The sequence below is a fragment of the Chelonia mydas genome, chromosome 3 (assembly GCF_015237465.2).
Source record: "Chelonia mydas isolate rCheMyd1 chromosome 3, rCheMyd1.pri.v2, whole genome shotgun sequence".
NCBI classification, from domain to species: Eukaryota; Metazoa; Chordata; order Testudines; family Cheloniidae; genus Chelonia; species Chelonia mydas.
The window spans coordinates 125,588,637-125,710,532 of NC_057851.1; the positions used below are offsets into that span (position 1 = coordinate 125,588,637).

General features: G+C 42.3%; 5 protein-coding genes and 3 long non-coding RNA genes across 15 annotated transcripts; 3 read left to right on the forward strand and 5 right to left on the reverse strand.

Annotated features, from left to right (window-relative positions):
- Positions 1-13,345: 13,345 nt before the first annotated feature.
- On the reverse strand, positions 13,346-19,746 carry PSMB1 (proteasome 20S subunit beta 1). The gene is made up of 6 exons (XM_037895206.2): positions 19,563-19,746; positions 17,710-17,817; positions 16,302-16,383; positions 15,523-15,652; positions 14,350-14,456; positions 13,346-13,641 (listed from the first exon to the last, which is right to left on the reverse strand). Exons 1-6 carry the CDS (start codon positions 19,661-19,663, stop codon positions 13,456-13,458), a joined length of 714 nt encoding a protein of 237 aa, XP_037751134.1. The 5' UTR covers positions 19,664-19,746; the 3' UTR covers positions 13,346-13,455.
- A 155-nt stretch (positions 19,747-19,901) lies between these two features.
- Positions 19,902-52,376, forward strand: LOC102946593 (TATA-box binding protein). 4 transcript variants are annotated; one of them, XR_006289683.1, is made up of 9 exons: positions 27,278-27,422; positions 30,165-30,406; positions 32,969-33,294; positions 34,491-34,578; positions 40,657-40,748; positions 43,154-43,321; positions 43,671-43,765; positions 44,347-46,275; positions 52,243-52,376. XR_006289683.1 is itself a non-coding variant. In XM_043543271.1 (8 exons), the coding sequence occupies exons 2-8, from the start codon at positions 30,353-30,355 to the stop codon at positions 44,424-44,426; spliced, it is 903 nt and encodes a 300-aa protein (XP_043399206.1). In that variant the 5' UTR covers positions 19,902-20,039; positions 30,165-30,352; the 3' UTR covers positions 44,427-45,201. The 4 variants fall into 4 exon arrangements, 3 of the variants coding, with proteins under 3 accessions (XP_043399206.1, XP_037751133.1, XP_037751132.1); XM_043543271.1 differs by lacking the exons at positions 27,278-27,422; positions 52,243-52,376 and adding an exon at positions 19,902-20,039 and having other exon boundaries at positions 44,347-45,201; XM_037895204.2 differs by lacking the exons at positions 27,278-27,422; positions 52,243-52,376 and adding an exon at positions 27,552-27,812 and having other exon boundaries at positions 44,347-45,201.
- LOC119565810 lies at positions 25,134-27,304 on the reverse strand. 2 transcript variants are annotated; one of them, XR_005224780.2, is made up of 2 exons: positions 26,844-27,304; positions 25,134-25,452 (listed from the first exon to the last, which is right to left on the reverse strand). It is a non-coding gene; the product is annotated as an uncharacterized LOC119565810 (long non-coding RNA). The 2 variants fall into 2 exon arrangements; XR_005224781.1 differs by lacking the exon at positions 26,844-27,304 and adding an exon at positions 26,315-26,376.
- On the reverse strand, positions 38,292-47,428 carry LOC119565809. The gene is made up of 3 exons (XR_005224779.2): positions 46,761-47,428; positions 43,118-46,644; positions 38,292-38,919 (listed from the first exon to the last, which is right to left on the reverse strand). It is a non-coding gene; the product is annotated as an uncharacterized LOC119565809 (long non-coding RNA).
- On the reverse strand, positions 51,707-66,646 carry PDCD2 (programmed cell death 2). Of its 3 annotated transcripts, none has more exons than XM_043543270.1 (6): positions 66,246-66,646; positions 65,631-65,866; positions 62,483-62,644; positions 55,926-56,035; positions 54,783-54,899; positions 51,707-52,055 (listed from the first exon to the last, which is right to left on the reverse strand). In XM_043543270.1, the coding sequence occupies exons 1-6, from the start codon at positions 66,629-66,631 to the stop codon at positions 51,894-51,896; spliced, it is 1,173 nt and encodes a 390-aa protein (XP_043399205.1). In that variant the 5' UTR covers positions 66,632-66,646; the 3' UTR covers positions 51,707-51,893. The 3 variants fall into 3 exon arrangements, with proteins under 3 accessions (XP_043399205.1, XP_043399204.1, XP_007071182.2); XM_043543269.1 differs by having other exon boundaries at positions 55,926-56,041; XM_007071120.4 differs by having other exon boundaries at positions 55,926-56,041; positions 65,631-65,873; positions 66,246-66,550.
- Positions 66,647-67,837: 1,191 nt separating this feature from the next.
- On the reverse strand, positions 67,838-106,721 carry GNPAT (glyceronephosphate O-acyltransferase). Of its 2 annotated transcripts, none has more exons than XM_037895207.2 (16): positions 106,590-106,721; positions 96,893-97,084; positions 92,673-92,849; positions 90,984-91,113; positions 88,252-88,379; positions 87,884-87,959; positions 86,917-87,068; positions 86,694-86,824; positions 84,433-84,656; positions 77,624-77,869; positions 76,471-76,550; positions 73,771-73,911; positions 71,138-71,237; positions 70,938-71,031; positions 69,204-69,265; positions 67,838-68,937 (listed from the first exon to the last, which is right to left on the reverse strand). In XM_037895207.2, exons 1-16 carry the CDS (start codon positions 106,632-106,634, stop codon positions 68,894-68,896), a joined length of 2,022 nt encoding a protein of 673 aa, XP_037751135.1. In that variant the 5' UTR covers positions 106,635-106,721; the 3' UTR covers positions 67,838-68,893. The 2 variants fall into 2 exon arrangements, with proteins under 2 accessions (XP_037751135.1, XP_037751136.1); XM_037895208.2 differs by having other exon boundaries at positions 96,893-97,081; positions 106,590-106,715.
- Positions 68,936-71,255, forward strand: LOC122465112. The gene is made up of 3 exons (XR_006289684.1): positions 68,936-69,478; positions 69,669-69,968; positions 70,964-71,255. It is a non-coding gene; the product is annotated as an uncharacterized LOC122465112 (long non-coding RNA).
- A 57-nt stretch (positions 106,722-106,778) lies between the features above and the next one.
- On the forward strand, positions 106,779-121,384 carry C3H1orf131 (chromosome 3 C1orf131 homolog). Its single transcript, XM_037895209.2, has 7 exons — positions 106,779-106,986; positions 108,109-108,455; positions 116,160-116,216; positions 116,841-116,936; positions 117,528-117,614; positions 119,938-119,990; positions 120,986-121,384. Exons 1-7 carry the CDS (start codon positions 106,779-106,781, stop codon positions 121,113-121,115), a joined length of 978 nt encoding a protein of 325 aa, XP_037751137.1. The 3' UTR covers positions 121,116-121,384.
- Positions 121,385-121,896: the final 512 nt, after the last annotated feature.

Sequence of the window (121,896 nt, forward strand, 5' to 3'; positions counted from 1 at the left end):
AAATTGACTTTTGTTTAGATCTGGGGGAAATGTGACTTTCATTTTGCAGGGGTTTGTTCTGCATTGGTTCTTGCCCCCTCAGTTTTAGGTGTAAACAAACCCCAGATCTCAAAGGTCAAACTGAGTTGCCCCCACTGAATTTCCCTGGCTTGGTGACCGTTGAGCTTCTGAAACCTTTTGATAAATTTGGGGATTTCAAGTTTGTAACTCACCTGGTAGCAGGTTGTTTCATCCAGTTTCAGTGGGAATGTTTCAAACAGCTTTACTTTTAATAACATTTGACAATTTCTGAGCATCTAATTAATCCCAGGAAATCATAACAGAATGGAAGCAGTCCACTCATATGTCCCTGTCCCACAGCAGCTACAGCATGGGCACAGGCACTGATTCGGGTAACTGTAGAAGAAAAGGAAAAACAAATATGGGGACTGCTTAGTATTGTTCTCACCTTAAAAAATAAACACCTCAAAATTCATCCCAGGAAAATCTTGGTCTTTGTTAAAATAATTAGATCAGCTGCATGGTGTTGTCTTTTCAAAGGATAAGGCAGAGAAAGATCTGTTGCGGGGGGTGGGGTGGGGGGTGTGTGTAAATAGGACATACATATAGAGGTCTCAATCCTGCAAGGTCACCTCTCACAATTTCAACCCCACAGTATGCAAAGTATACAGTGTTTCCCAAATGCCTGTTCAAATCAGTCAAGTCTGTTTGTAATGAAAATTTTATAGTAAACAAACATAGTCTTTGGGCCTTGAGGCTGATCTCACACAGATATTTATCAGTTGCTGCTGTACAAGCTATGCAGCAATATGCACCCATATGTCTGAGATCAAAATAAGGCCTTCAAAATTAGTAAGGCAAAGCCTATCACAGTAGGGAAGCCAGTAAAATACTCAATGGCTATTTTTACACACACAATATAATTGTTTCGAAGCCTGTGATGGCAACTAAATATTGCCATCTGATGGTTCGTCTTAGCACTGCCCCAGATACAACCAGTTCAACTCCATCTCCGAGAGCAGCTTCCCAAAACACATCTCTGCAATTTGCAGGCTCTGAGCAATGTGGCTAGAACCTGGGGGGCTGCTGGAAGTATTTGGACCCAGCAGAGTGATCAGCTCAAAGAGCACTCACTATCCAAAAACTAAAAGCACATACCTTAAAAATAAATAAAAGTTGTTCCAGTCTTTCTGCAGGAAGGAAGGCCTAGGTAAAACAGGAATTCTGCAAGATGGGGAGGAAACAAATTTCCCCCTCTATTCATTTTGGTAGATAAATCTAATCCCCCGGCTCAAGTAGATAAATCTAATGCAGTCCTCTGCTACCAGCAAGAACTAGCCATATTCTGGTGCTTGATATGTCTTATCTTATTGTTACTCCTTTGAGTACTTGTATTGCAATAGTGCCCCTCAGCCTCCATTGCCTCCGTAATTCAAGGTGCTAGTCAAAGCACTTTATAAACATTAAATGCTTAACCAACACCACCATTATGTAGCTGACAAGTATCATCCCTTTTCTTGTAGACTGAGGGAGGCCACAGAGAGCCATGTCAGGGCCAGAGCTGCTACTAGAACTCAGGAGGTACCTACCTTCTAGCCCTGTGCTCAGACCATGGTTTTGTGTTTTGTTTTTTTATTGTAGATACTTGGAGCACGACTGTCATATAAAGGCCCCAGGGAGGATTGGAGAGCCAGTGTGTTGGGATGGTACATAAACAAAAGCCTGTCCTGGGAGATGTAAAATCTAAAGATAACTGTGTAACCTTATGAACAAATTTGTTTTATTCAGCAATAAAAAGTGTGTGGGGTGGCTGGGGTGTGTGTGTGTTGGAAAACATACTTCATAACTGTGAGGAAATCGCTCCAGTGTTTATCTATCCTAGGATGAGTGTTTAAATACAAGCAATTCAGACAATATAGCTGTTTATCAACCAGCTTTGTTTAAAAAGCAAAGTAAGCTGGTGCAGTAGCTAGCCCCTTTAAGGGATTTATGATGAGGGGATTATATATTGTAAATTCTTCTCTTGCTTTAGTGTGTGCTTACTTGTGCAGTACACATGCAATCTAAAAACACCATAAAAATAATTGTAATCCAACAAGGTAACCAGCTCACTTTTCTGGCTGAAGAGTAACCTATGCAGTCCTTTCATTTACTTTTTCCTGGCAAACCTGTAAAGGCTTGAGCATGAGTGGTGATGTCATCAGGGCAGGGCTTGAACAGGGAAGCCTGGCTTGGTAATGTGATAAGGCCTTTCTAGGTACTGGATCAAATACTTCCTGTAGTGGGAACAAATGCAATGTTAAGGTTTCCTGGCTGCTCAGTAAGTGGCATATGTGAAATGAGTTTGGTCGTCTCAGTCCAGTTACCAGTGAATAAGCATCCACCATAACTGGTATCAATTGGTCCTTGGATTGGGCATTCTCAGGAGACTGGCTAAGGATTGAATGTGCATAGTTATTTCTAGAGATGAAGGAAATTAGATGTTCCCTGCTGGTGGCAGCGGAATACAGTGAAGCTTGTATTACCACTATCTCTTATTGTATCTCTTCTGACTATAAGCAGAACTTTAGGCCTTCTTTAGATCAGCTGTTCTCAACCACGGGTCCGAACCCCACTGGTGGGCTGCAAGCAGGTTTCAGCGGGTCTGCCAAGCAGGGCTGGTATTAGCTCCCTGGGGCCCAGGGCAGAAAGCTAAAGCCCCACCTCCCTGAGCCCTGCCACCCAGGCCTGTAGCCAAAGCCTGAGTTTCTTAGCTACATGGGCCCCCTGTGGCGTGGGGCCCTGGGCAATTGCCCTGCTTGCTACCCCTAATGCAGGCCCTGGTTTTTATATGCAGAAAAACCGTTGTGGCACAGGTGGGCCATGGCATTTTTATGGATTGTTGCCTGGGGGGGGCTCAGAAAGAAAAAGGTTGAGAACCCCATGTCTAGATGACAAAGTTGCACTGATATAATTTACGGTGCAAACTTAAATGTTTGTGCCAGTTTCCCTATATCAGTTTATTTTAGTGTGAGTGCCTTATTGCAGTTCTGCTTAAGTCTATTGCATACAAGTTTTAAATTAATCCAGAATAAAAGTGTAAACAGAGTGGTTGCACAGATTTTAATATATTAATTTACAAACCCATTTCAGTTAAACCAGTGCAACTTTCCCAGGTAGACAAGGTCTTAGTCCCCAAGGCTGACAATTGGACATCTTTAATGTTCACTAAGTTCATTAATATATCATTTAAACAAAGGGAAACGTTCCTTTCCTTCTGTCCTCACCTGCTTTTATTAAATTATTTCAATATCTTAACCAAGGAAACAGACTTCTAGGTTACTAGTCATAGCAGTGTGTGACCCTTTCAACATGAAACCCAGGTGCATATGAAACTCACCTGGTTTTGTTACAAACCGAGGATCCATCCAGCCCAAAATCATCAGTGTTCACTAAACTTTAAGTGAATCTTTCGTGATTTATGGTTTCATGTGAAAATTACTCAACTCACAGTTGCAAATGGATTAATATGAAACCACATAATGCTCAGCTGCTTCAATTGAATTGCACATGGGTCTTGTAGTTTGAACTTGAAACTCGGGAGGGTCAAAAAAACCACACTAATGATTGGTGCAAAACCCTGCAAACAAATTGTCACAGCTCTGTCCTACCCAGCTGCACACATCAAAAATTATTGCAGTAACTTTAAATATGTATCAAATCCTTTCAGATGACTTTATCAGAATTAACTTTAAGAACCCTATTAACTTGCTTTATCAAAAGCTAAACACTATGTTCCAATGAATAAATATTGAAAGAATGTTTCTAATTCTGTGTCCATCAGTCCCCCCCCAAAACACATATTTGGTTGTGGTAACATCAAGTGACCTCTAATCTCTAGTATATTAGTCAGGTTGGTTCTCCTCCAGCCGCAATATCCATGGATGTGAAATTTCTGCTGCTTACAAGGAACAAGAGTGGCACCCAGTGGTCAAGTGTTTTAATGAACTCCTTGAAAGATCACCCTATTAGTCAGACTTTGCCATTCACTAGACCAGGGGTCGGCAACCTTTCAGAAGTGGTGTGCCAAGTCTTCATGTATTCACAGGTTTCAGAGTAACAGCCATGTTAATCTGTATTCGCAAAAAGAAAAGGAGGACTTGTGGCACCTTAGAGACTAACCAATTTATTTGAGCATAAGCTTTCGTGAGCTACAGCTCACTTCATCGGAGGCATACAGAGATCACCCCAACTCAACAAGGTCTCTGGTAGAAGTCAGTCCTTCAAACCCCATACAAGGGTTTTTTCTACAGTTACAAATTCATAACGTCATTTGGTTCTTGTACTGAGCAAAGTTATATATATATATTTATTGTGTATATATATATATATATATACAAACTAAACTATTGTATGTAAAGTAAAGGTTTTTAAAATGTTTAAAAAGCTTCATTTAAAATTAAATTAAAACGCAGATCTTTTCAGTTTAGTGTGATCCTTGCCCTTGCTTTTCCTTGCTGAGTTTTACAATGTCTGGCATGTATTTGGATACTTTAAGATGTACACAGGCTTCTGAGTGATCAGTTAACTGGTTCCAAGAGGGACAGAGGACAGATTTCATGTGTGAAAATACCTGTTCACACAGGTATGTGGAACCAAATGCTGAAAGCATTGCAAACGCAATTTTCTTCAAACAGTTAAATTTCACTGGCAGGGATGTCCAGCAGGTCAGAATAGAGGCCCCACGATCTCTCGGTAGCTTCAAGTGCACTCCGCAGATCTCCAAACGTTGATGCCCACAATTTTGAGCTTTTTAACTGAATGAGCTTCATTCTGAAATCTTCAACACCCATCAACTGAAATACAGACAAATCCAAGTCGCTTACGTTGAACTTTTCAGGTTTAATTAGGAAGGAGAGCATTGGGCCAAATCGCTGGAAATCTTGAAATCTGTCAGAAAATTCTGATTCCAGTTCTTGCATGTTCCTTCCAGTCTCATCATGTCGATAGCTTTTTTTATGTGTTGGAAGTAGCGGAAAGTCGAAGTTTGAATATCCCAAGGGAAAAACTGCTAGTTTTACAACAAATGCCTTCGAGGCTTCATAAAGATCCAGAACCGTTTGTCCTGCACCCTGGAGACAGAGGTTGAGTTCGTTTAGGTGAGCGGTGATGTCAGTTAGAAACATGAGCTTGAACAGCCATTTGTCATCATCCAGTTCGGGGTAGTTGTATTGGTTTTCATAACCATTTGTCCCCATAATGAGTGGCACTGGTGGTGATACTGGGAAACTGGGGTGTCTAAGGGAATTGCTTGTGTGACTTGTGGTTAGCCAGTGGGGTAAAACCAAAGTCTTCTCTATTCGGCTGGTTTGGTTTGCCTTCGTGTGCACAGAAACACCAGCCTCGGGCTGTAACTGCCCTGCTTTAAGCAATTTGTCCTGAATTGGCACTCAGTTGGATCCTGCCAGAACTAGCATCGTCACAGTGGCGTAGTCGAGCAGGATCTGTGCACAGCTGCTTGCTTTGAGATACTGGTAGTGATTTTAAGCGGGTCTTAAGTGTGGTGGCTGGAGAACAGACAAAGTGGTTACTGGTTTGTTATTTTCTGTTTGCTTATTTCGGGTAAGGGAAGTAGGGACAGAAAAGGAAGCAAAATAAGTAAGAGGGAAGATCAGAAGAAGCTACAACTGCACGGGTTGCAAATTGCACAGAAAGGCTGAACGCTGGGCACTGGGAAAGTCTCTGTTAACTAAGGTTTCAGAGTAGCAGCCGTGTTAGTCTGTATTCGCAGAAGAAAAGGAGTACTTGTGGCACCTTAGAGACTAACCAATTTATTTGAGCATAAGCTTTCGTGAGCTCACTTCATCGGATGCATTCATGAAACAATGGGTGTTACCATACACACTGTAACGAGAGTGATTAGGTAAGGTGAGCTATTACCAGCAGGAGAGGAAAAAAAACTTTTTGTAGTGATAATCAAGGTGGGCCATTCCCAGCAATTGACAAGAATGTGTGAGGAACAGTAGGGGGGAAAAATAAACATGGGGAAATAGTTTTACTTTGTGTCATGACACATCCACTCCCAGTCTCTATTCAATCTCTCTGGTCACTCGATTACAGACCTAAAAGTGGCAATATTACAACAAAAAAACTTCAAAAACAGACTCCAACAAGAGACTGCTGAATTGGAATTAATTTGCAAACTGGACACCATTAACTTAGGCTTGAATAAAGACTGGGAGTGGATGGGTCATTACATAAAGTAAAACTATTTCCCCATGTTTATTCCCCCCCACCCACACACACACTCTGTTCCTCACACGTTCTTGTCAACTTATGGAAATGGCCCACCTTGATTATCACTACAAAAAGTTTTTTTTCCTCTCCTGCTGGTAATAGCTCATCTTACCTAATCACTCTCGTTACAGTGTGTATGGTAACACCCATTGTTTCATGTTTTCTGTGTATATAAAATCTCCCCACTGTATTTTCCACTGCAGGCATCTGATGAAGTGAGCTGTAGCTCACGAAAGCTTATGCTCAAATAAATGTGTTAGTCTCTAAGGTGCCACAAGTACTCCTGTTATTCACACTCTATATATAGAGTGTGAATATAATGTAACTGGAATATGCTTCATGCAAAAGGTATCATCTAAGGTATCATTACAAAGTTTATAATCTACTGAGTGTGGTCATCCTATTTGTAAAAATGTATCACTCTTGTACCTGAAACTAGAAATATGAAATAACCCTGAGAGCCTATTGTAGTTATGCAAAGTGTGGGCCATTAATGGTGGTTTGGAATCTTGATGGTTCCCATCAACCAGGACAACTGACTGTGGACGGCTCTGTTTGCAGGCAGGCCTTCCTGTGAGTCAGTCTGGGAGGAATGAAGGCTTGGAGTCTCACAGGACATGTGATCATGTCACCTGAACTGGAATCCATCTTTAACCTGGTGTTTTTCCACTGAGAAGGAGGGGTAGGAACCCAGAGGGACAAAGGATTCCCACCTTATGCAAAAGATATATAAGTGGGTGGAACAGAACAAGGAGGGAGCCATCATGAGAAATCCCCAACTACCACCTGAGCTGGAACAAGAGCTGTACCAGGGGAAAGGATTGTGTCCAGACTAGGAAGGCATCCACTCTGTGAAAGAAACTTATTGAAACATCTCCAAGGGTGAGATTTTATCTGTATTCAGCTTCTTACTGTATTAGCATAGATTTGCGGGTTTTATTTTGTTTCGATTGGTAATTCACATTGTTCTGTCTGTACTTGGAACTACTTAAATCCTACTTTCTATATTTAATAAAATCACTTTTTACTTATTAATTAACCTAAAGTATGTATTAATAGTTGGGGGTGCAAAAAGCTGTGCATATCTCTCTATCAGTGTTTATAGAGGGCAAACAATTTATGAGTTTACCTTGTATAAGCTTTATGCAGGGTAAAACAGATTTATTTAGGGTTTGGACCCTATTGGGAGTTGGGCATCTGAGTGTTAAAGACAGGCACACTTCTGTAAGCTGCTTTCAGTTAAGCCTACAGCTGTTAGGGGACGTGGTTCAGACCTGGGTCTGGGTTTGCAGCAGGCTAGCGGGTCTGGCTCAAACCAGGCAGGGCACTGAAGTCCTAAGCTGTCTAGGCAGGAAAGCAGGGGCAGAAGTACTTTTGGCACATCAGGTGGCAGCTCCCAGGGGGGTTCTGTAATCCAACCCGTCACAGTAGTTTTGTGCTTTTTCCAACAAAAGCCTTAATTGCATCAAAACAATTTACAAAACACACCAAAACCTTGCCATGACATAGCCACCGAATGTTGCTGTGAAGTGGAATGTCATTATAAGCACTGTCCATCTTTTCTAGCAGTGCTTGAAACTTTCTGTGAGTCAAAGCAGATCGAGCAACAACGAAATTCACAATTTGCACCACTGTATTCATCACATTATTAAGCTCTGAATTAGAAATTTTAGCACACAGGTTTTCTTGATGGATGAAAGTGAAATTTGACTGTCGGGCGGCCAATTTGATCTTCAAGTAACTTTACAAATCCTTTCTGTTTTCCGACCATGGCAGGAGCACCATTTGTTGTCTCTCAAAATATTTTTCTGATGTCAACTCCTCGTTCTTCAAAATGGTTTACAAAACTTTCCACTATATCTTCCCTCTTTGTTGTGCCATGCAGGGGTTTTTTGGTAACAAAGTTCCTCTTGGATTTCATCGGAAGCACAATATCTTGCAGCAACTGCCAAATGTGGAACGTTGTTTATATCCACGCTCACATCAACTGCAACGCTAAACACTGCTGTGTCTTTTAATGCAGTCGTCTGCTTTTCGTTAATGTTTTCTACCATTTCACTCACTCTCAACTGTTCTGGCAGAGACAGGCAGTTCTTTAATTCTGGATACGATCATATCTTTATTTGGCAAATCATTGAACAAAATCTCCAAACCGCTGAGAAACTTCTTTTAAATTCCCCATCTGTAGACACCTTTCCATTTTTTGCAGTGCACTGTGCAGTCTTGTAACTTCCTTCTGTAGCTTGATTTTTACTTACACTTAAGCATTTAAAAACTCTGCTTTGCTTCTCATATCCTGCTACTGCGTTTTTGATCGATTCAGTCTTGTCTGCTCATCAAAGGTTTTCTCGTGCTTCGTTTCAAAATGTCGTTGAACGCTTGATGTGCGACAAACAACACTTTCACAACAGAAAGCACAAACAGCACGGTTCTTCTTTTGAATAAATCCAAATGCCTGTCCAAAAAGGCTGAAATGAATGGACATCTAACTTTGCTTTCGTAGGAGCTGACATTTTGTCAAATGTACCCCTCAACTCAGTGGGGGAAAAAAATCGCTACAGACAGCATGCATGTCAAACGCTGTGCGCTGTTCCATGTGGCGTGGTATAAGCAGCAAATCAGGACTTAAAAATATCCCAGTGGCGCTGGAACAATTTTTAAGGTGGGGGTGCTGAGTTGCTCCCCTATCTGAACCCCTCACTGCCTCAGGCTGGGGCCAGTGGGCCAAAGCTAGGGGCAGCTGCAGAGCACCAGGCCGAGGCCAGGAGCAGAGCCCTGGACCAGTGGCCAGTACCCCAGGCCGGCAACGGGCTGAGCAGGGCCAACGGCCGGGACCCCGGCTGGCAGATGGAACCCCAGACCGGCAGCAGAGTGCCACTGAAAATCGGCTCACTTGCTACCTTTGGTACCCATGCCATAGGTTGCTGACCCCTGCATTAGACTTTACTATATAGCATGGCCGTGTAACAATTGAGGCTGTGGGACAAGCCCAACATTCAGACTGTGACTTGAGGAGGCTGATAATGGAAACGGGTAAAATGAGTTTCAACGAACAGGAGTGAGTCAACATCCAGAGCAGGTAGACTGGGAGAACCGAGGTGTTTTTCTCTGGAAGGGCAGAGATGTGCTGGCACTGCGTATATTGGACAGAGCACAGCAGTGGGAAGAAATGAGAATGGCTAGAGAGAGGGCAGAAAGCAGAGAAGTGTCATTGCTTTAGTGTTATTACTTTGGGTGGTTGTTTACCGTTCATGGAAATGTCATAGCAGTGATATGAAGGCTGAGAAGAAACAAACTAATTAAAACTTAAATACTCAAGGCACTCACTTGAAAATCATTAATTTTGTATAAAAATGGCCATGTCAGAGAAAGGAAAGTCAGGCTCTAGCTTAATGCGATGTAGCTTTCTGTAGGAATGTGATATAGTACCCATGCATTCTTTTTTTTACAATCATTCACCTGTATTTGTCTGTCTAGTACTTCACAAAAAAGCCAAAAGAATTGTGGAACTGCTCCCTGCTGGGGTGATGTGACAATCTGATCCTAGTAGTGCTAGTCTCACTTCATGGCGGGGAAGAGTACAGCTGATAGTCAGTCCTGCTACATTTGGCAAGAAACCTCCATTTTTAATTTAGAGGCAAGACATATGCAAAAAAGTGAGACTGGTCTCCGCATATCTCCATAAAAGCACAGTCCATGGCCTGGAAAAGCTGGAAGACGTGTTTGCAAAGGCACAAGTTTTCATATTAAGCTAGTCTGAAATTACTGCTTTGCTGACTCATATAATTCACATCTGCTATTGTTTACCTAAGACCTAGCAGCAGGTAAATGAAGAAACACATTTATACCTGAAATGAAATGCTTCAGGCCAAACTACTGCACTGAATGTGTTGATGTAAAGCATGTATGGATTGTGAAAGCATCTAAGAACATACATAGTACACCAGGCTATATTTTGCCACTAAATATGCAACCTTCCACTGGAGGACAGAAGATTGAACTGCTCAGCCTTCAAACCAAATCATACAATTCCAGCGAAGGTTTTTGTCCCAGTAGTCATTCCTAGGGGCTTTCACTTGCTTGAAAGTATTAGTGAGATCACATCTGTCTTGAACTGCTGATTCATGGAGTCAGGAATGCAACAATCCTTCCTTAACCTACATCTACACTTGGAGCTAGGGGTATGATTCCCAGCTCATTAAGAAACACGCTAGCACAGTGAACTAAAATTGGTGGTGTAGCCACAGTAGCATGGACAGCAGCGAGTGGCAGCACAGGCTAACCACCCTGAGCATGTGCCCACAGGGTCCAAGCAGGTTTGTACTTGGGGCAGCTAGCCTGGGCCACCGTTGCCTGCGCTTATTGAGCTAGCGTATGTCTCTGCAAGCTGCAAATCACATCCCTAGCTCCAAGTGCAGATGCAGTCTTCGTTTCAATCCCTATACTGGATTGACCACAGAAGAGAGGTTATACTATGAGACTCTGCTGTACAAATTATTGCAATTTTAAATACTTTTCTGAAAAGACTGAAAAACTGGAGCATGAGCTTCCAAGTAGGTAAATGTTTACAACAAATTTTTTTTTACATTGCACTAGCTTTCACAATACTACTCAAACACTCTCTATTTACTGAATGTTTGTAGTTAGTCTGAGGAACCAAGCATGGCACCTCCACTCATTTAACCCAGTAAGGTTTCATGAGGTGGAACACAATTTATATGTTCAAACTTATTGAAAACAAGAACACTGACTCCTGCATACTGGAATATTGATGTTTGTCTAGTGCAGTGGTTCTAAACCTTTCCAGACTACTGTACCCCTTTGCAGGAGTCTGATTGGTCTTGCATCCCCACAAGTTTCACCTCACAAACTACTTGCTTACAAAATCAGACATAAAAATACAAAGGTGGCACAGCACACTATTACTGAAAAACTGCTTCCGTTCTCATTTTGTCTGTATGAAATTTTAGTTTGTACTGACTTTGCTAGTGGTTTTTATGTGGCCTGTTGTAAAACTAGGCAAATATCTAGATGAGCTGATATACCCCCCCCGGAAAACCTCTGCATACCCCTTGTTGAGAATTGCTGGTCTAGTGAAGCCACTTGATTGGAAAGACTAATGCTGATCAAACCTATATCTATCTCACTTGTGTATTCTTTGAAAATACATTTGGAAACCAAAGTTGTAGCTAAAATTTTTTTTAATTATAGCATGCAATAATAAATATTTATTATGGACCCAGACCAACATCCATAGAACTCAACTGACAAATTCCTATTAACTAAAATTAGCGTTGGGTTGGGTTACCATAGGTGAGTTTGGAAATGAATAATCATTTTAAACATATATGGATGCTGATCTAGCTATAAAATGTTCTTAACCTTAACAAGGAGAACACTTCAATCTCTTTGGTCACTCGATTCACAGACCTAAAAGAAGCAATTCAACAAAAAAAACTTCAAAAACAGACTCCAAGGAGAGACTGCTGAATTGGAATTAATTTGCAAACTGGATACAATTAACTTAGGCTTGAATAAAGACTGGGAGTGGATGTGTCATTACACAAAGTAAAACTATTTCTCCATGTTTATTTCCACCCCCGCCCCCCGACGTTCTTGTCAACTGCTGGAAATGGCCCACCTTGATTATCACTACAAAAGGTTCCCCCCTCCCTGCTCTCCTGCTGCTAATAGCTCACCTTACCTGATCACTCTGGTTACAGTGTGTATGGTCACACCCATTGTTTCATGTTCTCTGTGTATATAAATCTCCCCACTGTATTTTTCACTGTATGCATCCGATGACATGAGCTGTAGCTCATGAAAGCTTATGTTCAAATAAATTTGTTAGTCTCTAAGGTGCCACAAGTACTCCTTTTCTTTTTTTTAAGTGAGATGGTAATTCTTAATTTATGCTTTCTAGTTTATATAGAAATATTCTAAATTATACCAATCACGTAGTAAATTAACAATTTACTTTAAAGCACTACTAAAATATCTGATTTTGTGACTACAGAGACACAAATCTTGAAAAATCCACTCACTCCTGAAAAGTAGGATTCTTTCCCAGGCTAGTGCCATCAACATCTTTAGAATCTAGTTTTTGTTTCCATTTCCAGGCCGTAGCAGCTGTGAAGAGAACCTTCCAAACATGGACTTATTGTAAAAAAATACAGTGCCATCTTCCAAATTCTGCAGACAGTTGAAGTGCCTCTACTGATGCTCAGAGTTTCCCAAGCTGCTGCAGAGTGAACACTAAACAGCTCCCCTGATGCTATTCAGCAGGTAAGTCAGTTGCTCCTTGGGAAAGCTCTGAGCAGCAGTAGCTGGCAAATGGAGCTACTTATGAGATAGAAGAGCTTAGGACATATGTATGGTTGTGGAGACATTCCCAACACAGCAGCCACATGATATTGTGGTGGTCATTGGTGGGCTTCACATTTGAATACTAACTAGTTGGCAGCAGATGTGAAAGATGAGCCCCTGAGCAGGGTTCAAGGAAAACACTGTTAGGAAACCCTGCACCCTTCTGTTTCCAAGCAGAACTGGCTTCTCACTCAAAACTGTCTTCTGGCTAACAAGTTTACTCCTCTAGCTATCAGGTAAGGTTTCTAAGCCCTATATGGTTGAGGATGGGCAGGAGAGATAAATTAGAAGAGTAGCACAGATTTTGGAGAAAGCGCAAGTTATATGGGCTACAAAGAGAAGGGGAACACTGAAACCAGTCCAACAAAGAATGTCATGATAGAACAGAGGAGGAAGAAAGTGGATTGATTTTTTTTCTTCATCCTGAGTGGTACGCTTACTACTCTTACACACAAGTGCAAAGTTAGCTCACAAAGAGTAAAACTGGCAGCTGTAAACTGAAGGGTAATTCAATCTATCATGTGCTGTCAGTCAAACATTGGTTGATCTACTATGCAGCATTCTTTCTGGTTTTTCCATTTATCAAAACAAACCCATATCCCAACCAGTGAATGAATGGGTTGCCCCAATTTAATCAGGAAACACCATCACTTTTCAAACCCCATCAGTAATGTCTGAAGATAGCAAACGTTCAACATTTTGATAACTTTTGTTAAATTCTTTTAATAAGACAAATGTCACCACATAACAAGTAAATCAGACTGGTTACAAATTAGATTACATAATGCAGATTTAACTGACAAGTATTCTGAATTAGTCTTTCCGTAATTGAAGTGTCTCCTCCTTAATACCATCTTTTGTGACAATGGAGATCTTAAGTGCATCTCCAGTGTATACATCTCTCTCAGCTGCAGAAATAAAGACATCTTTAACTAGTTGCATAGCCTTTTCCAGGGACAAAGGTATGTGCTCCACATTTTGCATATTCTTGAAGCCAACCTAGGAAAGAAAGTGACACTGGATTACGTTTTGTTTCACAGGTTTTTAAAAATTCAAGTAAAGAGAAACTAAAATTAGTTTAGTCAGACATCAAAATTGCTAGGCTTAAGTGTGAACAGAAATTCTAAAACATAGATCAATCTCTTCTGAACACCAAACACTTGCAAAGGGATTTGGTTCAACAATTTAAACTGATGTAAGACTGCTCAAAAGCTGGTGCATAAAGGGAGGTGTGCTAGTAATTCTATTATACCTACTGAGTAGAGAGAGCAGGAAATTGGGCTCCGGATAAGGCAAGTATGGTTTTTCTCCTCTCCAATATATATAGAGTAGTTTTATATTAAAAACCACAATCAACATTCAAACTGAACCAGTTCATACAGAAGCTTCCCATTCTAGCATTGCTCGAGAGCTACCACACTCAGCATTATGCCAGATCATCCAGTAGAGCACAATCTGTTTACACATTGCTTTGCAGTACTCTAAGAACATTAAGAATTTGCACATTCAAGTTTCTAAAGATTGTCCAAGACTTTCACTCACGTTTGCCCTTAACAGAATGGTGCAGGGACAGAACCACCGTTCCACAGCCTAACTATGTTACAGCCCTATTATGCATGAGCCATGGTAAAATTGTTCGGAAAGAATGAAACACACAGGTTACCAAGATGTAAAATATTTTTGACACAAAAATCAAGACTACTTTACCTGGTTGTCAAGTAGGGGCTGTAGCATGGCACTTGCTGAACCACCAGCTTTAAAGGCATCTCTCTGGTATGAACCTACTGGGTCAAAGCTGTACACTGCTCCCTTCCCTTGAAAAGAAAAATGTATATTAAATCTACATGCCAGAAAGCTATTTTCTTAATGATATACAAGATCTACTTCAAAAACACTACATATACTAGTTTCCAAGCCATCCTGAGACAAGATTAATAACTTGACCTCTGAAGAAAAGGTGATTGGAGGTTTGAGGATAAAGACCAACTCTGATTCTTGGTCAAAGCCATAGAATAGAGGATCCTAATGGTATTCTGGCTGGAGCTCAACTAAATAATTGGAAAAGCTTAAAAGCCAGAGATAAGAACATGCTTCTGAGGTGCTAAAAGTGATAGTTACTTTCCAAATTTTATTCAACTACAGCTTTTATATAATCCATATCTCCAAAAGTTTTGATTTGAAACAGTATATTTGTTAATTTCACAGGCCATTCAGAAAAGGAATATGCTGCTGGAACAGCCCTGCCTACCAATAAAAATAAAGGATCTGAAGGTAAAGTTAGCATTAAGATGGGAGTTGGTAAAACATTTCATCTTTAAACTAGATGTATATGCTTGATCCCCAATACAGGCAAAGTCCTGTGAACAGAACACTGGCAACCCATGCCACTGGCATTCCAGTGTTCTGTACGGTTTCTTTTCCAAACAGCTTGAAAGACAAGCAGTGTATTCCAATCCACCTTTAAAAAATAAAACATGAAAAGATAGAAAGGAAGTGTTTTCAGCAAAGATGTTATTTCAGCTGTAAGTCATTTGAAAAAATAGGATTTAGCCATCTTTAGATTTTGGAGTTCATACAGACTCTTCAGAGACTGACAGTAGTAATATATCGAGATGTTGGTGAAAACTATAAGATTGGTCATATAAACTATGCATTAGTTTACCTACTTAAAGGGACTGTAATACTTACCAAAGCTATTATAAAGTGCTTTGAGAGCCTCAAACAAATGTAAGCGAAGAGCAACATTGCACGTAAGAGAAGCAAGCATATAAGCTTCTTCAAACTGCACCACCAGTCTGCTTCTGCTGAAATGATTGCCCTTCACCTGTAGAAATCAGCCACCGCTCCCTTTGCTCTCCACAAGAAAGTCTAAGTCTTTACCTTCTTCATCAAGCCCACCAATGATGTTGTAAACGTAGTAAGGAAAGAAGCGTCGAGAATACAGGATTGTCGACAGCATTGCTGCAATAGCCCCAGTAGTCATGGTCTTGTTATTGGAATGCTTGTACATCTGTGGTGCAGCACACACAAAGGTGGGGTAAACAGTAATATTAGAATAGTAAGGTTTCAGAGTAACAGCCGTGTTAGTCTGTATTCGCAAAAAGAAATTGGTTAGTCTCTAAGGTGCCACAAGTACTCCTTTTCTTATTAGAATAGTAAGTGGACATAACCACTATTTTTATAACAAGTAAATTTCAAACTACACCTCACCAAGAAGAAGACTGCATAGCAGGAGTATAATTCAAATACATTTAATGATATGAAAATTCAATTAGTAATCTAAAAAATTATCATGATTAAATGTTGGTGTACACACTGGGTTTCTTAAAGTAGTTTAAGCACAAAATTTAGGTTTCATACAGAAGTTTTCATAAAAACACTGATATTATTCATCACAATTTGTGTTCTAATTGCCTTTGCATTTTACTCAGTAAATACATGTAAGTACACTTTCACTTTCTAGTTCTTTCACTAGCAGTGCTACAATGTTTGGGGTATAAATATTTCAGGGGAATGTTTGAAACAAAACAGCCAACTTCACTTTGTTACATTTTTATTTCAGCTTCTTCACCTGATCTAATCATTGCTCACTTCTCTAATATTTTAATAAGGTTTTTATTACTTTCATTTATACATAAAAATATCAAACATCTAGCTACCTTTAGTCTTGCTTCGATAATTTTAGTCAGTGTAAGGCAGTCTCCGTGAAAACCACTGCATCCAATGACTGTTTGATCCGTTCTGTAAAATGCAAAATTTGATATTTCAGTAAGCACTAAAAACATGAACCATCAACTCCACCAGTTTCTTACATTGATGAGCAACACTAGGAAAGCACTGAACATATTCTTAGCATTTTTTTAATGCAATGCATCAGCTGGTAACAATGATCAGCTAATTCTCTATAGACTATTAGGAAGGGATTTGCAAATCAATATGGCTCTGTATACCAGTTTGGGAACCACTTATCTAGTGGTTAAGTGCAAGACTGTGAGAAAGGAGAAACAGATTCTATTCCCAGTCCCGTCAGCTAAATTTTGTAATACCACGGGTATGTGATTTAACCTCTGTGCCTCAAACTGCCAATCGAAGATTGGAACAGAATTTACATACCTTATAGGGCTATTTAATTAACATTTTATAAAGTGTGATCAGAGTGAAGGAGCTATAGAAATGCAAATCATCAAAATATTAAACTTTTATTTAAAAATTAATGAGGGTCGATAGTCATTTCAAGCTTAACTATTTACAAACTGTGCCATCTAAAAATTGACAATATATTTTATATAAAGCTGTTAAATTTGTTATTAACTTTAACAGCCTAAAGTGACAGGTTTTTCTCTTACTATAAGGCTTCATCAATGACAGGCAGCCACCACATTTCAGCAGACTGAAATGGTACCAAGATAACTCACCACTGGACACTACCAAGAAGTTACTGATATGCTAAGGAGTTAGCTGGGAGAAACTTGAACTCATGTGAACAGTCAAAGACGACAGAGGGTTTGCATCTGTAGCTGGTGGCAGTTGGGAGTGTGAGTGAGGCATTTGCCACATTTAAAAGCATGTAATTATAAACTTTTTAAAGGGGACACTATCCACGTGCGCTGAAGGAAGTACAGGAGAAACATGAAAGAAGATTGAAAAAGGAATTGCTGACAGGTTCACTGCTGATCTCTGCTAGGGAGCTATTGGAAGTGCCACATGATCTACTGTAATAATGGACTACTGATGTACCTACTGGGTGTCAGGAACAGGCAAAGCTATTCACAACAGCAACTCTAAATGCTGCTACAATTAGCTGAGCACTCTTAGGGGTGCCCATCAAAAAAAGTAGATATACTTACCTTGTGTTTAGGAAATCAAAAACCATCAGGTCTCAGTGAAATTCAAGCAGCAAAACACAAACTAAGAAACTTGATCTCATTTACAGCATCACAAGACAGCCCAAATTAAACCCTTACAAATTTGCTTCCTGTCTTACTGGAATATTTTTTCTGGGACAGCAAATGAAAATGCTGGTCATTCAATCTCCCCAAGATGCCATACTACAAGATTAAAACTTACAGTTTATAGCATTTTGGACTGTCCCGGCTGTGAATTGCATAACCTTCACTCAGTCGCGTGTCTGAGGCAACAATAGAAAAGTCTTCTCCAGCAATTGCCAGCACCGTCCTTAAAGAAAACAAAGACTAATGTATAATCATGATTTCTAACAAATACTCACTTAGGTGATAGGGAAATGTAACTACTGCATGGTTCTCAAACTGATCTGAGAAGCTTTGTCACAATGATGGAGCTTTTTAGTTTTTAAGCAGTTATGCTTCCTGCTAGATGTCATGCTGTCCAGTACTCAAGATTTCCAGAAGGGTTTAAAAAAAAATTCATACATTCACCATAAGTGGCTGCTTCATGTTTACATACTTTGGGTGGCAGTTTATCTGTGTAAATTCAGTCACAATCAAATTTATAGACAACATGAAGAAGAGCAATACACAGGTAGGATGGTAAAAACTTTATTGTGGCCTGTGCAAAGGGGCTGAGGATGAGTGGAGAATCAGTCCTCATAAAGGTAAAGTCTTAGACAAAGTGAAAACTGCTCAGACACATATGATGGGAAGATACAACTAAGCACCAATACCTTCACATTTGAGAGTTTCATTTTCATCTTGTCTTAATACTATCCTAGTTTTTTCAAATAACCAACTGCAATAGTTGCCACAAGTAAGTTACAGAATCAGAAGACTGGGATAGGTGGTGGGACACCCAACGATCTGTTTTTAGAAGTGGTCCAACATTATGAAAAATTTTGTGAACCAACAAACTAGTGTATCTGTGTGCCCAGATCCCAGTCACCTCAGAAAAGTGTATTAATAAAATGTCTAATCCACTGGTAACAGTTATCCCCAGGTAGCTTTCAACACAGCAATTACAACTTTTATAGGACGATGTTGCCATTGGGCTTTCTGAACAATTAAAGGTGGTTTACCTTACGAATATTGAGGATAACAGAGTCTAAGATGCATACGTTCTAGAAAGAAAGTGATAAAAATCTGCCAGGATAATTTGCCATTACAATTTCAGAGAAGGGGATGAGATCACAAACACAAACCAGGAGATCACTACACCTTGCTTTAGATTTAAATTAGACCCTTTTGTTGGATGCTCCCTTCTAAGTGTAATGGTGCTTCTAAAAGCTGGACGCAACACAGGGATTCTTCATCAGACTAAAACCTGCCTTTCAACGTCCCTCTGCCATGAAAGCTGCTGCACGGCCCAGCTTCAATATAGAAAAGCGGTTTCCAAACCTCCTTTCCTCCAGTCTTTCAAACAACATTCAGCTGCACAGACGGCATTCGTACGCCCTAGCATTGTGTGCGGCACCTAGAGATCGGGGCAGGTGCTCAACTACTAGTGAAAACAGTAAGCTACTCGCTGCCACTGAGACATTACAGCCACGGGTCCTCTTTACATGAGGGTCTTTTCATCACGTTGTTCGCCTCCCTTCTCTGCAGGCAGATGGGGGTCCCTCCAGTGTAGAGGAGCAAGAGGTGAGGCAAAACCCCACACTGAGCAGCTCGGAGCGGGGAAGCTGCTGCGGGGCTCCGAAGGCACCAGGGTTTCTGTGACTTCCCCCTCGGGGTGGTTCGCGGCCAGGCTGCGGGCGGGCAGCGGGAGCCGTGGCTGTGACCCGGGCGTGGCCCCCGCGCCCTGGTCCCCGAGCCCGGCCCCCGCGCTCGCCGGCCTGGGGGGGGGGGGCGGGGGGGACATAGCGGGGGGCGCCGGCCGGGTTCGGGGATCTACCGGGAACAGAAAGTGAAAGCGCCGGGTCCCGCAGCGCCACGAGCGCCCGGGGAGGGCTGGGGGGGCGACGAGATCGCGAGGCTGCGGGTCCCAGCGGCGAGGGCCCGGCTCTTTACCCTCCGTTGAAGGTGTAGGGGGAGAACCGGTGCTGCACGGGGGCGCCGAGCTGATGCCCCATCCCGGGCCTGGGCTCCGCGTAGCCGGCTGTCGACAACATCCTGGCGCGGGTTGGGATCCGGTGCGCGGCTGCTGTCTCACGGCAAAATGGCGGTGCCGGAAACGGAACTCCTTCCTTTACCAGCGGCGTCCGCTCTAGGCTCACGCTGGCCTGATCTCTTCTGCTCCGCGTTCTCCCAGCGCCGGCAGCGCCGCCTGCAGGCGGGAGGAGTGAACGCCGCGCGCCTGCCTGCAAGGTTCGGCCTCAGCAATGAGTGCTCCCCAGTAGGGGCGAGGCGGGGGCGTCCACAGGGAGGCGCGCTGCCTGCACCGACCCGGGGGTCTCCTCACACCCACCAGAGTCTCAGCATGACACAGGCCGAGGCCGAAAGAAAATGAACTGGCACAACTTGAAGAGCGGCTGCAGAGACATTCAGGTCAGCCAGCCCCAGCGCTGCCCTCTAAGGCCCTCGCCCTTTCACTGAGCTGGCTTGGTTGGGGGAGAGTTTGTCTGGGCAACAGCCCCTCAGTCAGGTGGCACGCTGGAGTTAAAGGGTCCATGGCTGCTGAGAGTGAATGTTGGTCAGATATGGGACAGCTGAGGAGAACCCCCTGCTCCTCCCCCCCACCCAAAAAAACACCCCCCAAACAAACCCACCCTTGTATTTGGGAAAGTAAAAGCTTTCAGGGTTATGATGTGATTTCACACTGCTCATACCATGCTTTTAAGCAGGACAACTGCATGTAGGTGATATTGCTGCCTGTCTGTATATTTGATACAATCTCTTCTCAAAACCCTACCACACCCCAATGAAGTAAACAAGCATCTCATCAGTCACTCTCTCCCCCTGCACAGAGCACACAGCCACTAAAGTCACTAGAATCAAATTATCCTTTTCTTATTGGGTGCTATGATAGTGTTTGCCACTCTTTTAAAGGATTCATCAACAGCAGACAAATATATTTTACATATATTTCTAATTTGCCAATTGCCACCATGTCTGGATGCATTCTCTAAGGCCCCAGTCTTGCAAAAATTTACAAATGTGCTTAAGTGTAGGCTGTATGTAGTCTCATTGACTTCAATAGGAGTACTCACCAAGCATAAAGTTATTAAATTAAGCATTCGCAAGCTTTATGTGTCTAATCTGATTTTCTCTCTTTATGGTATTGCCAGGACACTCTGCAATAGGTTACAGTGGTGTTAGTGATATGGAATAAATAAAAATTTTGATAGCAGCCTTGGTTTGATTTGGGCTGCCCCAAGATGATTAACAAAAGGTAATCTTTAACAGTTGCTTTCTGCATTACTGTGACAACAAAACCAAACTGCACTGGCTGTTGGCTGACACCTCAATTAGAAAAGACAACATTGTTAGCTGTGTAGTTAGGTAAAACAACTTCAACATTTTTTGCAAGGAAGTTTAGTTGACTATCAGGCCTTGCTGGATAAATTTGGCATGGTGACCACTGTGGTGCACCCCAGCAAAACGGTAACAGAACACATTTCAAGACCAAATTGCTCCCAGTAGTGCACAGACTATCACAAGTCTATTTTAAGCAGACTTGTTCCAAACAAACCATCTCCTGGAGGGACACCATGAGGCGGAAAATATGGACAAAACTAATGTTGTTAAAAATAAATTTAATCTAACCTTGGACCACAAACACCAGAACACCCTAATCATAGTTGTACAGCTATTGTATGACATCAGAGTTGAGGACTAAGTGCCCTAACTCTGCATTCCACTACCATAATTTGTTAGTCTCTAAGGTGTCACAAGTACTCCTTTTCTTTTTGCGGATACAGACTAACACGGCTGCTCTGTGAAACCTGTCATAATATATATAGATTTCTTTTAAATTTAAACAACTCTGAATTTCCTGGGTTTGTAGTGCTTGCTCTTTGGATAATTACAACATCCTGGTAATGTTTTTTACTCTTAATTTTTACTTCATTTATGTACTTTATTTCTTAATTTTATCTTTACTTAGCTTTTGTCTGGAGATTTATGAATTGGCATGTGTGAATAAGACTACTGAACATTAGTTTCTAGCTTTAATAACATAAAAATTACTCTATAAATCCATCATTATTTTCTCCCTTCCTCCTGAAATTTGTATTTGCTTGAAAAAAGACTAGGGACTGTGTGGTGGGGAGGCAGAAAGTTAATGAAGCTAAAGGGGGATAAACATGGGATTATATATCTATTTCAGAGGGGAAAGGCCTGTCTAGGTGGAGATGAAAGGCCAACTGGATAAAAGCCATCAGGAAGCATAGCTTTAGCTAGGTGCGGTAAAGGATATCTAACCAAAGTTTTTAAGACAGTGACACTGAATCATGGCCAGTCTGTGGATTAGAGGAAAAGCAACCACTCAAAGCAGCATCAGTTGGATCAGTTTACACTCAGGGTGAAACCTGTATTTACATGATCCTTAAATTGAAAACAAAAATAATCTCGAGTGTTGAGTTTCCAACACTCCAGCTCCAGCTTTTTTGCCGCCCCAAGCGGCGAAGGAAACAAAAAACAAAAAAACCAAGCCTGGTTGAGCTGCCGCCGAAGAGGAAGAGAGGGACTGCAGGGCCCGCCGCCGAAGACCCGGATGTGCCACCCTGATGACGGACGGAGTGCCACCCCTTTCTATTGACTGCCACACGCACTTGCTTCCTTCACTGGTGCCTGGAGCCGGCCCTGGTTTCCACAGTAAGGCACTGCTCCTGAAAATTGCTCAGCGCATGCAGTAACTGGAGTCTGCCTGGAGTGCAGGTAATTTTGAAAAGGAGCATAAAAGTGAAATCTTCAGTAAGCTTAAACACAAAACGGAAGCTTACAAGAAGTGGAAACTCGGACAGATAACTAGGGAAGAGTATAAAAATATTGCTCGAGCGCGCAGGGGTGTAATCAGGAAGGCCAAAACACAACTGGAGTTGCAGCTAGCAAGGGATGTGAAGGGTAACAAGAAGGGTTTCTACAGGTATGTTAGCAACAAGAAAAAGGTCAGGGAAAGTGTGAGACCCTTAATGACTGGGGGAGACAACCTAGTGACATGATGTGGAAAAAGCTGAAGTACTCAATGCTTTTTTTGTCTCGGTCTTCACAGACAAGGTCAGCTCCCACACTGCTGTCCTGGGCAACACAGTATGGGGAGGAGGTGAGCAGCCCTCAGTGATGAAAGAACAGGTTAAGTACTATTTAGAGAAGCTGGACATGCACACGTCCATGGGTCCAGATCTAATGCATCTGAGGGTGCTGAGGGAATTGGTTGATGTGATTGCAGAGCCATTGGCCTGTTATACCAATAAAATAAAAACCAGCAGGATCTTATTAAAGGGGAAAAGGCAAAATGCCACATTTATTGTGAATAGAGAAAGAATCATAGTAAGCAGTTAGTTATAGCTATAACATTCCATTCAATTTCATATTTATTCACATATTCATTCATATACACACAGGTTCTGCAAGGTTGTTATCATAGTTACCAGCCTTAGAGTTGCTCATGCCAAGCCACTGGCCAGGTGGCCTGGACATGAGGAGGGAGCAGGGCCTCGTCAGATGCACATCTGATGTTCCTGGAAGTTGGTTTGCAGAATCAGACCCCAAAGTTCTCACTTTCTAGAGTCCATTTTTATAGGAATTTCTTCCTATGCCAGTCTATGGGAATTGCTTCATCATGCTGTTGCTGAATCAATCAGCAGATGGCACATTCCTGATGGCTCCGTGCTGCCAGATGTTATCTTGTTCTTTGGTTCTCCCATTCTTGAGCCTGTTGGATGGATTCCAGTCTGCCCTCCGGGGATCCTCTGGTTATTTCCACTTGACACCTTCTTCAGCCGATGGACACTGAATTCTTAGGCCGGCACCTCCCTGATCATTCAGTTATTATCCACACCAAGCATCCATCCACATACATCCTCTATCTCTATTTTAATCACAACTGTTAACAAAGCAAGATGAATACAACAAAAGGGTGGGGAGTCTCTGGGTGCTGTTTCTATTGTTACAGAGTATTGCTTTGAGTCCCGTCCCCCCCCAGACCTTCTTGTTAAACCCTGGATTTGTGCTGGAAATGGCCCACCTTGATTATCATACACATTGTAAGGAGAGTGATCACTTTAGATAAGCTATTACCAGCAGGAGAGTGGGGTGGGGGGAGAGAAAACCTTTTGTAGTGGTAAACACCCATTTTCTCATGCTTTGTGTGTATAAAAAGGTCTTCTATACTTTCCACAGTATGCATCCGATGAAGTGAACTGTAGCTCACGAAAGCTTATGCTCAAATAAATTGGTTAGTCTCTAAGGTGCCACAAGTACTCCTTTTCTTTTTGCTTTGAGTCTCTCTCTGTGTGAGTAGTTGTTGTTACAAAGAATTGCTTTGAGAACAGACTCTGTCTTAGAATGTACTAACATAATTAGCAGCTTGCAAGTTTCACACAGAGGGAGAGAAACAGTACCAAAAACCAAGAGACCTCTTAATTAGTAATACCCTGGAATTTAAACTGTGGGGTGTTAGGATATAGATACTCAGGCCTGTCGGTAAAGGCCTGTACTCGAAGAATTTAGGTGTATTCTTATCACTTGGGTAGTTATAGAGGTATAAAAGAAAGAATCAAAATCACTGTCTGCCGGTGTAAGGTCCTTCTCTTACTGTGACAGTCTGAGGCCTGTTCTTAGGCTAAGGCCTTTGGCTAAGCAGCAGAGGCAGCCATAAGCTGGGAAGCCAACGGTCACATCCTTACATTCCAAACTAGTCACATTGAAATAAGGTGCTATTGGGCTGTTAGGAATACAATCCTGTCCTGATAGTGCCTGTCACCTCCAGAGAAAGGGAAGTGCCTAGAAAATGTAAAAGGAAACTTAGTTTGATAGCATCCTGTCTGGCAAGAACTCGCTTATCAATAGCTGGGATGTGAAATCCTCACTTCTGTATTGTTTTGTCATTATAGTCCCCACTTTGCTATTGTTTGTCTGTATAATCTCTGTCTGGTTCTGTGATTGTTCCTGTCTGCTGTATAATTAATTTTGCCGGGTGTAAACTAATTAAGGTGGTGGGATATAATTGGTTATATAATCATGTTACAATATGTTAGGATTGGTTAGTTAAATTTCAGGAAAATGATTGGTTAAGGTATAGCTAAGCAGAACTCAAGTTTTACTATATAGTCTGCAGTCAATCAGGAAGTGAGGGGGTGGGGGAGATGGGAATGGGGGTAAGGAAATTGGAATCATGTTTTGCTAAAGGGGGAAATGGGAACAGGGAATGGGGGTAAGGAAATTGGAATCATGTTTGGCTAAGGGCAGGAATGGGAACAGGGACACAGGTGTAAGGCTCTGTGGTGTCAGAGCTGGGAAGGGGGACACTAAGGAAGGAAACTGGAATCATGCTTGCTGGAAGTTCACCCCAATAAACATTGAATTGTTTGCACCTTTGGACTTCAGGTATTGTTGCTCTCTGTTCATGCGAGAAGGACCAGGGAAGTAAGTGCGTGAAGAAATAAGCCCCCTAACATGGGGAATCAAACTCATTTGTGATTTTAATACAGAACTACTTTAATATGATCCAACAGGCCACTATCTTTGAAAACATGTGGTGATCAGGGGAGGTCCCGGACGATTGGAAAAAGGCAAATTAGTGCCCATCTATTAAAAGGCGAAGAAGGAGAACCCGGGGAACTACAGACTAGTCAGCCTCATCTCAGTCCCTGGAAAAATCATGGAGCAGGTCCTCACGGAAACCATTTTGAAGCTCTTGGAGGAGAGGAAGGTGATCAGGAACAGTCAACATGGATTCACCAAGGGCAAGTCACGCCAGACCAACCAGATTGCCTTCTACGTTGAGATAACTGTGGCTCTGTGGATATGGAGAAAGCAGTGGACGTGATATATCTTGACTTTAGCAAAGCTTTCAATACAGTCTCCCACAGTATTCTTGCTAGCGAGTTAAAAAAGTATGGATTGGATGAATGGACGATAAGCTGGCTAGAAAGCTAGCTAGATTGTCTGGCTCAACGGGTAGTGAACAACAGCTCAATGTCTAGTTGGCAGGCGGTATCAAGCGGAGTACCCCAGGAGTCGGTCCTGGGGCCGGTTTTGTTCAACATCTTTATTAATGATCTGGATGATGGGATGGATTGCACCCTCAGCAAATTTGCAGATGACACTAAGCTGGGGGAGAGGTAGATATGCTGGAGGGCAGGGATAGAGTCCAGAGTGACCTAGACAAATTGGAGGATTGGGCCAAAAGAAATCTGATGAGGTTCAACAAGGACAAGTGCAGAGTCCTGAACTTAGGATAGAAGAATCCCATGCACCGCTACAAGCTGGGGACCGACTGGCTAAGCAGCAGTTCTGCAGAAAAGGACCTGGGGATTACAGTGGATGAGAAGCGGGATATGAGTCAGCAGTGTGCCCTTGTTGCCAAGAAAGCTAATAGCATATTGGGCTGCATTAGTAGGAGCATTGGCAACAGATGAAGAGAAGTGATTATTCTCCTCCATTTGGCACTGGTGAGGCCACATCTGGAGTATTGCACCCAGTTTTGGGCCGCCCACTACAGAAAGGATATGGACAAATTGGAGAGAGTCCAGCAGAGGGAAACGAAAATTATCAGGAGTCTGGGGCACATGACTTACGAGGAGAGGCTGAGGGAATTGGGCTTGTTTAGTCTGCAGAAGAGAAGAGTGAGGGGGGATTTGATAGCAGCCTTCAACTACCTGAAGGTGGGTTCCAAAGAGGATGGAGCTCAGCTGTTCACAGTGGTGGCAGATGACAGAACAAGGAGTAGTGGTCTCAAGTTGCGATGGGGGAGGTCTAGGTTGGATATTAGGAAACACTGTTTCACTAGGAGGGTGGTGAAGCACTGGAATGGGTTACCTAGGGAGGTGGGGGAATCTCCATCCTTAGGAGTTTTTAAGGCCCAGCTTGACAAAGCCCTGGCTGGGATGATTTAGTTGGTGTTGGTCCTGTTTTGAGCAGGGGATTGGACTAGATGACCTCCTGAGGTCTCTTCCAAACCTAATCACCTATGATAGGACACCATCTTGCATGCTGCCCTGCTGGAGGGCCTGTATAGAGTAGTGTGGCATCAAGGACTGTGATTTTTATTGTTTTTCCCATCCTTTATGGAGCCATTTATAGAGACAAAATAGCACTGAAGGAGACTTCTCTTCTACCCCACCCAGGAACCAAATCTACAGAAGTTAAGATTCGTATTATTTTGGCTCCCCCTCATAAGATTGCCACCTGTCCAGGCTTTCCCAGGATCGTAGCTGTGCCAGGGGATCTGTAGGGTGCTCAGGACACACTGCCAGCTGTCCGGATTCGTGGGCTAAGGATCATCCCGCATTGCCCCCGTTGTTGGTCCCGCAGAGGTGGCAACTCTGCCCACACCCGGCTCTGCGGGGCAGTGGGAGCTGGCGGTGAAATGCAATAAACCAAATACAGACGCTGGGGGGCGCTGCGGGGCTGCGGCCCGGGGCTGTTCGCAGCGGGTGGTTTTGGGGTTGTGTTTTATTTGCGGGCGCTGGGTTCTCTGGCAATAAACATCCCCCCGTGGGGGCCCCGCGCTGGGGCGGGCGGCCGCGGCCGGGGCCCACTGGCCCGCGCGGCGCAGCGGAGGCGGGATCGGGGCCTCTCCCGGGGCTTCTCCCCCCAGCTTCGCCCTCGCTCGGGGTGGCCACCGCGGGAAAGGGCCCGGGCAGCGGCGGGCGGAAGTGACGCGTTATGCGCGCGCCGGCGGAGGGCGCGGGGGCGGGCTGCAGCAGGTGGGGGTCAGCGCCGCCGCCGGGTCTGTGCAGCGCCTGCGGGGAGCTGGAGCGGCAGGTACCGAACCCCCCCCCCCCCCCCGGTCCCGGGCAGAGCCCGCGGGGTCCCGAGGCAGCGGCGGGGCCCGGGGCCGGCTCCGGCGGGCAGGGCGCGTGTCTCCCCCTGCCCAGGGCAGGGTCCGGCAGCCGCCGCCGCCGCCTGGTGCGAGGCTCCCCCGTCCCGAACCTGCCCCCAGAGCCCCGGCTTCCTCCGGGCCGGGACTGGGCAGCGCCCGCCAACCCCGGTCCGACCCCGCGGCCGCTTCTCCCAGCGGGCTACACCGGCCACGCTTCGCGCGGGGCGGCCCGGGCCCGGGCTCAGGCTCGGCCCCTTCCCGCCGGCCGGGAGCGATCCCGGCCGTGCCGCGCGGAGGCCGCGGTGCCTTTGCCCGAGGCCAGACAGTGAGAGGTGGGTTCCCAGCCCCGAGCTGCGCGCGGCCTTTCTGGGGCTTTCCTCGCACGGGCTTGTCGGGGGAGCGCCGTCTTGTAAAACCTCTTGTGTGCAGAAAAGAGAAGCTGCGCTTCTTTCTGTACGTCTGTTATCTAGCCCCTCTCTGGTGCTCTGGCCTTCCTGAGCCTGTTGGCGCGACTAGGAGGGTTGGAGACAGGATGGGGGGGGGGGGGGGGACTGATGAGTTCAGTGTCGTCTCGATAAGCCCATCACTGTAGTATGTCGGCAACAGTAATTCTGATTTGGCCCGTGACACTGACTCCCTTAGTGTGATGTTGGACAAGTCACTAAACTGCCTTGTCTCTTTCCCCATCTGCAAAATGGGAACAAGGCAGTATTGGCAAATCAGCCCTCACCCAGCAGCCTGTGGAGATTAGTTATTTGTTAGCCAAATAATATATCCTGAGGTGTTCATGATCGCCCTCATAGTGAAAGGGAGGGTAAATCAGGTTTCATTACAGTATTTTGGGGTAACGTAATTATGTACATTATTAGATTATTATGAAGCTTATTGTTAAGTGCTTTGAAGATGAAACATGCTATGCAATTACTAAGTATTATTACATAGTCAAACCTCCTGTTGAAGTTAGTGGGATTATTCTTCCATCAGAAGTATTGGTTCAGGCTATCCACAAGTACACAAGTCCCATTCATGTTTAAACAGCTCCTCTTGCTATAACTTCATATGCATTATTTTGCGTTAATGCTTAGTACTAAGGGGGGAAGCTCAGTGGCGCTGAAGGCAGGATATCCTCAGAAGTCCCTTGCCTGTGGAATTTGTTCCTTGCACAAATGTAGCTAAACTCAAAACAGGCCTTATTTACACTGTGTTGCAAGACCTTTGTCTAGTCTTTGTACCAACAGTGGGTCAAGGAATCCCTGGTAAAAATAAGCAGCTGAACAGGTTTTCTTCAAACTTTCAGAACATTTACCTCAGGGCTGGAAGTGAGTCTGAGATTTCAGCCCAACAGGTAATTGTTTTAGGAAGCTGAAAGTTACTAGAAGTGTTTGATAGGGGGATATTCTATTTTAAGCTTCTAACTGCCCTGTTGTTAGTGCAGCACTGTAATTCAGGAAAATCAGAAGATTGCTGTGTGCATTAAAAAGATATGCATATATGTCAATTGGAAAACCCCAAGTTTTTTCTTACTTTTTTTCTACTCTGTAAGGTGCATGTAATTCTTTGGTGAAATGTCTCAGTGCTTCGTTTTTTTGTCTGGAGTTGGAAAAGGAGATTCTTTTTTCTTTCTGATTTTGATAACGTTTTGCTGTTAAATCATTTCCAGCAGCTCCGGTTTCAAGAACAATCCCACAACAACGAATGAATGTACAAGCACAAGAACTAGAAATCTTGGTTTCAAACTAGTGAAGTTACTGTAGATTAACAAAATAATTGAAAAAACATATGGAAGTGCTTTGGTGCCATTTCAAAAAAATCAGACCAAATTCTACCCTCGGTTGTACCAGGGCACTGTGACTGAAATCAGTTGAGTCGAACTGGTGCAGTTGAGAATAGAGTTGGGTCTGCTGTGTTTTGGAAGCACTAATCAATATATGATGAGCTATAAATATCAAATTCACTTTATTTAGTATCTTGGTAAAATTTGTGCAACATCTGAGTATCTCGTATTAATTTTAATGCGAAGATGTAATGTTTTAGTGAAATATTAAGACACAATAATTTTACTATTATATGAATGAATCTACAAACATAGATTTCTGCTACATTATGTTTAAAACTTAAGTGAAATATATTACGTGTGTTTTGGTGGCAAAGTTTGAAATCATTATAACTAAAGGCTCTGCCCTGCGAACACTTAGGGTATGTCTACATTAGAAGTGCTACAGTGGCACAGGTGCGCTGCTGTAGCGTAGACACTAACTACAGCAATGGAAGGGGGGTTTTTCCATCTCTCATAAATCCATCTCTCCGAGAGGCAGTAGGTAGGTTGATGGAAGAATCCTCCCACTGACCTACAGCTTTCTACATCAGGGATAGGTGTAGAAAAGGGGAACTGTGTGTCTCAGATGTGAATTTTTCAGACCCCTGAGCAATGTAGCTAGGTCAATCTAACTTTCTACTGTAGACCAGCCCTTAGGCATGTGTGTAGTCCCACTGACTCCAATGGGCCTGTTCGTGTGTGTAAAGTCACACACCTACATAAGTTCTTGGTGGGAATGAAGTTTCAAAGGCAGTATAATGTGCACAAAGAAATATATTTAAGGACTGCTATGTTAAATGGCAGTGGGATGTAATCATACAAGTTTTTTAAACATACGGTTATTAAGAGACTACTTTTTCCCTTTCAGGTTTTGGATTGTATTTTAGACTTACTACACGGACTTTTCTGGAGCTGATGTTTTCATAACATTTCAAGAGTGGCTGAGAAACTAGTTGCTGGAATGCTTTAGGGGGAAAAAACCCGTGAGGGTGTGGAATTATTTTTTATTGAATTGGTGGAATTATTTCTATCCCAACCAAAGAAGTAACTGGAATCATGGATCAGAACAACAGCTTACCGCCCTACGCCCAGGGGTTAGCATCCCCTCAGGTAAAAAAAACCCACAAATTATTTCGAATTTACTCATGAGATGAATTTCTTTGTAAAAGAGATTTCAGTTTCTTGCATGTAACCTGTCTTGAGTAACAATATGGATGCTTATGGATAGGAAAGATTGTTTAGAACCTAGCAATATGAATGTGCTTATTTGCTAGAGAAGAGTCTAACATTTGTTTCTTTTAGAACTACTTTATAGGATAACAGGTACTAGGATAAAAAGTAGTTAGTTGTAATCTCTGGAGTATTTTCCTCCATTTCATCTTCAAACATGTAGATTACTATTTTTTTGTTTTAAATTAAACTACAATTTCATTGCAATTGGATTTTTAACAGTATTCTCATTTTCCAGATGTTAAAGTACAATTGTTCTGCAAATATCAAATTTTCTTGTGTGAATTTCTTATCTAAAACAAAAGGAGTACTTGTGGCACCTTAGAGACTAACCAATTTATTTGAGCATGAGCTTTCGTGAGCTACAGCTCACTTCATCGGATGCATACTGTGGAAACTGCAGAAGACATTATATACACACAGAGACCATGAAACAATACCTCCTCCCACCCCACTCTCCTGCTGGTAATAGCTTATCTAAAGTGATCATCAAGTTGGGCCATTTCCAGCACAAATCCAGGTTTTCTCACCCTCCGCCCCCCCCCCCCCACACACACACACAAACTCACTCTCCTGCTGGTAATAGCCCATCCAAAGTGACCACTTTCTTCACAATGTGGGCCCACATTGTGAAGAGAGTGGTCACTTTGGATGGGCTATTACCAGCAGGAGAGTGAGTTTGTGTGTGTGTGTGGGGGGGGGGGGGGCGGGCGGAGGGTGAGAAAACCTGGATTTGTGCTGGAAATGGCCCAACTTGATGATCACTTTAGATAAGCTATTACCAGCAGGAGAGTGGGGTGGGAGGAGGTATTGTTTCATGGTCTCTGTGTGTATATAATGTCTTCTGCAGTTTCCACAGTATGCATCCGATGAAGTGAGCTGTAGCTCACGAAAGCTCATGCTCAAATAAATTGGTTAGTCTCTAAGGTGCCACAAGTACTCCTTTTCTTTTTGCGAATACAGACTAACACGGCTGTTACTCTGAAACTTATCTAAAACAGAAGAATATTAATAGGACACTAAAAAAAATCCAGTTGACAATTAACTAATTAAAAAAAATAAATCCACTTTGTGGTAAAGCCCTCTTTCACATGCGCACACACACAAAAGAAAATTCTTAAGGGTTTTTCTACTTCCCTGTAACGTTTATAAGGATCTCTTCGGTATGGGAGAAACATTCATCCTTGATGTAATTCCATTGACTTTAATGTAAACACGTTATGTAGTGGAAAGGGAGAAACTGATTATTCAGATGCACAGTGTAAGCAAATTAATTAAATAGAAAAATACGTTTTTGTAAACTTAAGGTTTACATGAATGGAGATTTCAGAAATATACAAATATATGGAATTCTCATTCTTTCTCTGTTTAGATTTAAGTAAAACGAACGTTAAGTCCATTTTAGTGGTAACATTTGAAATATTTGAATTTCAAAAATTTGAGCCTGGAGTGCCCATCACCCCCAAATATCACTACCATTGGCACCCCAATTAGTTTCTTTGGTCAGACAACTGAGCATTAAATTGACATGAGCCTGAATTCCCTTTTAATTTCTGGAGGTTCTCTCCTGGTCACATTTTGAAGCATACCTACAAGGTGATATAAGGAAGCTGCCACTGCTAATGCTGTATCTCTTCTTTTTATAAAAGGACAACTTCAATCTTCAGGGCTTTTAAGTAGGCATTTTCCACAAGCACCAAATTAACTGGGTTTGTTTGTTTTTTTTAAGTGAGAGCTGTTAGACATTAGCATATTCATCAGGAAAACAAAGCCCTGGAGTATACACTGAAGAGAATAATGCTTCACTGGCTAGTGGAGAGGAGTACTTGACTGGATAATTTAATGGAGATAAAAATAATTCTAAGTACTGTCCAGTAAAATGAGCTTCTAAGGTCTGGCCTACGCTACAGAATTAGGTTGACACAAGGCAGCTTATGTCGACCTATGTAGGTGTCTACTCTAAAATTTCACTCCTGCTGACATAACTGCCCTGCTAGACTGACTTAACTCCACTTCCATGAGAGGTATAGAATCAATGTTGATGTAGTTAGGTCGACGCAGTGTCAGTGTAGATATTGTGTTGCTTACATTGATTGTTACTGCCCTTCAGAAGCTGTCCCGTAGTGCCCCACACTGACTGTACAATCAGTACAAGCGCTCCTGGTGAGGACGCTCGCCGCTGACTCAAGGAGTGTAGTGTGTACAAGCAAAAGTGATTTAATTACTGCGGCAACAGTATGCCAGCGTATGTTAGGTCGACATAATTTTGCAGTGTAGACATGCCCTAAGGAGTATTAATTTCTAACAAATCCCCACTCAGGCTGGAAATGTACAAACCACCATTCTTGTTCTTAACCTCATGCAACAAATGTTTGATTTTTCTCATAAAAGTAAATGGACTCGACTGAACTCATGCTTTATTCTTTATACTCTCTTCTTTAGGGTGCCATGACTCCTGGAATTCCAATTTTTAGCCCAATGATGCCCTATGGCACTGGACTGACACCACAGCCAGTCCAAAGCAGCAACAGTCTGTCTATTCTGGAGGAACAGCAGAGGCAGCAGCAGCAAGCAGCACAACAGTCCACATCACAGCAAGCCACGCAGGGAACATCCAGTCAAACGCCACAGCTCTTCCATTCACAGACGCTTACGACAGCTCCTTTACCAGGAACCACGCCGCTCTATTCCTCTCCCATGACTCCTATGACCCCAATAACGCCTGCAACACCTGCATCTGAGAGCTCTGGGATTGTGCCACAGCTGCAGTGAGTGTGCTTCATATATTTTTATTATATATTCTCTTCCTCCCATAGAATGAGCCTTTTAAAGATTTAGTGACTCAGATGATTTTAAACTTCTGTTAGCGTGGTGGTTTAGTAGTAAAAGTGGGACTTTTGCTGGTCTTTGTTAGCCATATATCTAATATGCACTGGGTTGGGCCGCTTAATGTCATCCTATGTCTTCATGTGGTAGCTTTATAATGCTGTAACTGTTTTCGGCTATATTCGGTTTCCAAAGTCCCAACAAACCTGGCGTAAAATGATGGAATTGTCTCTAATATTTTGTCTTGTTTTCTAGTTGACTACGGAGTATGAATTTATGTTCAGGGAAGAAAAATATAGAATTAGTTCAAGGCATTGGATCTGAAAATCTTTTTCACTGTACTTAGCAATAAAGGGAAAACACTAATTAAAGTCTTTTTCTTTTATGGCAACTTATAGAAAAAGTGCCAGTGGGCATTTTGTACTCAACCTTATTTTTGAGTGCAGATGACATTCTAATATGCAAGGGGTCGGCAACCTTTGGCACCTGAACTGTCAGGGTAAAGCCGTTGGCAGGCTAGGCTGGTTTGTTTATCTGGCGCATCCACAGGCATGGAGCCCCGCAGCTCCCACTGGCCGCGGTTCGCTGTTCCTGGCCAATGCTAGCTGCGAGAAGCGGCACGGGCCGAGGGACTTGCTAACCACTGCTTCCCGCAGCTCCCATTGGCCGGGAACAGCAAACCGCAGCCAGTGGGAGCTGCAGGGCTCCGTGCCTGCGGATGCTCCAGATAAACAAACTGGCCTGACCCGCCAGCAGCTTTACCCTGACGGGCCGGGTGCCAAAGGTTGTCGACCCCTGTAATATGCTGTGATATAAACTCAAATTAGCTCTCTAAATTAACAAAAATTCTTTGTTTTTAACAGTTGAGAAAGAAGGGAACCTTGTGATATGTGGGGAAAATTGAGAGAACTTTAATGTAAATCAGTTTGATCGTTGCTACCACCCATGTGCTAAACTAATCCTCGGTGTAACTCCATCACAGTCAATAGAGTTAAACTACAGATGTATCTGACCCAATCAAACCTGCTTGAACAGCAAAATCTCAGTATCAAGTTATGTAAGGTTTAAAAAGAGAGAGATCCCAGGAATCCTTCATTAAATCTAGCCTTACCAACTAATCTCTCTAACTTGTCTTCAGGAATATTGTATCCACTGTGAATCTTGGTTGCAAACTTGACCTAAAAACCATTGCGCTTCGAGCCCGAAATGCCGAATACAATCCCAAGGTAAGAGAGATGTATTAGATTTGAATGTGGGACAGACTTTTCACTAGCCATCAATGAAACAAGTCTTAAGCGTAGTCTGCTTTTAAAAATGTTGATCATAGAGCGATACCAGCAAAACCCACCTATTGTCAATGTTTATATGAGAAAAAAGACCTTATAAAAAGAGATTGTTAGTAGAGCTTATATTGGTTCAGGAAGTGAAATGAGTTGTACTGGAAAAAGCATTTCTATACTGGTATATCTGTGTCTACACTGGGGCTTTTGCTGGTATAGAAAAATCACACCCCTAACCAATGTTGATTGGCAAAAGCTTCTTGTGTAGACCTGTCTGTAGTAGTTTAAACAGGGAGTCATGTGCTTCCTGCTCTCAAGGGCTCCTACCCCCCACTTCTTTACCATCTCCATCCTCAAGTGTAATTGTAGAGTCAAATTTATTTGTTTCCATTGTGGGTCTGTGTAGTTCAAAGCCAAGAGCCATGGCTTTTTAGAGCCTCTACACCAGCGGTTCTCAAATTGTGGGTCACAACCCCATTTTAATGGGGTCGCCAGGGCTAGCTCAGACTTGCTGGGGCCCGGGGCCAAAGCCCCACCACCCGGGATGGAAGCTGAAGCCTGAGGACCACTGCCCAGGGTTGAAGCCAAAGCCTGAGGGTTTCAGCCCTGGGTGGCAGGGCTCAGGTTGCAGGGCTCAGGTTACAGGCCTCCTGCCTGGGGCTGAAGTGCTTGGGCTTTTCTCCTCCCCCCTCACCCCCAGAGTGGTGGGGCTCGGGCTTCAGTCCCCCCTCCTGGTATCATGTAATAGTTTTTGTTGTCATAAGGGGGTCGCGGTGCAATGAAGTTTGAGAACCCCTGCTCTACACTATGAATTGACAGTGTTTGAGCACAGTTGTTAACATGGCTGGCAACCAGTCCCTCCCAAGATTCACTTCTCTTTTTGGTTCCATGATATTCAACTGAGATTTGCATTATAGTAGCAGTCAAAGGACCAAATCAGGGCCCCATGGTGCTAGGTGCTATGTGAACCTATAAAAAGACAGGTGTCAGTTTCAGGGCAACTGCACCTGTATTTCCCCCCTCCATGGTCCACCAAGGGCACCGATTTACAGGTTTCCAGTGCCCAGCCATCAGGCCTCCTGGGCAGAGACCCACATCTCACTGCATTCTGACCAGGGTTTTTAAGGCTGCACAGCTCCCTTATTTACACTAATATCCCCAGCAAGCCAGACTGCCTACACACAAGCACTGGCCTTTTTGCCATCTCTTTGATGGGTATGACCAATGTATTGCCCGCAGTTATAATTTGCCACACAGATCCTACTGTGCTAGCACGTTTATTCTTAAGGAGAAAGCATTTACAGAGAAAACATATTAAACAATAAGAGAACTAAAATACATGCTAAAAAGCTTACTAGAGGTCACTCCCATCTCTAACTTAGGGCTCTAGTATGTTTTCGTCCTTCAAAACCCACAACTGGGTTTTCCTTATGGTTACAAGTTCATTTGTCTTAGATCCTGAGCCAGAAAGCAGACTGGGCAGATCAGCTGTTCCTTATACAGATCAGGCCTTTGATACTGGCCTTTTGCAACAAGTGATCAGCAGACAATGGACCCATTCCTCATGCCTTTTCAGAAGGCTGGGTTTTTGAATAACTGGCACTGGGGAATTTGTGTTAACCTCTCTGTAGGGGTTCCCTAGGAAATCCATGTAACGCTTATTGTCCCAAATGTCCATACTTGTCTGGCATATTTTCAATAGTGTTTTGAACACTCTGGTCTCACATCTGTCACGTCTTTTCCCTAGAGAGGTTACATACGATCCCAGCCCACAGTAATGCATAAACTTAATACGATAAGGTCAATCAAGGATGTTTCAGGAAATTGCTGTATCCGTTACAACAGGGTCCCTGCTCCGAAGGCCTTGTCCTCACTAGTGTGAGGCAGGGAGAGTGCCTAAAAATGTGTATTAGCTAAAACACAAAAATGGCCATACTAGGTCAGACCAATGGTCCATCTAGCGCAGTATTTTGTCTTCCAACAGTGGCCAGTGCCAGATGCTTCGGAGGGAATGAACAGAACAGGGCAATTATCAGGTGATCCATTCTCTGTCATCCAGTCCCAGCTTCTGGCAGTCAGAGGCTTAGGGACATCCAGAGTATGGGGTTGCGTCCCTGACCATCTTGACTAAGAGTTATTGATGGAGCTATCCTCCATGAACTTGTCTAGTTCTTCTGTGAACCCAGTTATAGTTTTGGCCTTCGCAGCATTTCCTAGCAAGAAGTTCTATAGCTTGACTGTGTGTTGTGTGAAGTACTGCCAGATGTTAGTTTTAAACATGGTGCCCATTAATTTCTTTGAGTGACCCTTTGTTCTTATGTTATGTGAAGGGGTAAATAACACTTCCTTATTCACTGTCTCCCTGCCATTCATGATTTTATAGCCTCTCTCTAAGCTGAACAGTCCCAGTCTTCTTAATCTCTCCTCATATGGAAGTTGTTCCTAATCATTTTTCTTCCCTTTTCTGTATCTTTTCCAATTTCAGTATCTTTTTTGAGATGGGGCAACCAAAACTGCAACCAGTACTCAAAGTGTGGGCATAGCATGGATATATTGATGATATTTTCTATCTTTCCTAATGGTTCCTAACATTGTTAGCTCTTTTAACATGTGTTAACAGGGCAATTAGTATTCTAACATGTTAGCTGGTAGAGGTCAATCATAGGTGCTTTCCTATTGTTTACCCTCTATCAAATAACTCAGGTTAAAATACAAATCTCCCTGTTTACACTAGGGAGTTGGTGTGTGTGTATACACTCCTTCTTTCCTAATGTATGCATATCTGAAGGATATACAGTCTAATTAAAGATGGGATATGTGAGTGATTTTTAACAAACATCAAGAGGGAGGGAGGCAGGCTGATGGGACAAGACTGACTGTAAAAGACCACATTACTCAAGTTATATACACACTTGGGTAAGAAGGTTTCTATAATGGTGTGGTGGAAACTCTCTCCCTCCATATTTCAAGCTGCTGGAAAGCGGGGGTTGCTGTTCCTGGACAATGATCGGGAGTTCCATCTTTCATATCATTACATATCTGTACTTCAATCCCTCTGCTGGAGAAGAAGCAATGCTTTTTCTGTGCTGCATTGCCACGCCAGAGACTTAAGGATGCGCAGGGGTCAGCCCCTCCCTCAGCATGGAGTCACTTCACCTCCCCTCCAACCTCCATTTTTGGGCCTTCTTACCTCGTAGTGCCAGTGTCTTTCTGAGCTGATGGTTAGAGGTTTCTGATGGAGCAGCAAAACTGACAGTACCCTGATTATTTTTTTTGGTCCATTTTGCTCTTGTCCACAAGATTCTAAATATCAGCAGTAAAAATGGATGGCTGTTGTTTACTTTCTCTTTTCTACAGTTCGGGAAGCTCTGAACAGCAAGTAGAGGACCTGGAGCTGTCCTTTAACTGGATCAGGGAAATGTCATTGCTTCAGCTTTTGTACTCCTTTCTTGTTAGGAAGGTTCTTTGCAACTAATTTTTTTTTTTTTCAAATGAAAGCTTTAATGTTGCAGAATTGATGTCTCTTGCCTTCGGAAAAAGTTCCTGCTTAGTAGTGGGGATGTGGATTTTTTTTAAGGCCCTGGACAAGGGAAGTGCTAGTTTAAACTCTAGTCATAGAATAATAAAAGCACACACTTATGTAAATTTGAGATGGTAGCCATAGTTGTACTATAGCTTATTTCCATAAAGGCAAAACATTAGTTACACAACCACATGTAAGTGGGATGTGACCTCAGCAAGAGTAGTTTGGGGCAACAGCATGATGCTATTGTTGTTTTTAAGGTAGGTAGGCTACGTAAAGTTTGAACTTGGATAATCAAGATGAGGGATTTGTTATACACTCTGAATTATCATCAAAACAATGTTTATCAACCTTTATTGTTTAATCTAAAAACCTTTTAAGGAATTTATAGTATCTCTAGCTTTCAAGCCATTCATCTGCATTTACAAGGAAGTGTAGTGTGGTTGTAGGATAATAGCTCCACATTAGATCGGGTGAATGATGATTTTAAATTGAGTTATTAGCATGAGCAATAGGCCCCAAGGCATGTGACGAAAAAGAATGAGCTTGGGAGAAAGAAGAATTGTTGTGTTAAATTTGTAGTGACCCTTCAAAATAAGGGTGTTCTCTTATTTAAGGTTTGGGTTGAAGTACTGCATGCATCCGATGAAGTGAGCTGTAGCTCACGAAAGCTTATGCTCAAATAAATTGGTTAGTCTCTAAGGTGCCACAAGTCCTCCTTTTCTTTTTGCGAATACAGACTAACACGGCTGCTACTCTGAAACCTGTAATAGAAATAAAACATGGTTAAGTGGGTGCCAGGTGCAGTAAATTAACTATATAAGAAACTGCTTCATTTTGCCTTAGCTAAGGTCTGATCATTGGCAGTGACATCACTTGTTTGTTAAAGGGTATAAAAAAGTAAACTCTTAAAGGGGTTCATATGTTAATACCTGCCTGATCAAGTTGGAGCTGACCAATATGGATCTAAGCACTCTTGGGTTTAGTCTATTTGTAAGTATCTTGATCACATGCTTTGTTACTGCTTGGATGAAGTAAATTGCTTGTTATTTAGGCATGTTTAGAGCAATTTGTATAAATACCATTTGGCCTTTGGATTTAATAAAGGAATTTATGGTTAAATTAGTGTTGTGGTACCTTGCATAAATAAAAATTAAGCAGCAGTGTTGGAAATAATTTTCCTAATAATTTTATTAAGGTTTTCCACAAGTCATTTTCCACACAAGCATTCCTTTATTAGTCAAAAGGCCACATGGTGCTAGTTACAACCAAAATACAAACATAAGCATATCTACACACCTATATTCTATACCCTACCACGATACAGTTATAAGTATTGTCTAAATATACTGTCAATCGGATCACGCCTGGGAGACCCCTTCCCTTCATGGCATGGTTCCAGAGGGCTAGGGAAAAGCTCTGACAAAACACCTAGAAAGCCTTGCTTTTTTTTTATACATTATAACTAACAAGTGACATCATTGTTGGTTATAGGGCCTTAGCTGAAGCAGTTGAGGGCTGCACTTTACTTTATTCAGGGATATTTCCCTTATATCACTTCCCATATTTTTTCCAACTACTGGACTAAGCATTTCTAACCAATTATTTACTGCACCTGGTGTCCAGTTAACCATGTTTTCTTTATTTCCCAAATGTTAAATAAGAGAACGCTGGTAATTTGCAAAGGGTCAATACAAGTTTAACACACACAATCCTTCTCATGAGTTCATTCTTTTTGGTCACATGCTTTGGGCCTATTACTCATGCCAATATCCAAACACAATTTAAAACCGTAGTTCACTCAAATGTGGGCTTAAATTTCTACACATGGAGATTACAGCCCGGAACTATGAGTAATGATGCTACTGGTGTGTGTTTGAAGTAATTCACCTGACTTCCATTGACAAGAATTTGGCTTCTGGTTTCTGCCCATAACATAACCAACATTCTCAGGTTGGACAATCCTTCAATTTCCCTGTTTTAGTTTCTCATCAGTAAAATGAAGATCTAAGAGTTTTGTACCTTGCAAGGGTGTTGAGGCTTAAAGGGACAAAATCAAACTTCTGTCTGGAAATTGATTGTCACAAGCAATGTTAATATAACTGAAAGATTGCAGAGAGTCTGTTCCTTTTTTCAAATAATTTGGTGCATTTAACAACACACTGTATAGAATAATTTGTTCCCTTTTTATAGTAAGATTTCTTCTTGTCTATATCGGTCTTTCACACAGTAAAAGAAACATTTTAATAAAAAAGGAAAATGTGATTGTAAAAGCACATTTTTGCAGGGGGAGTCAGGCATAGTATTTAAAACTACTTTTCATTCATTTTTTAAAATGGTTTAGATCTCAAGTTGACAGCGCTTTCAGAATTAAGAAGGCTGTGTAAGTGGAAAGTATAGTACTAAGTTGGTTAATACTGTTTAAAATTTAGTAATGCATTTATTTGTATAGAATTCTTCTAGCAATAATATCACTAACAGCTTCAAGTTATGCATTTCAGCGTTTTGCTGCTGTCATCATGAGAATAAGAGAACCACGAACTACTGCACTTATATTCAGCTCCGGAAAAATGGTGTGCACAGGGGCGAAAAGGTTTGTGTAACTAACTTGTAACTGCTCATTAATCAGCTTGTAATTCAGGATCAACTGACCGTTCCAGTCTACAGTGTTTACTGGCATTGGCTATATCTTGACCTACAAGCAAGCTTGGCAGCCCAGACGCTTCTTTCCAAACAACTGATTAAGTTAGAACAGCATTTTTGGTGTATGTGCCATCGTCCAAATGGGGTGCAGGCTTTAGAAACTTCTGTGGTTTCACCTATTCTCATTAAAACAAAGCCCTCATTTTAAAAATGGAATGTTACAGGCACAGAATTGTAGGTGTGCACTAATGCCTCTGAGAAACGTCTGACCGGGTGGAGGAGAGTGATCTGACTTCTCAGTACTTTCCCTCATCCATCCCAAATCAATCATGATGACCCTCACAGGTTCCCATGTTCAGAGGCCCCTCCTCCTGGAGCTTGTCAGTGCTTCTGCACCGGCCAAAGGGGATCCTGTAGAGTGAAGCAAGATATACTCACTCCATATGCAATCTGGGCAGAGCATGATACCTGAACAGTGTTCCCAGTGCTACCCTCTGATTTTCCATTAGTATGAATGCATGGCTTAACAAAACACATGATACATTAAATCCAAGCAGTGAAGTTATTTCATTTTTCCACCAGCCAATAACTACAACCACACAGTGTAATACCAATAGCTATGTGATTTCCTAGAGAGAATATTGGGGTTCTTCATGGAATAAGAAAGCATTGAAAGTATTTTTATAACTTTCAAATGCCAATGCACATATTGTTGAATATTAAAAATCCATTAAAAGGAAAAGCCTAGTTTAAAGAAAAAGCTGAAGAAAATCCCTAAACTCCTTGACTTTAATGTTTAGCTTTAACAATATGGTTTACCTATGTTGTGTTTTGATGAATGTCTAGCTAGAGATGTGCAGTGTTGTGGTAGCTGTGTCAGTACCAGAATATTAGAGAAACAAGGTGGGTGAGGTAATATCTGTTGTTGGACCAACTTCTGTTTGTGAGGGAGACAAGCTTTCCAGCTTATACAGAGCTCTTCTTATTGGACAAAAGTCCAATTAAAAGATATTAACCTCACCCACCTGGTTTCTCTAGTTACAAACATAACATTTCCCCATTTTTACTGTAAAAACTAAAGACTGAAGGAATTTAATTGACTAAGCCCAGTCACTATTTGAATAAGGCATATATGTGTTGTCCAACTTTTGTGACAGGCTACCTTTCATTTGAAGAGATCAAGGGGATTACCAAAATGTTTGGGCTTTACTACTAATGACCAAGTGCCTCTTTTTAGTTTTAATTTTTTACACAAATTTAGTTTAATTCTAATGAAGCATTTTTTTACTATTGACTTTAAATCATGTTTGAAGTCATTTAAATCTTGAATGAAAACAATCCATCCTGTCTGATTTCTACACTGACTGACCACTGATTTATGTGATCTTAGGGGTACTTAACCAGTATGCCTCAGATTCCCCATTTGTAAAATAATTATATTTGCCTTACAGAGGTGCTAGGAGTTAATGTGCTGTGCACTTGATGGTGAAGAGTTATACTAGGGTTTGTTTATTTGCTTGTATCAGAGATACTCAGACTGAGGCTTGTGAGCTGCAAGAGGCTCTTTAATGTGTCTCCTGTGGCTCTTTGCAGCACGTGATATTAAAACAGTGTGTGATTTAATTAACAACCAATCAGGATGCTTTTACTATGTTGTTAACCAATTGTAGTTGATAAGTCATTTTGCTGTGAGTATATATGTATATAAAAACTAAATATTTCCCTTCATACTGTTTAAATATGACTATATAGTACTATAGTAAATGAATTCAGCCTACTGTGGCTCTTTTGGGTAATGCTGATTGCTGATTTGGCCCCTCAAGCACTGAGGTCTGAGTATTACTGGCTTATATAATGCTCCTCACTGCAGCTGGATGCTTTACAGAGATTTAAAAATAATTAAAATAGACCTAGACCTAGACCCAGTGGCCAAGAAAGCAGCTTTACTCTGTGAAAAGAAGAGCAACCATCCAGAAAGGAAGGACAAAATAATCAGACTAATGAATTCAATTACAACGTTTTACTAGGCCTTGTAGACTAAGGGTGGGTAGGGGAGAATAGGACTCTGGTAGCATATTGAGAGGGGGATTTGTAGAGAATGAATACTTTTATTGTTAATTTCATAAACCGTAAGGGCCAAAATGTGAAATAATTATTTTGAGGCTGCTGAAAGGATATTAACAGGATAGAAAGCACTGTTAGTAGTTGCTAACAATGCATACCAGTATTTTGGCATACAGCTTTACACTCCTCATTCCCTTCAGTTTTTCCACATATATATATTTGCTTTTTCAAGTTGGTCACTTCAGTGATACTTACATGAGGGAATACAATGAATGTCTTCTCTCCCTTCAGCGAGGAGCAGTCCAGATTGGCAGCAAGGAAATATGCCAGAGTTGTTCAAAAATTGGGCTTTCCAGCAAAATTCTTGGATTTTAAGATTCAGAACATGGTGGGAAGCTGTGATGTGAAATTTCCTATCAGATTAGAGGGATTGGTACTTACACATCAACAGTTTAGCAGGTAAATAAAAAAGCTTAGTATGATTCATTATTGCTGAACACTTGACCTAGTGATCTCAAAGGGTGTACTGTACTGGTTAGATTGTTCCGTTGCAGATTGGGAGTATCCTACACCTTGATTCCTCTTGTTCCTTAGCATCTGGCTGACAAAACCAGAGGCAAATCCTTCCCACTAAACCTTTGTGGAGCCTTCTCCCCCCCCCCCGCCGCCCCCCGCCCAAAAAAAAAAAAAAAGGTGAAGGTGGGATAGCTGTTTTCTGTTGCTAAACATGGGGAGAGTGAATCTGATCAGCTAACATCACTTTCAGATTAGTTTGTGCATTTGCTTGACCTTCTCTCTTTCCTTTCAGTTATGAGCCAGAGTTGTTTCCTGGCTTAATCTACCGAATGATAAAGCCAAGAATTGTCCTGCTTATTTTTGTTTCTGGAAAGGTGGTTTTAACTGGTAAGTAACCAAGCCAACATTGATGCTTTTAACAGTCTAGGGTTAGGCTACAAAACCAGGAACATACATCTTTCTTAGTTGGAGTGTCTTTAGAATGCTAAACTACACTTCTCTGATTTGGAAAGGTTTTAAATTCTGAAGTTTCATTTGTGTATTATTTACTACTCAGTTTGTTGGTGTGGTGGACATGCTGAGAGCAAAAATGGGTTATAGGCTATAGTTATTTTTACACTGTGTTCTAAAAGCCTTTCTTCTGAATAAAATTATATGAAGTTATAACAAGGAAATGCCTACTGGAAATCTATAAACTACAAGTATTCAACACTCAGGTATAAATACAATTATACTCTATTAGACGTATGAAACTATTCAATCATGATAACAGAAAACAAGCCAACAAAAATTGCAAATCTAAAGCAATCCCAATAGTGTAGGGAAAGAGGGCAAACAGGGAAGAGATAGTGTAAGTGCGATTGGAAGCTGCCTCATCTGTACAGTATCTGGATCAAAACTAATTAATTGTGAAATATAAGTACGTTATAACTGTCACAAAATGTACTTTCTAATTTTTTTGTTTCTAGGTGCTAAAGTCAGAGCAGAAATTTATGAAGCATTTGAAAATATATATCCAATTTTAAAGGGATTCAGAAAGACAACGTAACAGTTTTTACATACTTTCAAAGAAATTTTTGGGGTACATTTTTAAAAGGTATGGAGTATGGCACAGTAGTAACAAGAGATGGACTTTCAGTTACAAACTGCAACACCAAGACTCAGAGTGTTTTCCAGTTAGTGCCTACTTCCCTGATACTCATGGGAAACTATTATTTTTATGGATTATGTCTACTGAGTTACGGTGAATTGCTTTATTGAGCTGTTCTTGGAGCACCTCTTCAAGTTTTATTTATATTTTAGCTTTTGATTGATTTTAATGTCAATGCTTTTAGGCACCCACAAATATTGGTAAGTTGGTTTGAGACAAATGCAACCATGCCACCCCAAATGTGTAAACCACTTCAATTGCTGTAAGTTTTATCTTTTTCATAAATGTTTTTATAATCTTACTTCAAAAGTTACTTTTAAAAGTTCTTTGTTCTCCATTTGTAGATTTTTTTTTTTTTTGTGCCAGACATTCCCTCTTTTCAGGGTTCAGCAGGACAGAATAAATTTATTAATGAAAATGGCTAGCTGTATATATTTTTTGGGGAGGGGGGGAGAAACAAATGTCATGTTTTTTCAGCTCTATATGTACATTAATACTGTTTATAAAACTCTATGGGAAGACCCTTAATGACTTTTAAAAAGTAACCCTGCTTGACCTTTGCTGCTGTTAATGTGGTAAGTGCATGCTGTAGAAATATGTAATGTACTGAATACTTGAGTCTCTTTTATATGACTTTCTTAATAACATGCCAGTATTAAAGCAGTGCATTTGCCATGTGATTTTTGACCTTATTTTCTCAAAATAGTGATCCTCCCAATCTGGTTTGGTTATAAGCAGTTGGATATTTTAGACACCAGTATTAACATTCTGATTTCACTGGGGTTCTTGAATATCTTTACTTTTACAGTCTCTTCTCTTCTGCTTGGTGTTATTAAAGACTTTTAGTATGAAGTTCTGTTTCATCCGAATGACAGGTAATGATTTGTGCAGATCAAATATATAGCTAATGTTTAGCTGAAAATGTGAACTGAAATCTTTAAGTGGTGGTGGTGGTAAAGATATTCTGCTAAATTCAGGCCTAAAATCTTGTGTAATGTCACAACAGAGTTTTTGTTATGATTGCAGCCGTGCTATTCATAAACTGACATTTCTCTAAGTACTTTGTGTTCCAGTGCAGTCTCAAAGCCCTCAGTTAAAGTACTAATGTCCCAAATTTCAGTATATAAATAATGAACTTTCCCTTTGCACTGCACTTGGCGTTCAACAAGCTGAGGGCTGAAGTTAAGAAGATCCCAGCCTGAGATGGCTTAGTGCAATTCTGGTGGTGATAACCCTTCCAGTGAACTGTAGAGTCAAGCTTTCTGGGTACTTTCAAAGATACAAATACACAGGACACAAGAATGAGGCCTAGCTGAATTCAAATGTTTGCTCAGCTTAATTGAGGGCCAACTTCTTTTAAACTAGGTAACTCTGAAATTGCTGTTCCCATATAGGACCAGACAAAAGGGAAAAATTGTGAAGCTGCAATGTCGTCTCCCAGAATATTGCAGTTTCAAAAACAATTGTGTGGGAAATCCAAACTTACGGTTGGCCATGTCTCTTTCACTCCTTCCCCCTTCAAGTTTTGTATACTATCTTTTATAAGATTTAAGTAATTTTAACTTTCAGATATATTTTGAGAATAGTGGACAACCAACAGGTGACATGCACTATTTTAAGATGAGTTTCAGTAGCGCGATGGACTTGTAATTCCTAACTGCTACATCTCCTTCAGTGGATGCTGAAGACAGAACTTGAGCTGCATCCTTTGGGAACTACAAGCCTGAGAATAGCAGACAAAGCCACAGTAAGTAAACTTGAATGGATTTACATTCAAAGGGAATGTCAGAACATTTGGTTAAAGTGACAAATGTTTTGACGTGACTAAGGCAAGGGCTAGAGACTTCAGAGATGCTACAGCTTCTTTAGCAGTAGTAGCATTCCTGAATCCTCTTTGTGGCTAATCGTTTACTTCTGCAGAGCTTTTAAAGAACTGTTGGGCCATACTTGCAGGATGGCAGACTATCTTTTTCAGTCACTGCTTCCAGGACTCCTGAGTAAGAACAGGAGGTTATTTTACCTTTGTATTTGGCACTGATGTGACTGCTGCTGGAATACAGTGTCTAATTCTGGTGCAATTCAAGAAGGATGTTGACAAATTGGAGAGAAAGGAGCCCTGAGAATTAGAGGATTAGAAAACATGCCTTAGTGATAGACCCAAGGAGCTCAATCTGTTTAACTTAACAAAGAGAAGGCTAAGGGGTGATTTGATTACAGGTTGTAAGTACCTACCTGGGCAACAAATATTTAATAACTTCAATCTAGCTAAGAAAGGTATAACATTGTCCAATGGTTGCAATTTGAAGCTAGCCAACTTCTGCCTGGAAATAAGGTGTAAAGTTTTAATGATGAGTAATTTACCATTGTGGTGGATTCTTCTTCACTGACCATTTTGAAAATCAACACTGGATAGGAAAGATCTGACATGTTCTACAGGAAGTCAGACTCCCTACATGATCACAGTGGTCCCATCTGGCCTTGGAATCTGTTTGTGAAACTAGGTCAGGAAGATTACTTTTATGAAAATTGCCTAATGGATGTCAAACATTTAAGTTGGGGAGCTTTGGTAGGATTGCAAAGTTGCTGGTGAAATTGTACCAGAACTTGAAGTTTCTAAACACCAGTATGTTGTAAAGTAACTGACCAAATATCTTACCCTGTTCAAACACTTTTTCTGGACACCAGAACTGTGCTCCAGTTGTACTTCACTGGGAACGCTTTGAATGATTCCGCTCTAGTCATTGATTTGTGGGTGGGCTGGTTATCAAGTAGTAAGTAGAAAAGGAGGACTTGTGGCACCTTAGAGACTAACCAATTTATTTGAGCATGAGCTTTCGTGAGCTACAGCTCACTTCATCGGATGCATACTGTGGAAATTGCAGAAGACATTATATACACGGAGACCATGAAACAATACCTCCTCCCACCCCACTCTCCTGCTGGTAATAGCTTATCTAAAGTGATCATCAAGTTGGGCCATTTCCAGCACAAATCCAGGTTTTCTCACCCTCCGCCCTCCCACAGACAAACTCACTCTCTTGCTGGTAATAGCCCATCCAAAGTGACCACTCTCTTCACAATGTGTATGATAATCAAGGTGGGCCATTTCCTGCAGAAATCCAGGTTCTCTCACCCCACTCCAAAAATCACACACACAAACTCACTCTCCTGCTGGTAATAGCCTATCCAAGATACAGTTCTGTGGTGACCTAGAATCCTATTTTCGACGTCTCCGACTCAAGGAATATTTCCAAAATACCTCTGAACAACATACTAATCCACAGAGGCCTCCCGACCAACATTACAAAAAAGGATTCTAGGTGGACTCCTCCTGAAGGTTGAAACAGCAGACTGGACTTCTACATAGAGTGCTTCCGCCGACGTGCACGGGCTGAAATTGTGGAAAAGCAGCATCACTTGCCCCATAACCTCAGCCGTGCGGAACACAATGCCATCCACAGCCTCAGAAACAACTCTGACATCATAATCAAAAAGGCTGACAAAGGAGGTGCTGTTGTCGTCATGAATAGGTCGGAATATGAACAAGAGGCTGCTCGGCAGCTCTCCAACACCACTTTCTACAAGCTATTACCCTATGATCCCACTGAGAGTTACCAAAAGCAACTACAGCATTTGCTCAAGAAACTTCCTGAAAAAGCACAAGATCAAATCCGCACAGACACACCCCTGGAACCCCGACCTGGGATATTCTATCTACTACCCAAGATCCATAAACCTGGAAATCCTGGGTGCCCCATCATCTCAGGCATTGGCACCCTGACAGCAGGATTGTCTGGCTATGTAGACTCCCTCCTCAGGCCCTACGCTACCAGCACTCCCAGCTACCTTCGAGACACCACTGACTTCCTGAGGAAACTACAATCCATTGGTGATCTTCCTGATAACACCATCCTGGCCACTATGGATGTAGAAGCCCTCTACACCAACATTCCACACAAAGATGGACTACAAGCCGTCAAGAACACTATCCCCGATAATGTCACGGCTAACCAGGTGGCTGAACTTTGTGACTTTGTCCTTACCCATAACTATTTTACATTTGGGGACAATGTATACCTTCAGATCAGCGGCACTGCTATGGGTACCCGCATGGCCCCACAGTATGCCAACATTTTTATGGCTGATTTAGAACAACGCTTCCTCAGCTCTCGTCCCCTAACGCCCCTACTCTACTTGCGCTATATTGATGACATCTTCATCATCTGGACCCATGGAAAAGAAGCCCTTGAGGAATTCCACCATGATTTCAACAATTTCCATCCCACCATCAACCTCAGCCTGGTCCAGTCCACCTAAGAGATCCACTTCCGGGACACTACAGTGCTAATAAACAATGGTCACACAAACACCACCCTATACCGGAAACCTACTGACCGCTATTCCTACCTACATGCCTCCAGCTTTCACCCTGACCACACCACACGATCCATCGTCTACAGCCAAGCTCTGTGATACAACCGCATTTTTCCAACCCCTCAGACAGAGACAAACACCTACAAGATCTCTATCAAGCATTCTTACAACTACAATACCCACCTGCGGAAGTGAAGAAACAGATTGATAGAGCCAGAAGAGTTCCCAGAAGTCACCTACTACAGGACAGGCCTAACAAAGAAAATAACAGAACGCCACTAGCCGTCACCTTCAGCCCCCAACTAAAACCCCTCCAACGCATTATTAAGGATCTACAACCTATCCTGAAGGATGACCCAACACTCTCACAAATCTTGGGAGACAGGCCAGTCCTTGCCTACAGACAACCCCCCAGCCTGAAGCGAATACTCACCAACAACCACATACCACACAACAGAACCACTAACCCAGGAACCTGTCCTTGCAACAAAGCCCATTGCCAACTGTGCCCACATATCTATTCAGGGGACACCATCACAGGGCCTAATAACATCAGCCACACTATCAGAGGCTCGTTCACCTGCACATCCACCAATGTGATATGCCATCATGTGCCAGCAATGCCCCTCTGCCATGTACATTGGTTAAACTGGACAGTCTCTACGTAAAAGAATAAATGGACACAAATCAGATGTCAAGAATTATAACATTCATAAACCAGTCGGAGAACACTTCAATCTCTCTGGTCACGCAATCAGAGACATGAAGGTTGCTATCTTACAACAAAAAAACTTCAAATCCAGAGTCCAGCGAGAAACTGCTGAATTGGAATTCATTTGCAAATTGGATACTATTAATTTAGGCTTAAATAGAGACTGGGAGTGGCTAAGTCATTATGCAAGGTAGCCTGTTTCCCCTTGTTTTTTCCTCCCCCCCCTAGACGTTCTGGTTAAACTTGGATTTATGCTGGAAGTGGCCCACCTTGATTGTCATGCACAGTGTGGGGAGAGTGGTCACTTTGGATGAGCTATTACCAGCAGGAGAGTGAGTTTGTGTGTGTGGTTTTTGGAGTGGGGTGAGAGAACCTGGATTTCTGCAGGAAATGGCCCACCTTGATTATCATACACATTGTGAAGACAGTGGTCACTTTGGATGGGCTATTACCAGAAAGAGAGTGAGTTTGTCTGTGGGAGGGCGGAGGGTGAGAAAACCTGGATTTGTGCTGGAAATGGCCCAACTTGATGATCACTTTAGATAAGCTATTACCAGCAGGAGAGTGGGGTGGGAGGAGGTATTGTTTCATGGTCTCTGTGTATATAATGTCTTCTGCAATTTCCACAGTATGCATCCGATGAAGTGAGCTGTAGCTCACGAAAGCTCATGCTCAGATAAATTGGTTAGTCTCTAAGGTGCCACAAGTCCTCCTTTTCTTTTTGCGAATACAGACTAACACGGCTGTTACTCTGAAACAAGTAGTAAGTGTTGATGTGGTAGCAATATCCACCTCTTCAGGAGTAGGATTAGGTAGCCATTTAAGCCCCACTGTCCGGTATCACACAGGCGTGTACTTAGTGTTCTATGCTATCATGAAATTAGTCTTAGCTTGTAGATATAAAAGTATAATTCCATATGACACAGATCAATTCCTAAATAAAGCTGGGGGCAGGACAGGATTGTACACAAGACAGAAGTAAATATGAAACTGATACCTCTTGTGTATATGGGTGCTATTTTCAAGGGGACACCTCTTTCTATGAGCCAAGGTACTGCAGAGGGGAATTTGTTCTGAGATATTAATACACCAGGACAACCTGACAGTTAATTACTTCCAGCAGAGAACTAACATGTGTGGTGGGATTCAGTTTCTTTTAAATAACCAATTAAATACACACCTGAATTGGGGGAAACTACATTTGCATAGCACCATTAAGCACTCAAAAAAAAAATCAGAATCTTTTTAAAGCTATTGTAACATGTAGAATAAATGTTTCAATTTACTTGGACAGCAAATTCAATAATTAAGCTACCCACTGCTGCAAAGTGTCTTCACAGCAATGGAATATTTCTGCTCTCTGGATTTGGTGTAAAAATAGGCAAAGAGGAATCTAACTGCCAGAGCTAAAACACTGACTTAGTGATACCACTTCATATAGCTGGAAGCCCCATTAACTTATTTAATATTTTTGAAAAAGTGTACAAACCAACATGTGCCACGCAAATTGCATTTAATTTATATTGTAAGAGCCTCACTTCCACAATGCTATGCACAAATTGTAACCGTTGGGCAGGGACTAAGTTTCCCTCAGACAATAAAGCCAGGATTAGAGTAAGATTTCCACATCACTGTTCAACCAACTGGACTATATCCCCTGCAGCAATAACTGCAAAACATTGAGAGGTCAAGAAGCACCAGTAATTAAAGTAAATGCACACTGAGTGATCAAGTACATTAACTCAACTGGCAGGTCACAAAGTAAATCATGCAGTAGGTGATTGGGTTTCAGATCAACCACACTCTGCTTATCTCCATTGTTAAGAAAATGCTGACACATCACTGACTTAAAGGAAACAATGTCTGAACGAGCCTGAAATTGACTATAACAGACAAGTCACTGAATCTAGGCACACTAGAAGTGTTTGAGTGAAACTAAAGATTACTTAAGAGAAACAATTGCATGCGAAAGTGAAACTTTCAACCATGTGGTTTCACTGTCCAAGCTGAAGTAAAAGCTAAAAACAATGAGCAGAAAAACTTAAATGCTCAAGCTCATGTGTACTAGCACACAAAAAAAATTTCAACAGGGTCTGTTTTAATGACTTACCTTTAATGTGTATATTGTAATTAAATGATAACTGATACAACTCTGGGCTAGTTCCTCAGTATGAAATATTAGTTCATTTACCTTTTTTTTCCTTCTTGCAATGTGTAACACTTCAGTACATGTGGATAAACTCATTTCTTTACAGAAACTAACAATAGATTTATAGTAGTTAACTCGAGTCTGTGGGAATGTCCTGCTTCCAGATGAACTCCTCCATATATCCATTTGCTTGGTTACAGTTTTCAGCACATGTGTAGACTACCAGTGTTCCCCAGTCAATACTTTCTCCTAGGCTATCAGCCTTCAGGTGGTTCAGGAGCTGAGGCATAACCTTAGGAACACAAGACATGATTTGTCATTAGAATGCATAATGTAGAATATGGCTGTCTATTCCACTCAATGTTTTAATCAAAGGATGTTATCCCACCCAGAAAAGGTAATAGCTGCAATAAATAGAATCAGATTATTTCAGTAACTGAAAAGAAAAACCACTGACAAACAAAAATAAATTCATTAAGACAGGTCAAGAACATGGCTCTGGCTGTTTTGTTTTGGAGTGGGAGAAGAGATATGGTGAGTGATGCACTGTTTGAAATGCTACCTCTAGTAGAAGTATAAATCAATTTTAAATAAAAATGTCTTTGTTTGCTAACCTGGGCGGTTCTCTTGTGTTATTTGTTATCTTTCTTTTGTTTCAGAAGGCCTCCACTACTACATGTCAACACACACCTCTCAGGGATGGTCTTAGATATACCTAATCCTTTAATCCTGACTGAGCAGGAGGGGTAGGGGTGGAGGGATGCACTAAATGACCTCTTAAAGTCCCTTCCAGCCCTACATTTCTGTGATTAATAGATTTCCCATCTTTGAGTGGTTTCTGGTGCAAGAGTGCCACCTTTTAGTCTGAGGATGGAAAACCATGATCAAGCTATTACAGATGCATAAGGAGACATAATTAACTAGAACATCCATTGATATTTTATAATTAGAGCAGGTCAAATTTTCAAAAGGAATTATTTTGTTGGGAAATGCTGATTCAATAATCAAAATATTCATAGATATTTAGGTCAGAAGGGACCATTATGATCATCTAGTCTGACCTGCACAACGTAGGCCACAGAATTTCACCCACCACCCCTGCAAAAAACCTCACACCTATATCTGTGCTATTGAAGTCCTCAAATCGTAGTTTAAAGACTTCAAGGAGCATTCCACTGCAATGTTCTGATTTGGTCAAAAATTTTGATGGAAGTCAGGCAGGGTACTCTGCCTGCTTTGTGGGAAACTCAGGCTCCTAAGCACCTCACCAGGCAGGCTGCAGCAGAGCTGAGACTGGAAATGTTCAACAACAACAAAAACCCATTTTGGTTCTTCCAGAAAAGTGTTGCCTTTTTTTAGTTTGGAAGGGATTTAAACTAAACCAAATAAAGCCACTCGTATACCAAAATAAGCATGTCCACACAGGGAGTTATACATGTACAGTAGTTTCTGCTTATGAGCAACCCCTTTATTGCCAGCAAAAAGTTGCTGTTATCCAACAGTTGCTGAGAAGCAGAAGGAAGGTTTGGGAGGCAGGAGCCAGAGAAGGAAGTGCCAGGACATGCCTTCCCTGGCTGCAAACCTTCCTCAGGGTAGGGCAGCAGCAGGGAGGGGAGGCTGCAGCACAAATGTCAGGGCCTTGAAGCTGAACAGTCGCTCTCCACAGGTCGCAGCTTGGCATTTCCTCGTGCACAGCCCACTGCGGGCAGTGAGAGGTACCGTACAGCTCCAGAATGCAGGCTGCAACCTCTCTCCCAGCTACTGCTCTGCCCACCCCCCCGTGTATGTGCAGGCAGGTATGCCAGGCTGCAGCCCCAGAAGGAAGCGCTAAGACAGACTAGCACCGGACACAGGCAGGCTTGTGCGACTGCCGAAGAAGGCCTGTCCCAGCACTTTCTTCCCTGGCTACAGGCAGGGCCTTCCTTAAAAAACAAACAAACAAAAAGTTGCTACCAAGCAGCACACCATTGCTAATAACAATTTCATTAACAGTGATACGAATGGAAAGGGATTGATTCCCCGCAATATGTTGCCACTAACCGGAAGTTGCAGGATTGCTTTTAAGTGGAATCTACTATATAATTACACTAATCTAACTGGTAAAACTTTCCCCTGTAGAGAAGTCCTAAGGGACTGTAGTGAGGTAAAGTATAATATAGACAGAATTAATGTAATGATGTGAGCTGGTGAAATGAAAGGACTTTCCACTTCCATCCTGCAGCCAACCCATTCACTTATGATTTCTTCAGAATGTTTACCAAGTGACACTGTTTTAAATGGAATGTCAAGTTTCTTATCTTGTATATTAAAGATTTTGATAAAAAACAGTTGTCCTCAGTGAACAACACTGTGTATTTCAGTACCAGGAAAGAATTTGTTTTTCATTCCAGCATTCCCTCACATTTGGCTTCTACCACTGCTGACAAGAAGAGATTTTCCCGAACAGCTGACTGGGCACATCAGCTGCAATGAAACCTAACACCAGATTCCCCTTCCCCTCAGCTTGTTTTCTCTACTGTCAGCAATGTGGCAGAACACTCCCTCACACAAACTCTCCCCTCTTCCACAAGGAAGGCTGGGGGAGCACAAGCTGTTTGAACTTCATGGTGAAGGCGGCCATAACTGAAGTCTAGTAGTCCACATTAGAACATTCTTCTCTTTAAACAATACAGTAGTGTCAGAAACAATTCTGAAAGAGTCCCCCTTCACCCATTACTTTTTTCCATAGAATTCCACGTTTAGAAGACATTCATCTGACTCTCAACTGGATAGAAAAAGTACTATTTTGTTGGCTGCAAACAGAGCGGAAGGAAAAAAGGGCGATTTACTGCGTGATAAAATCTCATAAGAAAGGACTGTTACACTTGTAATTGAGGCTTCTACACTTTAGCACAGCTATCCTGTGAATTCAAATATAACTCCTTTCGTTCTAGCCATACGCAAATACTTCTATTTCAGACTTAAAATAGGTTTTTAATTATACACCAAAAATACCATATCTGTGGACCAATTCACATACTTGGAATTCAAACATCCTTTGGGCACCACATGAACAATTTGGGATATCTTTCATCTGAGGAATGTTTTCACCTGAGATCCATACGGGGCCTTCTCCTCCTCGACAGTATCTGAGAATCTGAAATTGAATAGAAGTATTGAGTAACTGACAGTCTTTTCAGTTATATAATTAATAATCAACCACAGATAGCTATGTTTAAATGGACATTGCTAACAAGTTTTAGTGGGGAAGAAACAACCTTGATCAAAGTCCATTGTAATTGGGTATGGGTTTTCTTAAATAAAACAAACAAAAAAAGTCTTTTATATAGTTTGACTACTTGAGGAAACAAAATGCCAGAATTTCCCCACGTCATCTAGCATCAGTCCAGCAATAACAGTAATACTTTGTATTCCATAACAGATCATCTCAGAAGTCCTATAATAATAATTTTAGACTCAAAACTTCTGTTTGGGAGCAGGGGAAGTAGACTAATTCATCCAAGGTAACATGAAATCTGTATCAGGTATCAGAAAAGAATCCAGGTCTCCCAATTCACAGTTCTGTCTCTAACAACAAGACCCCCTGACTCTCATGCTTGAGTGATAGTGATCCAGTTTTACCTTGTAATTTGGACACTGGTTAGAAGGAAAAAAAGAGAAAACAGGAAGGGAACCTGCAGGGGAAGGGGAAAAAGTGATGACGCCACTCTGCTTGCTTTCTCCCTTTCCACAGAAGGGCAGCAGATCGCCCTCTCCCGGTGGCTCCCAGCTCCACTCAACCCTCCCACCTTAGCTAAATTTCTGCTTGCCTTGGTTAAGTAGATTTTTCCAAGACCTAGATGAGTATCTTAATTTCCCAAGCTTTAACAAAACTGGTCTAAGTACAACAAAGGCTGGCTTCTTACGATAATATCAGGCATCTTGTATCTGGGGACTTTTCTTCTATATTGGTGGACATGTGGACTGGATGATCTAATGAAATTTCTCTCTATCTTTGACCTCAATTATTTAAGATATTTGTGCTAAAGAGGCACAATTTATAGAAACACAATCAGGATGCTATGTAAGCATCAAGGCTGCAATATATGCTTCAAAAATAAAGCGGGCATCCATCTTTTGACCATTAGGTGATTAGTATTTTAAAAGATACTTTTCTTTTTACCTGTTCTGGCTCCGCAGCTATTCGATTTTTAAACTTTTGGAAAATCTTGTCTTCTCGAGTCTCATGTTTTGCCATTGCCTCCAATACCTCCTCATCTAGTGACTCAAAACCTTCACCTAAGGGAAAAAAGATAACACAGGTTAACACACATGGCCAAAGTTAAAGCTGACAATATAATGTCTCTACCATCCTCTAAAATCAGTTCAAGCATCCAATGTTCAGGAAAGCAAACTGCAACATCAGAGAGAAGCTTCAGCCTGTTTGGAGAGCCAACAGATTTAGCCAGTTGTGTGACCGATTAGTTCTGTACTATTTTAAGCATACATTTCAAGATTAGAGCATTAGAGAGAAGTATGCAAGGAAGACAGGCAGAATTCATCTAGGAAAGTGTGTGTCTGAAACATGGAGCACAAACCTGATGTACTTTCTGAATTTGACACTAAAAAAAGACCAATGAAGTATGCACATGTGGAAATCAGTAAATTCACAACTTTAAAAATTTAACAATTGAAAAGACCTATGTGTTCGCATCCCTTATACAATGCTCACCACCCATGCTCAGTGTGGTTGTACCATCCTGTATCTTTAATAAGCCCCAGCCACAAAGTTTTAGACAATGTTAAATTACAAATTTAAAATGGGTAGCATTGTGTCTCATCACAAACTTCAAACCATGCTATATCTGAAGTCCAGTCCAGTTAAGTGGGTATAGTTTCACATGACTCACTCACCCTTCATGGTAAGGATCTAGGGTTTCCTGTTTTTCATTCAGCGTTAAGGATACTCCTGGGGGAATTCTACACCAACAAATTAAAAATTCTACACGATGTTTTAAAATTCTGTAAAATGCTGCATATTCTATTTGCTAAAATAACACTATGTAATCACACCAGTTTCAATTATTTTAGTAATTTATTTCAAAATACGTGTCAGCCACTATGTCTGTAATAATACAGACAAAAATCCCCCCCCCAGGAGTAGAGAGTTAAAGAAAGCCCTATGACTTGCGAACCAGCTGAGCAGCGAACAGCAGAGCAGCTAACAAAAGGAGTTTGCCTGGGGAGAGCCCACTGAGGCTTACATCTTGCCGGATTCTCTGAGTAATTACAACAACTCCTGAGGAAGCTCGTAGAAGGAAGGTAATATGGATGGGGGGTGTTCAGCTGTTGTGACCTGCACTGGATGTGCCATGTTTGTCTTTCTTCCACAGGACAGATGCGACTTTGTCTGTACAAAGTGCAAGCTGGTTTCCATACTGGAAGAGAAGACTCAAGGTCTGGAGCAACAGGTATCGACCCTGCGTTGCATAAGAGAAACTGAAGATTTCCTGGACAGACGTCAGGATAGGCTTCTATGGGCACAAGGTTCTGAAGATTCAGAGCAGGCTGCACAACGGGGACAGAAGGATGGAGAAGAAATTTGGCATCATGTGACCTCCAGAAGAAAAAAGGGGAAAGTCCATGTACCAGCAGGGCAGATACAGGTAAGTAACCGTTTTCATGTTCTTTCCACAGGTACTAATGCAGAGAGTGGACCAGATGATACTTCTGAGGGAAGGGAGCAGAGGGAGACTCCGCCGATTGGAAGGTATGGGATGCACTGTCCTAGGGTTGGGGGTTCCACGACCAGCACTCCCAAGAGAAGGAGGCGGGTGGTGGTGGTCGCGGACTCTCTCCTCAGGGGGACTGAGTCATCTATCTGCTGCCCCGACCAGGAAAACCGAGAAGTCTGCTGCTTGCCAGGAGCTAAGATTCGCGATGTGACGGAGAGACTGCCGAGACTCATCAAGCCCTCAGATCGCTACCCCTTCCTGCTTCTTCACGTGGGCACCAATGATACTGCCCAGAATGACCTTGAGCGGATCACTGCAGACTACGTGGCTCTGGGAAAAAGGATAACGGAGTTTGAGGCGCAAGTGGTGTTCTTGTCCATCCTCCCCGTGGAAGGAAAAGGCCTGGGTAGAGACCGTCGAATCATGGAAGTCAACGAATGGCTACGCAGGTGGTGTCGGAGAGAAGGCTTTGGATTCTTTGACCATGGGATGGTGTTCCAAGAAGGAATGCTAGGCAGAGACGGGCTCCACCTAACGAAGAGAGGGAAGAGCATCTTCGCAAGCAGGCTGGCTAACCTGGTGAGAAGGGCTTTAAACTAGGTTCACCGGGGGAAGGAGACCAAAGCCGTGAGGTAAGTGAGGAAGTGGGAGACCGGGAGGAGGCACGAGCAGGAGCGCGTGAGAAGGGAGGGCTCCTGCCTCATACTGAGAAAGAGGGGCGATCAGCAGGTTACCTCAAGTGCCTATATACAAATGCACGAAGCCTGGGAAACAAGCAGGGAGAACTGGAAGTCCTGGCACAGTCAAGGAATTATGATGTGATTGGAATAACAGAGACTTGGTGGGATAACTCACATGACTGGAGTACTGTCATGGATGGATATAAGCTGTTCAGGAAGGACAGGCAGGGCAGAAAAGGTGGGCGAGTTGCACTGTATGTAAGAGAGCAGTATGACTGCTCAGAGCTCAAGTATGAAACTGCAGAAAAACCTGTGAGTCTCTGGATTAAGTTTAGAAGTGTGAGCAACAAGGGTGATGTCGTGGTGGGAGTCTGCTATAGACCACTATAGACCACCAGACCAGGGGGATGAGGTGGACGAGGCTTTCTTCCAGCAACTCGCAGAAGTTACTAGATCACACGCCCTGGTTCTCATGGGAGACTTCAATCACCCTGATATCTGCTGGGAGAGCAATACAGCGGTGCATAGGCAATCCAGGAAGTTTTTGGAAAGTGTAGGGGACAATTTCCTGGTGCAAGTGCTGGAGGAACCAACTCGGGGCAGAGCTCTTCTTGACCTGCTGCTCACAAACCAGGAAGAATTAGTAGGGGAAGCAAAAGTGGATGGGAACCTGGGAGCAGTGACCATGAAATGGTTGAGTTCAGGATCCTAACACAAGGAAGAAAGGAGAACAGCAGAATACAGACCCTGGACTTCAGAAAAGCAGACTTTGACTCCCTCAGGGAACTGATGGGCAGGATCCCCTGGGAGAATAACATGAGGGGGAAAGGAGTCCAGGAGAGCTGGCTGTATTTTAAAGAATCCTTATTGAGGTTACAGGGACAAACCATCCCAATGTGTAGAAAGAATAGTTAATATGGCAGGCGAGCAGCTTGGCTTAACAGTGAAATCTTGCTGCTCTTAAATACAAAAAAGAAGCTTACAAGAAGTGGAAGATTGGACAAATGACCAGGGATGAGTATAAAGATATTGCTCGGGCTTGCAGGAGTGAAATCAGGAAGGCCAAATCACACCTGGAGTTGAAGCTAGCAAGAGGTGTTAAGAGTAACAAGAAGGGTTTCTTCTTGTTAGCAACAAGAAGAAAGTCAAGGAAAGTGTGGGCCCCTTACTGAATGAGGGAGGCAACCTAGTGACAGAGGATGTAGAAAAAGCTAATGTACTCAATGCTTTTTTTGCCTCTGTCTTCACGAACAAGGTCAGCACCCAGACTACTGCACTGGGCAGCACAGTATGGGGAGAAGGTGACCAGCCCTCTGTGGAGAAAGAAGTGGTTCGGGACTATTTAGAAAAGCTGGACAAGCACAAGTCCATGGGGCCGGATGCATTGCATCCGAGAGTGCTAAAGGAGTTGGCGGATGTGATTGCAGAGCCACTGGCCATTATCTTTGAAAACTCATGGCGATCAGGGGAGATCCCAGATGACTGGAAAAAGGCTAATGTAGTGCCCATCTTTAAAAAAGGGAAGAAGGAGGATCCTGGGAACTACAGGCCAATCAGCCTCACCTCAGACCCTGGAAAAATCATGGAGCAGGTCCTCAAGGAATCAATTCTGAAGCACTTAGAGGAGAGGAAAGTGATCAGGAACAGTCAGCATGGATTCACCAAGAGCAAGTCATGCCTGACTAATCTAATTGCCTTCTATGACGAGATAACTGGCTCTGTGGATGAAGGGAAAGCAGTGGACGTGTCGTTCCTTGACTTTAGCAAAGCTTTTGACACGGTCTCCCACAGTATTCTTGCCAGCAAGTTAAAGAAGTATGGGCTGGATGAATGGACTATAAGGTGGATAGAAAGCTGGCTAGATTGTCGGGCTCAACGGGTAGTGATCAATGGCTCCATGTCTAGTTGGCAGCCGCTATCAAGTGGAGTGCCCCAGGGGTCGGTCCTGGGGCCGGTTTTGTTCAATATCTTCATAAATGATCTGGAGGATGGTGTGGATTGCACCCTCAGCAAGTTTGCAGATGACACTAAACTGGGAGGAGTGGTAGATACGCTGGAGGGTAGGGATAGGATACAGAGGGACCTAGACAAATTGGAGGATTGGGCCAAAAGAAATCTGATGAGGTTCAACAAGGACAAGTGCAGAGTCCTGCACTTAGGACGGAAGAATCCAATGTACCGCTACAGACTAGGGACCGAATGGCTCGGCAGCAGTTCTGCAGAAAAGGACCTAGGGGTTACAGTGGACGAGAAGTTGGATATGAGTCAACAGTGTGCCCTTGTTGCCAAGAAGGCCAATGGCATTTTGGGATGTATAAGTAGGGGCACTGCCAGCAGATCGAGGGACGTGATCGTTCCCCTCTATTCGACATTGGTGAGGCCTCATCTGGAGTACTGTGTCCAGTTTTGGGCCCCACACTACAAGAAGGATGTGGAAAAATTGGAAAGAGTCCAGCGGAGGGCAATAAAAATGATTAGGGGACTGGAACACATGAGTTATGAGGAGAGGCTGAGGGAGCTGGGATTGTTTAGTCTTCAGAAGAGAAGAATGAGGGGGGATTTGATAGCTGCTTTCAACTACCTGAAAGGGGGTTCCAAAGAGGATGGCTCTAGACTGTTCTCAGTGGTAGTTGATGACAGAACAAGGAGTAATGGTCTCAAGTTGCAGTGGGGGAGATTTAGGTTGGATATTAGGAAAAACGTTTTCACTAGAAGGGTGGTGAAACACTGGAATGCATTACCTAGGGAGGTGGTGGAATCTCCTTCCTTAGATATTTTTAAGGTCAGGCTTGACAAAGCCCTGGCTGGGATGATTTAGTCTGGGATCGGTCCTGCTTTGAGCAGGGGGTTGGACTAGATGACCTCCTGAGGTCCCTTCCAACCCCGATATTCTATGATTCTATGACAACACAGTTCCTGTTTCTCTGCTCCCTAGCCCCCCCAGCCCAGATACTTGCACTACCTCCTCCCCTAGAGCCCAGCCACAGCCTGCTCCCCTCTCCCACAACAGCCCAGACACTCGCACCCTCTAAGCCCCAGAGCCTAGTTGCAGGGTGCCCCCCCAGGACACACGCTCAGATGTACCCCCTACTCTCCCAGAGCCCAGGGACCTAGAGGGAGAAACAGCCTGATCCTGGGCTTTTGTGGCATTTCCTGCATGCCGCCTCCTTCCTTTAGCGCATGCAGAAAACTGTAGCTGCCCAGCCCCCTCCAGCTTGCTTCAGTATTGAGCAATAACCCTCCCCCGGCTCCCGGTTGTGGGGTTTTTAACTTATTTCACTGCTCATAAGCACACCGGGGGGGGGGGGGGCGCTACTGCCAGCAGGGCTCCCCCCCATTCCTGCTAAAAGCCCAGGGGATGAGGAAGCACCAGCACTAGAGGGGTTAAGCCCCCCCGCAGTGCTTTCAGAGTTGTACATAGGGTGCCCATGGGGCAGCAGCACATGCCTACCTGGCACATAGGGTGTTTTCTTACCCAGAGACACTTGGGGGGCAAAAAGTTGCTCCTCCTCCATGGTTTTGTGCAGATTATTTTTGTTTTCGGAGAAAGAAAAATATTTGTTGGGATGTGGCAAAACCTGTATATAAAAACTTCCTTTTCACAAAAAACCCCAAACAAACCAAAAAACCCTCCAGCTTTGTCCCCTTCTCCCCCCCACCGCAATCTTCTATTTGTGAGCTGGCCTCTGCTGGATGCAGCGACCCCTAGTGGTGGCCAGCAGCTCAGCAGCCCACTTCCGTGCAGGGCCAAAAAAAGGAAATTCTGTGCAGAACATTAATTTCTGCACATACACTGCATTGTGCAGTGGTGCAGCATTCCCCCAGGAGATATGGAGAGTTAGCAAACCCATTTTCAAAACAGGTTTAAGCTTTCTTTTAGCACAGGCCAGATTTTAGGTACAGCTGGGTAAGTATTGTAACAGCTACTAACTACAAGTTGTCTCCAAAAGTAAACCTAGAGACTAAGAAAAGTCTTCAAGAAATCCCCCTACCAAACCAGAACACTGGCACCGTGCTAAGAATCTAGTCACTAGTTACCCCATTAGCATGCTTTCAATAAAATTTAAAAATGATAATTTAAATGAATCATATATACTTTTACATGCGTCATAAATGACATGCACATGGTGATGAACTGTAATTAACAGAAGCAGTAGCTACAGTGGGTTTTTTCCATTTGCCTCAATGATGATTTGTAGACTAATCCTTTATAATATGTAGTTTATAGTTAACACTTGATTTAAAATCACTGAATATTTCAATTTGTGAAGCAACACACAATGCATATAGAAAACTCTCTCTTGGAAGCCCATTTTATTTCTTACTTGCACTGCCTGCAGCCTCCAATTCTTCATGTTTCTCCAAGTCCTTTTGTGTATCTGCATCTGTTTGACTGTCACCAGGAGTTTCCATTTCCTCAGGTTCTATTACAATTTCATACTCTGGAAAAAGGAACTTGTGATCTGGAATTGCAGTGTCCAATTGAGCTGCAACACACAAGAGAACTACTGTTTTTATCATTTCACAGCTTTATGCTATATTTCACGTTCTCTCCTGCTTAAAACTGCACGGTCAAGGTTGGCAAGGCAAATATGATTATTTATATAGTGTTAGTGCCTTGAGGCTCCAATCAGGATTGAGGCCCCACAGTGCTAAGCACTGCACAAATGAGTAAAACAAGAACAGTCCCCCCAGTGAAATAAATCACTGTTCAGGAGTAATGACAAGATACAACAGGTAGATGAAGAGACAAATTGGGGGTATGATGGACTGGAACACAAAATATAGAGTCAACACAGACATGTTTGCCTAAGTAAGTAGTCTTAGTGGTCAAAGTATGAAAACATTCTTTCACTTTACAGTGACTGGTTCTAGTAGTTTATTTTTTAAAATATCAGTTATCTGGGCTAAGAAAGTGGAAGTAGATTTATTAAAAAACAGATAGCACATTGCAGAGATCTGTAAAATTAAAAGCCTTCCTTTTGACTGGTGTACTCACATGATGCAAGCACACAACACCTAATACTTCTCCAGTAAATGCCTATTTGTTGTGAGTAGGACACAGGAAAAAATGCAGGCATGCCACTGTGTGCACCAGAGCCCACATAACTAAGAGGACCACAGTAAATGATGAGAAGACGAAAGAACATTTTCAATAAAAATGATATGAAATATATAGGAAATCTACTCTCTGCAGCATTCAGTTCTTGTGTCACTTTAACTACCCGCAAACAAGAACTTACGAGAAAAGCATACAAGTAGGGGAAGAGTACAAAAGAAAATGTACCAAGTGCACCAATACCTGCTAGCACATTTTCTGTCTACTAACTTTGACTGTATCCCTTTAAGAATCAACTTTAGATGTTCCTTTACACTTTTTAATTAAAACACCTTAAAAATGAACTGCAAAGGGGAAAAAAAAGTTTTTGGCCATTTTGTTATTTATGACATGAAGGCTAGAAAGCTGTCACTGAGACTGGCGGTTTTTTGCTTTAGGAATATAAAAAAAACCTTATAATTCTTGTTTTCTCTAAAAAACTCTGGATATGGATTGGGACTTTGTAGCCCTTAGTTGAAAGATGATGGCGTTCAATCTTTAATTGAAAAAATCTTTTCTCCCAAGTGTCTGAGTTAGATAGGAGTTATATATATCTCTTATGTATATATTTTTTTAAACTGTCAATAAAAGAAGCCAATCTTCCTCAGTTGCTTTTCTGATTACATAAATTTACTAATTTTCAGGAGAGGCAAAGTAGACAAAATCTTAATTTCTGAAGTGTAAATCTAGCAATAGAAGAACTTCTGAAAAAAATCTGCAGCAAGGGAGATTTAGGTCAGATGTTAGGAAAAACTTTCTAACTATAAGGGTAGTTAAGGTCTGGAATAGGCTTCCAAAGTAGGCTGTGGAATCCCCATCACTGGAGGTTTTTAAGAACATGTTGAACAAACACGTATCAGAGATGGTCTAGGGTTACTTGGTCCTACCTCAGCTCAGGGGGCTGGACTCGACCTGTTGAGTTCCCTTCCAGCCCTACATTTCTAGGATTCTATTCATGCCTTCTTTATAAGTCATAAAGCAGCACTTATTTTCTTTCCTTTGCAAGTCATTAAACCACCAACCAAGACATTTTGATGAGTTAAAAAAAAAGTTTAGTTTTTGTTTTTTCTGCAACAATAATACTGACTTCTTGAACAGTTCTATATTATTTTGGTTGCAGTACCCTATTTTGCATATTTTCTTTAACAAATTGTACAATTTATGCAAGGCCAAGCAAGTTAAAAATAAATCTTTAGCTGAATTTGTTAGTCTTTGTTTGCAGTATTGTTGTTTATCGTTTTGTCATACCCTATATCATTTATTACAATTAAAACGAACCAATTCAGATAAGCCATGCTCTATTGTTACACCCAGGTTTCACAAAGCTCCCTTTCCACATTACAAATTACCTGCTTATAACTGCAAGGATGTTTTCTGGACCACCAACCATGCCCACACGTCACCTTGCAAAGCAGATATAACAATATGTATGGCCAAATATAAGATTCCTCACTACAAACTAGGTTATATAATGTGTTTATCTATTTATTAGCAACAAAACAATCTTAATATTTAACAGGGACTTTGGGGACTTCCTTGTTTATCTTGATTATATTTGGTTGGGGAAATTGTGACACTTCATCCTTGTTCTGTACCCAAATATCAGGAACATTTCAAGAAGTGAAATAACAGGATATTTAGTAAGCCAAAAACTGTTCTGCATTCCTTTCCCCAAAAAGGGTTATTCAAAGATCTAATGAACCAAACTAAACTAGGCCTATATCCAAACTGATTATGCACTTGCTTATATAGATTACTAACTACTGTTATATATATTATATAGACCTGATTCATTAAATACACTTAGGCCCTTACCATTTTATAAGAGGTAAGTTCATCTGACTCTCTCATCTCCTTACATTAACAATCACTTCCCAACATGGTTAATGCAGTTCTATTCTGGACCACAGAAGGAACTTAACCCTTGGGTTTTAACCATGAATCATGCTGAAGCCACAGACACCCCATCATCATTGAATTTGTCCTACAAATAGAATCAAAACTTAGTATTCTCTTTAAAACAATACAGCCTTTGATTTTCCTAACTGTTTGCTTAGATTTATGGCATAATAAAGATGTGGACATTATCTTCTAGCCAATTTAGAAGGAAATACAGATTAGTGTTATTTCTCCTGTGCAATGTACTGTGTCTAGCAAAAAGAACAAGAACAATGGTTGACTCTTCCCCCGCTAGATTATTAAGATTGTAAGTAACTCTTGTTGGACTTGCATCATACTTTTGTTCAATACTGCACTACATGTTAAGAAGTTCTCTTTAAAATATAAACGGCAAAGAAGAAAACAAGCAGCAGCAGCATTGCGTTATCTTCCAGACAGAATCTTCCCACGTTTATTTTAAATTCCACTTAACTCACCTGACTGCACACAAGATAGTTTGTGTCCCAATTTCCAATCGACAGTCTGATGATCTTTACTACAGTAATGGGCCCTGTGACATTTGGAACAGGTCTTTGGCCCTAAACAGCCACAGACTCTGCATAGATGAGCTCCACATTGAAGCTGCAGGCTCACAGGGGGATGCCCTTCCGGAGGGGGCGTTTCAGGTGGCGGATCATAGGAATAGGTGTCATTCTTCCTAGGAAGCTGGTTCCTAAAAACTTAAAAGAAACACAGGAGTGAAAGGACCAAATGCCATTTGTCCAAAGAGCAGCAGCATGGGGCACTTCCCAACAGCCTGCCAGTGATGGTTTGGGTTTTTATTTTTTGCACCTAGGAAACCTAACCACGGGCCAGGAGCCCCCCCCCCGGTGTTAGGCGCTGTACAAAGGCAGCAGAGACGTTGCCCCGGAAAGTTTACACATCACTGGGAGGCGGAGGGGGGGGAGTCCACCTGTGGAGGGAGACGTAGGGCGGGAAGGAGGCGCCCCGCGTGGAGGGAAGGTGGGTGCCGCGCGGAGCGGGAGGGGCAGGGCCCCCCTGACAGGTCTCAGCCCGGGGGGCGCGGAGCGGGACGGGGGCGGGCCCCTCACCTCGCAGCGGGCCCTGGGCCCCGGGCCGGTAGCAGGCGGGCCCGCGGCAGCAGAACACGAAGAGGCCGCGGTGGAAGGCGTCGGGGCGGCCGGGGAGCGGCGCGTAGAGCTGCAGCAGGAAGGCGCAGGGCCGCCCGCACCGCCCGCAGCGCAGCTCGGCGGGGCCCGGCAGCCCGGACTCGCCCAGCCACGCCGGCCGCCCCCCCACCTTGCTGGGGAACTGGGCGCTGCGCAGGCGCCAGGGGGCCGCCTCCTCCGCGAACCCCAGCTCCACGCGCGAGCCCATCCCCGCGGCACAACACGCGGGCACCGGAAGTGGACAGTGCCACAAGTCGTCCGACCGGCTCCCATGCCGGAAGTGCGCGCTGCCGAAACGCCCCCCCCATACCGGAAGTGCGAGCTGTTGCAATGAGCCCGGACCCCTGTCAAGCTCCGGAATCGCGGGCCGCGGCGGACTTGCTCCGTCGTGTCCAGCTGGCCGAGGGAGGCTCGGGGGGAAGCTCGTGTTGTTTCTTTGCTCCAGTGTCAGACCCGACCGCAGAGCCGCCTCTGCCCCTTCTAGTGCCAGGGCCGGGGCCCTGCCCATACTCCAGCCCATGCAAACCATCATCAAACCGAGCCGTGCCCCAGGAAGGAGGGGGGAGGGGTGGTGGCTGTTGCCACCAGGCCCAGCGCCTGGCAGGGGAGGGCTGATTTGAGGGAGACTTGAAGAAAAAGGTTTAGAACCCCTGTTCCTATAGTTTTCAGAGTAGCAGCCGTGTTAGTCTGTATTCGCAAAAAGAAAAGGAGGACTCGTGGCACCTTAGAGACTAACCAATTTATCTGAGCATAAGCTTAGTGAGCTGCAGTTCACGAAAGCTTATGCTCAGATAAACTGGTTAGTCTCTAAGGTGCCACAAGTACTCCTTTTCTTGTTCCTATAGTAACTTCCATGTACACATCCTACCCCTTTTACACATTAGTTACCTGCTACATACGTGGGTGTTTATGCGGTTAGTTTTACATTTACCGTGTTCTTCATTTAAAAACCCACCTCTTAAACTACAGGCTCAACTCCCCCCAGTGACATGCAGTTAACTCAAGGCTAGCAGTCAGCTGATGATGCACAACACCTGTAGCAGAGGAAATTTTAGATACAAATATATAGTAAAGCTCACTACACACACACACACACACACACACACACTCAAAAGTTAGGAAATGCAGAATTAAGGTGGCTAGTGCCCCCCTAATTTGAGTGTTTGTGCAGTATTAATGTTCTGAGGTGGGGGTAGGTGTAATTTCCTAGGATTTTAAAAAAATATATTTGATCATCCATCATATTGTCACCCCAAATGGTCATCAGCTGGGTTGGAACCCACTGAGCTAATGGAGTGTTATCATACCCTCTGTGGACCTAGAGAGGGATGCAACGTTTTAGCAGTGAGTTGCACAGATGTTTACTGACAGAAGAATGGTCAGACTCAGGATCTTGGTTACATTCCAGGTTTTTTGTCCCAATCTACTCCCCTACTCCTGGTCCACCTCTTGTCCCGTCTGAATTCAAATAAGGTGCCTTCCTCCTTTACACTGCCAGGCCCAGTAAGGAGAAGAAATCTCCATCCTTTCCAATCTGGTGCCTAGACCCAGAACCAATGTGGCCCAGAGCAGCCCAGAACTAAAACTGCAGAGAAAGTTCTGCTTAGCTCTGGCTGCAGCATGCACAGAATGTTTGGGGAACTTAGCTAAGAAACTGTAGCAAGTCTGTATTGAGCATGTATGAACTCTCCCCCCCCCCCCCCCAAAAGCTTAAAACTAAGCAAAATTTAGGCAGATTTTCATGGGACAGTAAGACACATCCCTGATACAAATACCACCTTCACAGGTGGTGGTAGTATCAGAATATACATATCTATTTATACAGTATACACACAGATCACACGGTAGTTGAGAAGAGCAGTAACACTGACAAAATGCGTTTATAAAGCCTTATTCACAAAGAAACAAGAAGGCATTGCACAATAACTATTGACGTCAATATTTTAACAATTGAAAACAGCACAAACTGCTTTAAACTCAGTTTTAAATGCTAAGGCAGATTTTGTGCAGAAGCTAAATACTTGGTAGTTCCAGCTGCACATAAAATAAATACAAAACAAGTGATAAGATAGAAGCAGAATTTTGGCAGTTACAGGACATTTATTCTATGAAAGAAGACCACAATGGCAATATCATAGATATGACAACCAGCAACATTTTTGTCTAAATATTATGTTTAATGTTAAGTCTTTAGTTCTCAGTTACAGTTTCACATTGATGAAATAACCTATTTGAAACAAAACATTTCCTTGTAACAAAACTACAAAAGTATTTAAAGTAGATGTTTCTGTGCATTTTTTTCCTTAAATATGTATCCAAAAAGATGTTTACATTTAGTTTAAAAAGGAACACAGTAAACATCAGTACTGACGAAGTTCAGTACTGGTAATGAAAATATTCCAACTGAACAACCTTTGCCCGCCATCTAGTATAATACATATGAAAATTCCCAAATGGAAAAGGCAAGGTTTATACTTCTCTATCTATCCATACTCCAGTTGAGTACTTGTCAGTGTTCCTTGCGGATTATAGTGCACACGGTCAAGTAATTCAAAGCCTTTTGATTAATATTAAAGTCTTGAGGTCACAAGTTTCCTTATGGGTATCTGAGAATCTAAGGATGAAAGAAAAGCACATACATTGATTAGAAGACTACCTTCAATGCCAAGCTGGAGTTAATCATGCAAGCAAGAACATTTTAAAAAAAGCTTATTTTTCATTCAGCTCTCACATTGGTATCGCATTACAACATATGCAGTAAAAAAACTAGACATAATGTGACTTTCAATGGGAATTAGGTATCTAAACTGTTCTTTGTGACTTTGAAATTCTCCCCATAAATACATGTTTAACTAGTATACCAATAAGAAATACACTTACCAAACATTTCTGCTGTTTTACTGAGTGCCTCTTTGTTTACAGTGTAAGTAAATCCATTGGTCCTAAATATGGAGAAAAAAAAACACAGTAATAGGCTGTTATTCTTTTGGGATGGAAAAATGAATATTTAAGAAAAGGATACTACTTCAAGTTATTTGGAGCAAATAATATTTTCATTATTCTTCCTCCATCAATTTTACCCACATAATCAGCTTTGAAAGATCTGCTGACACATCACAGATGCTCTTTGAAAAAGCCATACTACAGAGGGATAGGTATGCTTCTAGAACATTTATTTTTTCACTTCCCCTGTTTTATTATATGAGTTTTAACTACCCATCTGAAATCAAGTTAGATCCTGAGCTAGTGTAAATCATCATGGCACCATTGACTTCCATGGAGCTACACCAATTTACCTCAGCTGAGGATGCGCCTCATAAAAGTTTTTTTCTGTATCACAGCTAGGTGCTGCAGAAAGGATGATACCACAATAGCAACAGTACCTCGCACTGACATATTCAAAGTGCTCTACAAGTCTTAACTAATTCATCCTCACAACACCCCAGTGATGTAGGAAAGCATCCCTATTTTACACTAGCGTCCCCACCAGAAGTAGTCTGTTGGCAGTCTTGATTGAAATCTGAGTGTTTGAGCTAGAAGGTCACGCAATCAAAGAACTAAGATAGTACACAACTAAGATCACAGAACAAAGACCGAATATTCACAATAAATTGGATACATCATTTGGTCAACTGTGACTAGTATGTAAGTTTGTAAAAATGTGTCTATTAACAGACTATTCATAAAAGGGAAAAGGGCTAAATTTGCCAGGTAATTTGCTCACTACAAACTGTTTGCCCCACTAACTAATACCATAGGAAGATCCATAATATATTATGGAATTTATAAAATATGAACACATTTGTGTGTATACACACAATACTTTTATAGCATTAGTTGGTCTCATATTTTATCAGTTAACCCAAGTATTTATTCACAATTAGAAATGTTAGTGTAGCTTCAATTCATTTAACTTGCAATGCTAAAGCAAAAGTCAACACAATGGTACAGTCAGAATGAGCCGTTTACTATATTGCCTGTAACAGTCATTTGTGTCTCCGTTTTAATAAAAAGGAGATTAAAAAAACCTAGCTATTTTTAAGTGTGTTACAAACAGTCCATGCAAACTGAGCAGAATCCTGTTTATCTACAGATCTTGGGAGGGAACACCTCATACCTCAAGATAAAAAAGAAATGGGGTCCAGAGATTTAAAAGCCAGCTAGTGAACTCTGTAAATTCTGTATTTCAGATCGCATAATCCTAGTATAGAATGAAGAGATGCCATATTTGGGGAACTGGTGCATACAAAGAAGGTGCCAACTTTGTGACTCAGTATGACACTGGGGGGTATATAATCAAACTGTAGTTGGCTCAAGTTCAGAAAAATCAGGGTTGTAATATATTGTTTAGTATTTTATAGGTCAACCATTAAGATATCAGATAAAAGAGCCCCATGGTTCTGTATGTGAATTATGGTATACTAACAGAAGTATCTCTAAAGTACAACCACTCATTGCAATTCATAAGTACGTTAGATCTCATCCTTGGATCTAGTTAGACTCATAATGACAACACATTGTCTGCATTTACCTCCAACTTTTGTGTCCAGACCTCAGCAAAATTTTTTTACTAATAATATTCTTGCAAACCCGAGGGCCTCTTATATTACTTACGTTTTCATCTTCTTCACTACATCTAGGCGCACAAAAGCTGCCAAGGCATTTTTCTGCAAGTCAGAAGACAAAACTTCATAACATGGAGTGCTTCCTACAGAGAAAGCATAGGGGGCAATTAAAAGTCCATTAATTATTCATCAAACTATTACACGTGTAAGGAATCACAGCACCAACATCATCATACAAAGCAAACATACCTGTCTCAAGAAGCTGAAAAGCAAAGTTACGGATTCCAAGTATAAACTGCTTCTCGGTAAAGGCCTCTTTCATTTCTTTTGAAAGATATCTGCCGATTATCTAAAAAATAAAAGTTTTTAAAAAAGTGTTTGAGCTTTTCCTCTTATTCTGTAACTTGAATTGGTCTTTAATTACAAACAAATATTTTTAAAGGAATAACATATCCTAATAATAATCAATTTGGAAGACACATTTTTAGTAGGCTAACAAATATAACATTATGCAAAGCATTAGAAAATTTTAATATTGTTTGGGTAATCATATCAAGAATCTTAGTATTTAAAACAATACTGACCGAATAATAAATCATATTAGAAACTGGTTTATGGTCCTTGTCTTTGAAAAAGTTGCCTTGCTGTCAAAAGTGACATTCCTTTTTAGCAACACCCATTTCACAGATGGGGAAAGTGAGATCCAGAAGTGAAGTAACCTGTCCTAGGTCAACAGTGAGCCAGTGGAAGAGCCAGCAATAGACCAACAAGCATGTGGACAAGGGGAATCCAGTGGACATAGTGTATTTAGATTTTCAGAAAGCCTTTGACAAGGTCCCTCACCAAAGGCTCTTAAGCAAAGTAAGCAGTCATGGGATAAGAGGGAAGGTTCTCCCATGGATTGGTAACTGATTGAAAGATAGGAAACAATGGTCAGTTTTCAGAATGGAGAGAGGTAAATAGCGGTGTCCCTAAGGGGTCTGTACTGGGCCCAGTCCTATTTAACATAATCATAAATGATGTGGAAAATGGGGTAAACAGTGAGGTGGCAAAATTTGCAGATGATACAAAACTACTCAAGATAGTTAAGTCCCAGGCAGACTGCGAAGAGCTACAAAAGGATCTCTCAGAACCGGGTGACTGGGCAAAAAAATGGCAGATTAAATTCAATGTTGATAAATGCAAAGTAATGCACATTGGAAAACATAATCCCAACTGTACATATAAAATGATGGGTCTAAATTAGCTGTTACTACTCAAGAAAGAAAGATCTTGGAGTCATTGTGGATAGTTCTCTGAAAACATCCACTCACTGTGCAGCGGCAGTCAAAAAAGCAAACAGAATGTTGGGAATCATTTGGAAAGGGATAGATAAGACAACAGAAAATATCATATTGCCCCTTTATAAATCCATGGTACGCCCACATCTTGAATACTGCATGCAGATGTGATCGCCCCATCTCAAAAAAGGTATATTGGAATTGGAAAAGGTTCAGAAAAGGGCAACAAAAATTATTAGGCATTTTGGAACGACCGCCGTATGAGGAGAGATGAATAAGATTGGGACTTTTCAGCTTGGAAAAGAGATAACTAAGGGGGGATATGATCGAGGTCTATAAAATCATGACTGGTGCAGAGAAAGTAAATAAGGAAGTGTTATTTACTCCTTCTCATAACACAAGAGCTAGGGGTCACCAAATGAAATTAATAGGCAGCAGGTTTAAAACAAACAAAAGGAAGTATTTTTTCACACAACGCACAGTCAACCTATGGAACTCCTTGCCAGAGGATGTTGTGAAGGCCAAGACTATAACAGGGTTCAAAAAAGAACTAGATAAATTCATGGAGGATAGGTCCATCAATGGCTATTAGCCAGGATGGGCAGGGATGGTGTTCCTCGCCTCTGTTTGCCAGAAGCTGGGAATGGACGACAGGGAATGGATCACTTAATGATTACCTGTTCTGTTCATTCCCGCTGGGGAACCTGGCATTGGCCACTGTGGAAAGACAGGATACGGGGCTAGATGGACCTTTGGTCTGACCCAGTATGGACGTTCTTATGACCCTGACCGCTATGATCTAACCAATAACTCACACGGTTTCACAGTGGTGGGAATTTGCTATCCTCTTCTAGCATATTTATTTTATTTAAGAAGTGTAAAGAGTTATTTAGTTTTGGTAGGCTTCGGCGGGGGGAAGAGAATTAAAATAGACACTGACAGGGCGAAGAATTCCCACACAGGCTTTGACCAAACATACAACCAACTTCTGCAGTTTGCATACTATCCACTTACATATGCTAAAGAAGTCCTCCTTCTAAGGACTGGCAATTAGCCCATTAACAACAGATTCCCTGAGAAGTGGGCTTTATAAATCCAGAGGGAATTATTTTCAAGGGAGAGGGCTAGAGCTAAGGGCACCAGGTAGCCTACCCTTCCTCTTTTGGCTGAAAACGTACTCATTTATTTTTGACTTGGGCACTTTTTGTGCTGGGACCTAAACAGGACAAGGTGTTTGTTGCTCTGGATTTCTCTTCTTAAATAAACTGCCCTTCACAGGGCCAGAACACCAACCCTCACATGCAGATTCAATTGTATAAGATACCACAGCTCCAACTAGCCTGTCATAAGACCCTTAGCACTACCACATAAAGTTAATTACCCTGTCATTTTTTTTTAAAATCTGTGTCATGAGAGGGAACCAATCTCTTCACATCATTGGATAAAACTTACTACTGCTATGTATCTTCTCCCTTCCACTCCCACCCACGCTAATACTTAGTGTTTGTACCACAGAAGAACCATGACTCATGCCACTCCCCATGGAAATTATGAGTTGGAGACGGGAGAGAGTAGGTGCAAACTTTGTGAAGAACTGTGTACCTGGTAACCTTCCATAAAAGGCCTGAACAGAGCTGCCAAAAAAACTGCTACAGAATTTCCTTTCTCTGTAAAGAAGATTTCCTGGGGAGTCACTTGAATTACATCACATTTTGTAAGCAGAAAACATCCTTCTTCAAAGTCCTGTAGGACAAAGGAAAAACAGTGTAATTGGTACTTTTCCCAACTAGGACAAGTGCAGCTAAGTCTCCTCATGAAAATAAAGCATACAGCTACCATCAGGCTGCCACTGAAGTTTCTGAAAGAAGTTTTCTAGACACTCTCAGATATACCAAGAATCAATTTCTAAACAGGTACTGAGTTCATATTTTCACCAAGTTTATATTCTCAAACTGTGAGGCCTCATAATATAATGGCCTCTCTATCTTCACAAGAAGGCCTCTGGGACCTTGTCTTGTCTAGGAAAGAAGTTGGCATTACATTAGCCTACATCACTTAATCTAGGACTTTGTCCCAGTATGATGGGTGTTAGCTGGTCGTGGTCAACCCGAGGCTCTCCGCTAGCATCAATGACAATCATCTAACATAAAACATGTTAAAAGCTCTCTGGAGTAGGGACCATGCCATGGTTGAAGTGGAGTTAGTTATCATAAGGTCAAACAAAACTGCTTTTCCTACTTAAGATAAGGCAGGAGATTTTCAAAGACATAAATGACGTTTAGGCACCTAACTCCTATGGAAAGTCAATGGGAATTCAGTGCCTAAATTTCTGTCAAGGTCTGTAAAAGTTCTATTTCTGAAGTAGTGCTTTGGCACCAGCTTATTTTGGCTCAAAAAAGACTGGTTACGTTAATCTTCCAGTTCCTGGTTTGCTTCTGGAGATGAGCATTGTCTCTGAACTTTTCCAGTTAGAAATAATCATTACATTAATTTGATATTTCCAATCAGCAAATGGAGCAAAAAAAGTTAATGTACATAAAATATTCTAGTAGTGCTGTCAAGCGATTAAAAAAATTTAATCGCAATTAATCGTGCTGTTAAACAATAGAATACCATTTCTTTAAATATTTTTGGATGTCTTCTACATTTTCAAATATACTGATTTCAATTACAATACAGACTACAAAGTGTACAGTGCTCACTTTATATTTATTTTTATTACAAATATTTGCCCTGTAAAAAACCAAGAAAAACAATATTTTTCAATTCCCACATTACGAGTACTGGAGTGCAATCTCTTTATCATGAAAGTTGAACTTACAAATGTAGAGTTCTGTACAAAAAAATAACTGCATTCAAAAATAAAATAATGTAAAACTTTAGAGCCCACAAGTCCACTCAGTCCTATTTCAGCCAGTCACTCAGACAAACAAGTTTGGTTACAATTGGCAGGAGATAATGCTGCCCACTTCTTGTTTACAATGTCACCTGAAAGCGAGAACAGACGTTCGCATGGCACTGTTGTAGCCAGCGTCGCAAGATATTTACATGCCAGATGTGCTAAAGATTCATATGTCCCTTCATGCTTCAGCCACCCTTCCAGGGGAAGTACGTCCATGCTGATGATGGGTTCTGCTCAATAATGATCCAAAGCAGAGCAGACTGATGCATGTTCATTTTCATCATCTGAGTCGGATGCCACCAGCATAAGGTTGATTTTTCTTTTTCGGCGTTTCAGGTTCTGTAGTTTCCACACCTGAGTGTTGTTCTTTTAAGACTTCTCAAAGCATGCTCTACACCTTGTCCTTCTCAGATTTTGGAAGGCACTTCAGATTCTTAAACCTTGGGTCGAATGCTGTAGCTATTTTTAGAAATCTCACATTGGTAAGTTCTTTGCGTTTTGTCAAATCTGCTGTGAAAGTGGTCTTAAGATGAACATGTGCTGGGTCATCATCCAAGACTGCTATAACATGAAATATATGGCAGAATGTGGGTAAAACAGAGCAGGGGACATAGAATTCTCCCACAAGGAGTTCAGTCACAAATTTAATTAACACATTTTTTTAACGATCATCATCAGCATGGAAGCATGTCCTCTGGAATGGTGGCCGAAGCATGAAGGGGCATACGAATGTTTAGCATATCTGGAACGTAAATACCTTGCAACGCCAGCTACAAAAGTGCCATGCGAATACCTGTTCTCACTTTGACATTGTAAATAAGAAGCAGGCAGCAGTATCTCCCGTCAATGTAAACAAACTTGTTTGTCTTAGCAATTGGCTGAACAAGAAGGAGGACTGAGTGGGCTTGTAGATGCTAAAGCAGGGATCGGCAACCTTCAGAACGCAGCCTGTCAGGGAAATCCACTGGTGGGCCAGGACGGTTTGTTTACCTACAGCATCCACAGGTTCGGCCAATTGCAGCTCCCACTGGCCGCGGTTTACCGTTCCAAGCCAACGGGGGCTGCGGGAAGCGGTGTGGGCCAAGGGGTAGTAGTTTTATATCTCACCTGAAAGACTCTTCTTTCAGCAGCACAAGCCCTTTAATGCTATATGGAGAAACTGCTGCAAATCTTACTCATGGTAGAACTTGGCATTTACTGAATGACCTACACTTGGTTTTCCTTTGAGATGTTCTTCCCATGTACTGATCAGGCTCACTCCTGCTTAGCTGAGATCTGACAGATCTCAGGCTCAAAGAATTTGACACAGAACTCCCATTACGGAGACTCCTAAAGCTAATCCATCATGTACCCAGATAAAATTGCATGTACCCTTATTTATTTACACAGGATGGTTTTACCTTCAATGCAATGCCAGGGAAGAAGATGAACTCATCAGAAAAAATGTCTCGCAAGAAGTTGAAGCAGCTATAGATTTCCTCTGGGTGAGCGGGCGGGAGGGAGGAAAAGATAAGGTTAAGGATATAACATTGTTCATTTAAGTCATTTGTAAAATAAAGGGGGGGAGCCTTCAGTGTAAGAGGAAATTTTTAACAGGGCACAATTAGCACAAATGTTTTGACAAAAAAATATAAGCATGTGCACAGAGACTGATTCAACTTGAAATAGTATCACCTATATACTTTATGCAACTAATCTTAAAAAAAAAGGGAAAAAGTTACTTGTATCTGTGCAACCTCCCTGAACATACAAGAAATACTGTAGATGTTTAAAATTAATCTTTGCCAAATCAAACATTTTCTGTTTAAAAAAAGTTATCGCAAGTACTGAACAAGGGAAAGTACTGACTGCTACAATATTTCACTGAAACAAGCAAGGAGATGGAGAGACAAACTGCACTCTATGGGAATAAATCTAGGATGCAGGTAGTGCCAGAGTATGTGTACACACACTCAAACAACTGAACAGTCAGAGCAAGGCCACGTCCACACTAAACTATTCCATAACCCTATCAAACAGCATTCAGACCTTACTAAAGGAAGTAGCGTGTATCAAATACTGCTCCATATACCACAACTGGAGCGTGGAAAGCTATTTACACTGTCTGTTTGCAGGAGTTGGTCCTCCCAGGCAAGCTCCCAGTGCAAATCAGAAGCCAACAAGAGAAAGGCCTGCAGACTATCTACTTTCAAATCAGTAATATGTCGCAGATCAGTATAAATACTGTCAGGAATCATGAGAGTCACATTAACTTGTCCCATGACTTAATACATTGCAAAAACATCTGCCATGGTTCCCAGAGGAATGCTGTAACATGGCTGTGAAAATGGGTTAGCTTTGTGCTAGTGTGAACAGGGCATTAAAAAAGCTGGAAAAAAAAAAAAAAAAAAAACACCCTCAAAATCTGATGCCAGTGGGCCTCACTCTGAATGTTGGTGTAAATATTCAATTTGGTTAGCACCCCGTGACATCAGCAGGCACTCCAGGTGCCCAACACCTCTGACCTCTGATCAGGTCAACCTCCCTTAGAATACGTTAATATTATGAAGTTACCTTTTCTGAAACTTTGCGTCATCTGCAATGCTACAGCCACCAGAGACGGGCGCACAAACACATTTAGCAACTGGTTCCTGTAGGCTCCACACATGAGGACGGAGAGCGCCTGTTTAAAAACAAGCTCCTCTGTAGCTCCAGCCTCCATTCCCGTGTCATTTAAAACCACTTGGCCATTGACAAGGCTCACAATGTTGGAGTGCAGGGCAAGGCTGGACGTGACTGCTTTATTGGCACATAGATTATCTAGTAAAAGGACATAACACTCAGGCAAATGCTAAAGGAAAAAGTATGTACAGAATGTATATTACATTATATTTTAAAACCCAGAACAATTTTTACCTCTAGGAACACTTAGAAACCTGTTCCAGGATGATCCGTGTTGGAAAGAGGCAGGAAAAAACATAGGGTGAGGTGGAGACAATAACTGCAGGCATTGCTGGAACTACAACCTAGACCTTACCGGTAGGGCCCTACCAAATTCACGGTCCATTTTGGTCAATTTCATAGTCACAGGATTTTAAAAATCATAAATTTCATGATTTCAGCTATTTAAATCTGAAATTTCAGTGTTGTAATTGTAGGAGTCCTGACCCAAAACGGAGTTGTGGGTGGATCACAAGGTCATCGTAGTGGGGGTTGTGGTTTTGCCCCTTTTACACTTCTGCGCTGCTGCCTTCAGAACTGGGCCATCAGTCAGCAGCTGCCACTCTCTGGCTGCCCTGCGCTGCTGCCTGCAGAGCTGGGCCATCAGTCAGCAGCTGCCACTCTCTGGCTGTCCTGCGCTGCTGCCTGCAGAGCTGGTCCCTCAGTCAGCAGCTGCCACTCTCTGGCTGCCCTGCACTGCTGCCTTCAGAACTGGGCAGCCAGAAGGCAGCAGTGCAGGGCAGCCAGAGAGTGGCAGCTGCTGACTGAGGGACCAGCTCTGCAGGCAGCAGCGCAGAAGTAAGGGTGGCATGGTATGGTATCGCCGCCCCTACTTCTGCGCTGCTGCTGGTGGGGTGCTGCCTTCAGAGCTGGGCGCCTGGCCAATAGCTGCCGCCCTCCGGCCGCCCAGCTCTGACGGCAGTGCAGACGGAAGGGTGGCAATACCCCCCTAAAATAACCTTGTGACCCCCCCTCCACTCCCTTTTGGGTCAGGACCCCCAATTTGAGAAAAGCTGGTCTCCCCCGTGAAATCTGTATAGCATAGGGTAAAAACACACACAAAAAAGCAGATTTCACAGGGGGAGTCCAGCTTTCATGGTCCATGACGTGTTTTTCAGGGCCGTGAATTTGGGAAATAGGAAGTAGTCTCCTTCCTTCTCTGCAACCAAAAGGGGGTAACCGCTGTTCTGAACCTCTCAAGGGAGAACACAGATCTACACTATTAGACAGGTACACTGCATAGCTCTGTTCACCACATTTATTTTAGATCTGCAAACGTACATTTTTAATTCTCATCTACCCTTCTGTCAAGGTAAGAGCAAATTCCCACAAACCAAAGATCCCTCACACTCACCTTAAGCTAAAAGTAGTAAAAATGGGATCATCATGCATAACACACCTGCTTACAGAGATAACAGACTGTACCCAAGCTCAAAGTTCTACTTGCTTCATAAGACATATCCCTGGCACACTTTTTCAAGAACAGTTTTACTGAGAACGCTATTCAAAGACGTACGTGAGTGTTTGCAAAGAGGAGGGTATAGCAGATAAGAAAAAAAAATTAAGAAAAGCACACCCCAGAACTTGTGGTATGAGATCAAAAATATACAGCACATGCACAGCCTCTTCCACTCAAAAAGCTTAGCTTGAGTTATTCTACTTTGACTGATTCAGATATTTTAATTTATTTAAACTAATTGTTTCAAAACATTCTCAGTGTAGAATATGAGACAATATTCTTTGTCTGACCAGAATATACTAACATGCAAGGGAATAGACAATAACCTTAAACTGAACATGAAGAGGTAAAACATATGATCATAGGATTGTGTGCATGCCAATCTACAGGACATTGAAGGGGTACATTTGTTTCTTTTAAAAATCAATTTTAACATAACCTTCATCCCCAAGCAGCTAGTGGCTTATCTGCTGCTTCAATGTGTCGTCCTATCTTTGCCAGTGCACTAAAGTTGCTCAACTGGGTGAGAAGTGGTGAGGCAGACAGGTTGTTTTGCAATCCTTTAATATAGTTTTCTTACACATAAGTACATTTCAACAGTAGATAAATAAGCCCAATGTATTACAAATAGCTAGTACGACCAATGGAGAAACAACTAGGAGTTGGAGGTGGGGTGGGGTTGGGGAAGAGTTATATGGTTTACATAGACTACAAACCAGACTTTTATGGAGTGTCCAAACTGGTTTTTACAAAAGGTGCTAACTACTTCAAATTAATAACTCAAAGTAAAAAAAAAACCCAAATGTGTAATCATACCCAGGGCTTGTCTATGCTATGGGGGACTATACCAGCATAGCTACATCACCATGGCTATGCTGGCATAAGCTTGTAATAGAAATGGAGCCTACACTCACAGAAGGGGTTTCTCTGTTGCTGTAGGATCATCATCTCCCAGAGCAACAACAGCTACATTGATGGAAGCATTCTTCCATTAGCCTAGCTGCGTCTATGCTAGGGGTTAGGTTTAGCATAATTATGTCACTCTGGGATGAAGATTTTTCATACCCTTAAGCAACACAGCTATATCAACTTAAAATTTAAGTATAAACCAAGACTCAAAGTGGCCAGCGCAAAATAGTGGAATCTGCTCTATCATCAGTCCTTTGTCTTGCATTTTGACAATATAGGTTGCTTATTTTAACAGTAAATGGAGGTGATTCTGCCATTTAGTTTTACAGAACATGGAGGGCCAAAGAGACCACTGCTAGCAGACATGGTCTAGGAGATGAGTACCGTGGGCCAAGCTAGGACCACAGTTTTTGACTGCTGGGATGCTACCACTGCTGATCTTTTTAAAAAAAAAAAAAAAAAAAAAAAAAATTGCTGATGTGCACACAAATGCTGTTTAAATGCCTGGATCCCTTCAATGCATCATGAGTAATATACCTGCAAGTATATATCAGTCATATCATATATTTAAAAAAATCTGGTTGCTGAGTGTTCCAGATCCAGATGTGGTCTGAAATTCTGTGAGGTCTGAAAACTTCTGTAAAGCAACCAAGGGCTCCAAAGACACAAACACCTAGTGGAAGAACTTTTCAGAATCCAGAATACCACATCATCAAGTTTAAGGATAAACTCCCGGGGAAGGAAAAAAAAAAAAAAAAAGCAGGAAATTGAGAAGCTGTGGTTTGACATTTTACAGCAATTTAGATTAGGTGTTTTATTCCTGATGAACTACAGCCCTCGGAGGGAGGGAAGGACCATCAGCAGAGATTGTCATTGCTTATAATTTACATTACTGTAGCATCTAGTGGCGCCAAGTGATATCAGATAAGATATCAAAGCTTCACTTTGCAGAAGTGCAACAACATTTTAATGCAGGGGTGGGCAAACCTTTTGGTCCGAGGGCCACATCTGGGTGAGGAAATTGCATGCAGGGCTATGAATGTAGGGCTGGGACAGGGGTGCAGGAGGGGGCTCAAGGCAGGGAGTTGGGGTGCGGGGTACAGGAGGGGTTCAGGGTGAGGGCTCTGGCCCGGCGCCGCTTACCTGGAGTGGCTCCGGGGTGACAGAGGCATACACCGGGGCCAGGGCAGGCTCCCTGCCTGCCTGCCCTGGCCCCGGCACCGCACCGCTCCAGGAAGCGGCCAGCACCGCGTCCCTGCGGTCCCTGGGGGAGTGGGGGCAGAGGGCCGAGTGCGCTGCCCTTGCCTGTGGGTACCTCCCCCGAAGCTCCCATTTGCTGCGGTTCCCCGTTCCCAGCCAATGGCAGCTCTGGGGGAAGATACCCACAGGCAAGGGCAGCGTGCTCAGCCCTCTACCCCCCGTCCCTCAGGGATGTGGTGCTGGCCACTTCCCGGAGCAGTGTGGGGCCCACGGTGCCACGGGGGTGGCAATCCCGCGGGCCAGATCCAAAGCGGGTCATAGTTTACCCACCCGTGTTTTAATGGAAGCAAAAATTATTAGAGAGCTCATGTACAAGAAAATGTCTATGTTCCAGTGCCCAGATTATACTTATAACTAAGGTTAAGATTATGTATTTTTTAGTAAAAGTCAGGGACAGATCACAGACAAACAAAAAATTCTCAGAAGCCCGTGACCTGTCCCTGATTTTTACTAAAAATACCCTGGGGGTTGGGGAAGGACAAACAGTCAGAGCGCTGCCGAGGGCTTGCGGCTGCTCCAGTCCCACCACTGCTCCTGCGGCACTGGCTGACTGCTGCTGCTCCAGCTCCAAGGGGGCTGACCCAACCCCAGCCACTGCTCTGGCATGCCGGGGACCATGGCTCCGGCAGCCTTGGGGCTGGTGGCTGTTCCAGCAGTTGCTGCTCCCGCAGCCATGGAGCTGACACTGCAGCGGCCCTGCCAAGAAGTCACAGAGGTCCCAGAAAGTCATGGAATCCATGACAGAATCGTCTCCTTATTTATAACTAAGGTCCTACTTAAACTGCGATATTGCAGAAATTGCAGATCCCACAATATTAGGCTTCCACCACAATTTTGTTAGCCCCAGGCAGCTGACAGTGGGAGTTCCCTCTGTCAGTCCCATGCATTCATGACTGTAATACAGTTGCAGCTAAATGTCTGCTTATAAAAAAAAAAATTAGCAGCATAATATTGAGTGTTCATATAGTTCCAGCAAATTTTTCTAAAACAAATAGGTCTACTCTGGCTTTTCCAAATTACCACAAATAATGAAAGGTCCACTATTACTTTTCCACAATTTTCCATGTCTTGTCTGCAACTCAACCACAATTATTTGACAGTCATACCGCAGTTCAAGTAGGGCCTTACTTATAAACATAATTTTTTGTTTTAGTAGGATTGTTTAAAAAAACAAAACAAAACCCTGCAAAATGCCTACATTTGGAGTATTCTTTAATTCACTTTGCAATAAGGCTGTTGGTTCGGGACATATATCATTTGGGTAGTTATTTTTACTGGGCTTCCAAAGGCAGAGCTTTCCTTCAGTCAAAAAACTGAAAGTATCCGGAGGAAAGAGAGATGGGTGTTCTTTTGTGATGGACAGAGTTCTGTTACAGTGTAGTATGTCTATTTTTGCCCTGCAGTTAGGGCTGGATTAATGCAGGGATTTAGGGGCTGCAGCCCAGGGCCCTGGGGTTAAGGGGGCCCCAGCACAGCAGGGCTCAGGCAGGCTGCCTGCATGCCGTGGCCCCACGCCACTCCCGGAAGCGGCCGGCTGCTGGCACATCTCTGCAGCCCCTGGCAGGGTGGGGTGGGGGAGGCAGCTCTGTGCACTGCTCCCGCCCCCAGCAGCATCCCCACAGCTCCCATTGGCTGGTTCCTGTCCAATGGGAACTGTGGGGGCTGCATTTGTGGGCACGGGCAGCACACGGAGACATGCTGTTCCCCTCCCTGCCAGGGGCAGCAGAAACGTGCCAGCAGCCAGCTGCTTCTGGGAGCAGCATGGGGCTATGGCAGGCAGCCTGCCTGAACCCTGCTGCACCACTAGCCAGGAGCTGCCTGTGGTAAGTGCCTCCTGGCTGGAGTCTACACCTCGCACTCCCTCCTGCACCCCAACCTCCTGCCCCAAGTCAGAATCCCCTCCTGCACCAAACCCCTTCCCAGAGCCCACACCCCTCAACTGCACCCCAACACTCTGCCCCAGCCTGGAGCCCCCTCCTGCACCCAAACTCCCTCCCAGAAAGAAACTAATATAACAGCTGTTCTAAGGTAAGAAGTAGGCTATTTTGAATTAACTTAATTATATTCTACATGTTAAGACTGAAATGTAACCACAGAACGGCTTAATGTTAATTAAAAGACAAGTTTAGTATAGCATTAATAGCCCCGATGCTATAATTGTGAGAATTTTGTTTTAAATTAGGAAAAAGACTTGTATACAGGGGTGCCACAAAATCTAACAGCCCCACGCCCACAGGAGAGTTAATCCAGCCCTGCTGCACTGGGTAAAAATATTCCCCCTTTTGCTTATGTACAAATAAGCACTAGAGTAAAGACCTGCTTGGACTATAGTTTATATATTTGAGAGACTTTGAAGGGAAACTGTCGTCTTAATCATATAGTGTAAACTAAGTTCTTTATGTATGTTACTACTTATACACTGAAGCATGAGACTGGATTACGCTCATCGTTTTGGCTTGCATAGCTCTCAGTGGCTCCCCATATGAAGTATCACGAGCCACTTTAAAGAGAGGTTAAATATAAAGAATGCTTAATTTAAAGAATTGGGCAGGAGAGCGAACCCTGAGGCAGGCATAAACACTCTCAAACTATGGAATAGAAGAAAAAAATAAAAATCAAAGTTGTAATGTGACTTTCTGTGCATGTGTTTGGGAGAGTTCTTGATTACAGGGGCAGTTTACATTACACTGGATATCAAACTTTAGACTTAGTACTGTACTGAGCTCCTGTTGCAGCTCAAATAACGTTCTGTGACTCATGCTTTCAAAAGTTAGGGTTTGAATAAAGAAACAATATTAGGCAAATCTCAGCACTATTTTAATATAATTATACTGGAGTTTCTCCCCCTTTACCCCTTCACACCTCAAAAAAGTAGCATTTCTGTTCTGTCTCCATATGACTGGATTTTCAGTCAAAATTTTCTGATCAGGACTAAAACTCCTAAGCTCGGCTTTTAGTACTGCTTCAACATAAATAAAATTCATTTCATAGTGTAACTTTCCTTAGCAAAAGAAATATAATTTTCTCTGCGTACCAGGCCACTCGAGGAATCCTCCAAAAGCCTGCGTTAAGCCTTTCAGCCAAAGTGTCTTTTCAACCAGAAGTTCAAAATCTATGGCTGGCAAATTCTGGAGCAGGACAGAAGCAATTAATACCCAGGGGCTCAGAACCATGTTTTCTATCTGTAGAAGCTCTATTTTGTAGGCTATATCAGTAACAAATTCCTGGATATCCTCAGATAGCCTTTGGGGAAGATGCCTGAAAGGAAAAGTCGAAATAACATAATACATTACAACCAAGAAGAAGCTCTACATCCTAGGATATAATTTATATCCTAATCCCATTAGTCCTGTACTGTACCCATATATGTATGTTCTCTCACATAGATACTCTTCTGCCCATTTTACCCACAGTACAGCACCTAACACATTTGGGCAATTATGCAAGTACACGAGACCTAAATTATGAAGCAAGGCTTATGTTAACTGATTACAAAAAATCATTCAAAACCTTCCACTTTATTGAAAAGATTCCAAAAATACCATACAATGTGAAAATATATTGCTAATGCATATTGTCTGTTTGCATTATAGCAAAGAAATATCACACCTGCCAGGATAAAGCAGCGCAGAAGGAGGGTAGCCTTTCTGGACTCTATGTCCAGCTTAGGGAGAATGGTTGTTTTTGTGGATTTATGCAATATAAAACACATATTTGCAACTCCGTGGGAAAAGATAAACTTTGCAGCTAACATGGTTACATATTTGCATTATGTATGGGGCTTTGATTTTGGGTGTTAAACAATGGTAAACCTTCACTCTCTCCAGAATGCTCTATTACACAAACATTCTCTCACACACTTAACTCCTTAACTACATTACCCTCCAATCACACCACCTCTTTTAGTCACTGTAAATGATTGAAAGCCAAAGTTGGTTTGTAAAGAGAATGTAGTAAATTTCCAGAGTTGGCCTGAGGTTCTTTCTGCCCCGTGCAAAGTAGAAAAATCTTTCCTTCTCACAGCTGTAGTGTCTGCCTTACCTGTGTTGGAGGCAGAGACTTGGATGAATATAAGCTGGAGGAAGCAGAGTCCAGACAAGACAGAGGCGATGATAGCATGCAAGGGGAAAAGCATCTAGATGATCAGGGTAGTGCCAACGAATCCCCACAATAGTGGGGAATACAAATCCTTTGCCAAGAGGTTTGCAGTTAAGAGGTGCTTTTAAATATCCATTTTCTGTCTTCCTGGGAGCTCATCATCTCGGTCAGATAGATCTTGAAAGTTGTATCCACAGGTTACTCTATCCAGTTCAGCTTCTTTCTGCTCCCTCGCCTCCTCCCGCCCCTTCTACAGGGACCCGTCTCATAAGAGTCTTCTGAGGCAGGAGGTACAATCCCCCTAACACTGGGGCTGATCAAACCTGTTCCACCGGACTTCATTGGGAAAGGATTCAATGTGATTCCTGGTCCCAAAGAAAAATGGGGTGGAGACCAATTCTGGATGTCAGTATACTCAACACCTTTGTTCATACCCAGTGGTACAGAATGGTAATCCTAGCAGCGATCATTCCTTCTCTGGGCCTGGGAGATTGGTTTGTCTCCCTTGACCCCCAGGATGCTTATTTCCATTTAGCCATGAATCCTTCACCGAGACATGTCCTATGCTTTGTGGTGGGCAGAGACCACTGTCGATACCACATCCTACACTTCAGCTTTTTCACCGCTCCAGGAGCTTGGGGCTATAACATCTGCTATCTTCAAACAAAAGCCATGAAAATCTTAAATTCCAGATATCAAATTGGGAAACCACTCATCTTGTCAGAAAATTACCACTTCCTGGCACAAGGACACACGCTGTCTGCAATGAAGAAGGTGGCAGTGATGGGGGAAGGGGAAGGGGAAGACCTGAAATGGTGAAACAACTGAGATACTTCAATTACTGACAACTCTCGATGGTAGAGCTCTGCATTTGAGAGCCTAGCATGGCACATACATACATCACCATAATCTCGAATAGGGTACTCAGCGACACTCACAAAACAAGTAACAAAGAATGAGCTTTTTCAGAAATACTTGATCACTGGAGTCACACCAGTGCCTGATTTTTAGAGAAACATGGCTGAGCTGCCTCAATAGTCAGATCAAGTAGAGGGGACAAGAAAGAAACTGACCTGCTCCCAGCATGGAGATAAAAAGAAAAAGGCTACTCTCCAGCCTTCGCTGTTTCACATGAGTCAAAAACAAACAAATTATAGATTTGAACCCAAACTATTGGGAGATCAGATGTTCTGGTACCTTGGGACCAAGTTATGAGGACACCAATTGATTCTGCCAGATGCCAATGTTCTGAGCGATACAGGCTGCCCAAAATACACATGTACGCTTCCAAAATTGTCGCTGAGGATTTTTCTGGCTTTCAACAACCCCTGAAGTGAGGAGAGGGAAAAATGTGAGTTGATATTGCAGGGATATACAGACAGGCAAATACATTGTATTATTATTGAATATATTTACATACAGATGTAGACTCTTTGGGCTTAGGGACTCCTAAAAGTTCATATGCATAGAGGGATTCTTCTAATATCCTCTCATAGCTGATGCTGACTGGAACAAGGTAGGTGTCAAAAACCTCTCGTTTAAAAAATGGCTCCATCACAATACTGAGAAGACCTGTAAATAGGTGGGTGAAGGGGGGGAAAAAAAAAAAAACCATTCTGAGGCTTCTGGAAAGGAAATTAAGCTGAATTGCAATTGAAAGGAGGCATCTGGTTGTGTACCAATAGACAAAAACTATGTTAGAAGATACGCTTTGTGCTCACAAGATGCAGATGCAAGCATAAGCCAAAGTTGCTGTCTGTGCTTTAAAACAATGCAAATGAAAAAAGTGTTACATTTGATCAAATACCTGTGCTGTATTTACACAACAATACTAATGCTTTGCATTCACATAGCATCTTCCATCCAGCAATCTCTCAGCACTTCTGTGATGATAAATAACTGTTGTTACACCCATTGCAGATGGGAAGCAGGGAGAGGTTAAGTGATTTGCATTAGGCCACACAGGAAGGCAGTGTGAGAACCAGGAATCTTGTATGTTTCTATTATTTGTATTGCGGTACCATCTAGCAGCCCCAGTCACGGAATAGGAGCCCCTTGTGCTAGGACGTATACAATACAACACTAACCAGTACAGTAGGCTGGTCTGGAGGCCTACAGGACCATTCCATACAGCTCCTGAATTTGTCCACCCCACAACAGACTTGCTCTACAAAATGATGTCCTCCGTGCAGTGTGACCTCACACACACCTCATGTGCGATGTTATGCCATTTGGTGCCACACAACTACACATGGTCACTGAAGACGTTGGACCACCTTGCTACTCTCCTACATTCTATTGTTTTGGTTCTCCCCAGCAACCCAGTAAGGTACTCTAGTGAAAATCCCCAAATTCAATGAAGATTTTAACTTTTTCAACCAACGTACCAAACTTTGGAGTCAAAGTCTTCGCGGTGCGGCTTCTGGTCCCCTCGAGAAAAAATTCAATTGGGGCATAGCCATTCTTCAAAACAAAACAAAAAAATAAGTTGATTGGGGGAAAAAAATCAATATGATAATGTTTAATCTTCTCTCTCCACATAGTAAAAAGGCTTATTTTAAGCTGGGAGTCACGCAAGTCTAACATCAGGCAACACTACACCTACATTCATCCATCACCTCCAAAGCAGCATATAGTTAAATTAACCAAATAAAGTTTTTTGCATTAATGTATCTTTCATAGAACACATGTGCCAGTAAGGTCAACTAATGCTTTAAAATGTACTTTTAAAAAAATTGTTCAGTAGTTTATTTACCCTTATCATTGTTTTTACATATTCAGCAAAAACTGCCCAATAGAGTCTGTTCCCACTGAACGTACGTCGCATAAAAAAAGCGCCTGACCTTCGTAGCAGCTCACCAACTATCTTCATTCCTAGGAAATCTGGGGGGAAAAAAACAAACAAACACAAAACTTAGTGATTGACTGTGCCACCGAATATTAATCAGTTTCCCTAAAGCTCTGACCTCAGCTGTTGCCATAAAGGACTAATCCTTTGGGGATGTATTGTAAATATCTTCTATTAGCTTTCAAGCACCACACACACAAAAAAAATCTACACACAGTGGGTTAAGTTTTTGAATTCTGCATTTGTATGTGCAAAGGGGCACTTACAATCACAACGATCTCTTCTGACATTTAGATGACCAAACTTGAAAATCTGGTCATTGTTATACTGACACAAAGTCCATAGTAGTTTCAGGCTTGGTCTACACTGCCAACTTATGTCGGTATAACTAAGTCACTCAGGGGTGTGGACTTTTCACACTCCTGAGCAACACAGTTATACTGACCGAACGCCCACACAGCGCTATATTGACAGGAGGGCTCCTCCTGTTGACATAGCTACCGCCTTTGGGGAGTACCTATGCCAATAGGAAGAGCTTCTCCCTTCGGTGTAGGTAGCGTCATCATTAAGCACTGCAGTGCTGTAAAATGTAGACAAGCCCTCAGTAATCCTGAGGGGGAGCAACACATCCATTTAAATATATTCTAATAGATCCAGAGCTGATGTAAGTTGGCCTAGCTCTATTCAAGTCAATGAAACCAGGCCCATTTACAATAGTTGATATCTGGCTCGCCAACTTTATGAGGCATGGAAAATAGGAACTTGAAAGTACAGCTGTTATGCGTTTCCTAGTCTTGAGGAATCAGGATTACTCCTTTCTGGGTTTTGGCAAGTTATTTAGATCACTTGCATTATAACAATGAATTGTTTGGGGAGTCACATAATGCAGGAGAGTTTGAAAAAAGTTTGACCTGTTAGATTCTTGGATCTTCTTCTGATGCACTATATTTGGGAACCTTTTAAGGTTGCACAGTGAATGTCAAAGTCAGTAAACACAAAAGTTACAGTTCCAACAGCAACATGAACTTGGTTGCCATGAATATCTTGTATAACTTTATAGTGCTGTACAGAGTAAACAATGATAACACACATATTAAGGTACACATCTCACTAGAAAGAGAGGAATAGAACATATACATGTGCAATACAGTCAGCTCAAAGTTTCAACCTTAATTTCTGGTGACTAATCTTAACATATTAAAAATATATTTGGGATTTAATGTCTTAGATTGAAGAAGAAGAATAAAGAATAAAATCTGTAATCACCATTAGTGCTTAACACACCTTAAATCCATAGCGTGTTGTAAGGCACAGTAAGTTCTGAACATAGCTGAGGAACTAACGTATATTGCAGTGCCATAAGTGACTTAGGGTGCATTCATTTTGGTCTAACTCTGCTCCCATTAACTTCAATGGGAGGAAAGTTAAGCTAATACAGTGTACTTCTGAAAACTTTGTAGGATAGTACCACTACTATCATACAACGATAGGTGTATACCCAATATATAACGTAATTGCCACATCTGCAGCACCTTGCATGTGAAGAGCACAAAGTTAAGTCCCTAAGACTGAGTGGTACCTACTGACATACTGAAAAGTGCATAATAAGGTCTCAGCTAAAGCTGGTTGAAAGTTCTCTCATGCAATATTTTTTCTGCTGGAAAATGCTAATTCGTCAAAAGCAAAACGTTCTGTGAGAATGTGTTGATTTTGACAAGTCTTAACAGAAATCAGAATAGGTTTTCAATTAAATCTTACGTGGTTCCCTGCCAGCTCACCTGCCCCCACCTCCCTCCCACCTCCCAAACAGCCTGCTTGGTGGGCTACCAGGGAGCCCAAGCTCCCAGTTCTCCAGTTTGCTTGTTGCAGAGCCATGGCTCCCACGACTTCCAGGCTCCTGTGTCCTCCTCCACAGCTTGCCTGCTTCCGGGGCTTCCCAGACTCCCAGCAACCCACCTAGAGCTACTCGGGAGTCCCATGGTCTAAGCTCCCTGGCTCCTCTGCAGCTTGCCTGGCGGGCTGTTGTGGAGCCAGGGCTCCCAGGCAGCTTGGCATTTCATTTGCACAAAAATTTTCAAGATTTTGGATTTTCATCACAATGAGAGATGAATTTTTTTCCAAAACCTCACTTTTCTCAGGAGCCGTCAGAACCTTTTTCACAAGATCAGATGCTTACAGGGGCACTTAAAAAAAGCCACGCACAGCACAACAGATATATGAAAATGTTCTACTGCACATATGCAGCTGCCAGTATTCAATCATACCAAATCATCCTCCTCCAAACCAATTTCCCCTACCCCCCAACTTGGTCAACTAGATACTCTTCAATAAGTAATAGTCACATAACAAGTTTCAGAATCCAGCTTCAATTATCTGCATATATGGGAAAAAACATGGCAACTTTTTAAAGCGACATAAGTATTTTCCCCCACCATTACTGAGAAGTGCAGTTAGTGGGGTTTTGCTCAAACGTGCTATAAAAAAAATTCACCAGTGAAGCTTGTCAGAATGTTTTAACCATATGAAAATGGGGGGTTATTACAGAAGTTATTCAACTTTAATGCTGGTAGTTAGTACCAGGTACCTGCTATAATAATATCTCTGCATCTTGAAAATGGATTGTTAAAAGAAATACTTGCCCATTCCTGCAGCAATGACGGGCAGAGCCAAGTCATATGTGTATAACAAATAAGATAGCATCAGAAAATCTATATAGCTTCGGTGACTGGGCAGCAGGACAACTGGATGCTCCTGAATGGCCTGTTGTAACTAAGAACAAACACAAACAATATTTATGGGAACCCCTTTCATGGAAGCTATCACTGCAAATTCCAACAAGATCTCAGAATAGAATGGATTTTGTTTTAAGATGACATTATAGTGAATTTCATTAGAGGGTGGTCCTTGTGTTTATCAGTAGTCTGTAATTCTTTCAGTTTTTGCTGACATACAACTTGGAGCTACAGTAACACTAGCACTGGACCCCATATCAATCTAGAGTTTCTCAAAGGAGAACTCCCCTTTAATCATATATCTAGCAGGACCACTCAATAGTGGGAGATGGGTCATGGAAGACTGCTGACATTTAACATGTGTTCTGATTGCCTTAATGAGTCACTACATTTCAGTATTTTATTTTGGGGGTATTCACACAACATATGGAGAAACATGACCTTTACTTTCTATTCCTTCCAACACCCCTCTGAAGTGCTTTAATATATTTTGGATATTTACTGAGTTAGACATAACGGATATAGATTATAGTGAAATTCTTTGAAATACATATTGATAAGCTAGCTTCTTATTCTCTCAGGCATACCATATACCCATCACCATGGTGTAACTCCAACCAGGTTCCCATGTTTCTATTAGTCACCAATCTCATTCTTCAGTGCTTATGACCATATCCCACTTCATCATGGGTCCAAACTTTACTTCTAGAACATTTCTTTATCAGCGCCTACTACTAAACGTAAATTAAAAAAAAAAAAATGGGCTTATGCCTTTTAGAAACAAAACTTCTTTCATAAAGTTTCCCCAAACACCATAGAGAAGTTACTCTTATGCGATTTTATTTTAATTTAATTAGGAATTCAGGCCCTGTTCAGTAAGACTCTATACGGACCAAAGAACTAATAAAATGGTAACATCATAAGAGAGTGAAAACTGAATGAATGAGAGGAGGAAAATATTTAGACAGACTGTGTCTTTGTTTTGTTAACTATTTAACTTCAAAGACTAATTAATATTCTGGAGAAAGGAAATCTTCAATAAAGATTACTCCCACCATTTCAATAAATGCATGCAAAAGCTCACACGCAGCTTCTGAGCCTGCCAACAAGTCCTTGGTGGGGGGGATGGGGGAGGGGAAGGAAAGATCAGACTTGACATTCTTGATATTTCCAAGGGAAACACCAAGAAAAAAAACCTTGTTAGGCCTCTCTTTACACAGAATCAAGGGTACAAGCACAAATAAAAAAAATTCTTTGTAGGTCATCTTTAGGAGTTACTGTTTTCTCGGTTTCAAAATTTGTCCCAGTCACAAGCCTATCTAATAGCTCTGCACAATGGGATAAAATGCATTAATTATTTAAATCTGCTGATACTTGTGTACTGAAATTAGGAGTTTAGATTCTCCTCTGAATTCGTTATTCACATCTAGGTTTCTCCCTTTTTAATTGTTGAAAAGGATAATCCTAGTTAACACAGGCCTTGCCACTTTTATTCTTTAAAACTTTTGAATCTATGAATTTGGGTGAAGATTGAGCGTCTATGCCTGAGTGAGTAGTATAACCACCAGTTATGTCAGCCTTTATACTAATACTTACTTTCTGAATTCCTTCTTCATTCACACAAACCCTCTGGAAAAGGCGTTTAAATATTTTGCTCAAACTAAAAGCAAAAAATCGAATAGCTCCTATGTGTAAATTGTGACCCATCTCATCCAGGATTTCAATGGCTTCTTCTTGAATAATATCAGTGGACTCACCCATCTCTTTTGATAGCTAAATAAAAAGCAACAATAAGATCAAAAGTCATTTCCCATAATTTTTTTTAAAAGACTGTTCCACAAACTATGCCTATTATTCTGTCAAACTAAGAGAAAGGTATTAAAGCCAGTGAAATGTAATACATTCTAAATGTTTCAAACATTATTTTAGGGAAATGTGGGTTCTGCTTTATAGGACAGGCATAAACCTAATGTTACCGATTCTGTTTTATTTCAACAACAAAAAAAGTAAAGCGTGAACTCCTCTGAAACACAGTAACTTAAGTGATTACCTTCTGAAACATAAGTTTCATACAAAGGCTGTATTTATATTTATAATAAGCCATTAGGATGCACTGGCATATATACGTTATACTAGATTTGTATCTCTTTTAGGAAGCTTACATTTTAGAAGAGGATTTATTAAATTGCCTTTCTGACAAATGCATGCTTTGGTCTTCTTTCACTGATTAATAAAGTTAATTTTAAAAAGCCAGTATTCTTAAGACACATTTGTAGAAAAGTTTTAAAATGCTTTCGGGGTAAGTTTTTAGTTACCCGGGGATATCCACTCCATTACTCATGCACTTCTTTGTAATGTATCCTTTTGGCAATGGCTAGCTGAAATGCATACAAAGTACCATCACTACAAATGTTGCATATTGATGTTCAGTTTTAATTGTTGCAAATCTTTCATTTGGGAGATTGTTACTATGGAATTAAAGAGTGGGAATCTCCTTATTCAGTATATTGACTCAAAAAACATTTAACCTAAAAGATACTCTTTATGATTAAACAACTAAATAAGGAACATGCATGTTATAAAGGCATGGAGGATGCAGTGAACATCAGTGAATTAACCATGTCTCCTTAGAGAGGTGTACACTATTTACCTTATTAGTAATGTTTTCACTTCTATAATGGTCAAGAAATTTCTCTTCTCCCACCCTCCTCCATCCCAATCAAGTGGCCATTTCATTATCAAATCGATGCATTCAAACTTCCTTCTCTACATAATTTATTTCATCCTGAATAGTTTCAAGTCTAGCACAGCCTGATTATTTTAGCAACACACAAGAAACCAGTGACTACCTTCTCTAACCCCACCAAACAAAAATCAATATTTAACAGGAAGTAGATTTTTATTATTTATTCAGGGCAGGCACTTTGCTCTCATTCATTTGTAAAATGCTTACCAGCACACCTATCATTCATGAATAAATAATTATTAATTTATAGAGTGCATATCTCCTACAGCAGCTAATTACTTATGCCATAAAACTAGGAAATAAGAAACCCATATAAACCACAAAAATCATAAAAAAACTAAATCAAACAAATGCAACTCAGCTCATACCCTGAAATTTTCTAGACCAGTTCCAGCAAATTGCCAAGGAAGAAAATTCCAAAGATGGTGGGTGGTTCACTCAAGTGAGTACGTTTTCCCCATTCAGACAGCAAGCTGTTGTGCTCTACACCAGCTGTAGCTGGTAGATATATTCCCAAGACAGCCCCAAGTAGAGCATCTTGCAATAGTCTGAAGAAGAAATGTTTGAGACTGGACTGTAACTGGCAAGATCATTAACCTCCAAGGATGAGTCTACACTGCAGCTGGGAGTATGCCTTCTAACCCGCGTAGACAGACTCCTGCCAGCTCTACTCAAGCTAGCATGCTAAAATAGCAACATGGACGTTGCAGCGGGGTAGCAGCTCGGGATAGCCACACAAGTCCAAGCCTGCCGATCCCTAGGTCTGAGCTTGGATGGCTAGCCCAAGCCACCACCTCCATATTGATATTTTTCATTCACTAGTTCAAGCGGAGCTAGCATGACTCTGTCTCCCGGGGCTGGAAGGCTCGCTCTCAGCTGCAGTGTAGACATACCAAGTGCGTGGGGGATTTCTGAGTAAGGGCTTAACCACCACTTGTTTCAACATTGCTGGCAGCTTGCCCTGCTGACGGGATAGTACTGAAATTAGAGGAGGAGCTGGTAAGCAACCCTTATGTTTCAGCCGCTAAAACGCTTTCCACTATAAAAACAGTCACAAGAATCTTTTAAAAAGAAACTAACAGCTCCATGGTTTGCAGCAGGCTTTTAAAATGCAGCTGGAAAAAAGCCATTGGGCTAGAGAGGAGCATTTTCTTTGTCTCATGAAATTCCATGCAGGGTTAACATAAGAACAGCCATACTGGGCCAGACCAACGGTCCAGCTAGCCCAGTATCCTGTCTCTAACAGTGGCCAGTGCCAGATGCTTCAAAGTGAACGAACTGAACAAAGTGAGTGATCCATCCCTTGTCATCCAATCCCAGCTTCTGGCAGTTGGAGGTTTACGTACACGTGGTGCATGAGGTTGTGTCACTGACCATCTTGGCTAATAGCCATTGATGGACCTATCCCCATGAATTTATTTAATTCTCTTTTGAACCCAGTTATACTTTTGGCCTTCACAACATCCCTTGGCAACAAGTTCCACAAGTTGACTGTACATTGTGTGAAGAAGTACTTCTTTTTGTTTGTTTTAAACTGCTGCCTATTAATTTCATCAGGTGACCACTAGTTCTTGTGTTACATGAAGGGGTAAATAACACTATCCTGTTAACTTTCTCCATGCCATTCATGATTTTATAAACCTGTTTCATAACCCACTTTAGTCATCTCTTCTCTAAAATGATCAATCCCAATCTTTTTAGTCTTTCTTCATATGGAAGCTATTCCATACCCCTAACCATTTTTGTTGCCCTTCTCAGAAAATAATATATTAGAAATGGAAAAAGTATAGAGATGAGGTAACCAGAACTGCATGCAGTATTCAAGATGTGGGCATATCATGGATTTACAGAGTGGCGTTAGATATTTTCCTGTTTTATTATCTATCCCTTTCCTAATGGTTCCTAACATTCCATTAGCATTTTTGACTGCTGCTGCTGCCTATTGAGCGGATGTTTTCAGGGAACTATCCAAGATGACTCCAAGAATCTCTTTCTTGAGTGAGAACACCTAATTTAGACTCCATCATTTTGTACATATAGTTGGGATTATTTTTCCAATGTACATTACTTTGCACTTATCAACATTGAATTTCATCTGCCATTTTTTTTGCCCAGTTTAGTGAGATCTCTTTATAACTCTTCACAATCAACTTTGAACTTATCTACAAATTTTGACATCTCACTGTTCACCCCCTTTTCCAGATTATTTTATAAAGCTGTTAAACAGCACAGATCCCAATATAGATCCTTGGGAGACCCTACTATTTATCTCTCTCCACTGTGAAAAGTGACCATTTATTCCTACCCTTTGTTTGGTTAGCAGTTATAAAGTGTTAAAAACTGCCATTTCCCCTACATTGCCATTTGTCCCCATCGCCATCCCCTCCATGGACCTAATACATCATCCGTGTCCTATCCCATCTGGGAGCACCAGACAGGGCAGGAATTCCTTTAACTTCTCGGGAGGCGCGGAAGGAAGGCAGCCAAGCCAGGTTCCCACTGACAACCTCCTGGATCCAGCAGCCCACCTGAGTCTGGGATAACGGCCTTCTCTTGCTGCCAGCTAATGCAGTGAGTCCTGTAGCTCAAGCAGTAGCAGGCTGTGCTGAAATGCTGAAAGTTCAAGCTTCAAAACCTGATGATGATGCATGAGGGGAAGGAGTTGTTACAGTTGTTTTTACTAATTGTTTCCAATTTGTTTTTACCATTCTCCTTTAAAGAAAGCTAGGAAATTTCATTAAAATGTATGCTTATGTATTTTATAATGTTGCTTTTTTTCAAGACCCATAAAAAAAGTCAAGCAGGGTGGATAAACTGTGCAACATACTGGCATGCTCGTGAAATCAAAACACTGCCTGGAGATCATCTACCATAACCCTGTGGGTAAAACAGTGTATTTATTTTGCTTGCTAGCAAAGGGTGGTGTTCAAGTTCTTGATTTACTGGTCTTTCCAACAACAAATAAATAACCTGTCTGACAGAGATTAGAAAAAGGATTCTCCCCTCCTCCCACACAATGTCTATCTGGATTTCACCTACTACGAATTAGAGACTCGATGTTTGGTCTCACCTGTTTGATAACATACTGAACTTGCTCAGACTGCACAACACTATTTTTAATGGCACTTGGTTTGCAAGCTGAAAGTCCTTTGTAAATGACAGGAGTGTAACATTTCATTGCATATCGCAGGTCACTGGACTGCCGCCTCTCCTCCAAGATATCTTCAAACTCATCCCTTTTCTTTGATGTGAGTTCTTTCTGCTGGGAATATGCAAACACAGAATGAGACCATATCTTAAACCAGCCAATAGATATATCAGTTAAGCTTTATTCTGCTGTCATGTAATACTTTTGCAATGTTTGTTTATTGAATTCTTAAACAAATTTCCCATGCATAAACAAATATTACATAGACTTAACCTTCCCCACCAAAAAGAGCTTGGCAGAACAAATGGGCTTTGAAAGTCAACAGGGACCACAGAGAAAGTGCCTTGCCTCCAGCATCTTCTTAATTAAACTAATGGGTTGTGACGTAAGCACTTCTGATTTCAACTGTTGCAATTACATGCAAGGAATGAGGTGATCTCTGAGATATCCAAGATGCAACCCATCTAAGGCTAAGGATAAATCAAACTGGAAGACAGTGCAAATCAGGGAACGCAAGTGTAAAAAGGGTCCTTGAATGAAACACCCTTTACCCAGTGCAAAATGCAATGGCCAGTTTGTTAAAGTTTCTGGGTCGCTTAAAGTGCAGGCTCATGCAATACATACTGTATTACATTTATCCATCTGGAGGTGAGAAAGGCATGGATCACCATGGTAAGCTCCACATATAAAAGAAGAGGACCTGACCTCCCTCTGGCCAAACACAAATAATAAAAAGAAAAGGCGTACTTGTGGCACCTTAGAGACTAACAAATTTATTTGAGCATAAGCTTTCATGAGCTACAGCTCAATGCATCTGATGAAGTGAGCTGTAGCTCACGAAAGCTTATGCTCAGATAAATTTGTTAGTCTCTAAGGTGCCAGAAGTTTTCTTTTTGCAAATACAGACTAACATGGCTGCTACTCTAAAACAGATAGATAGATTTTTTTGGCCACTGATACTAACTCAGTATCCTGAAGCAACGGTGGATCCAACAAGACCTCAGGGAGAAAAGCTGAACAACAAAAGGCAAACTCTTCCATTTGAGAGGGATATTTTCTATGCCAATTGCTCTGGCTAGTCCCCTTAGTCTTGCTGGGGCTGTGTTTCAGCCATCTTGCACCCATCAAAACTCAAGCAGCAGCAGCACCAAACTCTAGGCAAATCAATTAACTGCACTGGCTGGACTCAAATGAAATGGAAACAAAACTGACAGTCATCTGCACATTGGAGATATAAGACCTCATGTTGCCTCAATGTATCCCACAGAGACCTCACAAATATGTTGAGCAAGAAGCATCATGAGATAGAAGCCTGCAGCAACCAACACAAGAGGACCCTTGAGGCAGATAGGCACCACCTTCTGTGCTCTCTTGGCCAGAAAAGAAAAGAAGTCACTCATCCCTGCCTGTGACCACAACAATACCTTGTGGTCAACACAATCGAAGGTAGCTCACAGACCTAGAAAGGCATGGGTCCAACTCACAGTGGTGGCCTGAAGAAGAGAGATATAAATGTTCCCATGTTGCATTTAGGAACTAAAATAGTATATCTGTTCATACTACAAAACTCATCATATAGCCTGCACCCAACTTTTCTGCCTGTATCAGGTATGTGGGAATTTCAAACTCATCTGACACAGGTGGGTATACTGTAAACTCTTTGTTCCAGGGAGAAAAAAAAGCTATATTTTCTACCAACACCACTGGGCATATGAGATGGCAAAGGGCACAGTAGTCTCCTGCATGCATCACAAACTCACAGCTATCTCAGTACTGCAGTAAAAACCCCAGCTGCTACTGAAATAGGGCTTGATTCAAGTCCACTGAAATCAAATGGAATCTTTCCAAGACTTTAGTGGTCATGGACGTGGCCCATAGTCCCCAGGACTTTGTTCAAAATTGAAAACCATGTGTGAGGGGCATGCAAATGGCAGGGAAGTCCCAGTTATATTGAGATTGCTGGCAGCTACTATCTAAAAAGTAAAAAAAAAATACTGTATGTGTGATGTGGCTAAGTTAACCTTGCTATTAGAACCTTTACTCTTACATTTTCCTTATTTGCATTCCAAGTTGCAACTAATTTAGCACTACTGTAGTTTTTTGCATTTTGTTCCTCTTTTTTTAACATAAAAGAAAAATAAAGCAAAGTGCCTTAGGCTATGGCACTATAGAGATGTACAACTGCGTTGGCACAACTCCACAAGTCTTAAACTGCACCAAATGATAGTTACACAAAAATCTGCAACAGCAGCATTATACAGCTATTGCATAACTCAGATCTGTGCAACATTAAAGTGTTGCAGATAATTATGAAACTAAAAGCCTAATAAAATTGTTTCACTGTGCTTACAATGAAAGCAAGTTTACGGTTGTTTACTACTATGTTATTTTAAAATCCATTTGATCATGCTTGCCAAACAACTCTTGCATATAAAGGTGAAGTTCTGGGTGATTTTAAAATTCAGCCATTCAAGTTACTTGTACACAAAAACAAAATTTTGATTTTTTTACTTAAATGAAACAGAAGTATACTTTTTTCACTTGCTTATCTAACTTAAAAAAAAACAACAGATTTTACACAAACTATCCAAAGCAACTCGTATTTGTGTAAAGACCAAACACCAAAAGAAGAAATTGAGAGGTGAGAATTTACAAGAAAGGGAAAACAGTAGATTAAGGCTATGTCTACACTGTGCACCTCACAACGGCGTGGCTGTGCCATTGCAGCTGCATCATTGTAAGGTGCGCTGTGTAGCCGCTCTTTATCACTGGGAGAGAGCTCTCCAGGTGACAGAATAAAACCACTTCAGACAAGGGGCAGTAGCTTCATTACCGGGAGCACGGGGCCTGCTGCTGATGTTCTGCCCACACCTGTGCTTTCATCGTTAAAACTTTTGTCGTTCGGGGGGGGGGGAAGAAAGGGGGCGCAGAGGATTTCCTCACCCCTAAGTGACAAAAGTTAACACGACAAAAGTGCCAGTGTAGACATAGCCTAAATCTCTACCAGTTGTTAAATACAGATGTGGCCATTTAAAGTTCCTTACACTCGATTTTTTCAGTGAAATTTAAAAGGATTATAAAACTTTCAATCTTTGCTTCTCTCTCCAGTCTCCAATTGATCAGTGTGCTACAATACCTAAGTAATCTAAGAACATATGTGCTATGACTGGTATTAGTGTGTGAAGTGTGTCAGCTGTTGCCACTGATCTCTCTGCATCAATCCTCCTGCTCAAAAATAAAGCAGGAAAAGAAGAATCTATAAAAGGGGCTCCAAGACCTAAAATGAGAGCAGCGGCTGGGAAAAAAGGGCATAGAATAGTGCTAGTTCATATATTAAATATATGTAACATGACAAAATATATTGGTACATAAATATAAGTTAAAGCCTTTATTTCAGCTAGAAAATGTTAAACAAAGCCCTGAAAATTTGGTAATCTGCAGTTATGTAGAAATGAAAAAATGCAATACTCAGCTTTGGCATTATCACATCCATTACCCACTGCATTGCCAATGCCACCACAGAAAGCTTATCTGGTGACAGCAGATTTTAAAAGGACATTGTCAAGCTAAGAGTTACATTTCTATCCGACTGAATAGCCAGACCACAGAAACATCCCCACTTTCTCAGTTTGGTTACATGGTGCAATTTGACAGTGCTTTTCCTACAGCCAATTTCTCTTCTGGCCCAATGGTTATTTTTGCTTCCTGGCCTCAAGCACAGCTCGGGGAGCCCCTGTTCACACTCTCTTCCCCAAACACTAAAAGCAGGGTGGTTTTACAGAACAGCAAAGCTACTGTTTCAGATTGGCTGGATGCTGCTATAGAACTCCCTCATTTAGAAAATTATATTAAATGTTTTAAAATGCACATATTAACAGTTGTCATGAGAAATGTACAGGTATTGCAGGATACTGGAAAAGACAAGCAGCCACAAGCCTGGAATTCCCCAAACTCCACAGAGCTGTCCCCCTGCTCCCAGGATACCAGTAAGAAGCCAGGGAGAGGCGTAAAGAAGAATTCAGGAGGCTGTTCCCAGACCTCTACACTGGAACTGGGAATTTCCCCTCCTCCTCTCCCCCATACCTTTTCAGAATCCAGGTAGGAGAATGGTTGAGCATCCCCCCCTCTCAAATTCTCTGCATGAAACAGGGAGAAGAAATCCATGAAAAGCAGGGCTAGGCATGTTCCCTCCCTCCCCCCTCTTCCCCAGAGCCAGGAGAGAGATGAAGGGGAAACAGCCAGGGCAAATGGGGTCCCCTAGACTCATCCCTGGATCCTGCCAGAGGAAAGAGGGCACAGTGAAGTGTGGCAGCAACCCCCAGGAACTCTCTACAGTGCTGTGGAGTGGCCCTGGCCAAGAGGGTAACCACAGGGATGAGAAAATCTTCACTTGTTCTTGTACTCAGAGCCAGGAAGTAACGGCAGGTGCCCGGGCATATTGGATGAGGGAGTCTCCCTGAGCACAAAGAGCAGTGAAACGGCTTTTGCTGGTGTTATAGAAAAGGGCAGGAGATAGGAGAGAAGGGGCCTTGCATGGGGACTTTTGTGCTGGGAGTGGGGAAGGGCAGTCTTTGCTTCACATGCCAGACTCTGATGGTACGAGGGAGTGCTAGGCACAGATGATACAGAAATCTCCTGCATTCACAAGGACCATCCTTGGGGCCAGGAGAAAACTCCCATCTCTTCCATAAAGCCAGAGAGCAGCTGCTGGATGCCTGTGATGGTCTCCCTCCCAATAGCCTGGGAGGTGAGAAGCAGCTGCAGGAGCCAAACAGGTGCAGAGGAGCAGCAGGAGGTTCTTCTCTGAATCCTTACACGGGCCTAGATGGCTGAGGATTGATTGCTTCTCACTTGACTCCCACTGCAATGGAAGGCTGGGGAGGTTCCCCTTTAACTCTTCTTCAGGACTAGGAGGGGTGAGGAGCTCACTTTTTCTCCCTTCTCTCCTCCTTCCCCCCCAAGAGCATTTGTTTCAGTCCAGAAGGTGCTCCATGCTCATTCACAGCACTACAGCATAATCCTCACCAGCTGTGAGCTTCAGGTCCACACACACTTCTGTAATTCACATACAAAAATCTTCACTAACAGGGATTTATGGTCATAGGCCTTTAGTACTGCCCTGTGCTAACACAGCCACCCAGTCTTGGCTCTCACCTCTTTGATCCCTTCCTTAAGGAGCTCATCAGGGCAGACACAGTACCTTACCTCCCTCAGCATCTGCCAATCAGCAGCAATACATCCCAGACCAATAGGTCTGCAAACAGCATGGTGATAGTCCATGGAACTGTATGACTACGACTGCTGATTTGGAGTTGTGCTGGGCACAGTGTAAGTGGTAGGTTTGTTTATGGAGGGCTATGGTACAGTTATATTCCTAGTGCCAAGTTAAGGTTGTGCTGTGGGGGAAGTGCCATATTAACTCTGCATTTCCTGGTTTTCTAATGTCTGAGTTTTGGGAACTCTTACACTCTGTCAGGGCATGAGGAGCAAAAGGCAGTGCTGAGCGCCTACAAGCTCAACTTCATGTTAAGGATGATATGTGTGTGTGAACATTCCTTGTTTTTTTGGGGAAAGTAGGGGACAGTGAGGAGGCCACAATTAAGTAGGGGCAACTGCAGTATTACTAACTCTTCTGAGTTTATCACAAGTCACACTATTTGGTGTGTCTCAAAGCCACAGCTTCTGGATTCATGTGAGGTCAGAAGCTCATATTTCATTTTTTAAAACATTAGTTTCTAGCACTAATGTTGGCAGAGAAAAACTTTGAAAATGTCAATGCTAAAGGCTCCAACAGCAGAAGATAAATGAAAAGAATCCAAATTGTTTCACTTTTGGTCTCATGATTTTTAAGCCACTCGTGATTTTTGGACATTTGACTCATGAGATCTGAACACCTGGGTTTGGAAATACTGCAACAGGAGAACATGAGAACTGCCATACTGGTCCACATAGCCCAGTCTCCTGTCTCTGACAGTGGCCAGTCCCTCAAGCTTCAAAAGGAACGAACAGGGCAATTTTGAATGCTCCATCCCTGATCCAGTCCCAGCTTCTGGGATTCCTGGAGCATGGGGCCACATCCCTGACCATCTTGGCTAACAGCCATTGTTGGACCTATCCTCCATGAACTTATTCTGTTTTTAATCCCGTTATAGTTTTGGCTTTCACAATATCCCCTGGCAATGAGTTCCACAGGTTGACTGTGCATTGTGTGAAGAAGTACTTCCTTATGTTTGTTTTAAATCTACTGCCTATTAATTTAATTAACCCCTAGTTCTTGTGTTATGTGAAGGGGTAATTAATGCTACCCTATTCACTTTCTCCACACCATTCATGATTTTATAGACCAGTATCAGATCCTCCTCTTAGTGATCTCTTTTCTAAGATGAACAGGCCCAGTCTTTTTAGTCTCTCCCCGTACTGGAGCTGTTCCATCCCCCTAATCAGGAGGAAGGGAGGGTGCGATAAGGAGATTTCCTGTGCACTTCTAACAGTCCCTCAGATCATAGGCACGGACTCCGTGGACTGCAGCACCCACAGGGAAAAATTAGCACCAGCAGCCAAGCTCCCCTCCCCCCCCACCCCCAAGCGTGCCGCATCCCCACTCCTCCGCCTACCTCCCAGCACTTCCCACCGCCAAACAGCTGTTTGGCGGCACTTAGGACTTTTCAGAAAGGAGGGGGGAGGACTGGGGATGCAGCGCGCGCAGGGGAGGAGGCGGAGAAGAGGCGGGGCAGGGGTGGGGACTTGGGGGAAGGGGGTGGAATGGGGGCAGAAAGGGGTCAGGGACTTTGGGAAAGGGGTGGAATGGGGGCAGTACAGGGGCAGGGCCAGGGTGGGCTTGCGTGCCCACCAGGAACAGTGGAAGTTGGCGCCCATGCCTCAGATATCACTGAGGAAATGTCCCTGAGAGGTAAGAGGAAAGCAGATGAGAAACCTCCATTTCAGTGGCAAGAAAACAGGACAAAAGGGTGACTGGGAGAAATCTCATCAAAGGATTAGAAGTAAGAGGGAGGGACCCTGCAGTGGGTAAGAAGGGTAAAGAAGTCAAGGGGTCAACAACTGAGCTGAAAAAGGAAAGGGAGGACAGAGATGTTAAGTCTTGAACATGAATGGATTGGGAAAAACTGAAGGAGCAGGTGGCAGTGCAGAGCAAAGGAAGTAGATGGGCGATGCAGTAGTAACGAGAAGGAGCAATCCTTGGTGAAGCTGAAGTCAAGCGAGCGACTGTTTGGAAAAATGGAGATCCAGACCTGAAGGTATAACAAGACGGTGAGGAGAGGAAGGAAGCTAAGGAGCAGACGGGATGTCAACTTGGAAGCTGAAGTTATTGAAGATGAGGGTGGAGGACTGCAATGATAAATCACTGCAGCATGAAGGGGAGAGCCTCTCTCTGTGCTGTGGAGCCCTACTGAATACAGTGGGACTCCACAAGGGCATATGAGTGTACAGATCAAGTTACAGTCATCACAGACTCAAGAAGCCATTCTGCTTTAAAATCGAGTTCCAATCTCCTTTCTAGATTCCACACATGCACACATCTTTCAGCTGTTCCTACATTTCTCAAACAAATTCCTGTTAGTCTGAAGTTCATGATTCTGTAGGAAGGAAGAGAAGAGATGGAGTAGATTTTTAAAAGGTTGAACAAATTTTGCTCAGTTATTTGAATGGAGAGCAGTTTATCCATATGTTCTAAATAATAAAAAATTGCATTAATTTAGGTCCCTCAAAAATTGGCTGATGCTAGAATATGTCAAACTGCACTTGTTTTGTGGAATCCTCACTAGGAAAGGGGGAACAAAAATCAAGTTTTACAACAAACAGTTCTACAGTAAAAAATGCTGAAGCTGGGAATTTTACACATGTCTTTGTGTAACTGAGCTGGAGAAGCAGGGCAGATTCCACAGTTAAAAGATATACTGCTTAACTGATCCACTTAGAACCACCCTAGTACTGCTATCCCACTAGACAGGCACAAGGTATCTAAAGCATTCTGGGCCTGATCCAAAGCCCAGTGAAATCAACCAGAGTCTTTCAGTGGGCATGAATCAAATTCTTTGACAACAAAGACATCTAATAAATTTGTTAGTCTCTAAGGTGCCACAAGTATTCCTTTTCTTTTTACTGATACAGGCTAACACGGCTGCTACTCTGAATCTATCTTTAAAGTAGTCTTGGTGCTTTCCCCCCCACCCCCATTCTCCTTCAGACAGATTAAGTGCAAAAACTAGCATTATTGTAATATTAGATTTGAGAAGTCAAACACTCAAAAGTCAGGACATTACAAAAGCTAGAGTTGCAATCATAACATCTTGTACATATCACAATATTGATTAAACAAACAGTAATACTGTGGGGTTTCCATTTAAAAAGGAGGTGTTTGTATATCTGCAATAGAAACCTTTTTGTTGATGATAGGGAATTTAATTACAAATTCTTTCCAACTATATAATTTTTTTTTTAAAGAATTCAGATGGAAAATAAGTCTCCTGTAAAGGGAAAAGAACTGAAATAAGTAGCCACCTTCAGATTTAGGAGCCTATAGAGGTGTAGTTGATGGCTTCTGGACAGAACCCACACAGAACCACAAATTTAGTGAATGTTAATTAACAGACATTGAGATGATAGTAAATTAGTGCTATTTATTGTCAGTTTAAACAGCAATCATACTTGCAAATCTCTCTCGTTTGAACCTATTTTCTTCCATTACTAAGTAATTCCCACTAGTGTGTGGGAGGTGAGATTAGTTTATAACAACATACAGCCATCATCACACCAGCACCATGTCTTGTAATTTATAAGGGTGCATTTATTACTTCATCCCAAGTGTTTTCCCCCTAGGCTATTAATTGTAAGATACTATAGTTACATTTTATGGGTTTTATTTGTACTAGACATTTCATATTCTGCCTGGGAAGCTGAAGCAAAAAGTAAAACCTACAGTGACTAAAAGGAACAGGGGGAAGATTTCAAACAATCCTGAATGAGAGTGTCAAACCAAAATGTGAAACACACAGCAACACCATCAGAACAGAAGGTAGCGGGTTACACGCAATAGTAAGATCTCTCAAGTGAGATGGGAGAGAAAGAGAGCGACTAATTTCCACCTTTCCCAGTGGGGACACCAAATGAAGAGTTTATAATACACGGCAAAATCCTTCCCGCTCCAGGACAGACAGCAGCCCCAGCTCCCCACTCTGCTGCACCTGAGGGTTGGCAAATATGACCACGGTGGGTGCAACCACCCTCTACTAGAGGGGAACTGGCAGCGCACTGAGGGCTGGTAGCGGGCACAGCACCGCGGCTGAGCAGCCCAACGGGAGCGCGGCCATTTCGCGGGGAATCGTTAGGGTTCGGAGTGAACGGCGGCGACAGGGGCCCCCTCGCGTGCGGTTTGCGCGGCGCCTCCGGAGCAGTCCTACTCGCCCCCAGAGTCCGCGGACCGGACCGGACCGGACTAGCCAGCCCCACCCCGCCAGGCGGCCCCGCAGCGCCCTCTTCCGCTCCCTAGGGGGAGAAGACCCGATACCCGCCCCCCAAGCGGCTGTCGGCGGCGGCACCCTGGAGCCAGGTCGAGCCCAGACGCGTGGGGAAGGGGCCGCGCCGCGCCCCCGGCACCTACCGAGTACAGAGGGGCCCCGAGCCGGGAGCGCCCCGCCGCCGCCATCCTGCCCGCGCTGCCGCTGGACTGAGCCCGCCCCGCCTTATCGGGCTCCGTCTCCACCTGGAGCGTCCATTCCCCCTCCCACCTCGCTCTGCCTAGCGGGCGGCTCCGAGCGGGGGCGGGGAGAAGCGCCCCGTGGGCGCCGCCATGTTGGCTACGACGGCGGCCGCGTGCGGCCAAAGCCTTGCGTGCGTGCGCTCGTTCTTCCGCGCCGCGGGCAGGTCGGGGGAGAGCGTGGCCCCGGGGATGAAGCGGCGCCCGGGCAGGTGCCCGCAGGAGGAGGAGGGGGAAGTGGCGGCGGCGGCTGCGCGCTGCTGTCTGCTGGACGCGGTGCTCGGCTCCCTGTATGATCTCGGTGGGTGAGAGCGGGAGCCGCGTGTGTAGGGCCGGGCGCTACAGTCCCTGGGGCAGGGCTCGGGGCGGCTCGCTCCAGGGGCCCCTCGCAGGCACTGTGCCCCGGTGGAAGGGTGCAGGGCAGCTCCTGCGGTTCCAGTGAGCCCAGGAAGTTTGTCCGTAAGCCCTTCATCCCCTTCCCCTAGAGACCCTCGAGCCCCCGCAGGCTTCCCTCGAGCAGTGCTAAGGTAGCAATCGATTCCTCCCCGTCCGCCCCGGATCAGGAGCTCAGTCTCTCCTTTGGCTGTACATTTCATGGGCTCCTCAAAATAGCTCTGTTACCTCCTTCCCTGCCCCGGTTATCTCTGCTTAGCATTTAGCCTTTACTAGGCTAGCAGTCCTTTACTATGTGCCTATCACGTGCCCATCATCACTGTGTGGTACATAGACACCCAGTGGTCCCTTGTGCAAGTAAACCTGCGTTGATCGGGGCTATCCCAGTGGCTCTCAACCTTTCCAGACTACAGTACGCCTTTCAGGGGTGTGATTTGTCTTGCGTACCCCAAGTGTTGCCTCACTTAAAAATTGCTTGCTTACAAAATCAGACATAAAAATACAAGTGTCACAGCACACTATTACTGAAAAATTGGTTTCAGAGTAGCAGCCGTGTTAGTCTGTATTCACAGAAAGAAAAGGAGTACTAGTGGCACCTGAGAGACTAACCAGTTTATTTGAGCATAAGCTGATGAAGTGAGCTGTAGCTTTTCTTTCTACTGAAAAATTGCTTACTTTTCCATTTTTACCATATAATTATAAAGAAATAAACTGGAATGTAAATATTGTACTTACATTTCAGTGTATAGTATATAGAGCAGTCTAAACAAGTCAAATTTTAGTTTGTACTGACTTCACTACTGCTTTTTATGTAGCCAGTTGTAAAACTAGGCAAATATCTAGATGAGTTTGATGTACCCTTGGAAGACCTCTGCATACCCCCAGGGATATGCATACCCCTGGTTGAGAACCACTGGGCTATACAAAAGAGAGTGAAAGGTTGTGAGGGGAAAACAAACACTACATGTCTTAAAGTCTGATTATTGGGTACCTGAGAAAAGAAAGCTGAAATGTTTGTTTTGAAGCACAGGAGAAGAGCCGTTAGTTAAAAATGAAAAGATCCAGAAGGAAAATGTGGAGAACAAGATGGGGTCAGAACCTTCCAGAACAGTAATGGAAGATAGAGCTGCGTGTCCTGATTCAGCAATCCCAGGCAAAAGGAAAAGTGCTTCCAGTTTCTTTGAAAAACTGAAAAATGAGATGCATCATGACTCTGTTGATTCAAAACGATCAACCCCAGAAACCAGCGGTTCTAATGCTGTGTCACCCGAACCTATGCAACAGGGAAAGACCACAGAGGTGGAAGTTGTGACATTTCATGGTCGGAATAAAAAGAAGAAACCTAAAGTGGAACTCACTCAGGACAGTGTTTCAAAGGTAATGAATGGGTCATTCATTCAGATCAAAGGAGGTGGGCCAGGGCTCCAAGGTGGTACAGAGTATTCTCTCTTTCATGTGATTGGCTGGCTGATTCTTGTTCACATGCTCAGGGTGGAAGTGATTGCCATATGTAGAGTCAGGAAGGAATTTCCCCCCAGGTCAGATTGGCAATGACCTTGGGGGGGTTTCTCCTTCCTCTGCAGCATGAGGTCTGGGTCACTTGGCTCATCTGAGTACATCTCAGTTAATCAATTTCCTGCCATGTCAGGAGCCTCCGGTAGTGGTGCACCTCGGTTGCTCCTAGTCTCTCTGCCTGTCAGGTAATAGTTTAGTCTCCTGAGGAGTATAATACCTTTTTCTAATTTCAGTGGTTGGGTTTAGTGTGCGGGTGCTGGGTGATGTTGGTGACTGTGATATACAGGAGATAAGAGTAGATGATCTGGTGGTCCCTTCTGGCCTTAAGTTGTACGACTTTCTGAAGTCTTGAAACGGCAGAGACTATGCTATGCCAACCCCGCCCCCGGCAAACTCCATTGACATAAAACTAGATGAATTTGATGTGTTTTTGTCATAAAAAATTGGCAGTATTTGTAGACTGTGTTTTGTCCATTATTTATATTATAACAACACAGTAGGCTAGCCTTTTTTCTTGCACATTGCTGACAGAGTGGCTACTTCTTAACATGCCACAAATTTGCTATTTGTTGCTGTAATACTTTATAAACACATTTACTTACAAATGTAAGATTTTCGTCCATATTTGCCTTGACATTCAAATATGTAATGTAGTGATTTCAATTACCTCAGTTAAATCTATTAACTAAGGGTTGTTTGGATGGAAGGTGCATTAAGGATGAGATTTTCATAGCCATCTAGGAGACTAAAAGGGCAACAAAAATGATTAGGGGTATGGAACGGCTTCAATATGAGGAGAGATTAATAAGACTGGGACTTTTCAGCTTGGAAAAGAGATGACTAAGGGGGGGATATGATAGAGGTCTATAAAATCATGACTGCTGTGGAGAAAGTAAATAAGGAAGTGTTGTTTACTCCTCATAACAAAAGAACTAGGGGTCACCAAATGAAATTAATAGGCAGCAAGTTTAAAACAAACAAAAGGAAGTATTTTTTTCACACAACACACAGTAAACCTGTGGAACTCTTTGCCAGAGGATGTTGTGAAGGCCAAGAATATAACAGAGTTCAAAAAAGAACTAGAGAAGTTTATGGAGGATAGGTCCATCAGTGGCTATTAGCCAGGATGGGCAGGAATGGTGTTGCTCGCCTCTGTTTGCCAGAATCTGGGAATGGGCGACAGGGGATGGATCCCTTGATGATTACCTGTTCTGTTCATTCCCGCTGGGTCACCTGGCATTGGCCACTGTGGAAAGACAGGATACTGGGCTAGATGGACCTTTGTTCTGACCCAGTATGGCCGTTCTTATGGTTTTTATGTTCAATGTGTAGTTTTTGTTAAAGTTAAAAGGAACTGGACATCCAAACCCCTTAGATGGCTCTGTAAATACCACCATAGAAGTAAAAGGTATTATTATTAATTTGTTGTCTGTCTGGGCAATGAGCTTATTTTGTAATTTGCCACTGTGAATCATCAGACAGACACACACATGCTCTCTATGCCTTCACCAAGTGTGCTTTTAGTAGGGCTGCCAATTAATGGGAGTTAACCCACGCGATAAACTCAAAAAAATTAATCGCGATTAATCGAAGTTTTAATCGCACTGTTAAACAGTAGAATAAAGAATACCAATTGAAATTTATTAAATATTTTGGATGGTTTTCTACATTTTCATATATATTGTATTCTGTATTATAATTGAAATCAAAGTGTATATTATTTTTATTATAAACATTTGCACTGTAAAAATGATAAACAAAAGAAAGTATTTTTCAATTCACCTCATACAAGTACTGTAGTGCAATCTCTTTATCATGGAAGTGCAACTTACAAATGTAGATTTTTGTTGTTACATAACTGCACTCAAAAACAAAACAATGTAAAACTTTAGAGCCTACAAGTCCATTCAGTCCTACTTCTTGTTCAGCCAGTCTCTAAGACAGACAAGTTTGTTTACATTTACAGGAGATAATGCTGCCCTCTTCTTATTTACAATGTCACCAGAAAGTGAGAACAGGCATTTGCATGGCACTTTTGTAGCCAGCATTGCAAGGTATTTGTGTGTCAGATATGCTAAACATTTGTATGCCCCTTCATGCTTCGGCCACCATTCCAGAGGACGTGCTTCCATGCTGCTGATGTTCGTTAAAAAAATAATGGGTTAATTAAATTTGTGACTGAACTCCTTGTGGGAGAATTGTATGTCCCCTGCTCTGTTTTACCTGCATTCTGCAATATATTTCATGTTACAGTAGTCTCGGATAATGACCCAGCACATGTTGTTCATTTTAAGAACACTTTCACTGCAGATTTGACAAAATGCAAAGAAGGTACCAATGTGAGATTTCTAAAGATAGCTATAGCACTCAACCCAAGGTTTAAGAATCTGATGTGCTTTCGAAAATCTGAGAGGGATTAGGTGTGGAGCATGCTTTCAGAAGTCTTAAAAGAGCAACATTCCAATGCAGAAATTACAGAACCTGAACCAACAAAAAAGAAAATCAGCTGTCTGCTGGTGGCCTCTGACTCAGATGATGAAAATGAACATGCGTCGGTCCGCACTGCTTTGGATTGTTATTGAGCAGAACCTGTCATCAGCATGGACGCATCTCTTCTGGAATGGTGGTTGAAGCATGAACAGACCTATGAATCTTTAGCATTTCTGGCATGTAAATATCTTGCGATGCTGTGCCATGAGAATGCCTGTTCTCAATTCCAGGTGACATTGTAAACAAGAAGTGGGCAGCATCTCCTGCAAATGTAAACAAACTTGGTTGTCTGAGCGATTGGCTGAACAAGAAGTAGGACTGAGTGGACTAAAATTTTACACTGTTTTATTTTTGAATGCAGTTTTTTTGTACATAATTCTACATTTGTAAGTTCAACTTTCATGATAAAGAGATTGAACTACAGTACTTGTATTAGGTGAATTGAAAAATACTATTTCTTTTCTTGTTTTTACAGTGCAAATACTTGTAATTAAAAATAAATATACAGTGAGCACTGTACACTGTGTTCTGTATTATAATTGAAATCAATATCTTGATTGAAAATGTAGAAAACATCCAAAAATAATTAAATAAATGGTATTCTATTATTGTTTAACAGTGCATTTAATCACGATTAATTTTTTTAATCACTTGACAGCCCTAGTTTTTAGTTATGCATGAAAAAATGTGGTTACCTCTAAGGCCTCAGTTCTGCAAAGATTTATGCATGTGCTTAACTTTATGAATAGTTCCGTCGATTTCAATGGGACAACTCATAGTAGTAAAGTTAAGCACATGTGTGTTTGTAGAATTGAGGTCCAATTTCCCAGTTTAAGGGAGATGTTTAAACAGATTTATTCAAATTTATATTGCTGGTGGAATACTTCAGGCACTTTGCACAGACTAACAATGTTTACAACAAAAATTTAAATAATAATCAGTGTATAGAACTTCCAATACTACAATAAAAACAAGCCTGCCAAGTGATAGATAAAACAATGAGTCATACCCCTTGTATTCCCAGGCCACTTATACAAATAGCATGAGTTAAGCTTTTATAAGTGACTTGTTCAATAGAAATATGTTTGTTGCTTCAGGTCAGAAGCAAGGCTTTGCATAGTCTTCAACAAGCAACAGCAAAGATAGGTCTAGCGTCCTAGAGACACAAAAGACAAAAGTCTGCCTCTCAGACTCTATGTACACGTTTTGTGTTGCCACTGAGCCACCAGCTGGCTCTGCTCTGATCTTGTGAGCTGGCATAGAAATGACATCCATAAGGATTCTTCCCTTTCTCTGGAATCACAGTCTTGTACAGTCAGTACTGTGTCTGCTCATATACAAGTTCAGAGAAGCAGATAGCTCAGGGAATGGGGGATGAGATAATGGAGCCTGTTAGGTCGTTGGCTCAAATCCAGACCTGGTCTGTAGTTGTTTGGTGGTCTCAGTCCATTTCTTAATGGTGTTCAGATCCCAAAAATCACCATCATAGCTGGCTGTAACTGGCCCACTTGTTGACAGAGTGAGCAGACAAGGATTGAGAGAGCCTGGCAGCTGAACTACCTCCCATGCCTAGAAGAGGTTCCCTTCGGTTATTAATTAGTTACAGAGTCTTGGGGTAGCTGGGGAGGGATAGCTCAATGGTTTGAGCATTGGCCTGCTAAACCCAGGGTTGTGAGTTCAATCCTTGAGGGAGCCATTTAGGGATCTGGGGCAAAAATTGGGGATTGATCCTGCTTTGAGCAAGGGGGTTGGACTAGATGACCTCCTGAGGTCCCTTCCAACCCTCATATTCTATGTCTATTTCAAAAGTAGTGTTTATTGCCATAATCTCTAAGGTCCTGATACTACAATGAGCTTTGCCTGGGTGAATCCCTGTGCCTGCATGGAACTCCACTGCCTGTAGGTCTGCTGAGGTGGAGCTCATTGTAGGATTTGGACCTTAGTCATGAACAGCTTGTGAGAGCTGCAAACCATACGATGGGTTCTGTTGTTCATCCCTCTGTTTTTAGGACTCTCTTTATGTTGTTTTTCTCCTCCCCAGCACACTCTTCTCCCTCTTCTTCGTGTTTGTGGTTTTTGCTTATGGAAGGTTTTGGCAAATAGCGTGTTACAGTGTGTTCTGGAAATTACAAGCAATCAGATGGTTGAGTTGTGACGTTTCATATCTGAATTTTGCCAAAGTTTAGAGGTATTTGGGTTTGATGTGTTGAGTTAACTTGATACATAGGGGAGCTGCGGCATGAAATTCAGGTTTGATACGAAAGGGGGTTGAATTCAGTGTTCTACTGCAGATTGAGCTCTAGTTTGAATAGCTGTATATGATGCTCCTACTTCCTCTGGGGAGAAGGTGGGAAGGAGAAAAATGCTTTTGCATTTAGACAGCAAAAGTTGAGTGGACGAAACAGTGAAATGGCCTGAATTTTCCAATCCAGAGTGCCACCATACTGCATCAGCCTGCTTAGGAGCTGGCTGTGTATTGGCCTAGAGAGTGCAGTTTGATGTGACTGCTCCCTGATTGCCAAACTCAAGAACTTTAAAAAAAAAAAAGACAAATTGAAATAACTCAATGAGATTTATTATCAATCTGAAATGCACAGAGAAACTTTCAGGGTCCCACAGGAATGCATTACACACCTTTGCAAGTAGTACTGTATCCTGAAAAGAGCAGAAATCTTACATGAAAATAGCCTGTTTAGAGACAGGTGGTGCCCTGTTCCCAATTTGTCAATTCGTGCTGCTTCATACCCTGCCATGACATCTCCTTCCTCCAGCAACTGAACCATCTCCGAGTTGTGGGATTTTTGGTTAAGTCTGCAATTGTAGAACCTCATGCAGCACAGCCTTGCGGTCACAGCTGAGGCATGTTGGCCGGGTAATGTGGAGAAGCTTGCATTGCTGCTGCGCCAGTTCTTTGGTTAAACCAAGTTATTCATTTTCCAGGACTGTCCACCCAAACTCCTTTCACGAGCATGAACTTTACCTTTTGAGGGAAAAAAAAAAATCACACCAAGCCAAGGAGACATAGGGCTCTGAAATGATCTAAGGTTTGGGTGCATGAGTTGCTTAGCAGAAAAGATGTAGTTTGTACTTTTCTCATTGTGGGCAACTGATAGTAGATTTCTTTATTTTTTTTTAAATAGTGCTTTTATTGGCCTGCCATTGTTGACTGTGCTCCTGCATAAGATTTTTTTCTTGTATCCATCATTTAAGATGGCTATATACATTAATACATTTGTTTCTGCAAACAACTATAAATTGAGCATTGTCCTGCAGATTACCACTAATTGTCAGGCAGATACTGGTACCACTGTTCCCTCGAGGGATACACAGATTTTCCATGGCTGATGTACAGTTTGTTTTGACCACTCTGTGTGTCCCATATTTAATGTGCGAAATAAGTGATTTCAAGCTTATATCCTCCTCTTATTCTTTCTTGGTGACCTTATTACAAATTAGTAATAGAAGTACTGTTCTATCAATAAAATAAAAACCAGCAGGATCTTATTAAAGGGGATAAGATAAAATGTCACATTTATTGTGAATACAAAAAGAATCGTAGTAGGCAGTCAGTTATAGCAATAACATTTCATTCCGTTTCACATTCATTCACACGTTCGTTCATACACACACACAGGTTCTGCAGCTGCTGTATAGTTACCAGTCCTGAATGTAGCTTGAGTTCGTGGCTTGGGTTCGTAGCTTGTGGCGGCTAACTGGCCAGGAAAGCCGGGCACAAGGAAGAGCTGGGTCTCTGTTGGGCATGCACCGATGCCCTTCCATGTTGGCAGCAGAATTCTACCTTTCAAAGTCTTCCATCTCACCCATCCTTTTTGTAGGCTTTAGTTTGAATCCAGAGTCTATAGGTCTTGCTAAAAGAAAAGAGTCTATATTCGCAAAAAGAGAAGGAGTACTTGTGGCACAGCACCTAAGGTGCCACAAGTCCTCCTTTTCTTTTTGCGGATACAGACTAACATGGCTACTACTCTGAAACCTGTCATTTTGGTCTTGCTGTGTCACGCTGCCTCTGGGTCCGTTGCAGACATGACTTTCAGCCTAGGACCTGGCTTTGATGTTTCTTCAATTGTACTTTTGTTCTTTTTTGAGGGTGGACTCCTCTTACTTTGTCAGGGCTGTTGTCTGCATCTTCAGCCATTGGGTGTTTACACTTTATTTCATCAGGACGGGCTGGGGCTGGAGGCCGATTCCATCATCCATACATACCTCATTCAAACATCTAAACTAAACTAATAAGATTACAGCAGGATTTTTCAAAAATGAAGGTTGCAGCAAGCATTTACAAAATGGACTGAGCATTTTAAAATGGAGTTTGGAACAAGTTAAAATGGAATTTGAGTTACAATATGGACAAGTTTAACGAATGGCAAACAGTGAACAGAAGTTACAATGTTGAAACAGTGTAAGTTTCAGCGATTTAAGCAGCAATTGGATTGAAAGTGAAACTTAATTAGCCAGTTATTGGGGTAACCGGTTTTATGAATGAATGTTGTTTCATTCATAAAACTTTGCTTATGAAGTTATATTAATAAAGTGAACAATTAAAAACAATTTCATTGATCAGTTCTACAGTATGTGAGGTAAAGATATATTTTGCAGGCAGTATTTTTTTTTCTTTCTGACAAACTGCAAATTAAATTTGAATTTTTAAAGCAAGTCTGCATTGCAGTTGTTATGCAGAATGTGGCCTGTATATTGTTAAAGAGTGAGTAATTGTGGAATACCAGTGTCCACACAAGATGAACAGAGTCTGCTTTTAAAATGGATTATTTTTCTTGTGTGACATTTGCAGTGGTAAAAGACTATCAAACAGAAACACCCACACACAGGATAAAGAAATATGCATTTTTAGAGTCCATACTCTGGACACGATACAAAATTGTTCCATATAAAAGTCTAAAATGTCTATGTATTGTAACAGAGACACAAGAGGTTCCTGCTGAAAGGCTCTATGCTCTTTCTAGCATTTTATTGCCATTCAAAAAACTCTCGCTGTTGGCACACATTTTACATTGCGGCTAGTTGTCTGATTGAAATGGAAACATTTTCTTTTCTTTATAGACAAAGATGGCTATTCCAGAGAAAAATGTGGCTGGACAAGAATTTAACTTAGAAAAAGTAAGTTACTCTGGCTCATCTAATCATGATGATTGCTTAGAGAGAGAGAGAGAGAGTGTGTGTGTGTGTGTGTGTGTGAGTGAGTGAGTGATTGGGAAAGTTAAAGTGGAGACCAATTTGGAATGTTCTTAGATAAATTTATCTTTTGCAAACAGAGCATTCCAGAATATATTGTTCGGTGCAGGCATGTCAGAGGACTGCTAGAGCTGTTGCATAGGGTATCCTTTGAAGATAGGTGTATCACAGTTGTTCCATGTCCTCTTCTTTCTAATGTATTTGTAGCCACTAATGAATGGTCACTGGCTCACTCTGTGTGAGCTTCTTATAGCTCCTCTCCCTCTATTTGTTCTTCAGTTATATTATTAAACTAAAGTAAAAATCTGTCTTTACTAATTCCCCCTCTGAATGTGTATCCAGAGACTGGGGTGAAAAAAAATTAAATAGGTAATGATAGATGTTCCACAGTAGTACCAAATTTGATTAGTCTTATTTTATAACTGTGTTGATTTGCCAAACATTTGTTAAGCATTCTCTGGAATGGATTTCCTTTGTGGTGTGCCGACCATTTTTTTGTGATAGCTCATACCTTTTCTGAAATGGTTTCAAATTTCTGTAACGTTTTAGGCCCGTCTGGAAGTACACAGGTTTGGAATCACTGGATATGAAAAGAAAGAACAGCGGATATTGGAACAAGAACGTGCCATCATGCTGGGAGCCAAGGTATATAAAGATGGTACAAAATGTTGGTTTTTGTCTCTTTCTAAAACGATTTTTTAAATCACACCCCTGCTCTTGTCTACGTTGGAAGAGTCTTTGGCTGACTGGAGAATTAGTAGGTGTATGACATCAGAAATACCCAGGAACTGAAAATAAGATTGAGAGGGAAAGTGATTTCTATGGGGGCTATTTGAAATTTAGTTTGTGAATTTTGTGCATGTTTTTAACCCTTACTGAACTTAGTTTTTCTCCCAGTGTTTCAGTGAAGGCCCTAGAGAGCTTTCCATCTACATTTCCGAGTGGTCCAAGAAATTACCACCAAAAAAGGAAAGAAAACAACAAGCAGAAAACCTTTTTCTTTTAGGGTTTGTTTGATTTTGGGGGTTCTTTTATTGGGGAGGAGTGTGTGGAAACCTTTCAGACTTTCTTAACAAGCCCCCCGTGTCCACTCCCCAAAAAGGACACACAACCTATTTATTCTGTTTCCCTTTGCAGTCGCTCATGGAAGCTGATTCTATGTAGAAACATGTAGATTTTTAGAATATGTTTGAATCTTTCTTGCAATGATAGCTTTACTCATCTTTTTCACTGCAGCCTCCCAAAAAGGAATATTTGAACTACAAGATTTATCAACAGAAAATTAAAGAGAAGAAAACAGTGAAGAAAGAGGATCATAGTATGGTTTGTATGCAATGTTTCCTATAAAATAACAAGGGGCAGGTCGCAACTAGCCCAGTAGCTTAATGGGATAATGACCCAGATTTCATTACCAGTTCCAGTCTCTTATTACTTGGGCTGGTGCTCTGCCTTGAAGATGGGAGGATATTGTTCAAGTCAGCTGCAACCCGTTAGATCAGGGGTCAGCAACCTATGGCACGCGTGCCAATTTTTAATGGCATGCTGCTGTCTGCCTATCCCAGCAGACAGCAGCCTGCCATTAAAAATCCTGCCCTGACCGGCCTGCTCTTCTCTGCCCCCTGCCCACTGCTCTCTCCTTGCAGGGCAGGCAAGCTTCCCCCTCCCCCCACCTCTTCCCCCAGCATGCTGGGTTCCTGCCCCTTCTCCTCCTCCTCCTCCTCCTCCTCTCCCTCCCTGTGGCAGATCAGCTGACGGCCCTTGCTACGGAGGGGAGAGGGAAAAGCGGAACCGCTGCGCACTCTCTGCTCCGGGGACCTTGGGGAAGGGGGTGGAATTGGCATATCCCCTCCAGCCCCCTGCCGTGAGCCGCTCAGGGCAGGGGGCTGGGACCACCCCCATGACCCCAGCCCACCGCCCTGACCGTTGCACCCCCACACACACCCTAGCCCTCTGCCGTGACCCCTGAATCCCCCCCAACCCCAGCCCTGACTCCTGCACCCCCCACACATACCCAGCCCCCCCCCACACCCCATGCCCTGACTCTTGCACCCCCCACATCCCCCCCGAGCACCAAACTGGAGTTCACACACACACACACTCTCTCTCTCTCCCACCTGCACCCCTCGCACCAAATGGGAGCTGCCCAGGTAAGCGCTCCACACCCAAACCTCCTGCCCCAACCCTGAGCCCCATCCCTCATTCTAGCTCCTGGCCAGACCCTGCACCCCAACCCCGAACCTGCTCCTTCCTCCCCAGCCCTGTTCTCAGCGCACTCCGACCCTCATCTCAGTGCAGAGAGAGGAAGAGAATGGCTAGAACCAGGGAGAAGGTAGGTACCTACTTTATGTGGACAGGGCCGGGACCCTAGCTGGCAGGAGCCCGCGGGCGGAACCCCAGACTGGCAGCAGGCTGAGCCGCTCAGCCAACTGCCGGTCTGGGGTCCCGGTCGCCGGCCCCGCTCAGCCCACTGCCGGTCTGGGGTCCCGGCCACCACCCCCTTGCCAGTCAGGGTCCCGGCCACAGGTCCTGCTCAGCCCACTGCCGGCCTAGGTGAATGGAACCCCAAGCCGGCAGCGGGCTGAGCGGGCCAGCACTGTAAGATCAGCATTTTAATTTAATTTTAAATGAAGCTTCTTAAACATTTTGAAAACCTTGTTTACATACAACAACAGTTTAGTTATATAATATATAGACTTAGAGAGAGAGACCTTCTAAAAAACGTTAAAATGTATTATTGGCACGCGAAACCTTAAATTAAAATGAATAAATGAAGATTCGGCACACCACTTCTGAAAGGTTGCCGACCCCTGCGTTAGATTATACTGTGGTATTGATGATCTTCTACAGTGCGTCCCAGTCTATCAGAAGGACAGTAGCCGTTATATCTAGCCTTGAGAGAGGGGGTTGTAGAGGATTCTAACAGGAATAGCGAGGCCGTCCTATGGGACAGGGAGCATGTATCTTGCCCCTCTCCCCCTACTCCTTTCCCCCCAAGGTTTTGTGGCAGGGTTGGGAGATCCACTGAGGTTTGTAGTAAGCTTTACAGAGATTATATTTGTAAATTGCAAGAGGTGTGGGAGGACTTTTTGGTAACTTAGTGGAGCGGCCGTTGATGCCGATCAAATCCTTTTCCTTGGTCTTTCCAAACTGCCTTGTCCGTTTGTGGAATTGTGAAACAGATCACTTTATTAGGAGGGGAGCCTAGAGCTCATTACTCCATTTACTCCCATGAGTTATTTGTCCTGATTCTAGCAGGGCTGTTCCCATCAGTGAGGACTGTTCACATGATTATGGAGGATGCAGACTTAGGATAATATGTTTCGTTTAATTTCCTGCCCGCCAGCCCACCCTTAAAGTTGACAAACTGTTTAAATCAAGCCAGCAGTATCACTTTCACCTTTCAAAAGAAACAGAATTAACTTTAGTGGATTTTTACTGCATGTTGCCTAATTACATTTGGCCAGATCCTCAGCAGATGTAAATCTGCATAGCACCATCAAGGATCCGACCCATTATTTAAGCCACCATGAAACAGTCCGCTCCCTAGACACACAATATGCAGGAGCCTTTATGTTCTGGACTGCTGTTCAGCCAGGAGCATCTGTTCGTTTTCCACTGAAATATTTATCTTTAAATCTGACATCAGGAATATAAATCTGATTCTATCAAGAAAAAGAAGAAAAAAGGTCAGGAGCAGAGGTGAGACATTTTAACTAAGTATCAATAGCAAACTTGCTTTTGCTTACGCTTTCCTGGTGAATTGCCTGTAATTAAAAATGCAGTCTTAGGCCAAAAGCTGTGCATATCAAAATGGAGTCTATTTTTTCGTATACATTCTAGAAACTCCTCACTGCAACAGTGTGATCTTGTTTGTCTAACCTTTTAAACTTGCTAATTTAAGCATTCTCAATTAAACTGCCTTAGTTCTGCCCTGACTTGTCAAAAGGTTTGGAAATAGTGGTTTGAGAGTAAGGTGAGGCACTTGATGTGAAATCTAGTGCCTTCCACCCCATCTTACAAAACAAGGCATTGGTTTTGTCCCTGAGGAAATGTTCTGCAGGATAAATTTTAAAAACCACATGACATGCTCAGAAGGTGTGATTGCATTTTTAATTACAATGTAGTTGGTTCACTGGAACGATTTCTGTATTTCTCTAAAAGCCTTTATGCTTTCTGATTTTATTTATCCAAATATCTGTGTATGGTTAAGCTAGTAAGTCAAAAATTAATCACATGCATAAGCGTTTGCAGGATTGGACTATATATTTGTAAAACTTTTCAAAACATATTCATGGCATAACTAGGGCCATAAAAATAAGGAAAAAAGCTACTTTTGACCTAAACTGAAATAATATACTTCTAATATTTTTCTAATTTTTGTATATGTTGTTTTAGGGGTGGTTGATTTAAAGTTATAACTGACTTTAGGGAAGCGCTAACCTTCTAATTTTAATTTTGTTGTTTTTAAAATTTGTAACCTATTTTTGGAGTTTGTGTCTATTTAAAATTTGTGTTTATTTAATGTATTAGATGGAATGGCCTGTAGCTAAGACTCTATATTAATAAACTTCAAACTACTACTATTGCATTATTATAGGTTATGAAACAGGTGTATTTTCACCTTAAATATAGCATTTTTTGCAAATCTTTTGGATGATGACTTTTCTTTATCCTCATTTTTTCTTTAAACCTAGGAAATCCAAAAAGAAAAAATCAGCAGCCAGTATTTTGCCAACAGGACAGGTTGGAAAATTTACAAATGGGACCTTGATTCTTAGAGGTAGTGACCTAAAGAAAATTAAATCATCAAAAGCGGTTAAATGAAGTTGGTACACCACATCAAACCTGAAAATGAGCTAGAATTAATTTCTTAACTAAAAAATGTCTACATAGCCAATGTTTCTTTGCTGTATTTTAATACCTGTTGCAATACTTTGGGGTTTTTTGTTTTTTTTACCTCAACATCACCCAGTTTCCACTCTGGGGAGAACATAAAATGCATTGTTACATCATAAATTCTGAGTAAGAAAAAATAAGTGTTTTTTTTCCCCAATGGCAAGTAACCTAATTAAACGATTATTTTCATTGGCTAACAAAGGTGTTGTACTTTATTAGTCTGAGAACTGTTCACTTTGCGAGCTGAAAATTACTTGGGTGTTGTCTCAATGCAAAAGTGACTTATGTTTGTTTGGGTTTTTTTTAACTGAAGCAAAAAAGTTTTAGCTTTAGTTTTTTTTGAGGACAGTGAGGAAATAGCCCAAGCTTTCCTATTTAAAAATAACATTCTTTGGATGTTTGCACTTTTTTTTTTAAACAGCTCTTGCACTGAAACACAATCATAGATGGGCAACTCAAGTTTAGCAGGGAGAATAACCCTCACTGTGGAGTCCATGCTTCTGAATGTCCTGGTGGCAATTGGCAAGCAGTTGGCCCAGTAATGACAGTTCAGAAAGCACACTTCATACGTGCACAGCACCAGGGATGGATTAAGGCAATCTCGGGTCATGTGGAAGCCATGTCAGAGCTCTCCAGTGTGGCTCTTCTCTTTCTGAAGCAGGAGCATCAGCATGGGATTCCCTTCTCCCCAGGAGTGGCGTTGTATGTT

Excerpts from the sequence above, each read along its gene's own strand:
- PSMB1 (XM_037895206.2), bottom strand. The coding sequence starts at position 19,663 with ATGTTGTCGACAGCCGGCTACGCGGAGCCCAGGCCCGGGATGGGGCAT. Across the intron at positions 16,384-17,709 it reads AGTCCAAAATGCTATAAACT|AACGGATCAAACAGTCATTG; the intron begins GTAAGTTTTAAT and ends TGCATTTTACAG. Across the intron at positions 15,653-16,301 it reads TTATCGAAGCAAGACTAAAG|ATGTACAAGCATTCCAATAA; the intron begins GTAGCTAGATGT and ends GCTGCACCACAG.
- LOC102946593 (XM_043543271.1), top strand. The coding sequence starts at position 30,353 with ATGGATCAGAACAACAGCTTACCGCCCTACGCCCAGGGGTTAGCATCC. Across the intron at positions 40,749-43,153 it reads GTGTGCACAGGGGCGAAAAG|CGAGGAGCAGTCCAGATTGG; the intron begins GTTTGTGTAACT and ends CTCTCCCTTCAG. Across the intron at positions 43,766-44,346 it reads TGGAAAGGTGGTTTTAACTG|GTGCTAAAGTCAGAGCAGAA; the intron begins GTAAGTAACCAA and ends TTTTGTTTCTAG.
- PDCD2 (XM_043543269.1), bottom strand. The coding sequence starts at position 66,631 with ATGGGGGGGGCGTTTCGGCAGCGCGCACTTCCGGCATGGGAGCCGGTC. Across the intron at positions 62,645-65,630 it reads ACTATCTTGTGTGCAGTCAG|CTCAATTGGACACTGCAATT; the intron begins GTGAGTTAAGTG and ends TGTGTGTTGCAG. Across the intron at positions 54,900-55,925 it reads TAGCTGCGGAGCCAGAACAG|ATTCTCAGATACTGTCGAGG; the intron begins GTAAAAAGAAAA and ends ATTCAATTTCAG.
- GNPAT (XM_037895207.2), bottom strand. The coding sequence starts at position 106,634 with ATGGCGGCGGCGGGGCGCTCCCGGCTCGGGGCCCCTCTGTACTCG. Across the intron at positions 87,960-88,251 it reads ATGTAAAAACAATGATAAGG|AATGGCTATGCCCCAATTGA; the intron begins GTAAATAAACTA and ends TTTGTTTTGAAG. Across the intron at positions 73,912-76,470 it reads TCCCTGGCATTGCATTGAAG|GACTTTGAAGAAGGATGTTT; the intron begins GTAAAACCATCC and ends TTTGTCCTACAG.
- C3H1orf131 (XM_037895209.2), top strand. The coding sequence starts at position 106,779 with ATGTTGGCTACGACGGCGGCCGCGTGCGGCCAAAGCCTTGCGTGCGTG. Across the intron at positions 108,456-116,159 it reads CTCAGGACAGTGTTTCAAAG|ACAAAGATGGCTATTCCAGA; the intron begins GTAATGAATGGG and ends TTTTCTTTATAG. Across the intron at positions 116,937-117,527 it reads CCATCATGCTGGGAGCCAAG|CCTCCCAAAAAGGAATATTT; the intron begins GTATATAAAGAT and ends TTTTCACTGCAG.